Raw genomic sequence first — 106,970 nt, 5'->3', positions numbered from 1 at the left:
ACTGCTAGGCTTCAATAAATGAATTTTAAGGGAACATAGTTATCTATAACATAAATCATCTAAAAGGTGAGGAAGAGGAGACACAGTCATAAGTGTCTGCTGCATTGTCATCTTGGTTCCACCCTAGAATTTATTTCATGCTAAAATATATTCACATAGATTTCACGCCATTGCTTTAATTGATAGACATGCAATAATTATCATACTTTCTCCAGAAATTATTCATTGTGTTTTCAACATGAAATAATGAAGGCTCTATATGTGTTAATTTCACAAGGTATAAAAATATGACAGTACAAAGTGAAGTCATCTGGGAATAATTTCATTAAAAGTCCAAAGGTTCAGTTTCTTTCAGCAACTGCCTAAGGTTCATCCTGCTAGGGAGGACAGAGAGCTATAAGCTTCCTAAGTAAGAAAAACCTGAATATTATTTACCATTTATTATTGAAACCAGCCACTTTACAAATTGACCTTATTCAGCTAGGCTTTCAACAGCACAGTTGTCTGTTTTTTGATTCTGGTAATATTAAGTACTCTATTGGCAGAAGCACAAACTCTAAAGCAATTTAATAAACAGTAATACATATATGAAAAGTATCAACAGGGCTCTTCAGAAAGGTGAAGAATGGTAGCTTCTGAATATATATATATATATACTTGGATTGCTAAAGCTCTATTAAGCAATCTGGATTCAACACAGCTTCTTTAGAAATGCTATGTGTAATGTTAATCACAATGTGTGTCTATCACTAATGCTCAGTAAAAGCACCAACACTATAATTCACCTTGGTGAAGTTACCTGTGATTCAGGTAATATTGGAAAAACACCTGTCTTACATTTTATTTTTAAATGTTTATTTATTGTTTAATTTGTTTGGTTGCATTGGGTCTTAGTCGCGGCACACAGAATCTTCACTGTGTCATGCAGGATCTTTCACTGTGACACACAGACTCTCTGGTTGTGGCATGTAAACTTAGTTGTGGTGCATGGGCTTAGTTGCTCCACCACAAGTGGGATCTTAGTTCCCCAACAAGGGGTAGAACCCCACCCCCAATCCCCTGCACTGAAAGGCAGATTCTTAATAACCAACCACCAGGGAAATCCTGTCTTAAATTTTAAATACAGGTTTCATGCTTGTGAATATCAGACCCATATTAACATGAGATCATCACAACACTGACTTTCTAAAAAGATAGAAATGAAATATCATTGATTGATACTTTTGGTTGGTGCTTATCCCTTCAGTCAGGAACTTATATATTATGTGAGTTTGAGTTATCAAAACCTAAAATAATTTGATCAAAACCATAAAAGTGGTCCAATTCTTAAAGAGATCACGGACTGCCTAAAAGTTAAGATCATCTCATTTCCACACATGCATGTGTGAAGATAAGATTGCTGGTGGAAATAAGGCCTGGTAATAAGAATGAATGAAAAGATTAGAATCTTGTTTCCCATAAATGTTTGTTGTTTATATATTTATGAATCTGGTCACACTGCGCAGCTTCTGAGATCGTAGTTCCCAGATCAGAGATTGAGCCAATTGAACTGGGCCCTCAACAGTGAAAGCACAGAGTCCTAAGCACTGGACCACCAGGGAATTCCCCTACGATCTATGTATTTATATAGCACATGATACTTTTCACAGCTATTTTGAAGAATATTATATTTGATATTCACAACAACCTTGTGAAATAAATAGCACCAGTTATTCAATAAATTTTAAGAGGAAACTAAGATAGTAATAAGGTGCATCGTGAATATAGGCACAAACCAAAAAACAGTTACAAAATATTTTTAAAACAAAACATGACCTAACTGATTTTCACGTTTGGAAAATGATAACCCAAAGTGCTCCTGTGGTTTTGAATAAATGGATGAAGTTCCCAGCTTAAGCTTTCTAAGTTGTTTAAAAGCTAAGAATTAAGCTATAAAGCACTTTACTGAGTTCTCCCAAATTAGAAATTAAATAAAAGAAAAAGTTTAGTACACCCCTTGTAAGGTCCCAGAGGATAGGAATTATGACATATGCTAACACAGATGAGGATCCATGATCAGTGATGGTGCAAAAACCACCAGAGTGGGTATAAGAAACTCAATTAATGCACCATCCAAGATCTGCTCAACTTAGTCTATCTCAAACTGTTGCTTTGTTTTCTGGCCTCTACCCATAAAACTCATTTGTTGCCGTGCATGAGTGCTCAGTGGTGTCTGACTCTTTGCGACCCCATGGACTGTAGATTGTCAGGCTCCTCTGTCCATGGAGTTTTCCAGGCAAGAATAATAGAGCTGGTCATCGTTTCCTTCTTCAGGGGATCTTCCCTATCCAAGGATCGAACCCATGTCTTTTGCATCTCTTGCACTGGCTGGAGGCTTCTTTACCAGCTGAGCCAACTAGGGAAGCTCTCTAGTTGTTGGTACATTTATTTATTAAAAATGCAGATGGCATACTCAAAAAGTAATTGAGGGATTATAATAAAGTCACTATTTACAAAGGTGTTGACATAGTTAAGAGACACCAATAAGGGATGATACAGCTCCTCAGTGCAAGCAACAGTGAGAATCAATTACCACACTTAGGCTGTGGGGGCAAGGCAAGGAGGCAGCTACTGAAACCTGGAAAGAGCTGCTGTGTGGAGAGGGCCACCTGACATGACCTTCAGTAGAGGTATGTAAGATACACTGGATAGAAGGGAGTTCCCTGTCTCTCTTCCCTGTCTCCAACCTCCTTTCAGAAATTCCAATGACTGATCTCCATCAAAAGCCAAAGAAAAAGGGAGTTTAGGGACACAACAGCCTCCCAGGGAGTAGTTCAGTATAGGGGAGAGTGGAGCATGAATCTTCAGAGGCAAGTGGAAAAGATAAAAAATGGTGAAGAGAAACAAATTCCATAACGTACATTTAGAATCTTGCCAAAATTTAACAGCTCTTCAATTAGAGACTCAATTTATGTAATTTTTCTGTAAGGCAAAAATCCAGATAAATTGCTTAAAGTTAGTATTTATAGAAAGATTATATTGAATAGTGAATTTCTCTTTCATTAAAAACAAATGCTTGACTGAGCAATTAGGCTATGGAGATGAGACAGAGAATGAAAGAAAACCTAGGTTTTTATTCAACCACCATGATTCCATTACAGACTTGATCCACCCATTACAAGAGGCACTATGGCAACCAGCTCAGAAGAAAGGGGGAGGGGGAGGAGAAAGGAGGATGTAACCTAGCAACAGAATCTTTAGGCCACAGTTTGCTCATAATTGTCAAAATGGTAGTTAGTGATATCAGAAAACATAATTAAATCAAGAGAAAGTATACCAAAAAGGGGTGAGTGGGGATATAGCAAATATTTAGATATGTAGGTAAGAAAGATCAAATAAATATTTAAGTTAAAATTCCTGTATAAAATGTTTTTCTGTATATTATTTTAAATAAATGTACACATAAAGTAAAAACTGTCTAGAAGGAAATAAAAAACTGATTTCTATTAAAAAAGCATGTGCCTAAGATAGAGCTTTTTCTGTATAAATTTGAAAAATTAAATGGTTATAATCTCAACCTTAAGTATTAACTAAGCAAACATGTATCTTCAAGCTTATTATGACTTTATCATAGTTATTCAAGAATGAAAAAGTAGTTCATATTTTTTTTATTTTTTATTTTTTAATGTGTCTATCTATTCATTTGGCTGCATCAGGTCTTAGCTGCCGCACTCAGGATCTTCTGTGGTGCACGAACTTTCTGGTTGTGGCGTGCAGACTTAGTTGCTCCAAGGCATGTGGGAGTTTAGTCCCCTGACAAGGGATCAAACCCACATCCCTTCATTGCAAGGCAGATTCTAAACCACTGGACCACCAAGGAAGTGCCCCCAAATAGTTGATATTTAGATCAATATTGCTATTTCCTTCTGATTGATATTTGAGAAATGTTCATGTAGAACACTATTAGCTGACCACATCATGCAGAAAACAAATTAATACCTATAACAGAATTAGGACAGTTTCCCTTTATTAACTCCATTGATTTCATTCATTCACATACACATTCTGATTTCAAGAGAATATGTTAACTGGTACACTAACTACATTTTCTTATTTTCTAAATTTTTGAAGTTCTGGGATCTGGGGCCAGACTAACTGCCCCTCCCAGGACTTGTTTAGTCACTAAGTCGATCTGACTTTTTTGTGACCCCACGAACTGTAGCCAGCCAGGCTCCTCTGTCCATGAGATTTCCCAGGCAAGAATACTGGAGAGGGTTGCCATTTCCTTCTCCAGGGGATCTTCCTGACCCAGGGATCGAACCTGTGTCTCCTGCATTGCAGGTGGATTCATTACCACTGAGCTATCAAGGAAGCCCAGAACCTACCAAAGGGAATTGTGCATATGTGTTTAGCCACTCAGTTATATCTGACTCTTTGTGGTCTTATGGACAGACTGCATCCTGCCAGGCTTCTCTGTCCATGGGATTCTCCAGGCAAGAGTACTGGAGTGGGGTGCCACCTCCTTCTCCAGGGGATTTTCCCAACCCAGGGACTGAACTTGCATCTCCTGCATTGCAGGCAGATTCTTCACCACTGAGATGCCAGGGAAGCCCTTCCCAGGGGCTAACCAATTATTAAAGAGAGCAAAAGACTCAACATGGTCTTTTGTAGGCAATCTAGGTAATCTAGGGCCTGAACACTGAACTACCACCTCTCTGTGGATCTGTCTTGTCAAGAGGCAGAATCCTCTGCACTAATCTCCCTGGGGCCAGATACCAGGCAACTAGAAGAAACAGCCTCTATGACCCAGAGCCTGCTGAAATTATTCAAACTAGCCAATTCTAACCCTGCTTACTCTGCCTGGCCTGGCCTTTCCCATGGAAACCAAAATGCAGGCTCCACTCATCCTTTTCCTTGGCTCTTTATACCTCCTACTGACCCTGGTGCTTCCCTATGCAGTCTGGTGTGCCCCTGCTATTAGAAACTGTAACCGACTTGGCGATCACCTCCTGATCTGTTATCCTCATCCTATTGCAATAACAATAAAACCTACATTTTAAAACAATTGGTTCCAGTCATTATTGTCTGTTTTAACTCTTGAAGGAACTGTGCAGTAAATATTTCAGATGGATAATTGACTCCAAGTTCATTTACTGGTTGTGTGACACTGGGCAGAATAATACAACTCTATGAATCTCAGTCTACTTTTGCAAAATAGTGAAATTCTCTACTACTAGAAAAATTAGTCCTCTTACTGTTTTCTGTTTTTATAAAATATAATACTTCGTACTAAATTATCTTCCCATTGGGAAATATAGATAATTTCCCTTTTCTTTTATCTGGCAAAAAATCTATAATTGTACCTATAGTTTTTTTGACTCGAGACCAGCCGAATCAGTTGTGATGCAATTAAGATTTGATAGTAAAGTCCCCACAAGGTGGCAGCAGAGGCATCACCATCAGCAGCCAGTTGCTGTACAGAAGAGCCTAAGGAAGGAAGCAAGGGAAGTGAATGGTATGCCTACAGCTGAAAGTCTAGGATTCGGTGCTGCTTTGAGTGTGTCGGCTCCACATAGGAGAAGCTGGGTCATTGAGCTTCCAGGGAACTTAATAGGCCAAAGGAAGTGTTTGGCCCCACCTAAGACCCTGGGTCAGCTTTTAGAATTTCATTTTGTGAGGAAGTTCAGGTTTTTTTCTACAGTTCTACAAATACTAAATGTGGTGTTCTACAAATATTAAATGAAAATACTATTCTTAATTCCTAATTAATGGCACACAGCACATTCCTGTGCATGTAAGCAGTCTATTCCTGAAAAACAAAACATTTCTGAGATATAGAAAATTAGTTAACACTCATAGACCATGTTTGCATCCTGATTAACATTAATCTATCTATTAAAATCATAAATTCTTTAAGTATTTTAAATAGATCATTTGTAGTAACAAAATAATTTGGACTACTCTTTCATTAAAATTTTAAAAATCTCCCACATAGTACAATATATCCCTCTTGCGATTTTTACTGCATTTGAGGGAGAAAGAATCAATGAAATGGAACCCTCTGATTAAGTTCTAAGATTGTGTACCAGTTCTGAGGGGTGGGAAAGACCATGCAAACCCCCTAGAACTGTTGGATCTTTACACCCTCAACACAAATGTGCAAATAGACACACAAATGCAGGACTCGGATACACCTGTTCTCATTAGGAATTCAGGAGAAAAACTAAATTATTGTAGGTGTATTCAGGAATTATTCTATTTAAAATGTTATAAAATTTAATTTTCCCAGCTGAGGCTTAAAAAAGGGATGCTCTGCTTCTTGTTTCAGTTTTCACCTTACAAACGAGCGTCCTATTCAACACATGTTCAGCATTAATGTTTCATCATTTTGCACATTTGTTGGTGATTTCACTGTTTGAAATGACCCCAAGCATAGTCCTGAAGTGTAACCTGGCATATCCAAGCACTGGAAGGCTGTGATGTGCCTCAAAGAGAAATATGTGATATGCTTTTATTCAGGTGAGTTACTGTATTGTTGACCCTGAGTATAATATTAGTGACTTAACAACATATATTAAGTAAGGGGTCTTTAAAGAGAAACACACAGAAAACAAGGTTATGTGTTAATTGATTTTAGAAATATTATGACCTCAGGAACCTAATTCTATACTTCCCCAGGGGTAGTGGTTCAGTATTCGTGAATTCAATGTGACTTTATAGCGGACAATGAGACTTCATTGTACTCTCCATTGGTGCTATGCTAGTAGAGGCCCTAATCCTTAGTTCTCAAGTCTGGCTGGAGACTAGTATCACAAGTGGAATTGAAAAGAGAAATAACTGACAATAAAGTTTCAGTCGTGGAGATTCTGATGCAATGGATAATTGTATATATGTCTACCTGTGAGTCAAATATATAGCGAGGCTTGAGAGCAACTTTCTAGCTGACTTTGCCACACAACAAGGAACTGAGTGGCTGCTCTGGTACTTCCTATTGGGGATTCTCTGGGAGGGCAATGTGTGTGCTCGGATAAGGAAAGCATCTAAAAGACAAATTTTTCTAGCCAGCCTTGGGTTATTTTTGAAATAAAATGGCTTAAGCTCCTATTAAAAAAATGCCTTAAAAATCAGAATTTTTAAGTGTTTTGAGCAGGTATCACTTTATTTTAGGGGAGGTGAACACAGCCAAGTTCTAGCCAATGAGCTATATAAAAAAAATTTTGGGTGAGACTCCTGGGGCTTTTTTCTTAGAAAACGCAAGTGGGAGAAACTCTGTTTCATCTTGTTACAACCTGCTTTGAACTGGAGTTGTAGGAAGAAATGATGTGGGGAGCTGTAGCAGTCATTTTGCAACTGTGAAAGAGAAGACAAGAAAATTATAGGGCACACCCAGAGTTCTGACCTCAATGAATTATTGGCTCTTCCTATTAAGTGTGAAAAGTCAATTCCCTGTTTCTGGCCCACATTTACTCAGCGTCATCTTTACCTCGCAGCTGGAAGCATGCCTACTGAAATGGCCCTCCTATCCTGCAGAGCATGGTGAAGTCTGGCACAGTTCATAAGATATTTGACAAATTATATAGGGCTTATGCTCTCATTGTCTCCCCTGCATGGAATTCTCAATCTATGCTCCCTCTCTCATTTTCTACAGGTACACTTTTCTATGTAGCTCTGCTCCACCATATGGGGCCACTGCTGCTGCTAAGTCACTTCAGTCATGTCCAACTCTGTGCGACCCCATAGACGGCAGCCCACCAGTCTCCCTGTCCCTGAGATTCTCCAGGCAAGGACACTGGAGTGGGTTGCCATTTCCTTCTCCAATGCAGGAAAGTGAAAAGTGAAAGTGACGTCGCTCAGTTGTGTCCGACCCTCAGCGACCCCATGGACTGTGGCCTTCCAGGCTCCTCCATCCATGGGATTTTCCAGGCAAGAGTACTGGAGTGGGGTGCCATTGACTTCTCCCTACCTCTCCTTAATTACCAAAGCAACACAATATAAACCTATTACATGTGGAAGACCTGCATAGGCAGACTTTCATGGAAGATCTGGGTCTGTAGCCCTCCAGGCTCCTCTGTCCATGAGGATTCTCCAGGCAAGAATACTAGAGTGGGTTGCCATGCCCTCCTCCAGGGGATCTTCCCAACCAAGGGATCAAATCCAGGTCTCCCGCATTGCAGGTGGATTCTTTACCATCTGAGCCACCAGGGAAGCCCAGACCTGGGACTACTGTAGGTCAGTACAGCAAATGAAATGCAGGAATGAACTTGTCATATTCTGGCCATCTCTACCATCAGGAATCTCTCACAGATTCTCCCTTTGGAATGTCAATACGATCTACCTCTGGTGATCTCTTCCTTGGAGATCTCTTCCTTCCAGCAAAGACCATCTCAGTTCACCCTCTAATTAACAGATGTTGAGTGTGTATATATATGTGCACACATATGCATTTACACATACATTTATACAATTAAAAAATGGTAGGAAATATATTAATAATGCCTACCTCTTGGTGATGGAATTATAAGTAATTCATATAACAGTCTTCAATATGATGTGATTTTCCCCCTAAAATTTCTACAGCAAATATAAACTATTTTTAAATAAAAATTAATTTTATTAAAATATTCAATTCAGGAACAAATCATCTGGACAGCACATGTCTGGCAATAGGCTCTGAAATATATTCAGGTTCCATGTGTTAATATACTGACATTTGTCACAAAGCAATAATAGCACTAGTAATTTGAAAGTTCAACTTCCAAAATCTAAAAGCTGCATTCCACTTTCCTCCTGGAGACCTCTCCCATTTCACCTCCACACCTTCATTCTTGTTAATACTCCTCTTCAAATGTATCACAGCCTTTTATTGACTATGCCAAAGCCTTTGACTGTGTGGATCACAACAAACAGTGGAAAATTCTTAAAGAAATGGGAATACCAGACCACCTTACCTGACTCCTAAGAATGCAGGTCAAGAAGCAAGAGTTAGAACTGGACATGGAACAACAGACTGCTTCCAAATCGGAAAAGGAGTAAGTTAAGGTTGTATATTGTTACCCTGCTTATTTAACTTATATGCAGAGTACATCATGAGAAATGCTGGGCTGGATGAAGTACAAGCTAGAATCAAGATTGCCAGGAGAAATATCAAGAACCTGAGATATTAAACTCAACATTCAGAAAACTAAGATCATGGCAGATTGTTGAGCTTTAAGCCAACTTTTTCACTCTTCTCTTTCACCTTCATTAAGAGGCTTTTTAGTTCTTCTCTCTTTCTGCCATAAGGGTGGTGTCATCCCATCATTTCATGGCATACAGATGGGGAAACAATGGAAACAGTGAGAGGCTTTATTTTGGGGGCTCCAGAATCATTGCAGAGGGTGATTGCAGCCATGAAATTAAAAGATGCTTCCTCCTTGGAAGAAACATTATGACCAATCTAGTCTAGACAGCATATTAAAAAGCAGAGACATTACTTTGCCAACAAAGTTCCATATAATCAAAGCTATGGTTTTTCCAGTAGTCATATATGGATGTGAGAGTTGGACTATAAAGAAAGCTGGGTGCCAAAGAATTGATGCTTTTGACCTGTGGTGTTGGAGAAGACTCTTGAGAGTCCCTTGGACTACAAGGAGATCCAACCAGTCCATCCTAAAGGAGATCAGTCCTGAATGTTCATTGAAATGATTGATGCTGAAGCTGAAACTTCAATACTTTGGCCACCTGATGTGAAGAACTGACTCACTAGAAAAAACCCTGATGCTGGGAAAGATTGAAGGCAGGAGGAGAAGGGGACGACAGAAGATGAGATGGTTGGATATCACCGACTCAATGGACATGAGTTTGAGTAAGCTCCGGGAGTTGGTGATGGACAGGGAAGCCTGGTGTGCTATAGTCCACGAGGTCACAAAGAATCAGACACGACTGACTGACTGAACTGAACTAGCCCTTAGGAGGCTCTCTAGAGCTGAGGTCAAGTACTTTATTCTTGATCCCTATCAGCTAAAATCTTTGAACATGAACCCCCTAATATATATATAAATATACATTTTCTTTACATGTACAATTATGGCATACCGTAAAATACAAACGAAAACTTAAAAGTAAGGGATGAGATAAGCATGAAACAAGATTTTTAAAAGTAATTGATATAATCTAGCGAAGTCGGACATGACTGAGCAACTTCACTTTCACTTTTCACTCTCATGCATTGGAGAAGGAAATGGCAACCCATCCAGTGTCCTTACCTGGAGAATCCCAGGACAGAAGAGCCTGGTGGGCTGCCGTCTATGGGGTTGCACAGAGTCGAACATGACTGAAGTGACTTAGCAGCAGCAGCAGCAGCAGTGCATTAATAATGAAAATAATTTGTAATTGACAATGCTTTATTTTTTAAATCTTAGTGTAACTCTCTTATTTAGCAATTCAGAAATCTGGTTGGATTTATCTCAATATTTGATTTCAATAATTCATTTTACAGCAATAACTCCTGTCTCTGTCCCTATTTGAAGACTTTGTCATCTGTATAAGAGCAGAAGAGAAATAAAAATATGTAACTAGCTGTATGGTGCGTGCTGCGATTCATGGGGTCGCAAAGAGTTGGAGATGACTGAGCGACTAAACTGAACTGAACTGAACTGAATGGCATGGGTAGTAAGCAATTAAAACAGCCACTCTTCAGTGAGAATGGACCCAGGCTGAGACTGCTAACCCCACAGTGCCCATCAGCTAAATGTCAACCAGGATTTCAAGGAAAAGACAAGGCACTCTACCAACATTTGACTGTAGCTTGCTCTTGAACATTTATTGTAAAATAAAAGAAGCCCAGTCAATCTATGCCTTTGAGGCAAAGGTGTTGTTTTACAGATGTGCAAATATGCAAGTAAAATTTTAAAAGGACTTAAGCTATGGAAGAAGAATTTAGAAAGAAATGGATGTTTGGAAAATGTATCTCTGACTCCTGATACTTTTGCCCAAATATTTGTGTTGAAAAGCTTTCAAAAGTGCACACTTTATTAAAACTAAAACTTTAAAACTGAATTTTTGAAAATAATTGGGAAATGGTTATCATGACCTAGTAAACTTAGTTTTTTTTTTCTATTTTCAACTTATTTATATTTTTGAAATACAAACAGTATCCTTTCAAACTTTTCTGCTGCATCAACCTATCAGCTTCTGCTTCTTACAGAAAGGGATACTGTGTAAAAACTCAGTTAGATGGCCAGTTATTATATAATGTTTATGCATATAACTAAGTTGTTTCCTCTATGAATTGTGTATTATTTGAGTGCTAGCACTATCTCTTACTCATTATTTGTCCAAAAAAATTGCTGGCAGTCAAGTATAGGGTATGTGTAACATGCCAGGATTAGGGCTAAGTGCTTACAACAACCTTTTAACATAGTACAGATATCATCATTATTCTCATTTTACAACTGAGAAATTTGAGGTTATTTTCCTGACGTGACACAGCAATTAAGAGGCAATGGTACCCCACTCCAGTACTCTTGCCTAGAAAATCCCATAGACGGAGGAGCCTGGTAGGCTGCAGCCCATGGGGTTGCTAAGAGACACGACTGAGCGACTTCACTTTCACTTTTCACTTTCATGCATTGGAGAAGGAAATGGCAACCCACTCCAGTGTTCTTGCCTGGAGAATCCCAGGGACGGGGGAGCCTGGTGGGCTGCTGTTTATGGGGTCGCACAGAGTCGGACACGACTGAAGTGACTTAGCAGCAGCAGCTGAGATGTAAATCCTGATCTTCTGAGCTCACAGTCTCTAAGCATAATCACAACCCTATTCTGCCAGTGGAAGGGCATCTAACTTTCAATTACACAGAGTAGGATCTTTCTTGATACAATTTAGTAAACAATGAAAAAAACAGAATGACAATTCTAGAAGTATTTCCTCATCAAATTAAATTGTTGTCATTTTCTTTGGAAAAGGCATGACTGCCATGTGTGGCCATTAAATTGTAGTTCTAGTTTGTTGAAGACATGGCAGTTTTGACTTTTCTTAAAACTCAAATGGTAAGGTGGTTAACAGCAAGAACTTGTTATCTAGTATCTTTCTGAGTGACTATTTAAAAAAACAAAATGCTAAAAGATGACTTTTAAAACTGATAGAGATGGAAATATTTCTTTTGCCTTTAAAAAGAAAGGGCAGCTCAAGAGAAAAGGAAAAGATATAGGTCAGTATGATTTCCTACCTCAAAGGAGAAAGGAAACAGAAACTTACATTTAGAAGCAATGAGGAGGATGATAAATGAAAATTATTTGAAGAAACTTGACATAGAAAATCTCTATTAAAACAAAAAGGAGAAAATAAATGAAACCATGCTGTAAAAACACAGAAGAAAAAGGATACATTTTGAGAGATTAGATTCCTTGTACCCCAACTTCTTTCCTTCAGCAATGGCCCAATCAAGACTATGGTAGATGCCTAAAAATAGAGGTTTCTTTCTATTTTCCATCAAAATCAGTTCTCATCACTCAATCTTCATCCAGCAAGGCGACACTTCCCTGAGAGTGAATATGTATTATTATTGATGGGCATTATGTGATGCTAACGGTGAGGGTGAGGAGAGGGTATCTATATGGAAAAGCACCCGTGAAACTGCAATGTGCATTATTATTTAGATGTTACCAAAGTCCTCATGCACATTGTATATTTTCTGGTTATTATTTATTTCCCATCTTCCTCCTCCCATTAGAATGCGACGTCCATAAAAATAGGAACGTTATTAGGTTTTATAAACTGACCCTGGTGCAGCACTGGTCACAGAGTAAGTTCTGAATAATTATTTTTTTAAGTGATTGAATGAATGAATGACATAATCTAAATGCCAAACACTTAAACCACTTTTGATCGTCTTTCACCAGGACAGCAATTTCATGGCATTAAGAAGATGACATTATTTCTCTGTATTTAATCAGCAACCTCTTTTTATTCCCCAATGTTTGAAACTAAAGGACTAAAGATGAGTACCATGGGACACAATGTTTTTTGGTTTGTTTGTTTGTTTTTGCTTTGAAATACTGAATACAACCTGCAAGCAACTAAAGGGCGGGGGGCGAGGGGAGGCGGACCTTAACAGTCCTAACAGATAATTTTGTATACACATAACTAAGCATATAATGTGTTTATCTTCTACCTACAAGATAAACTTCCCAAAGTAACTAAAGATATGGTACTATTTTATGAAGAGACAGTAAAGAAAAGCATAAACCAGGCTCACTTGTAAGCTCAACGTTCTACTTCACTTCAGCAACTTTCACTATGTGTTTTGACATTAAGCCAGTTGCTAGAGTCAAGGCAAATAAAATTCCCATTCAGGTGGGAAATCAGTAAGGGCCTACATATATGCAGAGTACTGTAGTGGTCCTGTGTAAATAAGTCTTTTCTTTAAGCATATTACAATTCCTGGGGAGGAAAAAGCTATTACTAGCTACATAATGTAGTTAGTAACTAAACTAAGAAAACAGCTATAACGTCTTGAATTGGGTATTTTCTATCCTCGAGTAAACAAAGATTCTGTATTTCTCTTACCCAGTGCAAAACACCACCAAACTTCTCTGGCCTATTCAAACTTAATTGAATGTGCATTGTTAACCCATGTCCACGGGATTCTCCAGGTAAGAATCCCAGAGTGGGTTGCCATTTCCTTCTACAGGGGATCTTCCCGACCCAGGGATCTTCCCCACCGAGGGTCTCTTGCATCTCCTGAATTGGCAGGTGGATTCTTTACCACTGCACCACCTGGGAAGCCCACCAACTGATGACATTGCCTAAATATATCTTTTCAGTAGCCTAAATGACCCCTTCCACCTCCATATAATTCTGGACCACGAGGTTCTCATTATGAAGAAGATACACTACCACCCATAGTCACCCAGGGCTGCAGAATGCCAGAGTGAGTAGCAACTCGAAGGACTCACATTTATGTGGCTTCTGTACTTAACCAAAGCTGCCATTTTTCAGTGTGGGTGTCTTTTTTTTTTTCCCTCATGACATAGACAAATGTTGATGTTTACTACAAGTTGGTACATTAGTTGCTAATTAAGTTCCTGGCTGCTTCAGCCAAAACTTGCTGTATTGAATCCAAGAAAAGAATGGCAGCTACATCAAAAATAAGTTGTTGGGGATTTTGTTTGTTTTATTAAAGGAACGTTGTATAGTAAAGAATACGGGGAACTTTCATACTGGGAGATGGAAAACCTTCAGTCTTGGTTTCCTCCTAAACTGAGTTGGTAGTTCAAGTCCTTCCGCGTCTGTCACCAGGCCTTGGTCAAAGCCAAATAAACAGTACAATCTACTGGTGAAGTAATAAAGTTGATTAACCGTTTATCATTACTTGATCTTTTTCATACCCACGCACAAATTCCCAGAGGAGAGTTACTTCTTGGAGACCCACAGGAGGGCAGGTTTATCCTGGAAAGAGCTCACTTCACCCTGGGGGGCTACATATCTCCGAAGCGATGTCTTCTTAGTGTCATCTCTCTGCTTGTCCCTGTAATCTCACACTCGGGCGGGGCTGGGGGCTGCCTGCGTTCGCCAGTCAAGCCTAATAACTTTCTGATGACATCAGGGGCTGTGGCAGTCTCCCTTCACCTCTGGGCTGGGAAGTCCCCAATCACGCTTGCACGCCCTCCAGATCTTAGCTGACAAGGGGTGGTGCGAGACAGCCGCGGGGAGGGAAGTCTGAATTTTCAGGCCGAACCCTGCAAAGTCGACAAAATACCCGCTGGCATTGCTGAAGCGCTGCCGTCTTACTCCGCGGAAGAGAGAATTCGCTTTCCGTTTCTGTTTCCCACAGGGCCAAAGGACTGTCCTTACCAGAACCGACCAAAAGGTGGCTCCTCCCCGACCAAACAGACACTCCCCGCCCAGCGGATTACGTGTGGAAAGTCCTGAAGAAGAGAATCGAAACAGAAACCGAAGTCAGGCCAACTATATAACCGCCTGGCGGAGGGTTGGCCTCGAAACTCCCACCCGAGTGAGCAGAGCCGGCGCCCTGGTCCCCGGCTCCCGCGAGCGCCCGCCGCCGCCGCCGCCGTGTCCTGCGCACCTGCCCACCTGCCCAGGTGCCACCGCGCCCCCGCGCGCCCGCCCGGGGGTCCTGCAGGCAACCCCGTCGCCAGGTGCGTTGCTGCAGGCCCTGCGGCTCCGAAGCAGCAGCGAAGACACCTATCATTCGCTGAGTTGAGAACAACTTTTCCGTCTACCTGGGAGAATCTTTTCCCACCTCTGAAGAAGAAAGATGTCGTCGGATGGGAGTTTCGCAGACAAGAATTTCTGCTATCTCATTTCGTGTTTCAGGGCCAGAGTGAAAAGGTACATCCAGGTGGAACCAGTATTGGACTACCTGACTTTTCTATCTCCAGAAGTGAAAGAGCATATTCAGAGGACGGCCGCCACCACTGGGGACATTCAGGCAGCTGATCTGCTTCTGAACACCTTGGAGAGGGGGAACTGGCCGCCCGGCTGGGCTAGGATGTTCGTAGAGGCCCTCCAGCAAGCAGGCAACCCCTTAGCCGCCTGCTACGTGAACCCAGAGCTCACGGACTTGCCTTCTCCATCGTCTGAGAACGCTCACGATGAGTGTCTCCAACTGGTGAACCTTCTTCAGCCCACACTGGTGGACAAGCTTCTGGTTGCAGATGTCTTGGATAAATGTGTGGAGGAGCAACTGTTGACAATTGAAGACAGAAATCGGGTAGGTGTCAGTTCAAATGGAGCTAGACTTAAAGGCAGATGTTGCTACTTAGGGTTGTTCCTCCATTTGCCCCATTCCAAATGTTTTTTGACATCTTTGGGTAAATTTGGTTCCCTCCTTCCTTGAGACTGTCTAGGGTTTTAAAAACATAATTTTGCAAATTTAAAACAAAACAGCTATTTTTTCTAATTCTTTAACTGAAATGAGCTAAAGAAGGAAGAACTCTAGAAAAATAATGTATGCTAATAGACAGCATTTATTAAACACTGTACGATTAGATTCATTTGCAAAACCGATTATCAGAGTTCATGCTCACAATAATCTATTGAGTTATTAGTTAATAATCTAGTATTATGAACTGTGCCATTTTACAGAGGACTAGACTGAGGCAGTTTAAATAACCTGCCCAAGGTCTACCAGGAAGACAGTGGTAGAGGTAAGGATTTAGTTCCTGATGGTGTGAAATTTTATGTTGTATTATATGTAGTTGCATAGAACCGGGATCAGCAAACCATGACCCATGCTAAATCCAACCCGAAAGCTAAGAATGATGTTTAAATTTTAAATTTTTCAGTTCATAAAGAAAGTTTTATTGGAAACAACTATGCTCATTCATTTACATGCTGTGATTGCTTCGGCGCATTAAGAGCATTTGAACATAGAGCCATATAGCCCACAAATCCTAAAATATTCATTATCTGGGGTTTAAAAAAGTTTTCCAATCTCTGGCCTATATGATGCACTATGCCATTTAATTTTGGTCTAAATGAGGAAATTACATAGTACATACGCACACACACGCGCGCACACACACACACACACACTCTTTTTTTTCTTTAATAGAAGTTTCAGCATTCTTTGGGAATCAAAAATTGGAGATAATTAATTGAAAAAAATATGTAGCCAGTAGTAATTTTCCATTTTAATAGAAAAATAATGGATTTTTAGGTGCCATTTTGACAGGAAGAATTTTACAGGGGATTACACTTAGCGTTTTATTGTTCATTGTTTTTCAGTGAATAAGGAAGTACTGTGGCATATAGAAACTTTGTCCTATTCAAATCTGACTTAGAGTGTACAGTGAAAGTTTTATTTTGAAAGGCATGTAGACAAATAAACCCATTTTGGGGGGTCAAAGTCTAACATGCTATGATTTTTGACATTTTCTTTCTTTCTTTCTTTCTTTCTTTTTAGTTCATCAATTGTATCCTCATTACAAAGTTCTGGGCACAGGACTCCTATCAGCCTATGACTTGATCTTTAGTGACTAAAGCTAATGCTCCTTTGTCAACTTGACAGCCATAGGGCCTGTCCAAAGACCTAAGTGTGTATCTAATTTTGATGACTGGTTTTCCCAACAAGTAAATAACTTTACACTGTTGTCAGTAAGGTTTATGTAGTTTTGTGTATTGAGAACCAGCTAGAACGCATTATAGTAGTCCAGCTGGATATGACAAATGTGTACATCACTGTGGCAGAATCTTAATTTGGAAGACAGTATGCAGCCTTCAAGCCAGCTGGAGATGGAAGATGGCATTTCCAGCCACAGTAGCTGTTAGGAAGTCCAGAAGCAACAGAGTCCAGTAACACCACAAAGCTGTTTATGTTTGGTGGGTATGATGTCCCGATTGCCAGTGAAACAGCACTTCTCCTTATTTACTCTAAATACGTCTGCCTATCAGCATCACTTTTGTCTTGCCTGGATTGAATTTCCGCCAGCTAGATTTTATCCAAGTTCTTGATTCTGGCAAGCTTGGAGGCAGCTAGCAGGAATGCAAGGGATTTGACACAAAGAAGATATACAGTAAAAGGACATTTGTATACTGGTAGCAGTTAAGGCCAAAGCAACCCCATTTCTCTCTCATAGGAGAGAATGGAGGAGCAATATATGGAGGCTTTCTAAGGAACAGTAGTGTCTGTGTGAGATCCTGGCACATCATTCTCAAAGATACCATCTGTCACAAAAGGAAGCAATGGCGGACGATGGGAAGGAAACACTAGGTTTAGAAGAATCCATAGCATGTTGATATGGGTTCCTTGAGGAATGTTTATCTTATTACAGAAAAGTGTAATGAGGAAAGCATGGGAATTTGGAATGGCAAGACCTGGATTTTGACATCTCTGTTTCTTACCATCTCTATTCCTTTGGGCCAAATGATTTAAGTTTCCTGATCCTAAATGTACTATGAAAATGGATATAATAATAATTTCTTCTCATTCACAGTGTTTTAGTGAACATGAGTGAGAAACAGTGTTTATGAAAAAGCTTTATTAATAAGAAAGAGCTGTTTTGATATGATGATGACTTCTATTATTTATTTGGTTATATTTCCTTGTGAATTTAAAGTTTCAAGGACTAAGGTAAATGCCTTATGTTGAAATTGAGATCTGCCTCCTAAGTTCAAAGTATTAAACTATGAGTTGAAGAAGAAACTGTTTTTCATCTAAGGATGAAACCAGGACCTAGTTAGAATTACATATGATATTGGTGCTTAATAAGTATTAATTGATTGGATTGATTTCCAAGAAGTTGTCCAGAATAAAAAATGAAAATGCTTGGTGTAATGAATTCCTTTGCCAGGCATTGGGGGGAGGGGAGGAAGAATGGTTGGATAATGAATATAAGATCTCCAAGTTTGCTTTTCTGACATCTTAAAATAGCATTTAACTAAGAAATTAGGACTTCTAAAAATAATTAGTTAATTTTTTGCTTTACCACATAACTTGTAGAATCTTAGTTTGCTAACCAAGGATTGAACCCAGGGCCCCAGAAATGCGAGTCTGAGTCTTAACCACTGGACCAACAGGGAATTCCCAAAATATTTTATTTTTGTTTTTTTCCTGTTTTCCAGTTGACATTTTCTACTTGGTCTGTATTTTAGTTTAGGATTTCCACCTCCACCACCCAATCCCTGTCCCTGTTGCACAAGTGCTTCTAAAAGTGATCCTAGATTAGTTTTGTGACCAGCAGATACCCAATGAAATTGATTTAATTGATTACTTATTCATTCATTCCCTTTGAAAATATGGAGTGGCGTGTTGCACCAGACACCAAGCTAGTGCTGAAAAGAATGGAGAATAATACAGATACTTCCTGTGCTTTCATGGAGTTCATGATGCAGTCTTGATCCATGTTCATTCTTCTAACATGTAGGTAAAAAGTGTGTAGTATATGTGAGACACTGCTGTAAATGCTGGAGACTCATTAATAAATACAAGAATGCCTTTACAGAACGTTATAATAGAATGATCCCTAACAGTAAAGGGGTGCTCCTGTACTGACCTGCTTCTATTTAGGCTGCTAAGTGACATCTTAGTACATCCATGACTTAGACATCCATGAACTCTGGATCATATAAACATTTCCACAGTGTCTTAACAGCTTAGGTAAGCTGCAGATCTCAGCCCTGTCCAGTTCAAAGCATTAAACATCTATAGTCCTGGAAGACTTTATATACCTTTCACTTATACAAAGAATCAGAGATAGCATCACCAGTCCAGCTAGAAACCCTCCAGTTCTATTTACATGAAGTTGAGTATTGGGGTTAGACTCCTTCCAGCTCATTGTATTGCCACTTAAATTAGGATGGACACAATTTTTTTTAGCAATAAAAAGTACTAATAAGAAATTAGTTATGTCTGTGTGACAATGCTTATTCATTCACGAAGACATTAACTTTTGGAGAGAACTTGTTCTTTAAAATCCTTTGTTTTTAATATGAGTTTGCTTCCTGAATTACTGGTACTGAGGGTTAGTTCTGCTACGTTAAAAAGTCACCATTACTTTTAAATAGATATCTGAGGTTATTCTGAAGGAGAAAACCATTTTTATTGAACTTTACAACTGTGTTGGCTATCCAGGGTTTAAAAGAAATATCATTGGTTTCTCTACTAATGTATGTTAGAAAAAACTAGATCAAAGAATTCAGAATATGAAATCACTGAACTGTATTACCCACAAATTCATATTTATTTTACACTCCATATATTAGTTAATAATGTATCCATAGACATTTTTAACTTCATAGCCAAGAGAATACATTAAATGGGGAAGAAATATCAGTGGGAATCATTATATGTCCTGTTTCTGTCTCATCTAAATATTCACTTCCCAAGAATTTTAATAATCAAGTGTAGGTGTTGGGATCTTATATTTTTCTTATGTTTTAGGAGAACAGATTAATTTAAAAAAAATTTTATGGTTGCTTTAAAGGAAGTTGATATACTTTCCAGCATCCAAACTAGGAAGATTTCTTAAAAATTCAGAACCTTGATGATGCTGCTAAACTTGCACAGGTATTATATGTAGTTCCACATTCAAATAACAAAAATACTTGTAGGAAATAATGGCAAAATATTTCTCAAATTGCTGAACTGAGTAAGGACACAGCAAGCTTGACAAACACAAATCATAGTTTACTCAAAGAAATAACTAATTAATAGCCAAAGAAAATTTAGTGAATATCATAATATATTAGCTTTCTAAAATATAAGTATTATTACAGTGCTTCCCTTGTTCATTTTAGAGAAATGCTTCCTGATTACTTCTGTGGAATAAGTTCAAAGCTGATTAAAGGCTGAAATAATTAAAAATGGAAATAGTTGCGTTAAAAGAAGGTGCTCAGACCAGTCTCATTTAGGATCTTTAGTGACTACTGCTGAAATTAGCAGATAATAATAAAAATGTTACAAACACTTAAAGAGAAGGCAAAGAATTTCCATTAGAAAGTTAATGAAATTAGAGCAGAGTAGGAAATGAGCGAGAATCTGCTTAGAAATGCTGTGAGGGAGAAATTGCTTAAACTTTATTGTCGTTTTAACCACTTCTTGTCAAAAAATGAACTTAAAATTAGAGACAGTTACCAGCTATAGTTAGAGTTCAAGAAGGCAGCATTCAACTTCTGAAGCCAATTGCCTGGGATCAAATGCTGCCTCTGCCATTTACTAGCTTTATGGTGTCAGGGAGGTAAGTGGACTTCTCGGAGCCCTGGATTTCTGATCTGTAAAATGGGTTAACGTCAGCATGTTCTTCAGAGTTGCTGGGTTGATATATGCAAAACCTTTATAATTAACTATTAGCTAATGAAATGAATATCCATTGGGTAGCAATATGCAGTATAATTTTGTTCCAAGTAGTGTCTGCTGGTGAAACATTGATAAAGATAGATGATTTTCCCGGTTATCCATAATAATAATCAACACTGAATTCGTACCAAGCATTGTTCCAAAAATGCAAATTCCTGATATTAGATGATTAAGGGAATGTTTATAGGACTAGAAGATAGGCAAATTTGTAGGAAACAATCTAGTTGAAAGGTCGATATTATACTAGAAGACAGACAAATGTTGAGAAGGACCTTTGAGAGTATGTAAGTCAGTATTTCTTACCTAAGCTGCTGGCTGGAATCAAGAGATGCTTTTGAAAAAAATTTCTTGTTTCCCAACATGGACAAATGAGAATCTCTGGGGACAGATCTCAGACATCAGTATTTTCTAAAGTTCTCAGGTGATTCTAACCTGCAACTAGGACAGACAAACCCTAAAATTTCATTTCCGTTGCTTAATTTTACACACATAGAAACTGAAGTCTGGAGAGGTGAAGTGGTTTGCCTAATGGCATAGCAAGCTGATTGTGTTCTGCCTAATTTCTTTCTGGTCTAAATGTGATCATTTCTCCAAATGTTTGGGTCTATATTAAGAATTGGGGGGAATTCATTGTAATAATGATTACACAAATGATTCACATTTTAAAAGATTTGCTAGATTAATCTATAAAAGAAATTAAGTGAAAGCTTAAGATAGAAATGAATGATATACAAATAATTCTTCCCTATTTTTAAAAAAGATATATAAAAATACATTTCTTATAGTATGAAGTAAACACAAATTAAAAAATATTATAGTAATATAAATAGCACAAATATTAAAGAATATAAAGCTGTGATAGTAATTACTTACTCCATAATTGTAAGAGTCAAGAAAGAGAGGTTGGATAACAAATGTTTGATTTCCTATTTATAGACTCCATGAGTTGAAAAGAAATAGCAAGCCCTAGATATACAGAAGGAAATTGATGCAAATAGACATAATGTAGGTAGAGATTAAAGACACCTTCTTTTGCACCCCTTATTCAGAAAGATAGAGGTAAAACATCTGTTTCCTGTGTCAGGTTTGAATATCTCAAAAGCTTTAAAAAATGGTGGACATTTAAAAGAGGATTGGTCCAGCAAATTTCCTCCCTCTAGAATCCAGAATTTCTGCAAGTGGCATTGATGTTTTCTTTAATGATGTTTTCTTTTAATATGAACCTTTATACATATGGTTCAATATTTCTAAAGGCTAGTATCTGTTTAAATTTATTCATAAGATGTTTGACTTCTTTAATTCAACTTTTCTCTTAAAATAGGTTTCTGCTGCAGAAAATAATGGAAATGAAGCAGGGGTAAGAGAGCTACTGAAAAGGATTGTGCAGAAAGAAAACTGGTTTTCTACATTTCTAACTGTTCTGAGGCAGACGGGAAATGATGAGCTTGCCCTGGAGTTAACAGGCACCAATTGCTGTGAAGACAATACAGGTATTGCTAATTCTGTAAAGGACAGCTTTGTGTGTTTTGCCTAGTGATTGAGAGTTTAATGAAGCCTATAGATACGGTGCCCAAAGAAAAGGATATTTAGAATCAGAATTTCAGATCTGTTTTCTTCTCCTTACAAATGAGGAAACTGCTGCCTGGGAAAAGATGACCCTCCCAAAGAACATAACACTCAACAAGCTGGGCTAGAATATTGGCCACTGACTCCTCATCCAACATATTTTCCATTTTCCATCTTATTTTGGAAACAAAGGGATTGCCTGAGATTTTTATCAAGATAATTTTAACATTGCTTAGACAAATAAATTGGAAGAAAATATTTTAGTGGTTATTACAATTATGCTGCAAAGTCTTCAGGACATTTATGTAATACTTTGAGGAATTTATTAAACATTTGATAAAAGGTCTATAATTGCTAATGTATCACAATATTATTTTCTTTGAGTTTTTGAAAGTGTTCAACTATAATAATACAAATAGCATAGCTCTTTCACATATTTCACAATTAAATTTTAATTTGTCTTTCATTTGATACTTCTTTAAAACATAGGATACATACTCTGTAAAGAAAAATAAGGTGGCAGTTAATACTATATTTACAAATAACATATGTGAAAGAGCTATGCTATTTGTATTATTATAGTTGAACACTTTCAAAAACTCAAAGAAAATAATATAGTGATACATTAGCAATTATAGACCTTTTATCAAATGTTTAATAAATTCCTCAAAGTATTATATAAATGTCCTGAAGACTTTGCAGCATAATTGTAATAACTACTAAAATATTTTCTTCCAATTTATTTGTCTAAGCAATGTTAAAATTATCTTGATAAAAATCTCAGACAGTCCCTTTGTTTCCAAAATAAGATGGAGTGTGTGTATATGGAGAAGGCGATGGCACCCCACTCCAGTACTCTTGCCTGGAAAATCCCATGGACGGAGGAGCCTGGTAGGCTGCAGTCCATGGGGTCTCAAAGAGTCGGACACGACTGAGCGATTTCACTTTCACTTTTCACTTTCATACATTGGAGAAGGAAATGGCAGCCCACTCCGGTGTTCTTGCTTGGAGAATCCCATGGGGGAGCCTGGTGGGCTGCTGTCTATGGGGTCGCACAGAGTGGGACATGACTGAAGTGACTTAGCAGTAGCAGTGTGTGTATATATATATATATATAAAATAGTGTTTACGTATTTATGTGTATATATAGACAGACAAATATTTTTACTATGTGATATTAAAAAGCCCTATAAAATTGATGTTAATAAACTTGTGTGTAAGTGAACCATGGGAAGTAAAGTGCCTTCCATGTTTGTGGAAGGTCTTTTTGTTTTACCCCAAAACAAATGCTGTGTGGTGTCATAAGTTTAAAATGACCACAAAGTGAAAAGCTCAAGAGGCTCCCTCTTCTCTCTGAAATTATTTAGGGATTCGAGGGGATTCATTCAGCCAAAGATGGTCAATCCAACTTTCAAAAGCCAGGAGTAATTCCATGATTTGTCCACTAGCACTTTCCTTGGTTCCTACTGTCATTTGTCTCTATTTCCACAGCAAAGTTTAATTGTATAAGGAAAATTCCCTCTCAATAGGAAGCATCTTGATTTTGCTTTAGTGCTCTGGAGGGAGCTCAATGGTACTACTTGCTTGCAATATCAAGATTATAGTTGGTGTGTTTTTTTGCATTTATTTATTATGGTCCAGCTATTATTTCTATAGCATAACTCTAATGCCAATCTGCTACTTCTAAAGGGACTTCAGGTCAAATTTACAAATGATGATGGGGCCAGATGTCTCCCTTATCCCTCAAGGATGAGCCAGACTCCAGTGCAGATCACACCTTATGATGAGTTCCCTTTCAAGACCACATGGGATCATTTCCATCCATGACGACATTCTAGACTTGAACTTTGAAATGGCTGCAGTCTCGATTTTTTTGTTTCCTGGGCAATTTTGGTCTCCATGTATCAACGGATATTTGAAAGAGCAGCCTTGCAGATCACAAAAGACCTTGTTACATCCATTCTCCAAAGTAGATGGTAACTACCCACCTTACAGCTGTGTACTATTTTAGGAAAAAGGCTAGAAGATTGGCTCGGAAGTATCTTCCAGCTCTCATTACACAGACAATATGTCTGGCTGCATTGCTTTCTTTTTTGGTCGGCATGGTTGTTGGGGCAGAGCAACAAGTTACATACAACGTATTTCTTTCTAAGATATTTTGGTGCCTTTTTAGAAGTCTAATTCGATTTTTCAAATTCCAATTCTTTGAACAATAGCAACCCTAGGTGAAGAATACATGTGAAATAGCTGTGTAATAATGCACCTATCACATACATCTATCTAATATTCACAAAACTTCCTCTTTACTTTCCTTATGACTGTCTTTAAGTGTCTATTTCAGAATGGCTTAGGGACTAGTTTATCCAAATTCCTCCTGCCTGTGGACTTACATTGGCTGGTGAAGGTCAAGCACTTTATAAAAGGAATAAGGCCCTTCTGAAAAGAAATAAATATGGCACTAATTAATTGTCTTCCATTCTTTTCACTCTCCCTGGTGTCCTGACAGGATCCTCTTAAATTTGGGGCTTTCCTTCTTTCAACCAAAGTGGATGATGATAGATGTTGCCCCAGATATGTGGGCTCTTAAAAGGCAGGGAGCAGGGTTAGGGTTTCTAAGCGTCTTTTTTTTTTAAGTTTTTAAATGAATTAATTTATTTTCGGCTGCACTGGGTCTTTGTTGCTGTGCCTGGGGGCTTCTCACTACAGTGGCTTCTTTTGCTGCAGAGCGCGGGCTCCAGGGTTCCTGGGCTCAGTAGTTGCAGTATGCAGCCTCGATTGCCCAGTAGCACATGGAATCTTCTTGGCTCCTGCTCAGTCACTATGTGTCTGATTCTTTTTGACCTCATGGACTGTAGCCTGCCAGGTTCCTCTTTCCATTGGGTTTTCCAGGCAAGAATACTAGAGTGAGCTGCCAGTTCCTTCTCCAGGGGATCTCTCTGACCCAGAGATCAAATCCATGTCCCCTGCATTAGCAGGCGGGTTCTTAACCACTTAACCAGGGAAGTCCTTTATGCTTCTTTCAAAAGTTGGATAGAAGTTACAATCTCCATCTGGGATTCAACATTCTTATATTCTCACTACCCCTACCAGCAGTCAGGGTACTCCCGACAAACTCACTCCGAACAAGTAGGGCTTACTTCTCATGTCCTCAGAAAATCCAATCAAGGGTTCAGGAATTTAACTATTGTTTGCTGATCTGTACATCTTATTAGGGGAGTCTAATCATTTTTTAGCCAGTCTTGATGCCCAGAGCAAAGTTAGCTGTGATTATTCATGTGGTAGGAGCTGCTGTGGGCAGAATCGTGCCCTCCTCAACCCATAAATTCAGAGGTTGAAGCCCCAACCACCTCTGTGACTGTACCTGGTGGTATGTCTTTAGGAGGTAATCAAGGTTAAATGAGATCATCAGAGCAGACCCCAGTCTGATGGGCCCAAGGCCTTAGAAGAAGAAGAAAAATGAGGTCTCCGTCTCTCTTTTTCCCCACCGTGCAAGGACACCATGAAGATGTCACGCTCAGCAATCTCAGAAATAAACTCTCATCAGAGACCAAATGCTGGCACATTGACCATAGACTTCAAATTTCCAGAAATATGATAAAATACTTTTTTTTTTACTTTAGCCACTCGGTCTACAGTGCTTTGTCAAGCTGGCCTGCACCGATTAACACAGGAGACTGGGGTCTGGAGCCTGACACTTATTGAATCGTGGCTCCTTCATGTCTCTGGATCTGTGACTTTCACCAGACACCTGCCCATTCTATGCCTCAATTTACTCCTCTGTGAAATAGGGATAATAATATGACTTACCATCGGGATTATTTTTAGGATTAAATGATTTAACATTAGTAAAGCACAAAATAAATTGCCAATTATTATTATAAACCCCAAATATGCTTAATATATACCGATGAATATTATCAAATCATCTTGTCTAAAGACAAACTCCCAAGTCAGAACAGTTGTCTTCAGGAAATTCTCCATACACAGCACATATTTTCTCCTTATTCTTTAAGATAGGTTAATCAAAAATGATACTTTAGGACATTTTCTTTATGGCATCAGTCTCTGACAGATTGTACTTAAGAAGGGCAAAACTCTTGTTTTTCTTTGTAACCCACAAAAGCATTTAAGAAAACACTCAGTGCGTGTTGGCTGAAGGGGAAAAAGGCCAGATGAAAGAAATAGAGGGAAAGAGAAAAGAATGATCAGAATATTTTATTAAATTTCTAAAAAATCTCCAGGAATTCAAAATACATGAATGTAGGCTGACATTAAAGCATATGTACATCTCATGTAGAATGCACAGAGAGGAAAAAAAATGGCAAGATCACAAGTTAAAGAAAAACTACCACCAAATTTGCATTTTCACTAATGCAGTCTTATGTGTGACTGTGTATCACTGAAATAAGTGGCTAAAGGTGATGGTCAGATAGGAAATCATCACACTTATGATTAGCATAATACTTAATATTATATTGGCTTTTTAGATAAAATTTAGTCATCACAAAAGAATTACCCACTGTGTTCATATTAAAAATAAAAATACTGTCAGAACGTAAAAACATATTCCAAACCTTTCAAAATGTCAAACCATTGAAGTGTATTTAGGCATATCTTTACTAGAGATTCCACTTGATTTTCAAAATAAAAATAGCAGCTCTTTATATTGTATAAAAACTTGCATTTCATTGCAATTTGCATTCTGTTTAGAATTTCAAAGTATGTAAGTATATTCAGGTTAATCTCTATTAGGAACCCCTATTTGTTTTCAAAACACAAAGACAGTTATGTATACTGTATAAAAGCTTGCATGGCACTATTGTTTACTTTTTGATACTTTTGTTCGCAGAGTCTGAGAATTTATCACAAGAAGATGGTCTCGAAGTCAGAGAGCCACTCCTTTTAGCCACGGATCAGCCAAATCTGGAGGTCTGGGACATAGAGAATAGTTCACTGGAATCGTCTCTTGCAGATTCTTCTGTAGTTTCAGGTACCTGGTGCACACACATATTTTACATGCACTAATTAACAGCTTCTGGAAAAATCAATTGTGGCATTGATAACATTAGCGTCTATTAAACAGAGGGAGGAAATTTGGGCTTTTGGGTTTTGTATTTGTATTCAGATAATATTTCTGGAGGAGATTAAATGAAAATTATTGCTCTTTGTGGCTAAAAATCTTTTAAAGCTAATGCAATATTAATATGTTATGAATATGAACACAGTTCTAATTTTATTTTATAAACATGTCCATGGTTCTTGTCATATGATAAATATCATAAGTGCCTCCCATGATTTTCAAAGTACTTTCAAATACATGAGTCAGTTTGACTCATCCAAATTTGTGAGAATTAAATGAAGGTATTACCTTTTCCCTTTTTTATAGATTAGGGTGTCACAGAAAGGTTAGGCTGGATTGTAGAAACCAAAACCAAGATTTTAGAAAGGAAGATGAATGGGTGCTAAACAAGAGTTTGCTTGAATTTCAGTAACTAATTGGTGTGGGTACTAGAAACTACCATATCCACCTCTTTTGATATGAAACAGGCTTGGAAGAATGAAATAAATTTAACCATTTCCTCGCCCTAGTTTTCTCATAATAGGAGAAGCCTTCCCTCGTTCCACTCTGCCCCCTCAAATGGCCACGTTCATTTTTCACTAGAAATAGTTGCTTGAAGTTTGTGGTATACTAGTAAATGCTTACCAAGCGGCCCTGTAGGGAAAAGAAAAAGCCTTGATGTTTAGGATATGCCATCTTCATGGTGTAAATACTTGCACCATGGCTACTTTCAAGCGTCCACATAATGTCACTGAACACTAAGTTGGGAATAGATGTGCAGTACATTATTTGCCATTTATTACATGGAGACGATAGACTTAAATAGCCTCAGCATCACTGATGATTGTAAAACCTACAAAAATGATTAGAAAATGATGAGTTTTAAGTATTCATTACCTTTGTTTTAATATAATTTAGTTAGCAAGTCCCTATCATTTAATTTAAAGATGCTTGTGCTTAACATTAATAAAATTCCACAAAATTCCAGAAAATTTAACAGTTGTTCCTGTGGGCCCGTATAAGCTGACTCTATCACACTACTGCAAAATACGCTGTTTTCAAATCAGAAAAGTAATATAGCTGCGTTGTAGGAAATTTGGAAAACAGAAAACAAAGGAAAAAACCACTCCTCCTTTCCCAATAAAATGCATTGCTCTTCATATTTGGGTATTTGCTCTTCTCATTTGTTTACATACCTGGATGTCTATATACAATGGCATTTCTCCTGTATTTATTAGATATTCTTCTACAGCATGATTTTTAACAATTGAATAACAATTCCATCTATTGGATGCTTTTTAGTTAATTAACCACCTTTTGAACATTTAGGATGTTTCCAAATTTCTACATCATGAATAATGCTGCAATGACTCTCTTTGTATTTATATCTGAGTTTAATTCTTTTTAAATTTATGTTTTTTTTTTAATTTACTTTATTGAAGTAGAACTGATTTACAGTGTTGTCTCAATATCTGCTTACAGCAAAGTAAATCACTTATATATATATATGCATTCTTTTTCATATTCTTTTCCTTTATGGTTTGTTTATTACAGGGTATTGACTATAGTTCTTTGTTCTGTACAGTGGGGCCTTGTTGTTCATCCATTCTCTATGTAATAATTTGTGTCTGCTAACCCCAAGCCCTCAATTCATCTGTCTCCCCACCCAGTTTAATTCTTAAAGACATATTACATAATTGAAATTTCTGCATCAAATGCTTTCTGTAGTTTTAAGGCATTTGATATTTAATGCCATATTTTACTCCAGGAAATTGTACCAAACAATGTAGGGGAATACTTACTGTCCTGAAGTCTCTTGTACAAGAATGGGCAATGCTGTTTTTAAACTTTACCAATTTGCTATGTTACTACCTGAATTTGAGTTTTTAATTTCCAGTGAAAAACGTATTTACAAGTTCATTCTTTTTGTTGTTGTTGCTAATTGCCTATTTTTCTTTTAGGGCATTTATATTCTTCTTGCTGGTTTAGGTGAATTAGCTAAATATATAGGGTAGCAATACTTTGTCATAAATAGTACCAAGGTCTTTTATAGCTTGCCTGCAATTTAGCCTCGTTTATTTAAGGTGTTGGGTTTTTTTAGTGGGATACTTCTGAAGCATTAATGTGCTTATGAGTCACCTGGAAGAGGGAGTCCTGTTGAAATGCAGACTTTGATTCATAGGTTCTGTGTGGAGCCTGAGATTCTGTCCTATTCGTCCCAGGTGATGCTGCTACAGCTGGTCTTGGACCACAATTTAATGTACAGAATAGAAACCTGAATTCTAGAGGATCTTTTTTTTTTTTTTCATATCAGCAGCTGTGCTTTCTTTCAGAAATCATGGTTGTATAGGAATGCCAAAATTACTACCTGAATGTGGATTTTTCACGTTTTAATAAACTTCCTTGTTAGGCTACCTGACATCTCTGTGGGTTACTGGCTATTTTCTAAATTCACACTAGAAAGAATTAAACCCAGGTCTGAGGCTGGTAGTCGATCTTCATCTCAAATGAAGGGTTTTCATCAAACTTGCCAGCCTAATGCATCTTGTCAGCCGGCAGTATCTGTGGAACATTCAGAGGCTCAGCAAGGACAAAATTAAATGCAAAACTTTTTTTTTTTTTAATCTGTTTTCCGGGACTTCCCTGATGATCCAGTGGTTAGGACTCCAAGAGTCCACTTCAGCGGGGCGTGAGTTCAGTCCCTAGTCAGGGAACAAGGATTCCACAGCCATGCATGGTGCAGCCTTTAAAAAAAAAAAAACCTGTTTTCTTACTATTTAATATAAAACATAAATTTGAATCATGTGAAAAAATCTGGATTTTACAATAATGGTCTTGAGGGACAGAAAAGGGTTTGTTTGTTTTCCTCCCTCCCTTTCTGTCACTTCTTCCTTGTAACAAATCTTGATTAAACTCCTACTGTGTGCCAGGCATGCACTGTTCATTTCAGTACTGTAAATATTGTGATGGGACAAAATAGAAGTGGCTTCTGCCCCAGTGGAGCTTTCAGTGATGGGCATGTCAGCCAAGCAGTAGTCACTCTGTAACTGCACAAAGTGCTGTGGAAGAAAAGTACAGACTGTTAAGATGTATACTAGTCTGAGGACATGTATAACAAACTGTACCATAATCTGAGGACTCCATCCAGTTCAAGACTTCAACAGCTACTAGGCTGTGAGGTTCTTGTGCTGTCTGAACTTCTTGTGTGGACTTGGGAACAGGTTCATCCAATCCATTCTGGCCCTTCCCAGAACAGTAAGAATGGGTAACCGAGCTACGAAAGTATAATGCCTTCTGCTTCAGGCCTTGACACTGCTCCTGATAGCTGTAGATCATCCCAGTTATTTGTTGCTTTTGTTGTTGTTCTTCAGAACTAAGAATTACTGATGTAAATGACTTTTAAAGAATCATTATCCCTCAAAAAGTTATTGAAATTCTTTTGACGGAAGTTTTTCTTGCAAAATTAACTGTAGAAGGATTTTTGCCTACGTTGCTATTCTTTGGCAAGCTTAACAATTGGGATAAATATGAAAGTATTCAATATTGAAAATATTCAATAATACCAATTTACATAATTTTGTGCATTTACTGATATTGATAATGGATAATCTTTAGTTTGAATTGCAGTATATCAGGTTAAGATTCCAAGTACAGTTACCAAGGTAGCATTACTTAAGCTACACACATTCTATAAATATGAAATTTCATATGCAAAAAGAAAAAATGTGGTTTGAATTATTTCTAATTTTAAATTAGACTTCTCTAAGTTTTATTTCCAAATCAATTTCTAAATATTGTTTTTCAGTGCCCAATAGTCTTTGTGGATAAAAATGATAAATATTTATAGTTTTAAGGCAAAGTTTCTTTATCTATTGTTTTAAACCATTTTATTCCTTAACACTCTTTATCAGGTAAGACACACTAGCGTTAGTAACAGTAGCCCACTGTGAAACTAATTTTAATCACATCTCTCCTTCAGCCTGGGGGTGATAGATCAGAACTGCCTAGTGGGCAGTCCAGGACAGTCATTTCTGTCATGCCTCTGCATCGGGGGTTGGCATTTCTTCTACCTTTCTCCTTTCAATTGCTTCCCTTTAAAAAGTGGTTAATAATTAAGATAGACCCACACTAATGCAATAATCTGTTTTTTCCCACACTAATACAATAATTTCTAAAGGATATTTGAATAGTTCTCAGACTATTCATAGAATTTTCATGCTGGATGTAATAGTTCTGCTTTCTGTAGTCACTGGTCATTTTCTAACAAGAAACTATGGAAAACTTTGATGCTTCTCTGGACCACGTGTCCCTAGAAAATATCAGAGGGACACAAAGCCCACATTCATTTTCTTCTATTAAAAATAATTTAACTATAGAAAATATAAGTTATCTGATATATGTTAATTTTATAGGCTTATGGTAAAATTGGTTATGCAGTCATTTTTAATTTCTACTGTTAACTTTGTTAAAAGATAATAAGTAGTTATTTTACTTATTTGAAAGTTGACCTTTTTAATACACTATTTTATAAATTAGTGCCCTATAATTATATAAAAACAGGCAAATGAGATTTAAAACTAAATAATAAAATTTATTGTGTTTGGGGTGAATTTACATTCATGCAGAGTTCCGCAGATAATCCCCCAAACTTCTTTTACCATTCTTCGCTGGATTTCCGTTATGAAACTAGAAAATGCAAATTCCACAGATTGGACAGCAGAGGGCGCTTTGACATTTATAAAGAGAGTAGAATGTCACTGTTCCCGGGTGGACGATTATAATGTAAGAGGATGAGTGTGCCATGTGTGAATACATAGTGCGCATGACTGTGAGTGCATGTGTATATTTTGATTTATATATTCGTTCACGTGAAGATTTTAAAATTCCACCCCAGCTAATGAGCTTACCAACCTGCTTGTTTTCAGACTTTAATACCTTCTTTTTCATATTCCCCCATATGTTCCACTCCCTAGGTTTATCCGGTGACATTATGCTTTGGAATATATTGTGGATATATTTTGCATAGATCATGTTCTGTAGGAGGGGTTTAAAAATTGACCTTTATAAAACAGCCTCCTTCTTTCTGGCCCAATCTGTTAGAGCATTCTTTTTGTTGTTGTTTTGTTTTGCCTTTTTATAGACCAAAGTCCAATCTTAGACTTGGTCTATAGTAATCTCTGTAAAAATGCCACAAAATTTATCCTTGCACTTGCGGACCAGAATAATGTTCTTTAGTACTAACCTCTAGAAATTTAGAGATTTTTAGAATCTCTAGAAATACATACCACATAGCACTTGAGAGCTTAGTGGGAAAGATAATTGATACAGCAGTCTTCAATAACACTGTGAGAGATCACCCATACTATTATAGAATTCAGATAGCTCTGAATTTAGATAGCTCTCCTTTACATCTCTATCTCTTCTAAATTTAGTTATATTAATTATTGGGAACTAGAAATACTAGTACAGAAATCCAAGAGGCAAATATTATTTTGACTTGAGAAAGACAGAGAGAGTTTGTTACAACTGCTGTTTTGTGTTTGTTAAAAGAAAATCTAGGATTGTATTTTGTTTGAAACCCACCGAGAGACATCTAGGTTAGTTATACAACCCCCAATTGCATAATAGTTCTAGGAGGATTACTGTTCATATCTCAGGAGTGAGAATATCAGTATTTTGATGGAAAGAAACCTCTCTGCTGTGCAGCTAATACGTGTTAGATTTATCTTCATGATTTTTATATGGCTACAAGCTTAAAGTTTTTTCAGCAGAGTTTCAACAAATATGGTGATTTTAATTTGATCATTGGACATTATCTTCTCTATTTGAATAGGACTAGAAGCTGAGAATGGGAGAAGGCACTGGCACCCAGTCCAGTGCTCTTGCCTGGAAAATTCCATGCACGGAGGAGCCTGGAAGGCTGCAGTCCATGGGGTCGCTGAGGGTCCCACACGACTGAGCGGCTTCACTTTCACTTTTCACTTTCATGCATTGGAGAAGGAAATGGCAACCCACTCCAGTGTTCTTGCCTGGAGAATCCCAGGGACGGGGGAGCCTGGTGGGTTGCCATCTATGGGGTCGCACAGAGTCAGACAGGACTGAAGTGACTTAGCAGCAGCAGCAGCAGCAGCAGAAGCTGAGAATATGTTCTGGCCAAGCACTAGGGTACTGTCCTCACCCGAGTTTATAATCCAGTTCAAGAAAACAAGTTTCGTGCCCCTAAACACAGACAGTAATCTGTCTCTGGGAAAAGAGAATATGTTAGAGGAGAAGCCTGGGAAGACTTACCACAGAGGAGGAATAGAAGGCAGTTCATCTGCACTTTGAAGGTCCTGTGTTGGATTTGTAAACGGAAGTGGCAGCTGATACTTTCCGTTGTATGGATAGCATGAACAAAAGTGCAAGTATAAAGAAAGTTCAAAATGTGCTTTAGGGGGTACCCATAATGGAGGAGGTTATACCTAATCTCTCTACCTTCTACTCAATTTAGCTAGAAACCTAAAACTGCTAAAAAATAAAGTTTATAAAAATTTATCCAGGTATAATTAACACATGGGCAGAGGAGTCCAGTGGGTTATACAGTTCATGGGGTTGCAGAGAGTCGGCCACTACCGAGTGTCTGAGCATGCTGCCACACATTAAACATATGAAAATCCAGTTGTATTAATAATAAACATAGCAAAATTCTGTGAAAAATGTGGGTAGGGAAACAGTTGGATTCCAGAGGAGCATTTATGAAGGAGGGGGTGGGAGGTAAGATTTCTAGTATCAATGAAAATTAGCAGGTTTATTTTACTACGATTTTTACAAAGACTTGTCCTGAGGCAAAAAAAAAAAAAACCCTCTTAAATGTTTATCATTCGGACAATTATGGAATATTAGCCCAAAGCATGTGTGATGATTTCAGATGGTGTTTGTAGGAGAGTGTTTCATTACAGAGATTTATCCATCAGGGTGCTGGAACGGGTTCCTTCTGGCTTGCAGGAGCCCAGCGTGTACATCTCTTCCCAGCTCCACTGGGTGACATCATCCTGGTAGCTTGAAATCAGTCATGGTGGGGAATATGAACACCATCAATGCTGGCAAGCACTTTTACTTTATTTTTGAACTAGATCTTTGTCTTATTAAATTAGATCAAATAGAACTTACAAATCAAGTCATCAAATCAATGTGGCAAACACTTTTAAATTGTCGCTTTTTTTTTCCTCCCCCAAAGCTACTACTGAATATTTACCAGGATTTGCCTTTATCGTTTTAAAGAATTTTTTTTAATGTGGACCATCTTTAAAGTCTTTATTGAATTTTTTACAGTATTGCTTATGTTTTATGTTTTTGGTTTTTTTGGCCACGAGGCAGGTGGAATCTTAGCTCCCCAACCAGGGATCAAACCCTCACCCTCTGCATTAGAAGGCAACATCTTAACCACTGGACCGCCAGGAAAGTCCCTACCAGGATACCTTTAAATGCACCTCTCTCCCTACTTTCCTCAGATCCACATAACTTGAATAGCTTTTCCTGAAGCATACCTACCAACCAAATAGGTTTCCACCTGCCATCTATCTTGAAGCATTCCTACACTCTGCATTGCCAAGACTTACTTCCCATGTGGTCATTATGCTTATCACTCATAACGGACTCTGCTCTCAGACTTTTTACCTGTTACTGACAAGCAGTGAATGAATGGGTCACTCTAGTGGGTATGACATTGGAGAAGGAAATGGCAACCCACTCCAGTATTCTTGTCTGGAGAATCCCAGGGACTGGGGAGCCTGGTGGGCTGCCGTCTATGGGGTTGCACAGAGTCGGACACGACTGAAGCGACTTAGCAGCAGCTGCAGTAGCAGTGGGTATGACTATCCCTACAACCCTGTACTTAAATCACTATCTTTCTCTTTAAGACTCAAGTCCAAAGGCTAAAGGGCATAGATGACACAATTTAAGCCAACATCAATATACACAATTCTAATTTAATTCTGGCTGAAACACTTCAGCAGAGTGAATTCTATAAACAGGAGCAGAGGCGCTCGGTGGATAGCCATGTGGGCCTGTGGCTCTAGGAGATTTTTTTTTTTTTCCTTTGGGGAACTCATTTCCTAGAAGCTTGGATCCAGGAGAGAATATGCAAGGTGGGTGGAGGTGGCTTCTCTCCATTCTGCAGGAACACATGTTCCCTGGCACAGAGAGCAGAATCTGACAGACCAAAATGTAAGCGTGTGTGTGTGTGCGCACACACGCACGCACAAATCCATATACATAGAGCTGAAAATAAAAGTCATCTATCTCCTTTCAGAAAAGATAGTTATTTCAAAAGAAAAGGAGATTGGTATTATTAGTAGTATGACAGTAAGCACACTTGTAACGAGCCTGAGTCCTGCGTGAGCGCACATACATACACATGTGTTTGAAGCTTGGGATGATCTTTGCTGTTCCAGACTTTGGAGATTATGCAACTAGAGGGAAGGAGGGGATAGTTGAAGAAGTGAAGCTAATGTGCATCGAGAGGGTCAGAACTAGACTAGATATACCATTACCTGGCAAGTGAAATCAGACTACTTGCATACTTTATAAGGACTGCCTCTCAGGAGAATCATTGGTTCTGCTGGTGCCCTTCTTTCTCAGTAGCTCTGAGGCTCTGGCCCCCTTCCTAATGTGATGCAAAAACCACTTTCCAGCAAAGAGAAGGAAAGGCTGAGGCAAGGGGTAAGAAAGGAGGAATCTTCTATGAAGTTATAAACGCATCTTAAGCTGAAATTAGGAGGAACACCACCTGGTAGGGATGGAAGTAAGCACCAATTGGTATTTTACCTAATGAAGCTCAGTTCTTAGGTTGAATAAACAATGTATTTATCAACTCATTGTTAATATAGCATTTTTCCAGCAGAGGGCAAACTTTACATTGAAATAGATCTAAAAAGGCCTTCAAGGAGGAGGTTTTTTTCCATTTGAAATAAAAAAAAAAATTTTTTTTTGGCTTCTAAATGGTTTAAAAATATTTTAAAGTATTTAAAGTTCCATAGGATATTAAATATATAATTTCTCAGATTCAGGTTAGTATTTCTGCCTGATTAGTAAACTATTCAAGATGTGATTGTAGAGGCTTTTTTTTTCTCACATGTTTTATAGACTGGTCTTAGACACTATTATTATAGGAAAAAGCTGTTCTTTATCGTGTTCTTTACAAAATTATTATCAAAAATCCTGTCTTTTAACAGAGTAAATATTGTTTTTCTTCATTCAAGCAGTTTCATAGGAATAGCTGCTTTTCTTTAAACAGAAATTACCAGCATATTCTAATCCATTTCATAGCAACCTTTGATATTTTTCCTAAAGGAAATTACACCTATCTGAAAGTTAATTAAACTTGTTATATAATCTAACTCTACTATTCATAGCTCATGTAAACAGCCACTTCATGAGAATTTAAGATTTCTTTCTCTTAAAGATTTATTTATTTGATCTAACAGAATCATTCTCACAATAAAGGAGAAAGTAGAAATTGCTATCTATATTTTAAAAAGGTAAAAAGGGTAAGTCACTTGTTAGCAGTGGCTGAGCTCAGATCTGGAGACTAATTTGTTTGACTCCACAGCACATTTTCATGGGAATGCCCAGTCTCCAATTGACTGTTTATCTGAGCTATTTTAAAATCATAGACACATGACTTTAGTCATTAGGACATAAATCCAGATTGATACTGTGAAAAGTACAAAGAATGACACATGATAATCCTATATAATCAACTGCAGGAACTCTTGGTTTATAAATTCAATAGGTTGGTTTAATTTTTTCATCATATAACACTTTTTTGATCTGACTTTTTGGTGTGCCTGTGTGTGTGTTACATGATTTTTTTAGGTAAATGCATGAAGAGAATCTCTGGAGAAAGCATTCTCAGTGTTATCAAGAAACAAAATATTTTCTTTAATTATTAGGGTTATTTCCTTTAGTACTTTTGTTTCTATGAAAGAAAAAATATATCAAATGCATAAGAAATTGCTGCTAAGGAAACAAAATTATTTTTGTGTTGAAAAACTAGAGATTTATATATCCTTAAAATGACAAAGATATAGACTTCTCTATGTTCACTTTCATTTTAATAATGATATCTAGCAGAATTACCACAATTAATTTTATCCAAGAAGGATAGAAATGTTCCTCTTTTATTTGTGTGCAGAGAATATTTAGAACTTAGTATAGATGTTTAATCAACTGTACTCCTATATAAAATTAAAAAAAAAAGACAGTGTGGATGTTTAAAAGTAAAGTAAATGAAAATTTGTGGATGAAATCAGAAATGGTAGTTAGCGAAATAAAATAATCTCTAACTTTTTCCCTGGCAAGATAAGCTACTTCAAGATTGTTAGAATAACTGACATTATAATGCAAATGTTTGTATGCTTGAAAAAAAAAATCATTCCAGTTAACTCTATGGATATAGTATTGTTCACTTGTTTACAAAGCTTATAACAGATCATCGGCATGCTTAGCATTGGGCAAAAAACGCTGGAATATTAGACTTGGATTCAGAAAATGGGATTCCCAGCTCTGTTCCATTCTAGCTGTGTGATATGGATAAATGATTTACCCTCTCTGAGACTTGGTTTCACACCTATGAAACTGAGGTGATAATAGGTGTCTACCACAGAGGATGCTAAGAGCTTAAAATATCATTTACATCTGTGTAAGCACTGAGCTCAGTGTCCTCTGACACATTGTAGATTTGTTTACTAAACCAAAATAATCCAGATAATGAACGTAATTAATAATATCCTATTTTGGTAGTATTTTTCTTTAATAGTCATATATTATTCATGCACGTTGCATTAAGCAGCTCTCTCAAACCTTATATATGCTAGAAGAAAGCTTGGGGAAAATCCTGACTTTACATATACATGGAGTATGTTTAAGATAATGGCTTAACTGCTAGTGATTAGAAAATGAAATGAAAATCAAGTATAATTTTCATCTGGATTATATTCAGTGAAAAACTTAAAGATACAGTGTTTCATTTTAGATAATCAGTCAGTTCAGTTATTTGTTAGTATTTTTCAGTGTTTTTGGCATTGTCTTCATTCTCTATACCACATTTAAAACAAGTAAAATGCATGTCAAAATTCACTTTTTTTCCCTTAAAAATCTTGATTTATCTTTCTAGATACAGAATTATCCTTGCAATGACATTTTCCCCACCTCATTTTACACCTTGCCTTTTCCTTACAACTCATATTCTCTTTCATCAGTGCATCTGCCCAAAACGCTCTTCTACTTGACAGTTCTATCCCACACTCGCCTCTGAGCTCCTAACAAGGCATACCTCTGGGAATTGCAAAGTGCCATATTTAAAATCTCTCAGTGAGATATACAGGTTTTCCCGTGTGATCATAAGGGATTCCTCAAATCTGAGTTTTAGAGCTAATCTATGACAACTGATAAGCACAGTATTTTCACATGAGTATATTTGTGTTGTGCTAATATACTTAAACAGTATGCAAGTCCATTGAGAATTTTTTTTATAAATTTCTTATCTGCTTTCTTTTAACTTTTAAGAAAGCTATCTCATATATTTAATTTGTATTGGCTGTAATTCCATTACGTTTCCCAAGCTAAGTAGGCTTATCCAAGTTGGAAGGGAGATGTCACAGCCACACTTCACAGATGCTCAATGGAATAGTAGTCGGCAATAAAAAGGAACAAATTACTGAAATAAATAACAATGTGAATGCATCTTGAAGGTCTTATTCTAAATTAATGAAGCCAAACATAAAGGCTACATATTGCCTCAATTCATCAATATGACATTCTGAAAAAGACAAAACTCTAGGGACAGAAACCAAATCAGTAATTGCTAGGGGACAGCAGGAGGGAAGTGACAATGAAGGGGTTTGAGGACAAATTTTGAGGTTAAACTCATCAAACTTAGCCACCTAAAAAGAGTGATTTTTACAGTATGGAAATTATATTTCAACACACCAGACTTAAAAAAATAAATAACCAGTTAAAGAAAAAGAAGATACTGTAGTTTTAAGGAGTTATGTATTGTCCATGTTTAGACATGTTTTATTGATAACATACTGTGTCTCTTTATCACCTGTTTCTAATTCCAGTTTAAGTATGTGACATTCAGACTGGTTTTACTTAGCTTCATGGTGCGTCCATGCTCAGTGTTGTCTGACTCTTTGCAATGCTATGGACTGTAGCCCACCAGGCTCCTCTGTCCATGGGATTCTCCGGGCAAGAATACTGGAGTGGGTTGCCATGCCTTCCACCAGGGGATCTTCCTGACCTGCATGAGGGGATCAAACCTGTATCTCTTGTGTCTCCTGCCTTTGCAGGCAGGTTCTTTACCACAAGCACCACCTGGGAAGCCCTTACTTAGCGTAATCTTACTTTAATATGATTTATTTAGTGCATGTGAGAACTCTAGCATAAAATAATCTCACAAGTATAAATATTATGAAATATTAATTTTAAAGATGGTTTATTGTTTATTTATTCATTTTAGACCACACTGCCTGGCTTGATAGTTCCCTGACTAGGGATTGAATCCCAGGCCCAGGCAGTGAAAGCGCTGAGTCCTACCCACTGGACCACCAGGGAATTCCCCAAATATTTTTAAATGACACTCTTGCCTTAGTAATCCACCAACTACTTGAATTTTATTTCATTTTTCAATCATCAACAAGTATGTGCAAAGAACTTGTTGTACCTGACATTACTACATGGTTGTCAAATACTGTGAAGTAAATTGTGCTGACTCCATTTTATTTTTTATTTTATTGAAGTATAGTTGATGTGCAATATTTATATAGGTTACATGTGTGCATGTGTGATAAGTCGCTTCAGTTGTGTCCGACTCTTTGCAACCCTTGGTCTGTAGCCCACCAGGCTCCTCTGCTCATGGAGATTCTCCAAGCGAGAAAACTGGAGTGGGCTGCCGTGCCCTCCTCCAGGGGATCTTCCTGACCCAAGGATAGAACCCTCATCTCCTGCACTGGTAGGCAGTTTCTTTACCAGTATGGCCACCAACCTTATATAGGTTACAGGTGTGCACAATTTTTAAAGGTTACACTCCATTTATAGCTATTATAAAATATTGGCTATGTTTCTTGTGTTCTACAATATATTCTTGTAGCTTATTTTATACATAATAACTTGTACCTCTACTAGCCCAATTTTAAACAAGAGGAAGGAAGTTAGGCTCATAGCATTGCCAACAGCAAATTTCACAAGTCTTTTAATTCCAAAACCAACATCTGTAACCATCTTTCATTTATTTTTACCAGTTTAGCAATAGATCTGATCCTTGCGGATGGGATTGCATAAATCCTTGGAAATGAACTATAAGGAGGGAAGCCTAAGGTTTTTCAAAAGGAATTGATGCTGAGTATTGAAAAGAACAAAAGAAAAAAATCAGGATTAATAAGTGAAATGTGCCCTTGCCACTTGTATTAACTGTCATTCTTGATGGAAGCTTAGTTTAATTATAAGAAAGAAAAAAATAATTTCCAACCTCATGTAAGCTTCTAGTGCCCCTGCAATGTCCGGCTTGCCTGATAGTCTGAGTAAATTCTTTCTAAGATTTTAGTTCTGTGTATCACTGAGTTGCTGTTTTCATAACTTATCAGTAGAACCATGTTCTTCATTAATTCATTAATTGTTCTGTAACATTAATTCTCTACCTTTTTACATGCAGATGACTCAACGGTTTCTACATAGTACTTATGTTTAAGTGATAATATCAGGCTCAGATATTTTTTTGGACAAAATTTACACAAAGGGGGACAACAAAAGTTGTAACTCCTTACAAATTTGCATGAGCCCTCATATTGGATGTACGGTACTTTAAGTAGGTAAATACATGTATTTGATTCCGTCCCCGACAGCTGCTCATTCATAGCGGAGTTTTTAAGCATTGTTTGCCAGAAACTCTTACCTTTTATTCGTGATTGTCTGGATGTACCTTCTCCACTTGCATTGAACTGTATGTACTGTGTGCTGTAGAGGTGTGCAGTTAAAATACGTTTATTCTCAGAAATATTTTAAAAATATTTTAAAATGTTTTCCTTTGCAGAATCAGACACAAGTTTGGCAGAAGGAAGTGTCAGCTGCTTAGATGAAAGTCTTGGACATAACAGCAACATGGGCAGTGATTCAGGCACCATGGGAAGTGATTCAGGTACTGCCTAACTGTTGTGTAAACCTTAAAAAGTGTGAAATAAGACACCATATAGTGGAACGCATGGGGGCTGTTCATACCCTCCCTAATGTATTTATGCAATTAAAGCAATTCTTTTCTACAGTTGAAATAGTTTTGGAACTTTGCCATTCAGTTTCTTGAAAAGTACAACTTACAAGTCTTAGACTCAAGGTCTCTAATTTTGATCCGGTACATAGTTTTTTGGTCTGGCATATGCCACATTCCATAGAACCATGTAATCTATTTTATTTATGTGATCTGTTTCAATTAATTTTACTGCTTTTAAATTATATACTCAATTTTATACATTTATTTCCAACCCCTGCATTTAAAAAAATTAAAATACATTATAAATAAAAGTAATATAAATGAGATGAGTATGACTATAGTTAATGGCATTTAATGAGTCCCTGTTAAGCTTTATAATATACACATATAGTTAAAAGAATTTCAGTATTTATAAACATCCCTTTAATTGAGTTTGCAAAGTATTTTCATGACTAAATGAGAAATTTACTAGGTATTTCCCGAATTGTTCTTTGTATCAGTTTAATATCCCACCCACTTCCCAGTAGTGCAGTGGTAAAGAGTCCCCCTGCCAAGCAAGAGATGTAGGTCCAATCCCTGGGTCAGGAATATCTCCTGGAGAAGAAAATGGCAACCGACTCCTGTATTCTTGCCTGGAAAATCCCATGGACAGAGGAGCCTGGAAGGCTTACAGACCATAGAGTTACAAAGAGTCGTACACAGTTTAGCAAATGAGCATACACACACACAGTAAATAAGAGGGCCTTCTCCCAGTCTCCACACTTTAGCAAGACTTCCTGTTATCAGACTCCCTAACTTTGGTCAGTCTGATCCATTTCTTATCTCTTCTTTCTGTCCTTTGAATGTGCATTTCCATTATTACTACTGAGGTGAAATGTTAACATTAAGAATGGGTGATGGGCCCTTGCATGTCTTTCTAATATTTGTGTGTTTGAAATATTTCATAATTAAAATTAACAAATTAGTGCAAACAAAAATCAGTGTTTAGCAATATGGTCAGCAAAGAAGCAGCAGCAAAATGGCAAATTAAGAAACTATTCTTCATTTGTTCTGTGACTGAGTTATAGAAAACACTTAGAAAATATTGTGTACTTCAGATTACCCTGGATTGTCTAAGGGATTATAGAAATTTACATCTACAATAGGCCTAAAAGGGCAAAATAGTTTACATAAAGATGGCCATCTGCCCTAAAAGCTTTCCCAAAGGAAATGTACCACCTCTTTTATTTAAATGCCCTTGTCTCTTAATAACCCCCAAATAACTTAGAACAAGTTGATTTGAGGAAACTCAATTCACCGAATGTCAGTCATAACTTTAATGTTAATTAAAAAGGGTTAATTAATTTTCCTTTCAATTTAGTCAGTGTTAATATTAAGTTCTTGGCATGTGCATATTTCTGTGGCTTTTATTTGTTTTTTCTGTGCTTGTTATACAACTGTTAAATTTAATAATTAACATTTTTATTAAATGCTATTGATACTAGAACTCAAAATACACTCTAGCTAATATTTAACATCTTTATGATTGCTTTAAGCTTCTGGACCTTCTCCTAATTTTTGTTTGCCTGAGTAAGGGCTTTTCAACAATATTCATTCATTTAATTACTATCTAATAGATATCCTCTATGTGCAGGGCATTTTGTCTGTTTAGCACTGTTAGCAAATGCAACTATTTACTGATTTTCAGTCTTCAATATGGCATGAAAGGCGTGATAAATCTGAATGCAACCTACTTTTAAAAAGCAAATACATTTCCAAAGGCAAATACATTTGAAGGCAAACACATTTTTAAAGGGCAAATCATTGAAGTTCTGGATGGTTAGTGCTTAGGAATAAAGACTAGTGGGTATAAGATTGCATAGTGGATAGCAAAATTCTGAAATCATAAAATTGTGAAATTCCTTTCTTTCATGTGCATGCTATAAGTTGACATACAAATCAGTTTAAGATAGATTTATGTAAACTGCAAATTGTTAAACACGCACTGACTCACTGAAAGCATTGCAGTGTTTGGGATTATGTTTTAATTTCTGAAGTTGACATCAAAGGGACCCTATTCCACACGCTCTTTGTCCACGTTTAGAGGTTACATTATGAGGCATAAGAATTGTGGATGTGACATTATATTCCTTCATAGTATTATTATGCCATAGTAAAGCATAATTAGTGGTACTTTTGACGTTTAAATATTTTAATTATACCGTGAGAGGCTTTTTTGTTTTTCTGTTCCTCAGTCTCAGAAGGATATACTGCTTCTTGCAAAGTGGCAATGTTTTTGGCAATGCACATTGGCCTGATATGTAGAAAGTGTTTCCTTACTATTTTGAGGTAATATCTATTAATATTTGTCCAGCTGGAATGATATATTTTTCTGAGGTTACATACTATAGGTAAAGGAATACTTTTGCCATTTTCCAACACATGCAGTGACAGACCTTTTCTCTCCAAGAATAACTCAGCTGTCAAAAATCAATGTGAGAATGAAATTTGCCACATGGTGTAGTTTCAATAGAATGTTATTATTTAAGCCTTATTTGATTTCATTTTTTGACCATTTGTATGGTATAGTATAATTTTAAGGTCTTTGATAAATACTTATTGTAGAGGATGGGCACAATATTATTCAAAGCCTGTGCATATTTTAAATACCATTTTCGTTATTGCATTTAATTAATTTTGCTTTTTTGAAGAGAGCCAAAAAGAAGCAAACAACAAACAAACAAAACCCAAACATTTTTTTTTTTATAAAGGAAATTGGCTCCTGGCTCCCTGACACCAGCCCAATTCTCTCCTTCTGGTGACAGAGAAGAGAAAATTCTCTTTTCATTGCGTATGTGGATATATTCTTTCATTCCTGTGTCAGAGGATGTGATAAGGCAAGAATCAGGCTGAATATTTAGCACTCACCCAGCTCTTTTTCTTTGGATGCTATCCTCACAATGAATCCAACTCTGATTTTTTCCGTATTCACTCTGTGCCTCTCTTTTAAACTTGAAGCTACCAATCAAGTTTCCTAGAGTTGACTCAAAAAAATATGGATGGTATTGAGCTATCTTGGCTTCCCAGGTTGGCGCTAGTGGTAAAGAACCCCCCGCCAATGCAGAAGTCAGAAGGCACATGGTTTAGATACCTTGGTCAGGAAGATCATCTGGAGTAGGAAGTGACAACCCACTCCAGTATTTTTGCCTGGAAAATTCCATGGACAGAGGAGCCTGGTGGTCTACAGTCCATGGGGTCGCAGAGTCAGACAAGACTGAGCACAGCACAATGATATTCTGAAGTCAACTTGAATCTTATGTAAATATAATAGAGAATGGGTTATTATAATTGCTATAGAGTTCAAAGACAAGCATGGAAAGAAAACTTGTCAATGTGTGTTTTTAAAAACTGGTGATCTTGAATGAGTTCTTCTTGACAATCCTAATAAATGAATCAGCAGATGAGCCAATGATAAGGTAAATGTATTGCATATATGTTTACTCATCCATACAGAAGGCAAATTTCCTGCCAGGTTAGTAGATGACTCTTACTAAGTGGTATTTGGTGTGAATTTTCCTGCCTGTTCAGATAGTGCTATCACAGCAAGTTAAAACCTGGTTAAACAGAATCATCCAGTTGCTGAAATGGAACAATCAGCAACTTTTTTTGAAGTTAATGGGATTCTGTTAGTTTAATTTTATTGCATTCATTGATAAGAGAGAGAATGCTTACTTCATGTGTAATGAAATACTGATAAGTGCTGTCATTTCATTTTTTTTTTCTTGTGATTACATAAAGCAAAAGATGGGCTTTTAAATTGATACAATATTTATTTTACTGCATTCCACATGATAAGTTACACATTTTTAGATCTTTCCCCCTGACTAATATAGATAAACTCGTTCACTTCTAAAAAATGTATATTTAAACCAAGATATATTATAATGATTTTATTCTAATGTTTATAAAATTAATGTATGTTACTGTGTATTTTATCAGTATTTTAAATGTAGATATCTACGCTAGCTGAAAATATTTTTAATGTATTGTGCTTTGAGTTTCAGGAAAACTTGAATGTGTGGGGACATACCTATAGAAAGTGATAAAAATCACATTCAAAGCTAAATAGCAAAATTAGTCACAATCCAGTTATGAACCAACAAAATTGTTTTTCATTTTTCACTGCATACTTACAGATTGAAGGCTAGCATGGAAAAGGCTAGCACCTTTTCCCTAAATACAGCTTCTGTTTAATCTGGTTGCTTTAAATGGCAAAAATGGATTGGGGGCACCATTTTTAGGTATTTAAGATAGATAGATGATCTACAGATAGAAGATAGATAGATATGCTTTTTGGTATTTGGTTTGTCAGGTAAAGTTTTTCACATGAAGGAAAGTAGCATCAGCGTTAGTGTTTCTTCGCAATAAAAAGTGAGGGGGAATAAAGAACAAGGAGTCCTACTTTCCCCGTCCCTCTTGATTTGTTGGTGAAAGAGAATTGGGTGGGGTAGAATGGTTCCACAAAGAAATGGCAAGTCTGAGGCATTAAGAATCATCAACTGCCAAGCCTGCATTCCACAGTCATTTCCACAGTCATTCCACAGTCATTTCCACAGTCATTCCACAGTCATTTCCACTTGGCTTTGCCCACTCTCTGAAAAGACTTCTCTGTGTTGCCCCTTCCTAGTCCTTCAATCCTATTAATCCCTTCCCTCTCCATTCCCATGCCTTAGGCCACTTCCAGAGTGCTTGGGCTGTGTCCTGCAAACACAGAGAGCTGAGACCCGTTTGGTACAGAAAACAGAAAATGGATTGGTTTGGACCCCATATGAAAGGAGGTTTAAGCCGCAAGGGGCCCATGTTCCATTTCAGGCTTCCTAGCCTTAGTTATTTTGTTGTCTGTTTCCTTAATTTTCTTCCTTGTAACCTCCTTCAGATGATGAGAATGTGGCTCAAAGAGCATCCCCCGAGCCAGAGCTGAATCTCAGGCCTTACCAGCTGGAAGTGGCCCAGCCTGCCCTGGAGGGGAAGAACATCATTATATGCCTCCCTACAGGGAGTGGGAAAACCAGAGTGGCCGTTTACATTGCCAAGGATCACTTGGACAAGAAGAAGAAAGCACCTGAACCGGGAAAAGTTATGGTTCTCGTCAATAAGGTATTCAGCAGCACATAAATAGAACATGCTTCATTTTCATATGATTTTTTTCTGAAGCATTTGTATAGTGATGTTTGTAACAATGGATCACACGGATTTAATTAGGAGAAATGTCAAAATGAGTAATTTATTTTAAATCTTTATTTTTTCAGTTCTCTCTAATATCTAAATTATTAGTAGATTTTTTTTCCTATTAAACCAGAACATTAAATCAAAGAGCTGTAACCAATGTATTGTTGTTCAGTTGCTCAGTCATGTCTGATTCTTTGCGACCCCATGGACTGCAGCACGCCAGGCTTCCCTGTCCATCACCAACTTCTGAAGCTGGCTCAAACTCATGTCCATTGAGTCGGTGATGCCATCTCGTCCTCTGCCGTCCCCTCCTCCTCCTGCTTTCTATCTTTCCGAGCATCAAGATCTTTTCCAGTGAGGCAGCTCTTTGCATCAGGTGGCCAATGTATTGGAGCTTCAGCTTCAGCATCAGTCCTTCCAATGAATATTCAGTGTTGATTTCCTTTAGGATTGACTGGTTTGATCTTGCTGTCCAAGGGACTCTCAAGAGTCTTCTCTAACACCACAGTTCAAAAGTATCAGTTCTTTGGCATTCAGCCATTTTTATTGTCCAGCTCTCACATCGGCACATGACTGCTGGAAAAACCGTAGCTTTGACTATACAGACTTTTGTAGGCAGAGTAATGTCTCTATTTTTAATAATGTCTCTAATTTATACTGTTGTAGAAAGAATGTATTTACCCAGATTTTCTTTATGGTGACCTAGTACTGACATATCATTGCATATGGACATAAATGACCTCAAAGTATGACTAGAATCTAGGCTTAAACACTGTGTTCTAGAGTCTCTTTAACCACCGTGCATGAGTGTGTGGGTGCTAAGTTGCTTCAGTCATGTGGAACCTGTGTCTTGTGTCTTCTGCACTGGCAGGCAGGTTTTTGCCACTAGCATCACCCGGGCTACCACCTGGGAAGCCCTTTGGAGCCACTGACCCTCAGTCAAAAGTGGCAAGTGCTCTTTATTCAGAATATATATAATTTGGTTTGAAAATGAAGAGAAATTAGAATAAGTGAATATTTGACTAATTTATATCAAGTTTAATAGAGAAATAATTTTCAAATTGTTTATATATATGTAAAAATATATATACACATATGTCATTCGGTGCAACTGAGGTTTTGCTTTAATATTTTTATCTTAGGATTTTTTAAAGTGTATCTTCATAAACAGGTATACGTCTCCATTTTAAACAAAGTCTATTGAACTTTATTCAGATATATCAAAGTTTATTAATTTATAAGTTTGTAACTTGGGAACATTAGTTTTTACCATTTTATGGAGTAAAATTGAGTACAGTTTCCATCACCAAAAACAATCTTTTTCCCATTACGAATGGTGACTAGATTCTCATTTGCTCCTTTACAGAAAATATAATTATAGACTGTATGTGTAACTTCCCTCTATTTTTTGGATTTCTATCATGCTGAAAGTTTTAGTTGTAGTGTGCTTTTCAGTACTAGAGAAATGTACTCAGAACCCATGATCTTAATGATTTCTATCATGTAGCTCCAAAAGCATTTTGTATATACACCCTAAGCCTAAATACTCTTCCTTCATACTTACATGTCCACTGTAGAACAGTTTGTGTGTGTGGTGATGGTGATACATTAGAATTTTTTTCCCATGGCTTTTCATATATTTTCCTAATTAAGGATATTATCTTTGGAATAAAACAAATCTAGGTGTAAATACTATTTCTACCTACCAGTAATTTGATCTTGGGCAAATTATGAACTTCTCTCACTTTAATTTCCTCATCTGTAAGTGAGTAAAATAATACTACCCTATATAGGGTTGGAAGTTTAAATGACATAATCTATTTAAAGTCTGAGTGACTCAGTGAATATTAGTTACTTCTTCCCTTCCTTCCTCCTCACCTTAACAACTAATAAATTGCAATTCTTTAATGGCACCCCACTCCAGTACTCCTGCCTGGAAAATCCCATGGACAGAGGAGCCTGGTAGCTGCAGTCCATGGGGTCGCTGAGGGTTGGACATGACTGAGCGACTTCACTTTCACTTTTCACTTTCATGCATTGGAGAAGGAAATGGCAACCCACTCCAGTGTTCTTGCCTGGAGAATCCCAGGGATGGGGGAGCCTGGTGGGCTGCCTTCTGTGGGGTCACACAGAGTTGGACATGACTGAAGTGACTTAGCAGCAGCAGCAACCAATGAATAAGGTCTTAAGTGCCAGGTCCAGAGAAAAGAACAAAATTAATTGGATTTGAAACGACTTAAACTGATGCTCTTGATACAATCTGAACATTCTTCCATTTCCTCAAACTCATTCCCTTCATTTACTCTCCCAAAGGTCTCTCTTTCCTTTGTCTGTCTCTCTGTTGGTTATATTACCTCCTCCAAAGCATGTAACCTCAAAACCTAGAAGTTACTTTTGATTTATCAGCTTCCTTTACTTCCTTTATCCAGCATTATAGCCTACTAGAGTTGAAAGAAGCCTGTAAGATCCGGTTTTCATTTATTGCCAAGTGGTTCTCTCACCTCTGCTGAGTAACTTCTAATATCAAGAAGGTCCTCCTTCTAACAAGAGAGCTTGATCCATTCTTTGAACAACTGACACTGTTAGAAAGACATACCTGTATTCATCAAAATCTGTTTCTTTGTAATCCACAGTCATTGCTTAGCATTCTTTCCTCTGTAATATACAGAAGAAAAGACATCAAGCATCATATGACTCCAGAGGGATTTTTCTTTTAATTTCCTGTGATAAATACTCCAGTTCTCTTACACGTTCTTAATGCTGCTAAGTTGCTTCAGTCGTGTCCGACTCTGTGCAACCCCATAGACGGCAGCCTACCAGGCTCCCCCATCCCTGGGATTCTCCAGGCAAGAACACTGGAGTGGGTTGCCATTTCCTTCTCCAACACATGAAAGTGAAAAGTGAAAGTGAAGTTGCTCAGTCGTGTCCGACCCTCAGCGACCCCATGGACTGCAGCCTACCAGGCTCCTCCGTCCATGGGATTTTCCAGGCAAGAGTACTGGAGTGGGGTGCCATTGCCAATAAGACCCTGTTAAAACACAGTGTTTAGGGCTGGACAAAATACTGTAGATACAGTCAGTACAGAATACAGGAAATATGAGATGTGATCCATGACCAGATTTGCCTTTTGCCACCAACGCTGGCACCCACAGACTCATCTGAAGTTTTCCATAACCTGAGAAGTCTCCGCTTATTTTCATTTGAAGATCTGTTAAACTAGACCTCTCTTAAGTTATTTTTGGAGGTTAATTTTGAGCCTACATCCAAATACTTCGGCTTACACTTATGTTTTTCATGTTATTAATCTTGATTGATCTTTTCAAGTCTCATATTTTTGTGTGTATCTCATGCACCTTCCTTTTTGTATAATTCCTCATCTTCTCAATGCTATATTCTGGCTGTGAATCTTTCATCCTGTTGGATCAAGGAGATACTTATGAATTCACATTTGCATCCATGTTTAAATGTGAAATTATCCTCATCAATTATTCATATCCATTGCATTGCTCTGTAGACATTTAAGGCCGTAGGTCCAATTTCTGATCTGCTTCCCTCTTGTTTTTCCCTAGGAATTACTGGAAATCTCTCCACTAGATCTTCCCTAATAATCGTTAATTTTGCTTTGAATTCTAAAGTAATTTAATTCTTTTGATTGAATCAGGTAATCTTTGACCCAGTAAGTCAACATAACCTGCTTTCTGTATTTGGCCCAATGGCAAGGCATTAATATTATAACCCTAAAAAGGAGAAATCCTGTTTCCTAATACCATTTACTTTTGTCTCCCTTTCTCTATCCTTTCCAAAGTTATCGCCTTCAGATGCAGGGAGAAACGAAAACACCACCTGTGTTCCCAGACTTTCTATTTCCTATCTAGGACTTCAACATCATGAGAGAGAAATCCCAGGTTCCTAGATGCTATAATACAGCCCCATATGATTCAGCAGAAGTGGGTAGCATTTGGGTTTGATTAGTCTTGGCAGGCACTCTGTCACATCTCAGGAAAAGGCTCCAAGAGGACCGCACACCTCCCAATTAGCCATGTCAGGCTTGCATCTGGCTCTCTTTGTGTCCTTCAGGAGGAAGTCAATACCACCCAAAGTGAGTCTCAGGATTTCCAACACCTGCCACCTCCTGTGACAACGTCTTTTTATTCTGTAGACCAAAATATGCTGCTTCTTTGGAATATCTCAGCCCATCCTTTATGCACAGAACCTCAGGTTTCTATGCCACTCCAGACCATGGTGGTGGTGGTTTAGTCTCTAAGTCATGTCTGACTCTTGCAACCCCGTGGACTGTAGCCTACCAGGCTCTCTGTCCATGGGATTTCCCAGGCAAGAATACTGGAGTGGGCTGCCATTTCCTTCTCTACAGCATCGTATGGAGATTCTTAAATGATTCAGCAGCATGAGAGTATTTAAAGACATATCAAATGCAGAGCCTGCCCTCGAGGAATCTATGGTCTAGGAAATGAGAGCTGTGTATTAATATAATAATGACTACTGTGTTGCACTTTACATCCTCTCACTGAAATCACACAGCTCTTCTTTTTCAGCTCAGTTCAGTTCAGTCGCTCAGTCGTGTCCGACTCTTTGCGACCCCATGAATCACAGCACGCCAGGCCTCCCTGTCCATCACCAACTCCCGGAGTTCATTCAGACTCACATCCATCGAGTCAGTGATACCATCCAGCCATCTCATCCTCTGTCATCCCCTTCTCCTCCTGCCCCCAATCCCTCCCAGCATCAGAGTCTTTTCCAATGAGTCATCTCTTCGCATGAGGTGGCCAGAGTACTGGAGTTTCAGCTTTAGCATCATTCCTTCCAAAGAACACCCAGGGCTGATCTCCTTCAGAATGGACTGGTTGGATCTCCTTGCAGTCCAAGGGACTCTCAAGAGTCTTCTCCAACACCACAGTTCAAAAGCATCAATTCTTCGGCGCTCAGCCTTCTTCATAGTCCAACTCTCACATCCATACATGACCACAGGAAAAACCATAGCCTTGACTAGACGGACCTTAGTCAGCAAAGTGATGTCTCTGCTTTTGAATATGCTATCTAGGTTGGTCATAACTTTTCTTCCAAGGAATAAGCGTCTTTTAATTTCATGGCTGCAGTCACCATCTGCAGTGATTTTGGAGCCCAAAAAGATAAAGCCTGACACTGTTTCCACTGTTTCCCCATCTATTTCCCATGAAGTGATGGAACTGGACGCCATGATCTTCGTTTTCTGAATGTTGAGCTTTAAGCCAACTTTTTCACTCTCCTCTTTCACTTTCATCAAGGCTTCTTTTTAGTAACCATAAATATCGCCATTTTAGCAATCAGGAAACTGAGGATTTGGGCTTTAATTGGCCTGTCAGGCGTCATCTGCAGCAGAGCTGAGACTTGAACCCTTTTCTTCTGAAGGGAACTGGTCCTCCCTTCTACCATTCTCTACTACTAGAATAAAAAGATGGTGAAATACCAGGGAAGTTTTCTGAGTACTGGCACTATGTCAGCCTCTATTTCATTTATTTTTCATAACACTTCCATCACAGGTTGATATTTTCCTGACTTTGTTAATTGGAGATAAGAGATGCTTAAGTGACTTGTCCAAGGTCACACAATAAGCAAGTAGCTGGAGTATTTGTTTTCAGAGCTCACTTTCTCTCCTCTGGAGCATGCAGTCTCCACTACATTTAATCTTCTTTTACTTCTTCAGACTCTTTTTTGCTGACTTCCTTCTTAGATTATTTCCTCTGTCTTGTATAAGTAGAATGAAAAGAATAGTCCTATAAAACTGAATCAGAAATGACTTTGTGGAAGAAAAAGAAGAGCTGTGGTTCTTTTAAAAAAAATTTTGAAAAAACTTAAATGTCATATTGGAAGCTTCATAAAGTGCAGGCTTCAGGACTCTTTCCTAAATATGGTCAGTCTCTAGGTTCAGTAGTTCTTGAGTGGGGCTTGGGAATCTGTGTTCTCCAAATCTCTCAATTGATTTTGTGACAGACAGACAAGAGATCTCACTTTGGAGGGAGAAAAACAACTAAGTGAAATTTTCTCTTTCAACCCTGTGTTATATTCTTTCACTTACCAAACTTTGTTATTTATTCACTTTGTTTCCTTGGAATTCATGGGCTCCTTTTAGCCCCTTCTCCCCTCCTACATTCACTCTTAGAAACCCTCATCATTTCAACTAAATAATAATACAAAGAAGTGTTCTTCCTTGGTTCTGTCCAGCTAAGACGGTCAGCCAGCCCTTATTTTTCACATAAACAGAGTTCATCTCGAAATTTAAAAAATGAATATTTTTTAAATTTTTAAATAAGATAAAAAAATCTTATTTAAAAATCTTATATTATCTAATTTAATCTTATTTTAAAAATCTTATTTTTTAAATAAGATAACCACCGATCACATTATCAGATAATTGCATGAGGAGAAATGTAATGTTCATTCATTGATGTTTGCCCTTGAAACTCTTTCTGCCAACTTTGCCATGCTGTACATTCCTGGGCTTCCACTGTACAGCTTCTCGTAGGATATAACCTTCAAGATGGCCTGGTTCGGAAAGATCTCTTGGAGAAGGAAATGGCAATCCACTCCAGTATTCTTGCCTGGGAAACCCCATGGACAGAGGGGCCTGGAGGGCCACAGTCCATGAGTTTGCTAAGAGATGGATACAACTTAGCAACTAAACAACAGGGGCCCGGTTATTCCTTTCCCTAGTAATCGAGCTGTTCTAAATGACTGGTGATGTGAGAGCCTTGAGGTGTCAACTCAGTCACCTTCAGTGGTCGCTACAACATACAAAGACGCAACTCCTTTGTTCTCTACTGAGCAGCAAAACCTTAACGCTTTGACCAGGTTCAGCTGTTACCGAGGCTGGACATCTCTAAATGTAAAGTGAGGTAGAATGCAGAGTGATGGCCTCACTGGGCATTGTGAATGCAGGACTGAAGAACTGAGAGCACTCCTCCAATTCAGCACTAGGCTCAGGGGCAAAACAGGACCAGCCCTGCAGGTCTCACTACTCAGACAAGGGATTGAACCTGGGCCAGGGCACTGAAAGCCAGAATTGGAATCGTTAGGTCACCTGGGAGCTCCCCTAAGTTTGCTTTCTGTGTCTGTGAGTCTGTTTCTACTTTGTAAGTAAGTTCATTTGTATTTTACATTACATTAGATTACATTTAGTTCATCTGTATTTTTTTTAGTTTACACATATATTGTTGTTCAGTCACTAAGCCATGTCCAACCTCAATGCCATGCTCCTTTGCCCTCCACTATATTCTGGAGTTTGTTCAAAGTCATGTCCGTTGAGTCAGTGATGCTGTCTAATCATCTCATCCTCTGTTGCCCCCTGCTCCTCCTGTCCTCAGTCTTTCCCAGCATCAAGGTCTTTTCCAATGAGTCTTTATATCAGGTGGCCAAAGTATTGGAGCTTTAGCTTCATCATCAGTCCTTCCAATGAATATCCAGGATTGGTTTCCTTTAGGATTGACTCATTTGATCTCCTTGCAACCTAACAGACTCCCAAGAATCTTCTCCAGCATCACAATTTGAAAGCATCAGTTCTTCAGTGCTCAACTGTATTTATGGTCCTACTCTCACATTTGTACATGACTACTGGAAAAAGCATAGCTTTGACTGAATGCTTTGACCTCTCTCAGGAAAGTGATGTCTCTGCTTTTTAATATGCTGTCAAGTTTTGTCATAGTTTTTCTTCCAAGGACAGATTACATGTATAAGTTATATGGTATTTTTCTTTTTCTTTTTGACTTAGTTCACTTAGTAAGTTAATCTCGATGTCCATCCATGTTGTTTCCTGTGGCATTATTGCATTCTTTTTGTGGCTGAGTAATAGTCTATTATATGTATATATATATATATATATATACACATATATAAAACATCTTTTTTATGCATTCATGTGTTGATGGACGTTTAGGTTGCTTCCATGTCTTGTCTGTTGTAAATTGTGCTGCTATGAACACTGAGATTCATGTATCTTTTCAAATTAGGGTTTTCGTCTTTTCTGGATATATGCCCAGGGGTAGGATTGTTGAATCATTAGTAACTCAGTTTTTATTTTTTTAAGGAACTTGCTATTTTGTTCTTTTTCAGCCACCAAAGCTGGTCTAGCAGTCCATCCCTTCAACTCTACCTGTTCTCCTAGACAATATCTTACCTTCTTACCTTTGGTTTTCTGCATCCTCCAATTCCTTAGGCAGGTTGCCTCTGGCGTGATCCTCCAACAACTCTACAGCCCATAAGGGTCCTGTGAACTGTTATATTGAATTTAAAATACTCTTGGTGTTCATAGCCCTTTATAGCTTGACTTTGTTTTAAAAATTCAAATTTTGTTTCTTATTCAGGCCTAATTTCAGTTTATCTCTTCACTAACCCACGGTTTACAAGATTAAAATTTTTTCTAAACCCTTCCAAAATGGAAGTTGCTTCTTCCATTTTGCTATCACTTTCTTTGTTTCCATGGAAGAATTATCACATTGTGTTGCGATCATTTGTTTTGTTTTCTTGAGTCTTGATCCATGTGCTCGGCTAGAAAGAGTTCTTGAGAGTTGTCAGCTATACCTTAAACATCTTTGTGTTCCAGACACAATGTCTACACCTAATGAAAAGACATTGAATAAATGCTTATTGACATGTGGATGAATGAAATGATGGATAGGCTGTTACATCTAATTAACTTATAATGCAAACATTTCTGTTAATGCTTGGCACATAGGAGGCCTTTGATTAATACTATTTTTGTTTGACAATACTTTCTCTTTCTTTTTAACTTTGGCATGTTTAAAGGTACCATTAGTTGAACAGCTCTTCCGCAAAGAGTTCGAACCATTTTTGAAGAAATGGTATCATGTTACTAGATTAAGTGGTGATACCCAATTGAAAATAACATTTCCAGAAGTTGTCAAGTCTCATGATGTTATTATCAGTACAGCTCAAATCCTTGAAAACTCCCTTTTAAACTCAGAAGAAGGTGAAGATGATGGTATTGAGTTGTCAGGTTGGTTGAAATGTTTATTTTTATAAAATAGTATTAATATTGATAGTAGTAACAGGGACTGTATTAGTTAAATAAGTTTTTTAAAGTTGATTAAATGTTTAAATGTTTATTATTTTTATGTTTTATCAATTTTTAATTGAAGTGTAGTTGATTTATAATGTTGTATTGATTTCTCCTGTATCACAAAATGATTCATTTATACATATACACATTATTTTTTAATATTCATTTCCATTATTGTTTATCATAGGATATTGAATATAACTCTTCTACAACCTTGTTGTTTATCCATTCTATGTATAAAAGCGTACATCTGCTAACCCCAATCTCCCACTCCATAATTTTGATTTAGATTGTCTTCCATTGCTTAAGTTTTCATTAAAAACCTTCTTCCTTGGGGAAGCAAACAAAAAGTAGGATAAGTTTTTAATTAGATCACTTTATTCTGCATCAGTATATCATTATTAAATCAAACAGTTACTGGACTTCCAATTTGCTCAGTATTTCTAAGTACCAACAAGTTCTTTTTAAGTTTTAGTGGATCCTGTTAGATATGCCCTCTTCTCTGTAGAATAAATACAGTCCTTTCTATTTTGTGGGGGATGGGAAGAAAAGGTAGGAGCAAAGTAGGGAAGGAAGTATATGAAATCATAATAATTAAATGCAATGTTAAAATAAGGTAAAATTATTCCTTTTTAAATAATGTTTTTCATTTGATAGAATGAAGATAAAATTTGCCAACTTTAAATATTTTGTTAAAGAACAAAAATGTAATTCTGAGAGTTTGGGGTAGTAAGTCAGGATCTGATCCATCAAATAACACTTTTTAGATCTATAAATTTTCTGAAACTCACCTATTAAATGGGGATAATAACAGGGATAGTTTCATGATTAATATGCACAAACATCTGTATATACAGGTGGCTAGGGTACTTACATTTCCCTTTAAAAAGTGAGAGATACTTGGCTGCTAAGTTTACTAACTTAAAGGTACTTTTTCACTATATTTTGCCAATATGGACAAATAAACCATTTTAATTTCCTTTTAAGACTTTTCTCTCATCATCATTGATGAATGCCATCACACCAACAAAGAAGTGGTTTATAACAACATCATGAGGCGTTATTTGAAACAGAAGTTGAAAAACAATAAACTTAAGAAAGAAAACAAACCATTGATTCCCTTACCTCAAATAGTGGGACTAACAGCCTCACCGGGTGTCGGAGGAGCCAAAAAGCAAGCCAAAGCAGAAGAACACATTTTAAAAGTAAGTCATTAACTTTATGCAGGAGTCAAAAAACCAAAGTTAAAGCAAATGCCACTGCTTCTCTGTTGAGATTAAGTCCGAGTGCTTTGGAATGCATGAAGGATGGTATTCCATGCTCATGAGTTAAAAGAAATCTATACGCTTTGAAGTGAATAGACTCAGTCTTGTACAAAGCAGTAAGTGCCTTAATAAATTACTGTGACAGAGAACAATATCAAAAACATTATGGAGAGCAAACTTAGTGAAAAACATGAAAAAATTAAATACCTGCCTTTAAATATCTATCCCTAATTGTCAAACGTAACGATCTATTCACAGAAGTATGCATAAACTATGAAAGTTTCTAATTTTCATAAATACTCTATGCATTTCAAAATTGCATGTTTCTTCTGTGCCTTTTTGTTGTTGTTGTTCTGTGTGATACTCAGGTTCCAGGTAATGCAAATTAAATGGGAAATGGAGATATAAGAGTCTTTAATTAAAAACATATTTCTTGTCTACTGCCCCCAAATGGTAACAACATATATAGTACTACTGTTGATCTCAAGCACTGAAAGAATTCAGAGTAATTCACATAAGATGTTGACATGAAGGCGTTGTATTTGCATTTTAAGTCCCTTATTTTTAAGTTGAAGTTGGTAAAAAGCATAGAGAGTAGACAAAAGCACAATTATTTTTTCCAACATATTATTTATTTATAGAATTAAGGACTAACTCCAATCTAAATCCAGGTACATGGGCTTCATCTGCTCATCTTTGCACTGTCCTCTTTTATGTGTAGAAGGAAGTGGTAATATGATCCATGGATGTCAAGATGACCCATAAATGCCTTGTGTAATATGATTAGCTTATAAACATTCTCTTCACATCTCTGCAATTTTCTGTACTCTCTCCATGTTACTTTTTCCATCTGGAAAAATGGAATTTAAGAAATGAAAAAAAATACTTTTTCTGGAATTTTCTACCAACTTGATTTAGAAGTTCTGTTTTTACTCTATCAAGATGAATATTACTGGTTGGACCCACAGTGAAGCAATACTAAAATACTGTGTTTAGCAAATAATGCTACATATTTCTCACACAAGAAAAAATTCTACATTGAATCAATTGAAAAGGAATAGTATTTGAATATTGAAGTGTCTCTTTTTCAGATATGTGCCAATCTTGATGCAGTTACCATTAAAACCGTGAAACAAAATATTAATCTACTTAAAGAGCAAATAAAGGAGCCATGCAAAAAGTTTGTAATTGCAGATGACACCAAAAAAGTATGTGCTTAAATTTTTATATTTATTTGATTGATGATACTATATTCAACTGAAAGATGCAAAGATTATCTTACACTGACACTCTGAATAATATTACTTTAAATTTTTGCAGAAAAGTTTGTTTTATTCTTTTTTATTGATATTAGGCAGCAAAACACTGCTGTGAATTCTTAATCTTTTAGTTTTCTAGTTTGTACAAAGAGTAGCTTAGTGTTTTGTTTACTAAGTATCAGCTGTGGTGGGAGAGAAAGGATAAGGGTGGGGAAGGTTGTAAAGCTAAACTGGAGAGATTACCAGTTTCTTTTATTCGTTTTACTTTTCTGCATTGATTTTCCCAACATTGAACAGAGCCATTTTTGACTACCAGATTTCAGTTGGCAATAACAGGTATCCCACCTAATTGACATATTTAATTTCTTAGGAAAATATGTACAGTAAAGAAGTGGAATATTTACTTTAACAGTGCTTTTGTGATGAATATCTTATTATAAAAATCAACCTGAGTCAGTTTGAACGTTGTGACCAGAACATTATATCAGTACTTTCCTTTGTAAACTATAGAAAGCACCATAAATTTTAGCTGTGTGTCCTTAATAGTAGGTGTAATCTTTGCAAATCTACCTCATAAGGATGTTGAGTTATGAAATATGCATAATAGATAATATTGTGTTTGAAATATAAGCACCAAACTAATGTTAGCAACCAATCTCCATAAGTCATTCTTTTCTGGAAATTTTGAAAAATAGAACTGTCTGTTCCAGCTGAACTAGCACATTTGACTGTACTTGATTTTTCTTCACTTTTTTCATTCAGTTTTACTTAATAAGTTTAAATGCATGTTTCTAATCATATCATTAAAATTAATCCCCAGCATCCTCAAAGAATTCGCTACCGTATCTTTTAACTTAATTAACTTATGCTGTGCTTAGTCATTCAGTTGTGTCCGATTCTTTGCGACCCTGTGGACTATAGCCTACCAGGCTCCTCTGTCCATGGAATTCTCCAGGCAAGAATACTGGAGTGGGTTGCCATGCCCTCCTTCAGTTTCCTCCAACTTAATTAACTCTAGTTATACTTTTTATTGGGTTTCCCTGGTAGCTCAGCTGGTAAAGAATCCACCTGCAGTGCCAGAGACCTGGGTTCACTCTCTGGGTTGGGAAGATTCCCTGGAGAAGGGAACGGCTACCCACCCCAGTGCTCTGGCCTGGAGAATTCCATGGACTGTATGGTCCATGGGGTCAAAAAGAGATGGACACGACTGAGTGACTTTCATTTCACATACTTTTTAATTGAAGTATTAATATAACACACATACAGAAAGGTTCAAATTCATAAGTGTGCAGATTGCTGAATCTTCATAAACTGAAAGCACTTGTATAACCAAAATCCAGATCAAGGGACTTCCCTTGCAGTCCAGTGGTTAAGACTCCATCCTTCCAGTGTAGGAAGCGTGGGTTTGATCCCTGTTCGGGGAGATCCCACATGCTAAGCAGTGTGGCCAAAAATAAAAAATGAAATCCCCATAGTATGTATTCTTCTATGTCTGGCTTTTCTCAAATCTCTACCTTTTAAAATTTTATCTTGGTACAAATAATATTGAAACCAATATTATTCAGTTCTTCACCAAGAAATATTTTTTTAAATTAAGTTCAGGCTTTTTAAATAATTGGGATATTACTTTAATATGTATTTTTAAAATAGCTATGAGCATTCAAGATGTATGACATTCATTAATTTTATTTTTTAACTTTTAAATGGGAAATTCCAGCACAGATACCTAGTGTTGGTGTGGTGTGACTTGAGGGTTGAGGTAAAATAGAAACTGATAAAAAAAAAGAAAATGAATGTATAAAGAGGTGATCAGAGTAACTTGTTACTTTGTCTAGACAATGAATCTGAATCAAATTTGTTATAACATATAAATTATTAAAGATAATGCTATTAATTCAACAATATAAACATATAAGAATAAGTATATCATTTATTTTTAGGATCCATTTAAAGATAAGCTGCTAGAAATAATGACAAAGATTCAAATTTTTTGCCAAATTAGTCCAATGTCAGATTTTGGAACTCAACCCTATGAACAATGGCTCATTCAAATGGAAAAAAAAGGTAATTTGGGTTTTAACATAACATTTGCTTTATCCCATGTTTATACCAAGATTCCAGGTCACATGTTTCCCAAGCAAACTGAAAGCAAATATAATAGCAAATGGAATTTCTGTGTTCTAAGTAGGACAAGGATAAAAATGTCCTGACTCCTTATCTAAGGAAAGAGGCACAAATTCATCCATTTTCTCTTAATCTCCAGAGTCTTTCACTTATTATCTATTTAAAATATTAAGATAAATATTAGCATCTCTGTTTCCCCATGCAAACTTAACTAATGTGTTTTTCATGCTATTCCTCAGAGTCAGCATGAATCAAGTGGTTTTTTTTTTTTTTTTTTTGCTGATGCAGAATAGAAGTAGCAAGCCTAAGAGTCAGAAACTCGCCTCCTTTTTGTGCTCATGGCACATTTTGAGCCTTAATTTGCTCATTTCAAAACCAAAGTGAAGTCTATTTTCAAGTCAGTATCATAAACATATTAACATATTTAAGTCCACAGCACACTTGGGGGAGTATTCTATCATTATTTCATTGTACATAACATATTTTTCATAGCTGCAAAAGAAGGAAATCGCAAAGATCGTGTTTGTGCAGAACATCTGAGGAAGTACAATGAGGCCCTACAAATTAATGATACAATCCGTATGATTGATGCATATAATCACCTTGAAACTTTCTACAATGATGAGAAAGAGAAGAAGTTTGCAGTCCTCCTAGGAGATGACAGTGATGAGAGTGATGACGATGGTGATAATGAAGATGTGGGTGATGGAAAAACACCTTTGAAGCTGCACGAGACAGATGACTTTCTCATATCTCTATTTTGGGGTAAGAATCAGTGTAACATTTTTGCATGGACTCATGCATTTATCTCTTTGGCATGAACCCACTACTTCTTAAGAACTCTTCAAAAAGTTCTCTTAAAATTTCTCATTTTGAAAGAAGAAACTCCATTCATATTGGAGCTATTTCTAATTGATGGGATTAACTAGCGATGAGCTGTATTATCTTAATTTATCATTTGGTCTTCTGGTTTTATTATTAGGTTGACCACAATAAATTTATTTTAAAAACTAGCCTGATTATTAGATACGGCACAAGATTAACTATAGTTTAACTTCTCAGTACTTCATTATATGAAGTCTTCCAGTTAGTTATTCATATATTTTATGAATTTAAGCTAATTATTTCTTGCAAATCAAAACTGTAATAAGATGTCACCTCACACAGTCAGAATGGCCATCTACAAATAGCAAGTGCTAGAGAGAGTGTGGAGAAAAATGAGCTGTCCTGCACTGCTGATGGAAATGTAAATTTGTGGAGCCACTGTTGAGAACAGTATGGAGGCTCCCTAAAAAACTAAAAACAAAGTTACTATATGATCCAGCAATCCTATTCCTGGGCATATATCCAGAGAGCACTCTAATTTGGAAAGATGCATGCATCCAAATACTCATAGCAGCACTATTCACAATAGCCAAGACATGGATGCAACCTAAATGTACATCAATAGATGAATGGATAACAAAGATGCTCTACATCTCTATCTCTATCTATATTTATATCATCTATATCTGTAGCTATACATGTACACAGACAATGAAAGATACTACTCAGCTATAAAAGAAGAATGAAATAATGCCATTTGTAGCTACATGGGTGAACGTGGAGATTATCATACTAAATGAAGTAAGCCATTCAGAGAAAGACAAATAATTATCTGATATCACTTATATGTGGAAAGTCAAATATGATACAAACTTATTTATAAAACAGAAACAGACTCACAGACATAGATAGGAAACTTATGGTTACCAAAGGGGAAAGGCAGAGGGAGAGGGATAAATTAAGAGTTTGGGATTGGCATACACAAACTACAATCCATATATATAAAACAGATAAAGAGCAAGGTCCTCCTGTATAGCCCAGGGAACTGTATTCAATATTTTGGAATAAGCCATAATGGAAAAGAATATTTAAAAATGTATATATATTTCTGTATACTTTGCTGTATATCTGAAACTGACAGAACATTGTAAATCGAGTATGCTTGAGTTAAAAAAGGAAATAAATGAATTATTTCTTAAAGGAAATAAGAAAAAGTTGAAAAAACTAGCCCAAAACCCAGAACATGAAAATGAAAAGCTCATCAAATTGAGAAACACCATCATGGAACAATATTCAAGGACTGAAGGGTCAGCACGAGGAATAATTTTCACGAAAACACGACAGAGTGCCTATGCCCTTTCCCAGTGGATTACTGAAAATGAAAAATTTTCAGAAGTAGGAGTCAAAGCCCACCATCTTATTGGCGCTGGACACAGCAGCGAGTTCAAGCCCATGACACAGGTGAAAACATCCTTTTGGATTTTTTTTTCTTATGTTGTGATTTCTCTTCACTTGTAGTCTTTTTTCATCAATCTTCTCACCAACCCACAAATACTTTAATAAAATGAAACAATTGTTCTTGAAAGAAAATGTGAGTTTAATAGCCATCAATCTGTGGCATTTGATAGGCTAAACTTTGTTCTAGGAATCACTTTCTCCATGTTCTTGGAGGAACTTTCTATATTGGGTTTCTTTTGCAAGAATTCTTAACACTTAAACTTAGTAACAAAATGAGAAAACAGTCACAATATAATATCAAATCGAAAAATCAAATTTCCACAAAAATGTGTGCATTATAATTAGAACTATGTAAAATATGTTTGCATAGGATGAGATCTTTAAGGGAACTTGGAAAAATTAAGACATTTGATGTGATAGAGATTTGGGACCATGAGAGATTTTCTTTTCGAGTTTTGTGTTGTTTTGCTTTTAATTTATTATACTACTTATGTGAACAGTAAAAAACGCTTGGAAGAAGGAATAAAAGACACTTATAGAGATTATAAATATGAGTGAAACAGAAATGGCTTGTTAGTGTAAAATGTCTTCTGAAGTCCTATTGGTCCTGAGTTTTTCTGGACAAAGGGACACTTTAGTTCCATTAAGGTCATCATCATTTGGTTCATTGGAACAAACTGAATTTGTTTTAACATTTATTGAAAAGAAGTTGTTCTTCAAATTGTGCACCAAAACTGTTGGTATACTCTCTACTTATATTGGAGTTGCTTCTAAAGTTTATGTGAAAGAAAGCACTCTTTTCTTTAGGTATGGAGTTTACTCCTTCTTTATGATTAGAGCTGCTTTACCTGATTTGTTTTCCTCTTTGCCCTAGCTGCCAGGAAACTTATAGCAAAACTGAAGTTCATTCTCTCAGCTTCTGTTTTAATTCCTACAAGTCATACACCTATACTTTTTCACTTTGGGCCCCATTTTTTAGTTTTTATTCTATTAGCTTTAGTGTTAAGACTTTGATTTTATTTGGCCTTGGCTCCTCTTTGGAAAGAGACGGGTTACAAATGGCAAGTATGCATTCAAGCTACTCTTTGCTTATCCAGTTTTGACTAGGTGGCTGAATACCAAAATATAGAACACACCCCCTTCCTCACTCTCCACATCCTCACCTGTAGACTGACTTGGACTTACTCATTGGAAGAGGAGTTAGGCATTTATGTAATATGATGTGAGGGTCTGACACTGAGTCTGAAATTCTCACTATTAAAGTTACTCCTTTGAATGAAGGCCCAAACATCTAAAATTCAGGGATCTGTCAAGTTTGTATCAATAGTGGGCATAAATGCAAGAAGGAAAAATTATCAGAGAAGACTGGAGAGGGATCTTTCTGCAAGATTCTCCAGCAGTTAGAAGTCAAAAAGAAAGATATATGTCATCCTGCCTCTGAAAAGAATTGGATGGGAATAGGAGAACATACAGTCTATCTGACAGGTGTATTTTTATTTAATGTATGGAGGCAAAAGATAGGGTAAATATACACCAAAGGCCACTGGATCAACTGCTTTGATAAGAATAGTTATGAAAATAAAACTCCACTGGCTACATCAAGCTAGGTTTATGCTTACCAGTTCCTCCCATGTAAGAGCTCAAGTGAATATTTGATTCCTTTACCTATGTTAACTTTCAAAATTCAGATTTTTAAAATTTAAATATAACTGTTTTAATTACATTTTTAATAACATTATTTCATTTTTGTTTATATCATCCTTTTGAATGGATAATATATTTACCTCTTTTAAAAATTAATAAGGTACAGGGCACACTGGGGTCCTTCAGTCTCCCAGCTCCTCTCCCTGGAGGCAACCAACGCTTTCAGTTTCTGCCAGGAATACTTCATGTTTCTTTGCTTGAATGACTCTTAAAGTGACCAAATGCAAAATACAGTGTATATTTTCTCTCTGACTCAAAATTTGACTGTCTTTAAAAGTGTCATAGCATCTTATTCTCTGACTGTTAAAGATTCTGAAGTTAATGTAGTAAAAAACAAAGCCTATTTTAGTTTCTCATTGCTGTATCCTCTTCTCAGCTGAAAGCATTTCCTCCTTTCTTCCTCCTAAGTCACCCGTCAGTTTGTTTCCTTGGCACAAATGATGGCCTTCCCACCTCCAGACTGGAGGATGGAAATATTTTTGTTATTGTGCGGTAATCCCAGATTGGAAATCAAATGTTGCCTTACCATCATGTCTTTGTTCAATGCCAAAAACAGATGGCAGCAAATCCGTGTATGATCTAATCCTTTCATTTACACTGACCAGTTGCAATTTAGTATTTCTTTTCCTAATTAGAAGATTTTAATGTGTTTAGCATTACAACATTTAATTTACTAAAATGTTTCTACAGAATGAACAAAAAGAAGTCATTAGTAAATTTCGCACGGGAAAAATAAATCTGCTTATCGCTACCACAGTGGCAGAAGAAGGTCTGGATATTAAAGAATGTAATATCGTTATCCGTTATGGTCTCGTCACTAATGAAATAGCCATGGTCCAGGTACATTCAGATACCTCAAATATGTTAATTTCTTTATTTGTGTCCTTGTTTTGTTTTCTTTTAGTAAAACAGCACACATGAAATGGAAAGTGAAAATTGCTCACTTGTGTCCGACTCTTTGTAACCCCATTAAGTATACAGTTCATGGAATTATCCAGGCCAGAATACTGGAGTGGGTAGTCTTTCCCTTCTCCAAGGATCTTCCAATTCAGGGATCGAACCCAGGTCTCCCACATTGCAGGCAGATTCTTTACCAGCTGAGCCACAAGGGGAAGCCCTTTTTTTGTGTGTTTTGATTTCTTTTAATAGAAAAGCACACATACTTTAAAAAATATATCTGTTTTCTTACAAAAAGAGAAATCAACCAGATAATCAGAAAGCCACCAAATTAAGAAATACTTGTATTTCAGGAGTTGCTGCGTTAAATGCCTCACTACTCAGAATGAATTTTTCATGAGGATGATAGCATTGATGGTGAGGTTCCTGGCCAAGGCCATAACATTTTTGTTACTCAGTTCAGTTCAGTTCAGTTCAGTCAGTCGCTCAGTCGTATCCAACTCTTTGCAACGCCATGAAACACAGCACGCCAGGCCTCCCTGTCCATCACCAACTCCTGGAGTTCACTCAAACTTACTTCCAATGAGTCGGTGATGCCATCCAGCCATCTCATCCTCTGTCATCCCCTTTTCCTCCTGCCCCCATTCCCTCCCAGCATCAGGGTCTTTTCCAATGAGTCAACTCTTCGCATGAGGTGGCCAAAGTACTGGAGTTTCAGTTTTAGCATCATTCCTTCCAAAGAAATCCCAGGGCTGATCTCCTTCAGAATGGACTGGTTGGATCTTCTTGCAGTCCAAGGGACTCTCAAGAGTCTTCTCCAACACCACAGTTCAAAAGCATCAATTCTTCGGTGCTCAGCTTTCTTCACAGTCCAACTTTCACATCCATACATGACCACTGGAAAAACCATAGCCTTGGCTAGATGGACCTTTGTTGGCAAAGTAATGTCTCTGCTTTTGAATATGCTATCTAGGTTGGTCATAACCTTCCTTCCAAGGAGTAAGCGTCTTTTAATTTCATGGCTGCTGTCACCATCTGCAGTGATTTTGGAGCCCCAAAAATAAAGTCTGACACTGTTTCCACTGTTTCCCCATCTATTTCCCATGAAGTGATGGGACCAGATGCCATGATCTTCATTTTCTGAATGTCAAGCTTTAAGCCAACTTTTTCACTCTCATCTTTCACTTTCATCAAGAAGCGTTTTAGTTCCTCTTCACTTTCTGCCATAAGGGTGGTGTCATCTGCATATCTGAGGTTATTGATATTTCTCCCGGCAATCTTGATTCCAGCTTGTGCTTCTTCCAGCCCAGCGTTTCTCATGATGTACTCTGCATATAAAGTTAAATAAGCAGGGTGACAGTATACAGCCTTGACGTACTCCTTTTCTTATTTGGAACCAGTCTGTTGTTCCATGTCCAGTTCTAACTGTTGCTTCCTGACCTGCATATAGGTTTCTCAAGAGGCAGGTCAGGTGGTCTGGTATTCCCATCTTTTTCAGAATTTTCCACAGTTTATTGTGATCCACACAGTCAAAGGCTTTGGCATAGTCAATAAAGCAGAAATCGATGTTTTTCTGGAACTCTCTTGCTTTTTCGATGATCAAGCGGATGTTGGCAATTTGATCTCTGGTTCCTCTGTCTTTTCTAAAACCAGCTTGAACATCTGGAAGTTCACGATTCACATATTGCTAAAGCCTGGCTTGGAGAATTTTGAGCATTACTTTACTAGCATGTGAGATGAGTGCAATTGTGTGGTAGTTTGAGCATTCTTTGGCATTGCCTTTCTTAGGGATTGGAATAAAAACTGACCTCTTCCAGTCCTGTGGCCACTGCTGAGTTTTCCAAATTTGCTGGCATATTGAGTGCAGCACTTTCACAGCATCATCTTCCAGGATTTGAAATAGCTCCACTGGAATTCCATCACCTCCTCTAGCTTTGTTCGTAGTGATGCTTTCTAAGGCCCACTTGACTTCACATTCCAGGATGTCTGGCTCTAGATGAGTGATCACACCATCGTGATTATCTGGGTCGTGAAGATCTTTTTTGTACAGTTCTTCTGTGTATTCTTGCCACCTCTTCTTAATATCTTCTGCTTCTGTTGGGTCCAGACCATTTCTGTCCTTTATCGAGCCCATCTTTGCAAGAAATGTTCCCTTGGTATCTCTAATTTTCTTGAAGAGATCTCTAGTCTTTCCCATTCTGTTGTTTTCCTCTATTTCTTTGCATTGATCGCTGAAGAAGGCTTTCTTATCTCTTCTTGCTATTCTTTGGAACTCTGCATTCAGATGCTTATATCTTTCCTTTTCTCCTTTGCTTTTTGCTTCTCTTCTTTTCACAGCTATTTGTAAGGCCTCCTCAGACAGCCATTTTGCTTTTTTGCATTTCTTTTCCATGGGGATAGTCTTGATCCCTGTCTCCTGTACAATGTCACGAATCTCATTCCATAGTTCATCAGGCACTCTATCTATCAGATCTAGGCCCTTAAATCTATTTCTCACTTCCACTGTATAATCATAAGAGATTTGATTTAGGTCATACCTGAAAGGTGCAGTGGTTTTCCCTACTTTCTTCAATTTAAGTCTGAATTTGGCCATAAGAAGCTCATGATTGAGCCACAGTCATCTCCCAGTCTTGTTTTTGCTGACTGCATAGAGCTTCTCCATCTTTGGCTGCAAAGAATATAATCAATCTGATTTCAGTGTTGAACATCTGGTGATGTCCATGTGTAGAGTCTTCTCTTGTGTTGTTAGAAGAGGGTATTTGCTATGACCGGTGCGTTCTCTTGGCAAAACTCTATTAACCGTTGCCCTGCCTCATTCCATATTCCAAGGCCAAATTGCCTGTTACTCCAGGTGTTTCTTGACTTCCTACTTTTGCATTCCAGTCCCCTATAATGAAAAGGACATCTTTTTTAGGTGTTAGGTCTAAAAGGTCTTGTTGGTCTTCATAGAACTGTTCAACATCAGCTTCTTCAGTGTTACTGGTTGGGGCATAGACTTGGATTACTGTGATATTGAATGGTTTGCCTTGGAAATGAACACAGATCATTCTGTCGTTTTTGATACTGCATCCAAGTACTGCATTTTAGACTCTTTTGTTGACCATGATGGCTACTCCATTTCTTCTAAGGGATTCCTGCCCACACTAGTAGATTTAATGGTCATTTTAGTTAAATTCACCCATTCCAGTCCATTTTAGTTCGCTGATTCCTAGAATATCGACGTTCACTCTTGCCATCTCCTGTTTGACCACTTCCAATTTGCCTTGATTCATGGACCTGACATTCCAGGCTCCTATGCAATATTGCTCTTTACAGCATCAGACCTTGCTTCTATCACCAGTCACATCCACAACTGGGTATTGTTTTTGCTTTGGCTCCATCCCTTCATTCTCTCTGGAGTTATTTCTCCACTGATCTCCAGTAGCATATTGGGCACCTACTGACCAATTTTGTTACTCAAAATGTGCCTTAGTATTAACTCTTTATACAAAAGTGAAGAAATATATTGGGCTTCCCTGGTGGCTCAGCTGGGTAAAGAATCCACCTGCAATGCAAGAGACCTGGGTTCGACCCCTTGGTTAGGAAGATCCACTGGAGGAGGGCATGGCAACCCACTCCAATATTCTTGCCTGGAGAATCCCCATGGACAGAGGAGACTGGAGGACTACAGTCCATGGGGTCACAAAGAGTCAGACACGACTGAGCAACTAAGCAGAGCACAGCATAGAAATGTACCACCACACTGAGTGTGTTTTCTTACAACTTTGAAGGTAGATGCCAGAAACATAATGGCACTTGCCTCACACTCAGCTCTGGTGTCAAAGTCAGAGAGGCCCTTCTCCCCAGTTGTCCTCCCTACTGGGAAGCGGGGCAATGGGACTCCCCAGCCCAAATCACTGATGATGGTTTGCAGGGTTTGAGAGGGGTACCTGGGGAAAAGAAGGGCAAGACAAGAGGGCCTTGTGTCATTGAGGCTTTTGAGGGCCAGTGTGGGCTTCCGTGGTGCCTCAGTGGTAAAGAACTCACCTGCCAGTGCAGGAGATATAAGAGACAGGTTCGATCCCTAGATTGGAAAGATCCCTTTGAGAAGGGCATGACAACCCTCTCTAGTATGATTGCCTGGAGGATCCCATGAACAGAGGAGCCTGGCAGGCTCTAGTTCATGGGGTCATAAAAACTCAGACACGACTGCAGTGACATAGCACGCATGTACCCATGCATGTGGGAACCTAACCATCATCATTCTACAACATTGTTTTTCACTGAAGTGCATTTTGAGTTTCAAATAGCCAGCTTATTAAGAAAATGGATAATAACTGACTTTACAGAGAATAGAGGAATCATTTGATGATGGGATATTGAGCAGTGAATATCATTCTGAAACAAAAACAGGAGCATTCGTAGCAAAGCACAGCCCTTCATTGACTTCATTGACTTGATTCTTTCTGTTCTCAGGCCCGTGGTCGAGCCAGAGCTGATGAGAGCACCTATGTCCTGGTTGCCCAAAGCGGCTCAGGGGTTGTTGAACGTGAGACAGTTAATGATTTCCGAGAGAAAATGATGTATAAAGCTATAGACTGTGTTCAAAATATGAAACCAGAGGAGTATGCTCATAAGGTATTGTTTTGGGCTAACTCTGAATTTAGTTTTCACTTTTAAATGGCTGTCTGTGGTTGCCATGATATCTCTTTGTGGTTAAGCCTCTAGACAGAAATTGTGCTGAATTATAAATTCCAGTTTGAAAGACTGTTCTGAGACCAGATTCACATACAAAGACTCAAGATCTGTGGTGGGCAGAAATCATCAGGGAGCTGTACTATAAAGTTTGATAATATAAATTTAGATTTTCCCTGATCTAGAAAAACTAGTGCAACTCACTTATTCAATTCAACCTGGTCATTTTGGTCCCATCTAATCTGTACAGGCACACTTTTTTTCATTTTAGAAATATTTGTGAAGTGCCTACTGCATGTTAGGCAATAGGCAACACTGTTGTAAAAACAGTGCATGTAGCCACAAGCAACGCAGATAGATCCCTCCTGCGTGAAACTTGTATTTGAGTGAGTACATGGTGAGATTTGAGGAGGAGAAACGATAAAGAAAAATAAAGCAAGTAATACATGTATGGAGAGGAGAGCTGAAGCATTAGGTCAAGACAATGTGAAACAAACATCTAGTTGGGCACGTTAGGTTAGATGTTTGGGAAAAGCCTCTCTAAGAGGGAGAGACATTGAGGCTAGCCCCGAATGTTAAGAAAATAGATCATATACCATCTTGCTGCATCTCAGTTTACTAACATAGAATCATTTGAGTTGTGAGAGGAATGCAGCAAAGGAAGAATGTATTTCTACAATATTTCAGGAAATCCCCCATACCACTGAATTAAAGACTGTAACTACTATAATAGCAAACAATCCATTTAGAAGAAAATTCACACCCTTGCATATGGGTGTGAATGTTAGTTTCTTAACATTGGAATTGGCTCTACCCTAAATAGAGTTTCACGGAAGGGATGCTTTCAAATTGGTGTGCATTGCTATAACCAACTCCAAGGTTTCCTGGCCAGGTTTCTACACGAATTTATATTTTAAAACCCCTTTAAATATAAGGCAAACCAAACATTTTGTGGTGTCAAATCAAACATTTGTAGCCATATAATACCACTGGAAAGTTAGCACTTTACATTTAAAGTACAAAATGAATAAATCACGTGGGATGTTTTTCAAAGATTGATGTTTCAAGACCAATGTTTTGTATAAACTCTAGAACCATCTCTGGAGTTTGTGAGTCACACTTTTCCAGATAATCTCTAGAAAAGACACAGTCTCTTTGGGGGCCCTGTGGACTATCTTATTTAGGTCTCCTTTGGCTAAGAGACCTACTCTCTTAAAATTGCTCCAGGTAGACAAACCCGGAGAAGGGCTGGCAATGACATGGGGTACGTGTCACCACTACTCTGGTCAAAGCCCCATCACACATCACCACCAGGTCAAAACACTTCTTTCTACTGATTTAAGAATCCTTCTCAACATAACATTGGGGCAACCACTAATAAGCAGTTTGAGTTGACATATAAGGGGAGGTCTATTTTCCATGTTATATACTGAGTTTATACATAACCCCAAGCTTCTTCAATCAAATCAGACTTCTAGGAGTAAGTTGAAGATACTAAACATTGTCCCTGGCCTTGACCCAACAACATGTGCCACATTACATTCTAGTTGGAATTAGACTGATTATTATTGGAGAAGGAACTGGCACCCCACTCTAGGATTCTTGCCTGCAGAATTCCATGGAGGAGACTAGTGTGCTGTACTGCAGTCCCTGAGGTTGCAAAGAGTTGGGCACGACTGAGCACGCGTGCAGACTGATTATAGCTGTGCCTTCCATATATTTGTTATGATTTCTTTTCTTTTCTGGCCCTTCAAATTGTTTCATGTCCTTTACCAGCTTAGAGTTATTCTTTTGGTTTCTGGTGTCCTGGTGACATATCCAAACACTGACCTTTGTTTTGTTTGCTTTTTTTTCTGTTGCATTCATAGTTATTTCTTAATTGCCCATATGTATCTGTTCCTATGCCAGATCATCTTTTCACCAGCTCACTGAACTGTAAATATCCTGCAAAAACAGCCTAATTAAACTTTTAAAGAACAGAATACTTCAATTCATTATATTGTTATAATTTACATAGGAAATTTGTATTCATACTTATCTGATTAAATTGTATTATAGCCCACAGGTTCACTTGCAAGGTTTGTTCTCTTTTCGGTGCTAACTATGGCTGCCTCGAGTCAAGGTCTAAAACAGAGGTGAGAGCCAGAGAACTGGGCTATTCAGTTTTGTTCATCAGCACCGATAGTTTACTTTTCCTGAAATCTTTCCTTTGATTTTAAGGAAAACAATGGCTTCCTCCACAACTTAATATCAATTTGTCATCTTTGAGAGGTTTAGTTTGGAGGTAAATTATTTAAAAGCTAGAATTGTCTACTGTGAAGTTGTATAGGTATGAGAACTGGCCAGTCTCTATCTCAAGTTTTATATCTCTCATAAATTTCTGTAATGAATAAGTTTCTCCATTAGCCACATAATTTGGAATATAAAAATTTAAAGATTTTATTCTCTCATCTAAAGACTGTGGGTAATCTAGACATAACACAATAGCTCCATGATGTCATCAGGATGCCAAAATTCCTTTCTCTTCTCTGCCTTTTTACTATTTGGCTTCCATTCTCAAGGTCAAAGCTTTTAGAATTTCAACTGCTGCATGTTCACTCTAAGAAGGAAGGGGGAGAAGGATGGAAAAGGCAATAGTGCCCATGCCAGCTACCTGATACTTAAAGATCCTTTCTGGAAATTTTGTTCAACATCTTATAGACTTATGTCTTAAAGGCCACTGACTTGTAAATGTAGTTATTTAGTGGTGTATTTCCACTCAGAATAAAATTGTAGTTCTGGTACTATGAAGAATGGATCCTAGGTGGGAAACTAGTATTTTCTGTCACAATTGTATAGAGATAAAATAGTGACAAGTCTGGAAGTTACAATATATGAAGAGAAATGAAAGAAACTGGAGGCTTATCATGGATAAGAAACGACTAAGGGTGATGAAGTAAGAATGTTTAGTTCTTTAAAGAGACTTCATGTGGAAGAAAGAGTAAACTTATTTTATGAGATAAAATTAAAACCTATGGAGATGCGGATTAGAAGGAGTTTCATTCTTTTTGTCTTTGTTCCCTTTGTCTTTATCAAATATTGCCAAACATTTTCTCACAGTAGAGCATTTAAAAAAATGGAATGGGATATGTTTTGCACACTTAAGGATTCCACATTTCCATTATTGTAGGAGAAGATTCTATACTAAACTCTTTGGGGGCCATCACCTCCTCACTTTTATTTTTACACTATAAGTCAAGTGTATATTTTCATAACTATCTAAGATCTCTGAATTCCAGGCAACTTACTTCATTGAAACTATGAAAAAAAAATCACATTGAATATTCTTTTGCAGATTTTGGAATTACAGATGCAAAGTATAATGGAAAAGAAAATGAAAACCAAGAGAAGTATTGCAAAGCAGTTCAAGGACAAGCCATCATTAATAAATTTTCTGTGTAAAAACTGTAGTGTGCCAGCCTGCTCTGGAGAAGATATCCACGTAATTGAGAAGATGCACCATGTCAATATGACACCAGAGTTCAAGTAAGTCCAAGAGAAGACTTAAAGTCTTTTAAGTTTCTTTATAAGGGATAAAGCAGTTTGTATTGTAAATGGTCTAACAAAATAGTACAGATGAGATTCATTAGTTTTCCAGAACTTCCCCTTCTTAGTCCCCAAATTATGAACCTTATTTCAAGGGTCCATTTTTCAAATATATACACAAAGGCAGGAAAGGAGAAGTGTAAGACCCAAAGCCATTTTCATCCAAACCAGATCAGTTTGTGAATGCTCATATTTATTTTCAACTTCTTGAGCATCTTAAGTCTAATTAAAATAATCAACAGACATGAAAGAAGCCATAAAAAGCAACATACCATGAGAGGTGTGTGCCCAGTGATTTGGCCAAAGGGATGGAGTATAGAACGGTGCACGCATGTGGATGACTGGCAAGCCCAGTAGTGTGTGCCATGGGCTGTGTACTGGTCCTATATGAATTCTCAGGGATGATTCTGACTCCTTGATAATTTTAGGAAACTGTACTTTGTGAGAGGAAACAAAGCACTGCAAACAACGTGTGCTGAGTATCAAACAAATGGCGAGATAATCTGCAAAAAATGTGGCCAAGTAAGTAAATTGCTGTGGGCTTAATTTTACTTTGGCCAAAAGGAATTCTTAATTGAATGTGCATTTAATCTTTCCTCTCCCTCTCTCTTTTGTTTTCCAGGCTTGGGGAACGATGATGGTGCACAAAGGCTTAGATTTGCCTTGCCTCAAAATAAAGAATTTTGTAGTGGTTTTCCAAAATAATTTACCAAAGAAACAATACAAAAAGTGGGTAGAATTACCAATCACATTTCCTGATCTCAACTATTCGGAATATTGTTTGTTTAGTGATGAGGACTGACATTTGATTCAAGATTTCTTTTAAAAATAATAACAACTTGACATTTACATGATTTTGATTGTTTTCATCATACTACAGAACTTATGTGAACGTTAATAAAAGTCAATGCTTTACTCTGTATTGAGCTATATGAAAGAAGACAATATATTATGCTTTCAATTTCTACCTTGTTGGTGGGCAGAGGTTAAAAATAAAAACCTTCCAGCAAAACCCTTTAGTGTGGAGCAGTATATTGCTGTGGGAAGGATGTTCGAGTATAAATAAGGATCTGAGGTACTAATCTCAGTCTTGTCACTAATTTCAGAATAAAATTAAGCAAATCAGTTCATCTTTCTGAACCAGTCTCCTTTTTGGTGAAATGGTAATGGTACTATCTGCTTTTGCTTTTATTGGCTTTCTATTGCTTCATAGGGCTTCCCTGGTGGCTCAGGGGTAAAGACTCTGCCTGCCAATGCAGGAGACCAGTGTTTGATCCCTGGGTTAGGAAGATCCCCTGCAAAAAGAAATGGTAACCCACTCCAGTGTTCTTGCTTGGGAAATGCCATGAATAGGGAAGCCTGACAGGCTTCAGTCCATGGGTCACAAAACTGTAGGACATGACAACAACTAAACAACAAGCAGCTTAAACAACACCCACTTATTAATGCGCGTGTTCTGTAGCCCAGAGGTTGCTCAGCATCTCAGGAGTCTGAAAGTCCAGGTGTCAGCTGATGTTTTCACCTGGATACTCTGGAAGAAGAATCACTTCCAATCTTTTCAGGTTGTTGGCTGTCATTTCCTTGCAACTGAAGAATAGGATTGCTATTTTTTTGTTGGCTGTCTACTGCTATTTCCTTGTTACTGTCTACTCTAAGCCCCACAAGTCACCCTTATCATGTGGCCTGCTCATGGGGCCTTTCACAGCTACTTGTTTCTTCACTGTCAGCAGGAGACTCTCTCAAGTGTGCTAAGACATTCTAATTGCAATCATGGGAATTTTAACTGTAATCCCATCATATTGACAAATCCTACCCATATTCAAGGTTGGGGGAATTTTCAAGGAATATATACCACCAGCAGAGATTTTGGAAGCCTTCTTAGAATTCTGCTTCCCACATCCTTGCCCAGTGTTTATGATTAAGTAATATACGTGTTTGGCATGAGTTTGAACAAACTCTGGGAGATAGTGAAGGACAGGGAAGCCTGGTGTGCTGCAGTCCATGGGGTAGCAAAGAGACACAACTTAGCAGCTGAACAACAACAGCAACAATATATACGTATGTATGAAAGTATTTTGAAAAATATGAAGTACCACAAAAGGCAAGGTATTGTCAGGGGACTGTAATCTCCTCACTTCTGTCTCATTACAACAAAGATTTGAAGCAACAGACGTTAAAGCCCTCGGCGCATCACAGCTCTCGGACAGTCCATGTTATAGTTCTTGGACAGATCAGTTTTATTTAGCAAATAAAGGAAAATACATTCTCAAGGCATGAGGGTATGCCAACCCAAAAGACCATAAGAGAAGAGAGACACAGAGAGAAAAAGAGCATGCGTGGGAGAGAGAGAGACCCATCATGGCCATTTGGCTCCTCTTTTTATATGTTTTTTCCTCCCCCTGGGCCTGCCCGATGTAATTGGGCTAGCCAGGAATGCTGTTTGTTCTACCTGAGGTCCTCACTCCGGTCCTCGGACCTTTCTTTGTTCTATTTTTGCAGGCTTTTCCCTTCCTTGTCTTTTAGCCACCTCCATTCTGGACTCCTTTTTCCTATTCTAACTACCTAACATACCCGCCTCAAGAGATGGGAGGCCCAATTCTTTGGGAATAGGGACGTTGAGGTCTTTCTGGCTACTGCCTACTGAACTGGGATAGCGACAGCTATTGGGCCTCCCCCTCTTGCTAATTTCAGGCCTCAGAGTCCTTATAGTGGTGTCCATCTAAGGGTGAGTGACATTTTCCATGGTAGGCTTTAGTTTTATATATCCTTGTTGAACTGGCACTGCATGTTGTAGCTTATTGACCTGGACAGAGACAAAACGGATTACGCAATTGATAATACATAGAACAATCATAAGCAGCGTCAATATGACGTAACAAGGACTAGTAGGGACATTATCCAACTCCAAATTCCCATCACTAGGATGGCTCAAGTCCCTTCTTGTTCAGGGATCAGAAGATCTATCTCCTGTCTGTTTTGGAGTACAACCTCTGCCAAGCTATGTTGACTCTTTAGAGTTGTCCTGAGAAATCTTATCCCCAGAAACTAGAATTTGGGGGTGTTTATTAGAATGACACTCATTTGTAGTTCTGAATAGGTATCTGAGATTCCCCCAGGGGCTCACAGGTGTATTGAGTGTCCTCTTCTGTTTTCTTCCACAGCTTGACTCTTGAGTAGTGAATCCAGGAGTCATGTCCTGGTAGCTTGACTGCTGTAGGGGTAGAAAGTATTACAGGGTATGGGCCCTTCCATGTGGGCTGGAGTTGAGACTTTGGGAACCCATCTTTCCACATTTTAATTAGGACTTGAGTCCCTGGAGCATATAGTGGTGATTCCTTAGAACCTTTTGGGTCCTGGTTCATACCCCACAAGCGTATATCCTGTTGGGTTGACCAATGGCCATGGCATAAGATTGGAGGGTTTGAGCCTCTGGATCTAGGAAGAAGTCTCCCATCAGTTCAGTTCAGTTGCTCAGACATGTCCAACTCTTTGCGACACCATGAACCGCAGCAGGCCAGGCCTCCCTGTCCATCACCAACTCCCGGAGTTTACTCAAACTTATGTCCATTGAGTCAGCGATGCCATCCAACCATCTCATCCTCTGTCATCCCCTTCTCCTTCCACCCTCAATCTTTCCCAGTATCAGGGTCTTTTCAAACAAGTCAGCTCTTTGCATCTGGTGGCCAAAGTATTAGAGTTTCAGCTTCAACATCACTCCTTCCAATGAACACCCAGGACTGATCTCCTTTAGGATGGGCTGGTTGGATCTCCTTGCAGTCCAAGGGACTCTCAAGAGTCTTCTCTAATGCCACAGTTCAAAAACATCAATTCTTCAGCGCTCAGCTTTCTTTATAGTCCAACTCTCACATCCATACCTTTCCTTCCAAGGAGTAAGCATCTTTTAATTTCATGGCTGCAATCACCATCTGCAGTGATTTTGGAGCCCAGAAAAATAAAGTTAGCCACTGTTTCCACTGTTTCCCCATCTATTTGCCGTGAAGTGTGGGACCAGATGCCATGATCTTAGTTTTCTGAATGTTGAGCTTTAAGCCAACTTTCTCACTCTCCTCTTTCACTTTCATCAAGAAGCTCTTTAGTTCTTCAACACTTTCTGCCATTAGGGTGGTGTCATCTGCATATCTGAGGTTATCGATATTTCTGCAATCTTGATTCCAGCTTGGGCTTCATGCAGCCCAGCATTTCTCATGATGTACTCTGCATAGAAGTTAAATAAGCAGGGTGACAATATACAGCCTTGACGTACTCCTTTTCCTATTTGGAACCAGTCTGTTGTTCCATGTCCAGTTCTCACATGGAGGTCTCCCATATAGTATCTCATAAGGACTAAAACCAACCTGTTCCTTAGGGCCAATATGGGTGCAGAGGAGAGCTATTGGGCAAGTCTCCTTCCATCCCAGAGAGGTCTTTAAATGATGTCCCATTGTTACTTTGCAATGATCTGTGCAAATTAGTCTGTGGAACTAAGGTGGCAACCCCTTTTGGGTCATTGTTCTGTAATGATGCTCTCTTAGCTGCCTGATCAGTTGCTTGGTTCCCTCGTGCCACTTCCGTGCTCCCTTTTTGGTGTCCTTTACTCCAGGAGTTGGTGATGGACAGGGAGGCCTGGCGTGCTGCGGTTCATGGGGTTGCAAAGAGTTGGACTCAACTGAGGGACTGAACTGAACTGAACAGTGGAAAACTGAAACCTCAGCAGGCAGATGGGCTGCCTCCAAGAGTCTAAGAATTTGATCACCACATTTGATTGGGGACCCTCGGGTGGTCAAGTGGTCCTTTTCTTTCCAAATAGCAGCATGTGCATGTAGCACCAGAAAGGCATATTTGGAGTCAGTGTAAATGGCTATTCTTTTTCCTTTTCCCAGCTCTAAAGCTTGAGTCAAGGATATGAGCTCAGCTAATTGGGCTGAAGTACTTGGTGGCAGAGGCTTAGCCTCTAATGTCTCAAAATTGGAGACTACTGCATATCCGGCTCTTTTACCATCCAAGACAAAGCTGCTTCCACCAGTGTACCAGATTTCCTCAGGATTGGTCAGAGGATCTTCGACAATCCCCCTCAGGGTTTTGTCCAGTGGTCCAAGATTTCTAGGCAACAGTGAAAGGGGAGAGAGCCCTTGGGGATAGAAAGGAGGGTGGCTGGGTTAAGAACCTCACAAGGGGATATAGTGAGGCCTGGATTTTCCATCAGCACTACTTGATATCTGAGAATTCTTTTATTAGGTATCCATATATGGCCTCTCCCATTTAGGAGTTGTTTCACTTGGTGGCTGGTAAAAATAGTTAGTTTACCCCCAAAAGAGAGTTTTAAAGCATATTCTATCCGGACTGCAATAGCTGCAAGGTTCCAAAGGCAGGGAGAGATTTCTTCCCAATAAGGGAGGAGGACAGTCAGGGACCACTAGAAACTGGTGGGAAAATATTTGTCCATCTCAGCAACAAAGTGCTCAGGTGAATTTTTTTGTAACTTGTTTTTCCTGTAGCACTCAAAATGTACAAATTTAGGAGGAGAAGCCTCTGGAGTAGGAGATCAAGACAGACTGGGTAGCCCCCGTGTCAATCCAAGAAATTCTCAGACCTACCCGCCACATCCAGTTGCACTCTTGGCTCCAGCCCCGTGATGGTTATCTGTGACAGGCGGGCGGGCTGGCTGGAGCAGGCCCACTTCGGTCCTGTTGAACCATTGTTAGGGAAGGCTTGGGGCTTAACCTTGAGGCTTTTGAGTCCTGAGGGCAGAGTGCCACCCAATGTCCCAATTGATGGCATTTGTAGCAAGCCATTTTAGGACACTTGTCATGGTTTGGATGCTCTTTGGCCCAATGCTTCACCTGTCTACAGATTTTACATTTGCCTCATGCCTTGTCCTTCAAGGACTCGGGGTTGCCATAGGGCTTCCCTGGAGAGAGACCACCATCTGGGCATGCCTTGTCTCTTTCCTTTTCTCCCTCTCCTGGGCCTTGGCTTCCTTCTCCTGTTCTGTTATAAAAGGTATTGGTGGCTGTCTGGACCATCTCATCTAAAGAGGCAGTAGGGTCCTGCTGCTGTAGCTTTTGTAACTTTATTCTGATATCTGATACACACTGGGACAGGAATTTGTCCTTTAAAGTCACCTGTCCCTCATAAGAGTCTAGGTCCAGATTGGTAAACTTTTGGAGGGCCTCTTTTAGCCTTTCTAGAAAGGCAATGGGGTCTCGTTGGGCTCCTGCGTTATTGCTGAGACTGGGCACAGTCCTACAAGTCTGTGGGACTTCTATTTTCATGGGTGGACTTCCTTAGGGGTGAGTCTTTCTGAAGCTTATCCTACCCAGTACTGTTGCAACCTGAGAGCCAGGTGTCCCCGGGTCAGGGTGCAGATCCCCAGGCAGGCTGAGGCGTGACAGCCTCCTGGAGATCAAATCCCCGGGCAGGTCAAGGCAGATCAGCCTCCCAAGAATTGGGTCCCTGGGCAGATCGAGGCATGATGACCTCCTGGGACCCCTGGACTGGTGGAACCCTGAGCAGGTTGAGGCATGACAACCTTTCGAGGACCAGATCCCTAGGAGGTCAAGGCAGGTTGACTCCTGGGACCCCAGGACTGGAGTTGGGTATCCCCAAAATCTCCAGCGTGACCAATGCTGGGTAGGACTAAAGGGTTGAAATTTTAACTCATTGCCAGTTTGTTCACCACAGATGGGAATAGATACCCTGGTGTAAAGCAATCCAAGCCTGTGCCCTGAGACTGGGAAACAGTGAAACAGTCATAAGCCTTATCCTCTTACTGCTCTAAGGGATTGTAAATCACTGATTTCTTCCCCTAGTCCTCCATAAGAGCAGGTTAGGGTGTCTCCAATAGTAAACATTTCATTGTCATAGACCCACTTTAGGTAATAACAGAAGTAATGAAAAAGGAGTGGGTTATCTGGCCTTGTTAGGGGCATTCAGTTCAGTTGCTCAGTCGTGTCCGACTCTTTGCGACCCCATGAATCGCAGCACGCCAGGCCTCCCTGTCCATCACCAACTCCCGGAGTTCACTCAGACTCACGTCCATCGAGTCAGTGATGTCATCCAGCCATCTCATCCTCTGTCGTCCCCTTCTCCTCCTGCCCCCAATCCCTCCCAGCATCAGAGTCTTTTCCAATGCGTCAACTCTTTGCATGAGGTGGCCAAAGTACTGGAGTTTTAGCTTTAGCACTTATTGTATTTCTTTAAGATCACACAGAAGTTGTCATTTCTACATTTTTGAAGATTAAATCTTAAGGGAAATCAGAAAGGAATCTCATATTTCTTGTAAATTTAAGTCATGGAAGAACCACATGATTGAGACAGAACCACAATAGACCATTTTAACCCACACTTACCCAGTCTCACAGATGGTCTGCTTCACAGAAAGTTACCTCCTATGACTAAGGAGAAACAAAATGTTGGAGGGACTAAAAAGTAAATTCTGTGGTTTTTGGATTAATTAAATTCAATCTAACAATATCTTTGAATCTTTTGATTAAGACCTGAGCAAATATGAAATTAACCAATCAGAGCTCTTCAGAATATAAGAGGACAAAAGAAGGCTATGACTTTCTCAAGATATTTTAAAAACTCCAGCTGACTCTATTTAAAGTATTACTGTCTTCTAGAGTATTTTGGAAATTATACAAGAAATCAAATGCATAGAATAGCTAAACATACTACCACAACATATGTAGACTATTTATGAAGTATCAGCAAATACTAGGTTTTTTCATCAATGTTTTCCAGTATGTTTTCAATAAAGAGATATTATTTTTACTGCAAAGTTTTAAAATACATGTTTCAAGTAACATAAAACTTAATATGCACTGTAACTGAACTCAAACTTTGATGCATTCAAAAACCATTGTAATCATTGTAACACTTTGATTGTTGATGAACAGTTTAATATTTTAAGGTCATTTACAGACTATCCTCATGACAGGTAGATATCATGTCAGATGCCTGAGTTTCAGTCCCCATATAGTCTTCAATTACTTGGGTAACTGAGCAACCTCATTTCACAGAGCCTGTGTTTGCTTTCTTAAAATATCAGAGGTTGTATTAAGTGGTATCAAAGTTTCCTTACAACTCTAGCATTCGCATTGTTCACGCTTCTGGCTCCCTGGCTGCTCTCATATGGAGACCTTGTTTAGTGATTTGTGATATTACTAACCATGGACTACGGCTTCCGTGGTGGCTCAGATGATGAAGAATCTGCCTGCAATGTAGGAGACCCAGATTTTGACCCCTGGGTTAGGAAGATACCATGGAGAAGGGAATGACAACCCACTCCAGTATTCTTGCCTGGAGAATTCCACGGACAAAGGAGCCTGGTGGGCTATATAGTCCATGAGATCACAAAGAGTGAAAAACAACTGAGTGATTAACACTTGAACAACTGTGGGCTAGATATCTACCACATACGTTACATTACACTTTTTTTTTTTTTTTTTTTTTACATTACACTTTTGAAGGTAGCTCTTGTTTGCTGAAGGGCATTGCAGAGGTCTCACTAAACAGGTTCACAGGCTGGAGTCATGCGTCTCAAGGCAGGGTTGAAAGGTCTGAAACGGTCTGCAAATTTTAGAACAACCAGCATTTCCAAGCCAATAGATCACTGGCCAACCTTGGGGATAAGAATTGTAAAGACTTACTACCAGAAGTTTGAGATCGTTTCAGTGAAATCCCATGAAATTAAGATACAGTAACTTATGGTTTATACAGGTATTTTTTTTTGTAAGGCATTGAGAAAACACATAAATGGATGAGAAATGGTTTTCCACGGATGATTAGTGCATGTCACAAGCAACTGTTGAAAATTAAAAAGAGAGGTGAATATTTTCCTCTCTGTAATTTAATAGTCTCTATATCAGAGTGTTGTGCCTTAGGGAAAGGAAGGCTTCTGACATTGTTTTCAAATGTTTGAACCTAAAGGCAAAGAGGATTCAATGTTTTTCATTGTTGTTGTTGCTTTTAAGATGTAAGAGTCTTGAACACGTTTATGTGCTAATAGAAAAGGACAAGAGGAAGTGAGAAAATTAGCAATGTTCAGCTCAAAAGTAAATTGTTTATTGGATATTAATAATATATTCTACAAAATGTTCTTGCTACAGAATTTTCTAGTCACCCTGATCCTTTTTCACCCTGATGCCTTTGCACAAAAATAGAAGCCCTGCCAATAGGTGGAAATGGCAACCAGCTCCAGTGTCTTTGCCTGGAAAATCCCATGGACAGAGGAGCCTGGCAAGCTATAGTCTATGGGATCCCAAAGAGTCAGACACAACTGAAGCGACTTAGCAGGCAGGCAGGCAGAATCCCTTCCTTGCCATCTCTTCAGGAGACATCCTTCACATTTTTCAAAGACAAAATCTGTGTGTCACTTCCCAGTATTTAGCACAGTTCACGTTTTCAAAATTAGAATGGAGAGCACACCCAGGGAAAGTAATGTTCATGCACCCTGAGCATAACAAAGTGTTCATTTCCAAAATCTGGTCAACAATTACATGAGTCATAGCAACAAAGAAAAAACAAGAAAATTATTTTATTTTCTTCTAAGAGGAAGTTAATTTGAAGTGACTGTAAATTTGTTTGCTGTTTGTGAATTTATCCTTAATTAGTTCTACTAGGCACACAATTTTACATCTTTGTTTTTATTAGTAGGGTATGGAGTGAGACAAACTTGGGTGTGGATCCTCACTAGCTTTGTGACTTGAGCAAGTCACTTAATATCTCTGAGACTATAGGCAATTAATATCAATCTTGAGGAACTGTCAGGAGAATTTGGATATTGCATAAAACATACCTATTAAGTGCTAAATGCATTTGGTTTCTTGTATAATCTCCAAATATATACGTATATATTTCCAAATAATATATGTATGGAATAAATTAGTAAGAGTTTTCAGAAAAGCAGAAGCAGTGGTAGAAGCACAGCTGTGGATATAGCACAATGAGTAAATTTGAGACCTATGTTTGATTATGAGTATTACAAACATTCAATATTTATCTAGAGGGCTTTTCTCAAGAAGTAAGGGGCTCAGTGGTGAAGAATTCACCTGCTAATGCAGGAGATGCTGGTTTGATCCCTGGGTTGGGAAGATCCCCTGGATAAGGAAATGGCAACCCAATCCAGTATTCCTCCCTGGAAAATCCCACGGACAGAGGAAACTGGCAGGATACAGTCGTCTATGGGATGGGATCACAAAAGAGTTGGACAAGACATAGTAACTAAACAACAATATTAGTTATAATGACAGATGATTGCTATGAATATGCTATTCAGTGTAGTTTGAGGAAGGATTTAATGGCCAAATCTTCTATAGATGCAACACAAAGACAGGTATCAATCACAAAGATAGAAAAATATAAAGATCAACACTTTTTTAAGCAACTATAGGAGTTAAGTAGGTCTAGCATATAAATAGCAATTAGAGCCTGTCTTCATCTTCAAGGAGACTGTAATAATGGAAGCAACCTAATGTATAAACATACTATGCATATATACGGAGAAGGCAATGGCACCCACTCCAGCACTCTTGCCTGGAGAATCCCAGGGACGGGGGAGCCTGGTGGGCTGCCGTCTATGGGGGCGCACAGAGTCGGACACGACTGAAGCGACTTAGCAGCAGCAGCAGTATTCCATAATGTGTGAGTATACGTACATACACACACACATATATTCCATTATGTGTGAGTATACGTACATACACACACACACACACACATATATATGTGTGTATGTATATATGTATGCTGCTACTGCTGCTGCTAAGTCGCTTCAGTCGTGTCCGACTCTGTGCGACCCCATAGACGGCAGCCCACCAGGCTCGGCCATCCCTGGGATTCTCCAGGCAAGAGTGCTAGAGTGAAGTGCCATTGCCTTCTCCGATTCAACCATAAAAAAGAATGAAATATTGTCATTTACAGCAACATGGATGGACTTAAGAGAGCGTTATACTAAGTAAAATAAGTCAGACTAGAGGATGCCATATACTGTATAATAGCGCTTTTATGTGGAATACAAAAAATACAACAAACAAGTGCATATAACAAAAAAGAAACAGACTCATGCTATAGAGAACAAACTAGGGTTTACAGCAGTGGGGAGAGGGGAGCAGTATATACAGGTTGGGGAGTGGAAGGTACCAACTCTTGGTTAAGATAGGCTCAAGGATATATTGTACAGCACAGGAATATTAGCCAATATTTTGTAATAACAGTAAATGGAAAATGACCTTTTAAACTGAACATACATTTAAAAATAATAATATAATTTGATACTGAGCAGGCCAGCAATTGCATGAAAAAATGAGAGCAAGTGAGATAAGGATTTTTGTTGTAGCATATGAACAGTAATTTTTGTCTAGCACAAATTGTAATTGTTTTTGTTTGAGGGGGTGGTTCTCTAAACATTTTTTTCAGGTCATATTATAAACTATAAAATATATATGGAAAGCATTGCAGATATTCTTTATAATTTTTAGATATTTTCTACGTAGAGTATTACCAAGTCTCTCTATATAGGAAATTAGTCATTCCATAAGCATCTTGTTTGAGGATGACATCAGATAGTGCTGAGCTCTATTAGTTTATAATTTAAAATCCAAATTAAAGGCTACATTCTAGGTGAGAAGAGAAACAGACTGTTCATAGGAAGTAATATTTAAATATGCAGTTGTTAGAATATATTTAAACCACTATGTAACTTGAATATACATAATGAAATATATAAGGTTTTGCACACTAATTTCAAAACGACATTAAGACACAGATGAAAGAAATTTAAATGTTTTACTCAGTTATATATGTAAACTAATAATGAACCAAAGATGAGCCTTTTTTCAACTTAAATATATCCTTCAAACTCTGCCTTTTGCTATTTTTAATGAGCACTTGTATTTTATTTTACATACACAGGATCAATGGACTGTTAGATGGTTAGTTCTTTCATTCTGAATCTCTTAATGAGCGTGAAAATGATTTTAATTCAATAAGCTATAAGGATTTGTGTAACACTAAAATGACCTGAACACCTGAATTAGTGTTGCCCACCTGAGATTCATATCGATTCACTACCATACTGAGGTTTCTACTACTAAATTTACTTTTTTCCTTAGCATTTGATCCAGATTTATAATTTCATGACTTGACTTTGTACAATTCATGCCTAAATCACCTGTTAAGTTCAAAACTGCAACTTCATGTGACTTTCAAAACATTTATTACATTTGACAAATGAATCCTAAATCTTTCTCTAAAACACTGATGTTTCTTGTGTTCAATTAGACTAAATGGTTTTTCTTGTTTTGAAAACCACTAACATCTTGGGGAAAGATCCTTTAAGGTTCTCCAAATTTTGTAATAAACAACTTAGTTTAGTATTTTATTCTATCACTTGTTTAGAGATAAAACATAGAACTCAAATAACTGCAAGAAACAAAAATAATGTTTCATTCCAAGGAAAATGGTGTTTTACAAACAAGAGAGTAAAAAGAAGAGAAAATGAAGGTAAAAATGGAGTAGAAACTAAATGAATGAAACAATAAAGACAGAAGCAAAGAAGATAAAAAGACACCCACACTAAAACACATAGACAAAGAAATGATAAAGGAAGAAGGAAAAATGAATTTACCGAGAGATATGTGTAGTTTGAGTAAATGGCCAATTCTTGTTTTTATCTACTAATCAAATATTTTTAAGTCCTACTATTTGTTTTGTTGTTGTTCAGTTGCTAAGTCATGTCCTACTCTTTGTGACCCCATGGAATGCAGCACTCCAGGCTCATCTATCCTCCAATATCTCCCAGATTTTGCTCAAATTTATGTCCATTGAGTCAGTGATGCTAACTATCTCATCCTTTGTTGCTCTCTTCTCTTTTTGCCTTCAGTCTTTCCCAGCATCAATGAGTCAGTTCTTTGCATCAGGTAGCCAAAGTATTGGAGCTTGAGCTTCAGCATCAGTTCTTCCAATGAATTTTCTGGGTTAATTTCCTTTAGGACTGACTGATTTGCTCTCCCTGCAGCACCACAATTCAAAAATATCCGTTCTTTGGCCCTCAGCCTTCTATATGGCCCAACTCTCACATCTGTACACTACCACTAGAAAAACTGCTGCTTTGACTATACAGACCTTTGTTAGCAAAGTGATGTCTCTGCTTTTTAATATGTTGTTTAGGTTTGTCATAGCTTTCCTTTCCAGGAGCAAGTGTCTTTGAATTTCATGGGTACAGTCACTGTCCACAGTGATTTTGGAGCCCAAGAAAGTGAAATCTGTCACTGTTTCCACTTTGCCCCTTCTGTTTGCCATGAAGTGGTGGAAATAGATGCCATGATCTTAGTTGCTTTTTTTAAAAATTGAGCTTCAAGCCAGCTTTTTCACTCTCCTCTTTCACCCCCATTAAGAGGCTCTCTAGTTCCCTGAAAAAGTAGGGAAAACCAGTAGGCCATTCAGTTATGACCTAAATCAAATCTCATATGATTATACAGTAGAGGTGATGAATAGATTCAGGGGATTAGATCTGGTAGACAGAGTGACTGAAGAACTATGGATGGAGGTTTGTAACTTTGTACAGGAAGCAGTGACCAAAAACATCCCAAAGAAAAATAATTGCAAGAAAGCAAAGTGGTTGTCTGAGGAACCTTTACAAATAGCTAAGGGAAGAAGAGAAATGAAAGGCAAGGGAGCAAGGGAAAGATATATCCAATTGAATGCAGAGTTCTAGAGAATAGCAAGACAAGATTAAGGCCTTCGTAAATGAGCAAGGCAAAGAAATAGAGGGAAACAATAGAATGAAAAAGACTAGAGATCTCTTCAAGAAAACTGGAGATATCAAGGGAACATTTCATGTAAGAATGGACATGATAAAGGACAGAAATGGTAAGGACTTAACAGAAGCAGAAGAGATGAAGAAAAGTTGGCAATAATACACAGAATAATGACACAAGAAAGGTCTTAATGACCCAGATAACCATTATGGTGTAGCCACTCACCTAGAACTGGACATCTTGGAGTATGAAGTCAAGTGGGCCTTAGGAAGAAATACTATGAACAAAGCTAATAGACCTGATGGAATTCCAGTGGAATTATTTAAAATTCTAAAAGATGATGCTGCACTCAATACACAGCAAGTTTAGAAAATTCAGCAGTGGCCACAGAACTGGAAAAGATCAGTTTTCATTCCAATTCCAAAGAAAGTCAATGCTAATGGATGTTCAAACTACTGTACAATTGCATTTATTTCACATGCTAGCAAGATTAGGCTCAAAATCCTTCAAGTTAGGCATAAGCAGTATGTGAACCAAGAACTTCCAGATGTACAAACTGGGTTTAGAAGAGGCAGAGGAACTAGAGATCAAATTGCCAGCATTCATTGGATCATGGATAAAGCAAAGGAATTCCAGAAAAACACCTACTTTTCTTTCATTGACCACAGTAAAACCTTTGATTGTATGGGCCACAAACAATGTGGGAAATTCTTAACAAGATTATAGTACCAAACCACCTTACCTGTCTCCTGAGAAACCTGTATGTGAGTCAAGAAGCAACAGTTAGAACTAGATGTGAAACGACTGGTTCCAAATAGGGAAAGGAGTATGTCAAGGCTATATGTTGTCACCTTGCTTATTTAACTTATATGCAAAGTACATCATGAGCCATGCCATGTAGGGCATGCCCTGTAGGGCCACAGAGAGTTAGGACAAAATGTGATCCACTGAGAAGCAAGTGGCAAACCACCTCAGTATTCTTGCCTTGAGAACCCCATGAACAGTATGAAAAGGCAAAAAGATAGGACACTGAAAGATGAACTCTCCAAGCTGGTAGGTGCCCCATATGCTAAGACAGATCAGTGGAGAAATAACTCCAGAAAGAATGAAGAGATGAAGCCAAAGCAAAAACAACACCCAGCTGTGGGTGTCACTAGTGATGGAAGTCAAGTCTGATGCTATAAAGAGCAATACTGCATAGGAACCTGCAATGTTAGGTCCATGAATCAAGGCAAATTGGAAGTGGTCAAACAGGAGATGGCAAGAGTGAACGTCGATATTCTAGGAATCAGCGAACTAAAATAGACTGGGATGGATGAATTTAACTCAGATGACCATCGTATCTACTACTGTGGGCAGGAATCCCTTAGATGAAATGGAGTAGCCATCATAGTCAACAAAAGAGTCTGAAATGCAGTACTTGGATGCAATCTCAAAGACAACAGAATGGTCTCTTCCTTTCCAAGGCAAACCATTCAGTATCATGGTAATCCAAGTCTGTGCCCTGACAAGTAATGCAGAAGAAGCTGAAGTTGAACAGTTCTATGAAGACCTGTAAGACCTTCTAGAACACCCCCAAAAGATGTCCTTTTCATTATAGGGGACTGGAATGCAAAAGTAGGAAGTCAAGAGATACCTGGGGTAATAGGCAAGTTTGGCCTTGGAGTACAAAACAAAGCAGGGCAAAGGTTAACAGAGTTTTGCCAAGAGAACACACTGGTCATAGCAAACACTCTCTTCCAACAAGAGAGCTGACTGTGCTCAGATCATGAACTCCTTATTGCCAAATTCAGACTGAAATTGAAGAAAGTAGGGAAAACCACTGCACCTTTCAGGTATGTTGGAAATCAAATCCCTTATGACTTTACAATGGAGGTAACAAATAGATTAAAGGGATTAGATCTGATAGACAGAGCGCCTGATGAACTATGGACAGAGGTTTGTGACATTGTACAAGAGGCAGTGATCAAGCCCATCCACAAAAAAAGGAATGCAGAAAGGCAAAATGGTTCTCTGAGGAGGCCTTACAAACAGCTGAGAAAAGAAGAGAAGCTAAAGGCAAAGATAAAAGACATGCCCATTTAAATGCAAAGTTCCAAAGAATAGCAAGGAGAGATTAGAAAGCCTTTGTCAGTGATCAATGCAAAGAAATAGAGGAAAACAACAGAATGGGAAAGACTAGAGATCTCTTCAAGAAAATTAGAGATACCAAGGGAACATTTCATGCAAAGATGGGCTCGACAAAGGACAGAAATGGTCTGGACCCAACAGAAGCAGAAGATATTAAGAAGAGGCAGCAAGAATACACAGAAGAGCTATACAAAAAAGATCTTCATGACCCAGATAACCGTGATGGTGTGATCACTCATCTAGAGCCAGACATCCTGGAGTGTGAAGTCAAGTGGACCTTAGGAAGCATCACTAAGAACAAAACTAGTGGAAGTGATGGAATTCCAGTTGACCTATTTCAAATCCTAAAAGATGATGCTGTGAAAGTGCTGCACTCAATATGCCAGCAAATTTGGAAAACTCAGCAGCGGCCACAGGACTGGAAGAGGTCAGTTTTCATTCCAATCCCAAAGAAAGGCAATGCCAAATAATGTTCAAACTGTTGCACAATTGCACTCATCTCACATGCTAGTAAAGTAATGCTCAAAATTCTCCAAGCCAGGCTTCAACAGTATATGAATTATGAATTTCCAGATGTTCAAGGTGGATTTAGAAGAGGCAAAGGAACCAGAGATCAAATTGCCAACATCCACTGGATCATCAAAAAAGCAAGAGAGTTCCAGAAAAACATTTACTTCTGCTTTATTGACTATGCCAAAGCCTTTGACTGTGTGGATCATGACAAACTGTGGGAAATTCTTAAAGAGATGGGAATACCAGACCATCTGACTTGCCTCCTGATAAATCTGTATGCAGATCAAGAAGCAACAGTTAGAACTGGACATGGAACAGACTGGTTCCAAATCAAAAAAGGAGAACGTCAAGGCTGTATATTGTCACCTTGCTTATTAGACTTATATGCAGAGTACATCATATGAAATGCCAGGCTAGATAAAGCATAGGCTGGAATCAAGATTGCTGGGAGAAATATCAATAACCTCAGATATGCTGATGACACCACCCTTATGACTGAAAGTGAAGAAGAACTAAAGAGCCTCTTGAAAGTGAAAGAGGAGAGTGAAAAAGTTGGCTTAAAACTCAACATTCAGAAAACTAAGATCATGGCATCTGGTCCCATCACTTCATGGCACACAAATGGGGAAACAATGGAAACAGTGAGAGACTTTATTTTCTTGAATTCCAAAATCACTGCAGATGGTGATTGCAGCCATGAAATTAAAAGACGCTTGCCCCTTGGAAGGAAAACTATGACCAAGCTAGTTACATATTAAAAAGCAGAGGCATTACTTTGCCAACAAAGGTCTGTCTAGTCAAGGCTATGGTTTTTCCTGTGGTCATGTATGGATGTGAGAGTTGGACTGTGAAGAAAGCTTAGCGCCGAAGAATTGATGCTTTTGAACTGTGGTGTTGGAGAAGACTTGAGAGTCCCTTGGACTGCAAGGACATCCAACCAGTCCATCCTAAAGGAAATCAGTCCTGAATATTCATTGGAAGGACTGATGCTGAAGCTGAAACTCCAATATTTTGGCCACCTGATGTGATGAACTGACTCATTGGAGAAGTCCTTGATGCTGGGACTGATTGAAGGTGGAAGGAGAAGGGGACGACAGAAGATGAGATGGTTGGATGGCATCACTGAATAGATGGACACAAGATTGAATAAGCTCCGGGAGTTGGTGATGGACAGGGAAGCCTGGCGTGCTACAGTCCAGGGGGTCGCAAAGAGTAGGACACTACTGAGAAACTGAACTGAACCGAACTGAAAGTTCATTATGCAAAATGCCTGGCTGGATGAATCAGAAGCTAGAATCAACAACTTCAGATATGCTGATGATACCACTCTAACGGCAGAAACAAAAAAGCAACTAAAGAGCCTACTATTTGTAAGGTATTATACTTTAGGCACAGCAAACAGTGAGTAAAATAAGGATCTTTTACCCAATAGAGAGAATTTTTTACTCCATAATGAGTAGAATAAGAATTTTGTTTTTAAGATTTACTTGCCACATTCACAAATTCATAAATTAGCCATATCATAAATATCAACAATATATGAAACACAGTGATCAATGCCATAGAAGAGAGATTACTTCCAACAGGCTTCACTGAACTGTGGTGTGTCCAGGAGGTTTTCCAAAGTCTTTTTGAGGATTAGCCTACCTCAGAAAGGGTGTGTAGGGCAGACATAAGAAAAAAGGAGAACACGTAATAATTTAGGAAAGAGAATTTTACCTTCAAGCATGGGTAGATAACCTCCCATTAGAAAACAAAAAGTTGTTCTGCTCAGAAAAAAAAAAAAAATTTTGCCTTAAGATGTATAATAAGTTTGAGAGAGTTTTTATAAATAACATAGTATTTAATTTTAAAACATTACGCTTTATTGAAGTAATTATAAAATAGCTGAATTGTTTCAAAAGATTCAGTGCCTCTGTAAAGGTGTGAAATGGAACTGAACTGATTTAAGAGGATGAGAACTGTTGGTATAGCGCTTATGGGGAGAGGTCAGGACTTCTCTGAGTGGAGTTATATACGAGAGAAGAATTGTAAGATGCCTGTGTTCTGATTATATCCATCCTGTTCAAAAGATGCTTAGAGATGCAGTCCTACTTTTCCAGCATTCTCCTAGACAAAGGTCTTAGCAAGTGAACCAGCAGAGTCATCTTCTGGCCCAGGTAAGGTCATAATCATAACCTCATAATCATTCTGAGGAAAAGAATGCCCAGACAATCATAGCTTGCTCTGGGACTGTGATGGTGGATGAAGGGATGGATAGTTAATGCCACATATATCTTTGTTTACAATATCCAGTGATTGGGATGCGTTGAAAATGTTCTTTAAAATGCTTTGTGATGAGTGCTCAATTTGATTTAATTATGTGTTTGTGAAGGAAAACTGACCTATAACAATTGAACCTAGTAAATACTCTTCAACAGATAGTGAATTTGCGGAGGTGAACAAATGGATGTAATGAGAATAGATACTCTCTGAATAGGAATTGTAAAAAAAGAAAAAAAATTGCAAAAAGAGGGAAAGAGATGGGAAGAACATTTTGAAAGGGAATCTAAAGTTTCAAGCCTGTTTACAGGACAAGGAGTAAGAGTCAATAAACAAGGCGAGATTCAAGACTCAAGAGGGATAAATGAGAGTGTAATTGTTGAAACAAAAGCCTAGGAAGGAGGAAGAGGATGAAACCAAGAGCCCAGGAAAGACAAAGGTTGGCAGCAGGAGAGCTGCAGCTGTTTCTGAATCAGGAAAAAAGTAAATATGAATAAAAGATACAGCTTAGCCCAGAAGGAGGAGGTTGATGGAAATATTCTCTGACATCAATCACCAGACTATCTGCTGAGCTGGGTTTGGAATTTAAGGATGGACATGGGGACATCTAGAAGGGATTTTCAAACATGCTTTGATGAAGGCAAAATAAATAATTAGAAACCAAGAAGAATATGGTCATTCAGTAACTGAATTAAAAATAATAAATGTAGAAATAATAATTTAATAAAGAATTATGTGCAGGATATTAGACTAAGTTCCTTTATGTTTATTCTGTGGTATGTAATAGGAAAAAATCTGGATGTTAAAAAAATTTGACGGATTTGAAAACTTTAAAATATTATGGTCAGTGTAACACAAAGCTGGTTCTGTTTGTAGCTTCCCTTAGCATGAAGTTATATTACAAGAAACCTAACATCAATATCCAGACTAATTAAAAATTAATTTAATATTTTTCTGGCATCCTCCAAAAAATCCAAATGGAAACTGCATATTATAAAAATATCTTCAAACCTTTTAAACTTGGTGTTTCTCTAAGAATTCTACATTATACATCAGAACTGCTTCACAACCTTCTTTCCTCTTTTCAAAACTCCTCAAAATTATCTCCCTAAATCATCCTGTATTACTTTTTATCTCACCTATTCTTTCTCCCAGTCTCTTCTTTTTAATGTAAATCAACATGGATTTTTTTTTTTTCCTCTCAATTTCTTTTCCTCTCTTTATTATCCTAGGCTTGATGGATGCCTGAACCACAACTGGTTATTCCACCTTGGCAGTATGAATTGGGAGGTGGGAAATTTTTGTGAATATCTGTATTACTATTTTTAGTCTGTGGAGTATCTGAAAGTAACAGTGACCATTATCAATGTATTGCCTTTTATCTCCAAATTCAACCTTTCTATCTGCTCCCTAAAGATATTTCTGGGTCCTTTGAATAGTTTTGATTTGCCTGCTGCCGTGACGTTAAAGTTTGCCTGGAGAGGATGCTGGAGAGGCAATACAGGAAGAAAGGGTTTATTTCCTGGTTCTGGTGTGCTTATATGACAGGCTTCTGCCATCTGAGCAGTTTCTCCAGTGTCCAGTTACTGCAGTACCTGTGACTTTCTCCAGTATCAGTGTGTTGCATGGCAGCCAGCAGTACTCAGTGGCCAGCAACTGCATATTCCCAGGCAGCTTTGTTTAGAGTGCCTCCAATAAGACACGCCTGCTTGAACAGCTTTCCCTGGTCCCCAGAGAGCACAATTTCAGCAAGCTCTAACAGGTAGGCTACTTAAGATCTGATGGCACCATGGCAACTTCCTTGCTTTCCAAAACCTACAATTGCCCTCTCCAATAAAGTCTGAATCAAGCTTGGGTGCTCTATCTCGACCACAAGAGAAGCAGCTGCTTCATATGTCTCTGTTGTTCAGTTGCTAAGTCATGTCTGACTCTTTGCAACCCCATGGACTGCAACATGCCAGGCTTCCCTGTCCTTCACTACCTCCCAGAGTTTGCTTAAACTCATGTCCATTGAGTCGGTGATGCCATCCAATCATCTCATCCTCCGTCACCCCCTTCTCCTCCTGCCTTCAATTTTTCCCAGCATCAGGATCTTTTCCAATGAGTTGGTTTTTCACATCAGGAGGCCAAATATTGGAACTTTAGCTTCAGCATCAGTCTTTCCAACAAATCTTCAGGGTTGATTTCCTTTCAGACTGACTGGTTTGGTCTACTATTTTTATATTCTTTAGGATTCTTTATACTTCTTAGCTAATTCTCTGTTACTCCAAACCCATTGTCATAAGTCATTATCTATATTAAAATTTATAAGTTCAAATTACTCTGTGGTTTTTCTCCCAGCAGACTAAACCCAGATTCACACAACAATATGTAAAGGCATATTGGAAATAGTTCTTAAGAAGTTATCATTTTCAAACATCCAGTTATGTTCTCTTAAGTTTAAGCATTGAATTTCACATTGGAAATTACTCAAATGCATCTGACCAATTCTCTAACCAAAAATTTAGATACAGGACAGAATGTGTTTTATAACTAGATAATTTCATTTTCTGAATCTAAACTATCCACTTTATAATACCAATAACTGAACTGCAAATCTCTATCTTATGTGAAAGACCATGAAATGAGTTGTGGAGAGGATATAATGAGAAAATGTGTGTATGACATATTTTTTAAATACTTGAAACCCACCAGAATTACTCTCAGGGAGAGAGAGCAAGAGAAAACTACTTTTGTAGAACCCTTGCTAATATATTTGCTTATTTTTGAAGATGAGACCTTCTTAGGTCATTGGTAATGAGTCAAAGAAATAGTTTAAATGTTTTGCATTAAACAGAATCAGTTTAGTAGGAGCTAAAGAGAAAGGGAAAAAAAAAATTGAAGAGAGAGGGAATCCCAGAGGCAAGGCAGGAGGCTGCAGCCTGAGTTGAAATTACCAATGGAAATTCAACCATCGTTGTCCCAAAACACCAGTAAATCTGCTTATTACATACTTGAGTTGGTGTTATTTGGCATCAGACATCAGGGCGGTCTGGCAGGGAAATATGGAAACAATGAAAGGAGAGCACACACGCAAAGAAAAGTGGAGACAGAGAAATTCTGTATAACAAACGCTGGACATATTTTACAGTGACTGACACTAAGCAGGCATTCAATAAGTATTAATTTCCTTTCCTGACTTGAAGTATTAATATAAGGTGTAATCTCTGACCTTAGGGAGTTAACAAATTGGTTGAGAGTTCAGTGACTATAGGTACAAAATTGTCAGAAAAAATATGGGTATACAACAACTGTGTGGTATACAAACTATAGATATTCTAGACTTCTGAAAAGTCAGGGATTGAGAAAAACTTCTGAATTAGAGTAATAAGCAATTTGAGTAATGCCTTGTGGTAGAATAAATGTTCATAGTTCTTTAAAATAATTTTAAAAGGGAGGGAGTAGGGCATATGTTCTAAATGGAGATAATGAGGAAGAAGAGAGAAGAAAAATGAATGTGTTTTGCACATCTATTGTGAAGCCAGGCTGAGTGTGGCCTTGACTGGGTAACCAGTACAAATGAAGTCATTCTCGTTTTTTGAGCAGTGGAGTAACATGTTTTAGACAAGATGATCTACAGGGAGTTAAGCTAAATCATCCTGAAGAAATAAAAACTGGAAGGAAAAAAGATTAAGGAAGGAGCTGCTTGCAGTCATTCAGGCTGAGGTGATGAAAATCTGGACTTGATCTTTGGCAGTGAGAGTGAGAGAAATGACTGGTTCTAGATGACGCTGAAATAACGTCACGAGCTGAGGAAAACATGGCTGGCATCGAATTGATGGCAATCAACAAAGAAATACAAAAGGACAACACAGTTGGTGACAGAAAGAAATACAAGTTGTTTCTTTACATTACCTTATTTTTGTTCTCAGTGTGACTCATAATTCTGTTTGGTCATCACCTAGTGCCACGTGTGGTCATGTTCCTGGCATATGGAGTAATTGTTTCATTGCATCCAGGAACTTGCTCACTGGGTTCCAGCTGTTCTCTGGTCCACCCACACATATCACTGAGCTGTGGTGGATACAATTCCTTTGTCCTGAGGAAAAGGCTTGAAATGAGTCAGAATCTCTTTATTTGTGAATAAAGCAAACTTTTTGTTTCCCTAAGGCTCTGGTTACCATGGAGAAGAGCACAATGCATCTTGGTTACTTCCTCCATCCATTCCCACTCTACCAATGGGGACACACTGCCCCATGTGCTATCTTGGTCTCTTAAAAGATAAATAAAGTGGTTCGGGGCACCTCCCACTTTACTGAGGCCAGGGAAATGAATTTCTGATAATGTGGAGGAGATTGTTCTCTACTCTTTATTCTGCAGCCCTTTCAAGTGCTGCTCTCTCTGAGGCTATGGCTTGAGATCATCACACCTTTGTTAGACTTTAAGATTTTTCTAGACCAGCTCTGTCCAATACCTCTGAAGCACACAATTAATCTAAAATTTGTCAATACTGAGTGCTGAAGAATTGATGCTTTTAAACTGTAGTGTTGGAGAAGACTCTTGAGGGTCCCAAGGACTGCAAGGAGATCCAACCAGTCCATCCTAAAGGAGATCAGTCCTGGGTGTTCATTGGAAGGACTGATGCTGAAGCTGAAACTCCAATAATATGGCCACCTCATGCAAGGAGTTGACTTATTGGAAAAGACCCTGATGCTGGGAGGGATTGGGGTCAGGAGGAGAAGGGTACGACAGAGGATGAGATGGGTGGATGGCATCACCGACTCAATGGACATGGGTTTGGGTGAACTCCGGGCGTTGGTGATGGACAGGGAGGCCTGGCGTGCTGTGATTCACGAGTAGGACACGACTGAGCAACTGAACTGAACTGAACTGATGTTGCCAATAGCAGATGAGATTAATTTTCAGTTCAGTTAAGTTGCTCAGTTGTGTCCGACTCTGCGACCCCATGGACTGCAGACCACATAATAACTTATTAAATTCAATGTAGCAAAAATACTATATTGATGTTACCAGGATAAAATTATAATAAGATACTTCACAATACTTTTTTTCCTATTAAGTTTCCAAAATGTTGTCTGTATTTTACATTTCTAGTACATCTTAACTTGAACTTGACCATTCAAGGACTCGATTGATACATGTGGTTAGTTGTCACTGTAGAGGATACTTTCATTTTAGACAGGGAATCACCTGAAATGTATAATATTGTAAATCAATAATACATCAAAAAAGTCTCATAAATCTGGCCCATGAACCCCACAAAGATTTTTTTCTAAATCTAGCTGTTAATCTAATGATGGTTCTTATAATTGAGGATAATTTTTGATACCCATGAAATTGTGTATGGGTGCTAAATTGCCTCATTGTGCCTGACTAGCCCACCAGGCTCTGTCTGTGGGATTCTCCAAACAAGAAAACTGGAGTGGGTTGCCATGCACTCTTCCAGGGAATCTTCCCCACCCAGGGATCAAACCCACATATCTATGTTTCCTGAATTGACAAATAGATTCTTTATGATTAGTGCATTATGTGTATGTATTTTAAACCAAAATTTCCTGGTGTAAAAAATTAATAAACAGGATTAATAAACAGAACTCAATTAAGTAAAGTTAGGTGACCACAGGGAGAACTCTCATGGGCTGTAAAGATTGTAGAGTCTAGCTGGAAGAAGAAAGGTTCCATTTGGCTCTTTACTGATCACACGTAGAGGTGTTCCCCTTGAGCGGTGTCTATCTCAGGCATACAGTGAGAGCTGGTGAGCTCCTGATCTTCTATATTCTTCTTCATTCATTCATTCACATAGCAATATTTATTCAGCACTTACTATCCACCGAACATTGTTTCTATGTCCTTTGGCTACATGAGTGAAACAAGCCAAAATTAAGGTAAAATATGAGATCAAGGGGAATAGCAATAAAAATAATATATATGTATACATACCACATATTTGATGATATTGGGAAGTGGTAAAATCTGTGGAAATAAAAAGAAGAGTAAGAAAAACTGGAGGCTAAGAGAAATCAATTTTAAATGAGTGATTCAGGCTCATTGACAAGGTGCCATGAGCAAAAACTTGAGCTCATGTTGGCAATGTCTTTCCTATTTTCTCATCCAGAAATCTTGCTGCTGCTGCTAAGTCGCTTCAGTCGTGTCCAACTCTGTGCAGCTCCATAGACGGCAGCCCACCAGGATCCCCGTCCCTGGGATTCTGCAGGTAAGAACACTGGAGTGGGTTGCCATTTCCTTCTCCAATGCATGAAGTGAAAAGTGAAAGGGAAGTCACTCAGTCGTGTCCGACTCTTAGCGACCCCATGGACTGCAGCCCTCCAGGCTCCTCCATCCATGGGATTCTCCAGGCAAGAGTACTGGAGTGGGGTGCCATTGCCTTCTCTGATCCAGAAATCTTACTTTCTATTATAAATCTTTCCTGATGCTATCTATTAGAAATAAGAAAAGGGTTTAAGACTACATAGACTTCAGGTCTAGGCCAGTGTTGTTTTTTTTTTTTTTAATAATAGCATATGATTTATCTCTTGCAAACCTAGGAGACTGGGCCTTACTCATAGTAGCAGTTGGTAGGTTCATAGATGATGTGGCATAAGATGTGTTCCCCAAAGTCCTGTTTTGTCTCCCAGTTCCTCTCCTGTTTTAAAATCTACTTCCTAAAGAAATTATGTGATTTCCCCGTCAGACAAGCTGCCTGTGTTCTCTACCATTAAGATATTCATTATATTAAAGCACAGCATAATTATCTCTTCTCTTTTGAAATTCAAATTTGTCATGGGAATAAGACTCAAGAAAAAACCTATATTCATGAAAGGGAAAATCTGTGTCTGTGGCATGGATTGGCAGGTGTGTAGACAGAAAGTCTCCCAAATAGACCAGGGGCTGAATTGTCAGTGATGAGGTAGGGTAGAAAAGTAGAGAGAGTACAGATATAGACCAGAACAAGGATGATAAGGTCTTAAACTTGATGTCATAGACTTTGCATAGTAAACACACAAGATATATTTTTTGTTCTTGCAAAGACATATGCTTTTACAGTTTTCTTGACCAGTTGGCCCTCTGATGTAACTTTATTTTCACACTGGAATACGACTTTTTGAAAAACAATTTTTTTTTTTTGCCTGCACTGTGAAGCCTGAGCAATCTTAGTTGCCCAATCTAGGATTGAACTATGCCCTCTGCAGTGGAAGCTCTGAATCTTAACCACTGGACCACCAAGGAAGTGGTGGTCCACTTTTTAACTTTTGATGGAATGGCACAACAAGAGTGGGATATGGTGAGAGTGAGATGATCTGCTTTAGGAGAAAGGAGAACTTTATTACTAAAATTATTTAGAACTGCTGCGTATGGTGATAAGAAAAAGCAGATTGATTTAGTAGGTTTTGTTGTTTGTAAATATGTTATAGATATGCATTTCCTTTTTTCTGCTTCCAGGGAAAAGTATGTCCTCCATGCCCCCACTTCATAACCAGTGCTCTGACACATATATTTCCAGAGTTTCTACTACATATATCCCTACATAAACATTTTCTCTCTCCTTTTCACCAAAAAAAAAAAAAAAAAAAACATACCATACAAACTGAGCGATTGATTGTGGATATTTTTCATGTCAACACATTTAGACCTACAACATTCACTTTCTGGTGTTGCATAATGGATTTGTCCAATTCCCTCTAGATGGGCTTTTAGGTACTTTTCAGTTTCTAGATATTGTAAAGTGAGTTTCAACAATACTCTTGTATTTGCATTTTATCCAATGTCATCCTTAAAATATACTCCCAGGGGTAGGATTGCTATCTCAGAGGAGATGTATAATTTTGATGTTTGTTCCTAGACTGCCTTCCAGAAAGTCTGTCTCCATTTACCATTGGATTTCTTTATACCCAAAATAGGAGTGTTGCAAGGACTGTTATAGGGAATTAATAGTCTCTGTTCCTTTAAATTTTCAATGATGGGTTTTAACCCTTCCTTAACCTCAGGTTTCAGTGGATACTGCTTTTTATGTGGAAATAAGTGCGGGTCTTTGAGCTTGACAACTACAGGAATAGCATTTTGTGCTCGACCCACAGAGAGTGGTATTTTTCTCTGCCAGCAGCTGATCGTGAGAATGCATTTCTTGGTGACCTTGCTACCATTTTTTAATCCCTGTTATTTCTGCTTTATTGACTATGCCAAAGCCTTTAACTGTGTGGATCACAATTAACTGTGGAAAATTCTGAAGGAGATGGGAATACCAGACCACCTGACCTGCCTCTTGAGAAACCTATATGCAGCTCAGGAAGCAACAGTTAGAACTGGACATGGAGCAACGGACTGATTCCAAATAGGAAAAGGAGTACGTCAAGGCTATATATTGTCACCCTGCTTATTTAATTTATATGCAGAGTATATCATGAGAAATGCTGGGCTGGAAGAAGCACAAGCTGGAATCAAGATTGGTGGGAGAAATATCAATAACCTCAGGTATGCAGATGACACCACCCTTATGGCAGAAAGTGAAGAGGAACTAAAAAGCCTGTTGAAGAAAGTGAAAGAGGTGAGTGAAAAAGTTGGCTTAAAAGTCAACATTCAGAAAACTAAGATCATGGCATCTGGTCTCACCACTTCATGGAAGATAGGTGGGGAAACAGTTGAAACAATGTCAGGCTTTATTTTTGGGGGGCTCCAAAATCACTGCAAATAGTGACTGCAGCCATGAAATTAAAAGATGCTTACTCCTTGAAAGGAAAGTTATGACCAACCTAGATAGCATATTAAAAAGCAGAGACATCACTTTGCCAACAAAGGTCTGTCTAGTCAAGGCTATGGCTTTTCCAGTGGTCATGTATGGATGTAAGAGTTGGACTGTGAAGAAAGCTGAGCGCCGAAGAATTGATGCTTTTGAAGTGTGGTGTTGGAGAAGATTCTTGAGAGTCCCTTGGACTGCAAGGAGATCCAACCAGTCCATCCTAAAGGAGATCAGTCTTGGGTGTTCACTGGAAGGACTGATGCTAAAGCTGAAACTCCAATACTTTGGCCACCTCATGCAAGGAGTTGACTTATTGGAAAAGACCCTGATGCTGGGAGGGACTGGGGACAGGAAGAGAAGGGGACGACAGAGGATGAGATGGCTGGATGATATCACCAACTCAATGGACATGAGTTTGAGTGAACCCGGGAGTTGGTGATGGACAGGGAGGCCTGGCGTGCTGTGATTCATGGGGTTGCAAAGAGTTGGACACGACTGAGTGACTGAACTGAACTGAACTGAATACAATAAATGCTTCCCAGGTGACAGTAGTGGAAAAGAATCCACCTGTCAATGCAGGAGACTCAGGTTCGATCCCTGAGTTGGAAAGATGCCCTGGAGAAGGAAGTGGCAACCCACTCCAGTATTCTTGCCTAGAGAATCCCATGGATAGAAGAGGCTACAGTCCATGGGGTTGCAAAGAGTCAGACTCAAATAAAATAAATTAAAAAATATCCAATTTGGTTATGTTATTTTGCATTTCTTTGATTTCTAGCAAATTTAGCATCATGTTTATATTTTTTATCACTTGTGAATTTGCCTGAGTAAACTGCTTTGTTTTGTTTTACCATTTATTCACTTTTCCTTATTGTGCTGCAGAATAAATATTCTGAAAGAGAAGCAAACGATGGGAAGCACAAATGTCACCTCAATCTTATTCAGCTTATAGCTGAAAGTTTATATCCTTTACCAAGCTCTCCCTGTTTCCCCCAGCAACCACTTCTACTCTATTTCTGAGTCTGACTTTTTTTAAAAAAGATTTCATATATAAATGAAAACACGACATATATGTCTTTCTTTATTGAGGTTATTTCACTTTGCATAATGTCCCTCAGATCCATCCACGTTAAGAGTAAATGGCAGGATTCCTGTTTTCTCATGGATGAATAATATTCCATTGTATATGTTGCGTGCTTAGTCACTCAGTCATGTCCAACTCTTTTCAGCCCCCCTGTGGATAGTAGCCTGTCAGGCTCCTCTGTCCATGGGGATTCTCCAGCCAAGAATACTGGAGTGGGTTTCCATGCCCTCCTCCAGGGGATCTTTCAAACCCAGGAACTGAACCCAGTTCTCCTACATTGCAGGCAGATTCTTTACCGTCGGAGTCGCCAGTGAAGCCCATTGTATATGTATACCCATAATTCCTTATCCATTCATCTGTTGCTGTGACACTTGGTTGTTTCTATATCTTGGCTATCGTGGATAGTGTTGCAATGAACATGGGAATGAAGATACCGCTTTGATATCCTATCTTCACTTCCTTTGGACATGAACCAGCAGAGGGATTACTGAATTCAAGCTTAAATGGTTGTCTTCTGTCCTCATAAATATCTTTGTGGTTGTTTTTCCTTATTTTTCTTGAGTTTTTTTTTTCTTACTTCTTTTTCTTAGTGTCTTTACAGTTTCTTTAACATTTTAAGATTTTGAGTCTTCTTTTAAAAAAAAAAACATTATTCTTCTCTACTTATTCTTGGTTTTCATAGTAGATATAAGAATGAGGGAAGATCAGAGAGAACTTGGTATGCAAGTGGAGCTTGTTGGCTGGTGGGTTTTGTTTAAGGATAAGCAGTCAGGAATCGATCAAATTGAAGAAGTGAATTTATTTTGTTGCACTGACTCCCAGGAAGTTCCTCTCACAGTCCCCACAAATAGTTTAATATCTCTTAAATCTTTTATTTTTTTTGCCTGGAATAAATGCTCAGCTGCAGATTGTTTTGCATCCAGAGGTGAAGAATCCATACATGCGTATCTAACTGCTGCTGCTGCTGCTAAGTCGCTTCAGTCATGTCCGACTCTGTGCAAACCCACAGACGGCAGCCCACCAGGCTCCCCCATCCCTGGGATTCTCCAGGGAAGAATACTGGAGTGGGCTGCCATTTCCTTCTCCAGCCTCCCTTTTTTACCCAGTGCCAGTTCTCTCTCCTACCCTCAGTGGTAAATGTCATTTCAATTCTGGAACCATTCCATGCAAGTCCCATTCTAGGTGTGTCCCAGGCAGTTCCTATTTCTGCTCTGCTATATGCAGAGTGCATCATGAGAAACGCTGGGCTGGAAGAAGCACAAGCTGGAATCAAGATTGCTGGGAGAAATAACAATAACCTCAGATATGCAGATGACACCACCCTTATGGCAGAAAGTGAAGAGGAACTAAAAAGCCTTTTGATGAAAGGGAAAGAGGAGAGTGAAAAAGTTGGTTAAAAGCTCAACATTCAGAAAACGAAGATCATGGCATCTGGTCCCATCACTTCATGGGAAATAGATGGGGAAACAGTGGAAACAGTGTCAGACTTTATCTTTTTGGGCTCCAAAATCACTGCAGATGGTGACAGCAGCCATGAAATTAAAAGACACTTACTCCTTGGAAGAAAAGTTATGACTAACCTAGATAGCATATTCAAAAGCAAAGACAATACTTTGCCGACTAAGGTCCGTTTAGTCAAGGCTATGGTTTTTTCCAGTGGTCATGTATGGATGTGAGAGTTGGACTGTGAAGAAGGCTGAGCACCAAAGAATTGATGCTTTTGAACTGTGGTGTTGGAGAAGACTCTTGAGAGTCCCTTGGACTGCAAGGAGATCCAACCAGTCCATTCTGAAGGAGATCAGCCCTGGGATTTCTTTGGAAGGAATGATGCTAAAGCTGAAACTCCAGTACTTTGGCCACCTCATGCGAAGAGTTGACTCATTGGAAAAGACTCTGATGCTGGGAGGGATTGGGGGCAGGAGGAGAAGGGGACGATAGAGGATGAGATGGCTGGATGGCATCACTGACTCGATGGACGTGAGTCTGAGTGAACTCCGGGAGATGGTGATGGACAGGGAGGCCTGGCATGCTGCAATTCATGGGGTCACAGAGTCGGACACGACTGAGTGACTGAACTGAACTAAACAAAGCTGAATCCCATGCTCTCTCCATCTCTCCATTGTTATATGTCTTATCCTTTTCTTCCTTTTCCAATCAGTTTAACCGTGTTTTAGAAAGCAAAGTAATTGATGTATATGTTCATTCTAACATTTTGACCTGACGTGAAATGAAGTGACCTGAGAATCTCTATAATTCTTTTATAAACAGTTTAGAATGTGACTGCATGTATTTCTTCCCCCTCCTCAATTATCGCCATAATATGGAATCAATTAAGCTCCCATATACATCCCAAATGATTCCCTCACTTCTCATTGTTTTGGCAACTATAGTATAGACACCTTCACCTCTTTCCTCTGCCATAGCCACTTACTTCTGTATCCACACCCACACCTTTGTCAGCGCCTTGCACTGAAATCTTAAACTGAAACCTGCTCATTTCTGATAACAACTTCTTTATGTCTTATTCTATCACTGGTCTCATCAAGATATCCAGCTTATTAGACCATCTAATTTCTTCCTTCTGTTTCACCTTCTCCTAGGTCCAGTCTTGATTACGCACCCCAATCACTACACCTATATTGTATAGATATACCCTCCTAGCAGAAACTTAAACATGGGCCAATCAAATTGTGTTATAGGATAAGACTGTTTGGGTTCATGTGGTGTCTCTACCACCCACATAGCTCATGAACACATAATCATAAGCTATGTAACTTTGAGGGAGTTACTTGAATTTTCTTTGCATCCATGGCCTTGTGTTTCAAATGAAGAACATAATGGTACTAATGTTCTGAAGTTGGAATGAGAAAGTACAAGTAAAGCGCTTAGAAAAATGTCAGGATTAATACATATTCAATAAGCATTACCTATTAATAGTAATATTCTCTACTGTAAAAATATTAGTAAAATAGCAGCCTAGTTCAGTTCAGTTCAGTTCAGTCACTCTGTCTAGTAAGTTTTATCAAAGTGTATAGCACACACACTCAATTTAAACTATTTAATATAATCAAGCCTACTGATTTATTACTTCTAGGAAAATGTAATATTTGCATTTTTAACCTGCATCTAAACACCCAAAGAAATAGGTTGTTTCTTTACTTTTTATTTCCTAATCCAACTTTATTGTTAACTCTCTGGGCCACCAAGGAGACCTTGCCCTAATTATTAGAGGATAATAAACACTGGCATCTAATTATAACATTTATTAAGAAAGTAGGTATCAATTACAAACCAGAAGGCATGTTGCTTCATATTCTCCCTCATGTAAACAACTGGAGTTTTAGAAAATAGATCAGATTCAAAAGTAGTTTAAGCTGTATCATTTGTCATCAATGCTGTTACATCACATCTTCCGCATCTATAATTATGTGACATTTGCCCTGAGCTTTGACGATATTAGCTCTTCTTAGTTTAGATCTCATATCTTTGATGATGGATATTCTGGTGAATTCCTTAATTTAAACAGATCCCTGGAGGGATACCTTCTGATCTTAGGCATTCTGTAACTATTGCTCTGATTACTAGACCTCAATTCTAATAAGACTCTAACCAAGCTGATATTTTGGACGAGACCCTATAGAGTAAGACTGAGATCTTTGGAGTCATGTGTAACAGTGTTCTCTGAAGATGTGAGGACTACACATATTTTAGCTCTAATTATTCTACCATCATACTTGGATGCCTTTCAACAGAAAACTCAGTAAGATATTAATTTAAAATTTTACTTATTATTTTTTTAATTTTTAAAAATATATTTATTAATCAATATATTTTTTTAAATTAGAAAAATAAATAAGCTTTGGAATCAACTTCAAGACTTATCACAAAGACTCAATATACCATAATAACAATGGTTGCTGCTGGAATCTTGGGCAAGTTACCTAATTTTTCAGTTCTCCATTTCCTAATCATTAAAATGGGTTTTGTATGAGTTAAAGGAAATGTATTAATGCACTTTGAACAAAACAGTTGACAGGAAATTTTTACTGAATGTGAGAAGTCAAATGGACAGGCATGGCCTTCTTGGGAGCAAACTTTTATTTTAGAGTTATTGCTCAACCTTAATAATATGTTTTAGCTTTTGATTAATGAAAGCATCTCTCTTTATCTCCCTACCCCAAATTAAAAAGACAAAATCCTTATTTATGCTTTCAACATTGTCTTAACCTTCACACTCAAGGAATATACAGCTATATGTGTTTTCTGGAAAAACATCTAAATCAAAATCATTTTGGCAGACACAGTAGCTATTAGTAAATAGTTCTATTGCTACTAAATAGCAAGCTAAAGATTTATGTTATAGTTAACTTATCCAGTGGGCTTACTAAAATGCAGTCATATTTTAAATTAAAACATGTAAGTTCCATCTCTGGTAAAAGCTCACTTTAGCCTCTAGTATCCTAATACTTGCTCTTAATTGCTTATAGGCCAAAGTCATACTTTCCATTTTATCAGCAATGAATAGGTCCAGAATTGCTAAATGAGGAAAGTCTCAGTCTCAGTAAAAATAAGACTTAGACTTGAATTAAGGGTCACAAACATGTGCCGTGTTGACTTGCTGTCTCTCTTCCTGGGTCCCTGTAGCAATCAACAAACCCACCAGGGCACTCTTGGGCACTTTTTCCTACTAAACACAAAGCCAGCTTCAGGTTCATTCTCAGCAAGGGCTTAAAGAAAGGAAAAGAAACAAATATGTAAAGACTCACTTGCCAGG

The 106,970-nt window shown here is 38.1% G+C and overlaps 1 protein-coding gene across 1 annotated transcript; it reads left to right on the top strand.

Moving 5' to 3' along the window:
• The first annotated feature begins 15,166 nt into the window (after nucleotides 1-15,166).
• IFIH1 (interferon induced with helicase C domain 1) lies at nucleotides 15,167-74,846 on the top strand. Its single transcript, XM_040229240.1, has 16 exons — nucleotides 15,167-15,692; nucleotides 22,099-22,267; nucleotides 27,193-27,333; nucleotides 41,474-41,578; nucleotides 46,563-46,783; nucleotides 55,652-55,862; nucleotides 56,913-57,130; nucleotides 58,282-58,398; nucleotides 60,390-60,513; nucleotides 61,066-61,338; nucleotides 62,600-62,859; nucleotides 65,251-65,400; nucleotides 69,913-70,074; nucleotides 73,466-73,656; nucleotides 74,145-74,238; nucleotides 74,339-74,846. The coding sequence occupies exons 1-16, from the start codon at nucleotides 15,237-15,239 to the stop codon at nucleotides 74,516-74,518; spliced, it is 3,072 nt and encodes a 1,023-aa protein (XP_040085174.1). The 5' UTR covers nucleotides 15,167-15,236; the 3' UTR covers nucleotides 74,519-74,846.
• The last annotated feature ends 32,124 nt before the right edge of the window (nucleotides 74,847-106,970 follow it).

This window comes from Oryx dammah, unplaced genomic scaffold (genome assembly GCF_014754425.2).
Source record: "Oryx dammah isolate SB20612 unplaced genomic scaffold, SCBI_Odam_1.1 HiC_scaffold_27, whole genome shotgun sequence".
Classification (NCBI taxonomy): Eukaryota; Metazoa; Chordata; class Mammalia; order Artiodactyla; family Bovidae; genus Oryx; species Oryx dammah.
The sequence above is the reverse complement of the archived record's forward strand: the minus strand, read 5'-3'. Positions and strand labels throughout refer to the sequence as shown.

Coding starts and splice junctions, on each gene's coding strand:
- IFIH1 (XM_040229240.1), top strand. CDS start 15,237: ATGTCGTCGGATGGGAGTTTCGCAGACAAGAATTTCTGCTATCTCATT. Junction 15,693..22,098: donor CAATTGAAGACAGAAATCGG/GTAGGTGTCAGT, acceptor CTCTTAAAATAG/GTTTCTGCTGCAGAAAATAA. Junction 62,860..65,250: donor AGTTCAAGCCCATGACACAG/GTGAAAACATCC, acceptor ATGTTTCTACAG/AATGAACAAAAAGAAGTCAT.